At 38.5% G+C, this 144,179-nt stretch overlaps 7 protein-coding genes, 1 long non-coding RNA gene and 1 other non-coding gene across 14 annotated transcripts; 3 read left to right on the top strand and 6 right to left on the bottom strand.

The window, feature by feature from the left end:
- Nucleotides 1-25,447: 25,447 nt before the first annotated feature.
- On the bottom strand, nt 25,448-38,466 carry LOC126373288 (insulin-like growth factor 1 receptor). Of its 3 annotated transcripts, none has more exons than XM_050019375.1 (7): nt 37,716-38,466; nt 35,926-36,151; nt 34,112-34,252; nt 31,809-32,020; nt 28,437-28,580; nt 27,927-28,089; nt 25,448-27,342 (listed from the first exon to the last, which is right to left on the bottom strand). In XM_050019375.1, the coding sequence occupies exons 1-7, from the start codon at nt 37,739-37,741 to the stop codon at nt 25,483-25,485; spliced, it is 2,772 nt and encodes a 923-aa protein (XP_049875332.1). In that variant the 5' UTR covers nt 37,742-38,466; the 3' UTR covers nt 25,448-25,482. The 3 variants fall into 3 exon arrangements, with proteins under 3 accessions (XP_049875332.1, XP_049875333.1, XP_049875334.1); XM_050019376.1 differs by lacking the exon at nt 37,716-38,466 and adding an exon at nt 37,007-37,397; XM_050019377.1 differs by having other exon boundaries at nt 27,176-27,342; nt 27,923-28,089; nt 37,716-38,464.
- A 2,101-nt stretch (nt 38,467-40,567) lies between these two features.
- On the top strand, nt 40,568-60,252 carry LOC126373286 (uncharacterized). Of its 3 annotated transcripts, XM_050019371.1 has the most exons (19): nt 40,568-40,768; nt 41,789-42,055; nt 42,402-42,625; nt 43,247-43,411; nt 44,168-44,239; nt 44,805-44,825; nt 45,731-45,811; nt 46,487-46,714; nt 47,161-47,299; nt 48,272-48,431; nt 48,951-49,118; nt 49,505-49,742; nt 50,673-50,796; nt 51,433-51,649; nt 52,449-52,647; nt 53,547-53,719; nt 54,510-54,710; nt 59,909-60,030; nt 60,105-60,252. In XM_050019371.1, coding segments are annotated over exons 1-19 (2,910 nt in total). In that variant the 5' UTR covers nt 40,568-40,766; the 3' UTR covers nt 60,214-60,252. The 3 variants fall into 3 exon arrangements, with proteins under 3 accessions (XP_049875328.1, XP_049875330.1, XP_049875329.1); XM_050019373.1 differs by lacking the exon at nt 44,168-44,239; XM_050019372.1 differs by lacking the exon at nt 44,805-44,825.
- LOC126373405 (uncharacterized) lies at nt 55,476-56,431 on the bottom strand. Its single transcript, XR_007567307.1, has 2 exons — nt 56,158-56,431; nt 55,476-55,724 (listed from the first exon to the last, which is right to left on the bottom strand). It is a non-coding gene; the product is annotated as an uncharacterized LOC126373405 (long non-coding RNA).
- LOC126373292 (nuclear valosin-containing protein-like) lies at nt 56,747-59,834 on the bottom strand. The gene has a single exon (XM_050019381.1). The coding sequence runs from the start codon at nt 59,722-59,724 to the stop codon at nt 57,100-57,102; it is 2,625 nt and encodes an 874-aa protein (XP_049875338.1). The 5' UTR covers nt 59,725-59,834; the 3' UTR covers nt 56,747-57,099.
- Nucleotides 60,253-60,305: 53 nt separating the features above from the next.
- On the bottom strand, nt 60,306-62,661 carry LOC126373357 (26S proteasome non-ATPase regulatory subunit 8). Its single transcript, XM_050019502.1, has 5 exons — nt 62,465-62,661; nt 62,216-62,391; nt 61,715-61,922; nt 61,124-61,294; nt 60,306-60,753 (listed from the first exon to the last, which is right to left on the bottom strand). Exons 1-5 carry the CDS (start codon nt 62,570-62,572, stop codon nt 60,610-60,612), a joined length of 807 nt encoding a protein of 268 aa, XP_049875459.1. The 5' UTR covers nt 62,573-62,661; the 3' UTR covers nt 60,306-60,609.
- A 1,736-nt stretch (nt 62,662-64,397) lies between these two features.
- LOC126373275 (uncharacterized) lies at nt 64,398-82,486 on the top strand. 2 transcript variants are annotated; one of them, XM_050019353.1, is made up of 21 exons: nt 64,398-64,623; nt 65,712-65,823; nt 66,345-66,492; nt 67,062-67,503; nt 67,753-67,966; nt 68,284-68,585; nt 68,810-68,990; nt 69,543-70,479; nt 70,679-70,856; nt 71,803-71,960; nt 72,684-72,839; nt 73,158-73,258; nt 74,045-74,216; nt 75,118-75,229; nt 75,664-75,735; nt 76,482-76,551; nt 77,043-77,176; nt 77,498-77,655; nt 79,402-79,543; nt 80,120-80,184; nt 80,919-82,486. In XM_050019353.1, the coding sequence occupies exons 1-21, from the start codon at nt 64,557-64,559 to the stop codon at nt 81,003-81,005; spliced, it is 4,008 nt and encodes a 1,335-aa protein (XP_049875310.1). In that variant the 5' UTR covers nt 64,398-64,556; the 3' UTR covers nt 81,006-82,486. The 2 variants fall into 2 exon arrangements, 1 of the variants encoding a protein (XP_049875310.1); XR_007567300.1 differs by lacking the exons at nt 76,482-76,551; nt 77,043-77,176; nt 77,498-77,655; ... (1 more) ...; nt 80,120-80,184; nt 80,919-82,486 and having other exon boundaries at nt 75,118-75,290; nt 75,664-75,736.
- An 8,545-nt stretch (nt 82,487-91,031) lies between these two features.
- Nucleotides 91,032-103,714, bottom strand: LOC126373359 (uncharacterized). The gene is made up of 6 exons (XM_050019504.1): nt 103,571-103,714; nt 98,957-99,111; nt 96,975-97,188; nt 93,538-93,659; nt 92,700-92,892; nt 91,032-92,328 (listed from the first exon to the last, which is right to left on the bottom strand). Exons 1-6 carry the CDS (start codon nt 103,611-103,613, stop codon nt 92,264-92,266), a joined length of 792 nt encoding a protein of 263 aa, XP_049875461.1. The 5' UTR covers nt 103,614-103,714; the 3' UTR covers nt 91,032-92,263.
- Trnal-caa (transfer RNA leucine (anticodon CAA)) lies at nt 101,225-101,296 on the top strand. The gene has a single exon. It is a non-coding gene; the product is annotated as a tRNA-Leu (tRNA).
- Nucleotides 103,715-109,130: 5,416 nt separating the features above from the next.
- Nucleotides 109,131-127,778, bottom strand: LOC126373361 (uncharacterized). Its single transcript, XM_050019509.1, has 6 exons — nt 127,595-127,778; nt 119,663-119,814; nt 115,054-115,261; nt 114,773-114,891; nt 110,447-110,636; nt 109,131-109,795 (listed from the first exon to the last, which is right to left on the bottom strand). Exons 1-6 carry the CDS (start codon nt 127,647-127,649, stop codon nt 109,743-109,745), a joined length of 777 nt encoding a protein of 258 aa, XP_049875466.1. The 5' UTR covers nt 127,650-127,778; the 3' UTR covers nt 109,131-109,742.
- Nucleotides 127,779-144,179: the final 16,401 nt, after the last annotated feature.

The following is a 144,179-nucleotide window of genomic DNA, read 5'->3' as shown; positions in this document are numbered from 1 at the left end:
ATGAATCTTTTTCGAATTTACCTCATCAATGATCAAGGGTTTAATTGTTTGGATGTAAACATTTTATTATTCTAGTTCACCTAAGTACACTTATTACTTACTTTGTAGTTATTATATTACTATTGTCCCAAATGTTAGCAATATATTTTGTTTATACAATAGTTTGTACAAAACACGGCAGATACAAGGAACTTACAAAGAAAACAGACCTGACGGATAAGCATATAAAATGTTTTCTCCACAAAATTATAGTTTGAAAACAAACTTATATGACGTCGTTTGTGAGCACCATATGCTTCAGTGTACTTATATAGACATGGATATATTCTTAGAATAACACAACAGTGTGTAGTTTCATGGAAATTCTACATACCAAAAGCATACCTCAGACACTCGATATAAAAATCTCCTGTTATTTACCTACCTCCGGCTCCGCCCGCTTTATATTCGCTGTATACATAACTACACATACATATTGCACAACTTAAACTACATATCAATCCCTAAAAGGGTGGGAAGACCCTTCAATCTAGATGACTTTTGATACAAAGTCAAAATGGAATTCAAAAAGCCAGTCTACTTTTATTATGGTTTATTCTTTGTCTACTACATTAATAAGAATATCTGTGCTATTCAGCTTTCTAGATTATAATTGTATTTTCTTTTGAGAGCTTTATTGAGTTTGGCTGAGTGTTGATAAGACAGTCTTAACTCAGGCTTTTCTTCTTAATATAAAGTACGCTCGACTCTCACTTTGAAGTCGCAGATTCCAATCCAGCATGGGCCTACCAATGATTTCCGAAATTGTTTACGAATTCATGTTTGGATTATGAATCATTATCACGTGATCAACGGTGAAGGAAAGCATCGTAAGGAAATCCACATTCCCGAAAAATACGTTTTGGAGGTACCTATGTGACCTAACCTGTATGGGCTAGTTTACCCTTCGCTTCTGTAAAAAACCGGATCTGTCAAATGTTCCGAATAAGTAAGTGGACCCTGTGAATACTGGATAATGTTAGAGAGATGATGTATTATAGTATATAGTATTTTAAAGTAACTTTTCATACGATTAAAAAGACAAGCATTAGCTAGTGAAATTATAATGTGACCCCACATACTGAATGTCACTGAATCCTCTGTGTATCGTTAGTCGTTAGACATTAGGTCTATCGGAGGCGACTTGAGAATACAATTTATCAGACCAACAATTTCATGCCACTGCGTTCGCCATCAATAATAAATCCCAAACCCCATTAGTCTAAGATTGTGGGAACAAAACCGACGAGCAGCGGATATTTTACAAACGATGGCTATAGTGTTGCTGAACCATCGATACTTTTCATATATTCTATCATCTTAAAACATTGACAGTTATAAAAATATATGGGATTAACACGCCGCCTTATGTCAATCCCATACATTTTATCACTGTCGATTGTTTCCGACGTCCCGATTACTCTAACCATAGATTCGGCCAATCACTGCTCACGACGACAAACACTTCAGAACCCCGATACCGACCCAGCGGCGCGGTCGACGGTTTCTCTCATTCAGCGCTTATCGCTATCGACCCACTAGGGTCGATTAATTTTTTCAAATATATAAGACGACGACCTGAGCCGAGGTTCGCGCCCTACTAGGCACCCACAAGCCTGTTGTCTTAAATTTTGTACCGGGTGAGAGCCCGCAGCGATCCCCATTTGTCCGGCCAAGTAGTTAATGCCATCTGCGGTAAATAAGTATAAAAATAAGTCATGTCAAAAAATAAAAAAGAGAAAAAAGACATTTTTTTGTTTAATACTACCTATTAAGTAATCTGTAGCCTGTTTTTTATTTTTTTATTTCAGGTGACAGGTTTTGTAGCGTTCTACCGCGTCAGTGGTCTGGAGTCAGTCGGTCAGCTGTTCCCCAATCTGAGGAGGATCAGAGGATCGCAGCTGATCAACAACTACGGCTTGATCCTTCATGACATGCCTAATTTGAGAGAGGTACGTATATACAGGCTGTTAGTGACAATTGTTAGTACTTACTTAGTACTGCTGTTAGTACAATAAGTAACGTTGAAGACAACTGTCGATTGACGTACTCGTTCGCAACTTTGCTAAGACTCCAGCCTTGCAAGTGTGATTCACCATGAACCGCCAGGGAACAATTTAAGTACACATTGAAATATAAATTAAATAATCTTACAATACGTTGTTCAACTTCCTATTCGATGCGGGATTGTATCGTGAGACGGATTCGTGGCGCGTACTTAAACGCGAACCAAAAAATCCCAGTCCAGATCGCTCCTGGTGCAGCATCGCTGACTTATTTTTTTTTTGACATGAGTTATTGTAGATTTACCGCAGATGACATTAACTACTTGGCCGGACAAATGGCGAGCGCTGAGGGCTCCTACCCGGTATAAAATTTAAGACAACAGTCAACAGTGGGGCCCAGTTGGGGATAATATTTAATAATAATATTTGACAGATCGCTGACTTCAAGGCCTCAGATTAACTCCGAGATTGAGGGTTTGCGTCCCGCAATACGCTACGAGAGACAGCGGCGTCAAAACTTTGATTACAACGTGACGGCTGCCCTCAAACTTTCGATAGATTCCTCGCAACTCGCCCGCCGTCTGATTAGCTTGTAAACTAGTTCGTGGTCGATACTATCGCATATCGCAGAGGTCACCTTTCGCTACTATTCATATCCAAACCTGACCTTTTATGACGTAACCTATCTCTACATTTGCCCCGGATCTCATTCACTAAGGTACTCACCTGAATATATTTTTCTGTGCCTATAGATATATCCACGGTATCGCTAGACCGATTTGAATGAAAATTGACACATAGAAAGAAATCCAGGGCTAAACCCTTTTTCTAGATGTTTAGGCAATTGCAAACGATTATGAAAAGCGACAGTGACAGTGATAAAAATTAATGGGATTGTCATAAAGTGACATTTCCGCGCGACATAACTAAACAGCACACATAAGCTCAGATACTAGGCCCTGGCCTCAAGAAGATAATATTATACTCCACGATGCTATTCCACTGTGGTGTAGTCGAAGAACGACCAAACCCAGGTTTTAGAAAAGGACTGTGCAGTATTTATTTGTAGACGTATAGTAACTAGAAAACATTAAGCTAAATGCTCTGGAGATTTACAAATTAAAATAGTATTTTGAAAATATAAATTCTGTTACAGACAAAGAACTGAAATGCTTTTAAAATATAACTGAATTTAAGTAATCATCGTTGATAGTATTATTAAAATGGTTTATTTCTCCTTTCTCTCATAAAAGGCCTTTATTCTGAGTCTTTTTTATCCAACAGTTTATATTGTAAACATACCATAGTTTTATTTGTTCAAAGAATATTTATTTTTGACGAAGAAGCCTAGCCAGTTTTCTGCTGAAGAAACACTCAGACCCGAGTGAAATTACAAAAGTTTGTTTCATAAAAAACCTGACCGACCGTTTAATTTGCACCGAAGCATTATAATAAGGAATAATACTACGACTGAAGTTTAGGTTAGGCGAAAAAGCGATTATACTCGTACCACCGGAAGGCCATCCATCTAGCATCTAGCGTTTATCCTGGATGCTCCAAATCCGGTTGTTCGTTTGTGGTGTTGCGGGTGGCAGCAAGCTACCGGGCTAAAAAGGCCACATTAAACCAATTCATATAAAAATCAATATAGCAATTTGATATTTGCACATATAAAAGCAAGTGCGCAATGTCAACAAGAAACGAAAAAAAATACCATATTGCTTTTAAAGATGGATTGCATCAATGTGTGTGTTTTTAATCCCCTGGAGTTGTAAACATGTCTGGTGTTTTACAGATGTGACCGCCATCTAACCATCTCACTTCCTTAGGGAAAAACCAAAGAGAACGTAATCACTACGTTTAGGGAAAACTAGCACAATCTTACGTCACGTCACGGGCTGAATACACATTCTACCCCATAGAGGCCCTTATAAAGAATCTAAAGTTATGAAGACTTTAATGAAAATAATTGTCCGCACCTTTCCGTGTTATTCTATGGTCCGTGCATTCGGAGAATGTTTGCTATTCTCCTTCAGAAGACGTCATTTAACAATTTGGAATTCCCGAAAATATCTGATTAATCTTAATGAATATTATAATGTTGACCTGGGGATTTTAAAGCGCCGCATTAATAGTAAGTGTGCAATCACAATAAACGTCAAATAGCAATATTGGTTTTATGGATGAATACACCAGTTTCCAGCTAGGCAAATCAGTTACTTTTTAATAAACGTCAAAACACGAAATTACTATGGAACTTGTTTGAAAAAGGACGTCGTAAAAAAACGTGATAAAATGTCGGACTTATTTGGTAAGAATAGATGAACTTTGAACAACAGTGTACGCGTTATTATTTGGAAATTCTTGATCCAAAGGATTGAATGGAAGTGAAGGAGTAAATATGAGCAGAAAAGGAGGGAAAACACGTAGTATATCTCAGTATCTTTTTATTTATCTATCAGTTTATTATGCATACTTTATGAGACTGTCCTTTGTTTGGTAAGGACTTTTCAGGCTTGAATCAACTGATTTTCCGAAAAAGTAAGATGATTTCGTGCTTCAGAGGCTATTAGCCGTAAAAACACCTCCAGCAACCAGCAGTGGAGCAGCGTGGTGGAGTATGCTCCATACCCCCTCCGGTTGATTAAGGGGAAGCCTGTGCCCAGCAGTGGGACATATAGAGACTGTTTATGTATGTATATATGTATGCACAGAACAGCATAATAAAGACTATTGGAATAACACAACGCAGAGAAACGGTTCAGTTAATTTCTAGTAGAAATCTCTTCAAAGATATAAACTCCTATCCTGAGCATCCTGAGTGTTTGCTGCGCGAGCTGATTGACCACTTCATAGAGCAGCTACGGTAATCGGGTCGGCAGGATCGTTTAGTCTAGATCCACTGAGCATCGTGTTCATCCATTTAATTCTGGTGATCAATTGAATTTTATTTATGATCTGGACGGGATATCGAGCATACTCCACCGCGATGTACCACTGCGGGTTGGTAGAGGTGTTTTTACGGCTCATAGCCGGGACCGTAGCACGGAATCATCTTATTTTTTCAGACAATCATAATGATTCAAAGGACAGTCGCAAAAAGTGATTTCGACATTGTCCCCATCGAGAATCAAACCCGAACCTCCAGATCGTGAGCCTAATCCTCTAACCACTAGACCACGACGGCTGTTATTACCATGTTGGCTACCTTAAATTTAATTTGATGCGTTTCAAAACCATAATTTGAATTCAGCCGGCAATGAAACTCATCTCATCCCAGAATTGCAAATTGCCAACCCCAGTGGAAATTTTCTCTAAATTCACATTCTAAATTGTGCATATTGCGAATTCAATAAAATTCTTAAGGCTTCAGCACACTGAACACTGGTGCGTAGCGGTTTGGTGTGGCCATAAGATACCTTATTTATTTTACAGTATATAAATCTCTTCCAGTTGACCAGATATTTTTTGACACCGCCTAAGTTATAGAATGAGTCAAATTCAAAAATATCTCAATTCAGTAGGTAACATAGTTACACTTTGAATCGTCAATTTTTACATAACGAACGTCTCATCCGCCTAAAACTACTGCAGCTTCTCACAACTTGTATAGCCGGGGAAAAGAAGCTGCAAGAAAAACTTCGGCACAGGGCCCTAGACGTTCTTTAAAAAAAAATCAAAATTTTGGGAAGGATGTTTTTTAATTTCTGCCTAAAATTAAAGTGTGTTCCATAAATTTTATGCCTGTCGATTACCCGTCCCTTTCATTTTCAGCGGATAAGAAAATGACAGGTATAACTTAAAATAAACTTACAGGGTGTGTATTGGAATCAACACCAATGAACTATTAAATAAGAATATAAGTAAGTAAGAAGTTTCAGCGTTACACATGAAATGGATTATGGAGGAATAAACCACACATCATCCTCTATACGCTACAGACAGGGGTAAATCATTTTATTGCCTTTTAACAACACGTAAAAAATTCTTAGAATATACGACGAAGAACAATATAACCCGCCCTCTTACAAATTTATTTGGCTAGCAGAGCCTGCTACCCCGCATTTTATGCGCCCAAGCCTTTACTAAATTCAATAAATACATTGGCCCCGTCTGTGAAGTTATTACCAATTTATTCAATTTGCCCATTAGGCTGTAAGGAAATTTGCCAAATAATTTAAAGTATAGATTAAGTCGTCTAGTCTGATGGAAATTTAAGGCGAGTTCGAATCGTATCGACCAACTTCTCGATGTAAACTTAATATTGGTCCAATTATCTACCTCAGAGCGTTTCTTGTTAAAGATTTGCTTTGATCACTTCGGAATGATGAATGCATTTGGGTATTTGTTAGGTAAATAATTGAGTTAATGGCGTTCCTTTTGAAACGGAACACTCACTCTCTCGTTATACTGTTCTCTCGCTTGCTGTGATTGGTAAATTCCGCATGTCTCCACTCTGTACTGCTCCCAATTATACCATAGAAATAGTACTATACTTATACCTGTGCCATCTGTTGAGTGAGTTGTAGTGTGCTAATTATACAGCGCACATAAACAACTCAATGTATATGTAGGTAGGTATATCTATCTATGTATAGTCATTACGCAATGTTTATACGAATAGTGCAATAGATTAAGTCTCTCTCATTATTTAAGAGCTGCGCTCTTGTCGGTGGAGTAATCGCCATTCCTCTCTTCTTCCCGCCAAAACCTTCACCTCCTGATACGACACGCACCTTCTCTTTTATTTGTTTCATAAATGTTCTCCTAGGTCTATCTACCCCTTCCTCTCTTCCCTTCGACACGATTCATTTATAACAAACTCTATAGAAGGAATAGAGTAAGGAAGTAAAATATTTATTTGCTCTACAAAAATACATGGTAATATTTGTGGAGGCTGGAGCCTAAACTATGATACCTTGTGTTTTAAGGACACCAGGCCTTCACCTCCAGAAAATCATGGTCAATATAGAACCAGGATATGACATTATAATATTGTTCTGATACTCAGTATTGCTTGAATAGATACGAACTACATATCTTCATGGATAAGGATTAACGACATAATCCCTATAGGAGTAGGCAACGCCACTAAGTCCTCAGAAGATAACTTGCAGCCACGTGGGTAATTTCATGTACCTACCCACTTGAGAACCCTGTCGCATTAACATATTAGATATTTAAAAGTAACAAGTTCAATGAGGATAAAAAGAAGCTCAAATGTAGGCGGCTGCACTGCTGAGTGTCCCTAAATTATGACAGTTCTCCATACTGTCCAGCTAACATTCGTGATAAATTGCTATAAAATGTGGAGCTACGCGGAGTGTATCCCGTCTGAAGGATGAGTCACGAAAAAGAAAACCAACCAGTTGGAAAAAGGCAGTTTTGATTGAAAATAAGTTTTTCTTTCCGATCTTTAGGGAATTAGAAAGGGCGCAAAAACAAAACAATACGTTTGTTTGCTCAAATTGTATGGGAGACTTAGGGGGAACTGTTAAAATTTAAAAATACTCAATAACAGAGACACCAGGGGCCTGTTTCATAAAACTTACAATTGTAAATTATAACGACAATTTTGTGTTCATTACGTAGCTAATATGAAACTGCAAAATATTCGTGATTACACACGCCGCAATGTACATCAAATTGTCATTGTAATTTACAATTGTAAGTTTTATTAAACAGGCCCCTGATGGAAGAAATAGGCAGTCTTTCCTCATTTGTCAGAAATGTTAATGTGACATGCTCAAGGTACCTACTGAAGTCCCGAAGTGGGTAAGTACGGAAATCCTATAATTAAGACTAAGTGATGATGATAAAAAATCAAATTGTTTCTCAATAGTCGTTTGTTTCTTAATATATTTATGTTTCTTAGACAATCGAATCTTAGGATTTACCACTGAGCAATGATAAATGCTAAAAAAAAATACTTATTTAGATAAAAGCACTATGACCTCCGTTGCCAAGTAGTTCGGCGTTGGGCTCACAATCCGGAAGTCTTGGATTCGATTCCCATATAATATAACACATTCTAAGTAAATATGTTTATGCCTGTGACAGGCACAGCAGTTGTATATTACACAGGATTTATTTATGTATATAGTAAGATTTTTCTTTAAGTACTTTTCCCGCTGTGTGTAAGTGCCTAATACATAATTTCCGGAAAGTGCAAAGTTGAGGGTATTGCGAGTCAATTCAACCGCAGCTGTCAAACTTCCGATATATATTCACTGCGGTTATGTCAAATGCCCAAAACTTAAGTTTGCGACATAAACGCCGTTAAACCAATTAGCTGAAAGTTTCCCATTATAATTCAAGTCAATACGCCACCTTCATTTGCACAAAGTTGTTTCTCTTGTAAACGTTTGACGTGAATTATGGTACCGTACTGGCATTATTCACAGCTGTTACCGAAAACTATTCGCTACATACGAATGTTATTTCACAGTTCGCGACTGTGTCTTCATAATATCGTGTCGCCAATGATATGTTAATTGTGCTATTGTAACTAGATTAGCTGTTTAAAGCAACAGTGTAGCACCCTTGCACCGATGCGAAATGTGCTATCCAGTGTTTCGGCTTTATCTTTCTCAGATGGCTCTCTCGAAAGCGAACAGCTTTGTCTTTGGATGAATGCCAAGTGATAGCAACCTATCGTAAAAAAGAAACTTGTGAGTTTTCCCTAAGCATAGGTAAGTCATCTCCCTAGCATTTTCCACATTTTTCACAGGGTCCGCTGACCTAACCAGAAGCTTTGACAGGTCCGGTTTTTTACAGAAGCGACTGCCTGTCTGACCTTCCAACCCGCGAAGGGAAAACCAGCCCAATACAGGTTAGGTCACATACTTCCGAAAATGAGTTTCTGGGGTTTCACGATTTTCTTTCACCACTGAGCACGTGATAATCATTTATGATCCAAACATGAATTCGAAAACTAATTCGACAATCATTGGTTTAGGCCTGTGCTGGATTCGAACCTGCGACCTCAAAGTGAGGGGCCAGCGTTCTACCAACTCGGCTACCACGGCTCAGCACAAGTAAGCACAGGTAAGTGGCAAGCAAAGAATCCGAAATAAATACTTACTTTCACATTTATCCGCTTCTTATTTAACAGAAAAATCCAAATAATAAAATAATATATAAATAAATATATCTTTATTTCAGGCTCAGACCCATAGAATTACAATTAAAATGATAAAAAAAGACACAGTAAAATTGAAAAAATAAAATAAAATTGTAAATTTAAAACTAAAATACCTACTCAACTGTAAATTTTAAATAATACTAAACTAGCGTGTCTAGTACCAAACATTCATGTGATCTACATACCCTAGGGATATACTAACTTGATGTGGGTAACTACGAGTTCGGTTGAAGCTTTTGGTTTAATTGGGCCCTCGCTTTTACGCAGGAATATACTTTATACTTGGAAGTCATTATTATGCCTAACTGGAAGGTTTAGACTCGTTAAAATTTCTGACACACAGACTCGAGAAACGGAATTTCATGGTGAATATCTGTGTGAACACGTGCAACCAAATTCGACTATTAAAAAACCCAAGTTTAAAACTCATCATCATCTTCCAAGCATTATCCCATTCACGGCGAGGTCCGCTTACCTAACCTGAAGATGTAACTGATCCGATTTTTAACCCAAAGATTTTAGGTACGTGCAGGATTGGATCCAGTTTTTTATGTCAGTGGGGTCACCAGGTCGCAGACAGCCTATCTCCGTAGAGAAAAAAAAAACTGCATGTCACGACCCCTATTTTGGGCAATAATCAAAGTGTATCTGCCTATTTTCGCTTCGTGCCAGGAAGTCGCTTCATAACTCGAAAGTTTATGCGGACTTTTGAGTTAATTCGTTTGGGGTTCGGAGTAGGAGTCTACTCCGAGGGTGGGGGCTTAGGCTTCATCATCATCACCTTTCATCATTTCATTAATCATCAAGAAAAAAGATACGTAAGACATGGATGTATGGGCATAGTTCCCTTTGCCTTACCCTTCGGGGAACCAACCCTATTTTGGGTACGTGTCAAAAGAATATAAGGTTTTATTTTAGGATGTATAATATTAGTATTTGCGCGTAAATTATAGTAATTTGTAACCTTGTTAACACATACGTTAAAGTCACAAATAGATAGTTCCTCATCATTCTCGTAAGGACCATTGGCAGCCACATTTGGGTTGTAAGCGTAACCCAAAAATAATATTTATCGCGTGTTATAGAAATCACTGTGCTTCTGGGGTTCATCGGCTTGTTTCTTAGATCGGCTCGATCACCTTATTTTAATGAGTTATTAATTTAATTTACGTTCAGTTTTCAGTCTAATCTACGTAATCTTATCTAATCTAGCCTACAAGATCCCATTGCTGGGCAACGGCCTCCCCTTCCTCTTTCCATTTTTCGCGGTCCTGTGCGTACTTCGGCTAGTTTTCAGTAACACAATTTATTGTCCGACCATTATATTATAGACGACAAAACGGCTCACCACCTATCACGTCGATCTAATAGAAATTGGAGAAAGTTTAGTGTAGCGCGGGGTCTTAACTCATTTTGTATGTACCTCTGGCTCTTTGACTAGCCCAATTATTGTCTTATTAATTGAATACTAGTACTAGTAGTTTTGTCTAAAGGTACCCACTTTCTTTTTTATATCAATGCATGCTGTGTTTACTTATAATTAGTCACTACATTTAGCTTATAAGTTGCAAGTGTGTTACTTATTACAATGTACTAATATAAGTGATTGTTAGTAAACCAAATAAATAAAATAAAATAAATACTAGTAAGCTTTGTGATCTATCTAGCAAAGACCAAACTATTGGACTTGAAAGTTATCAGATGACATAATAAGTATTGTGAATTACACTTATACCTCTAACTTTCGGCAATATGAACCAGACCTGTTACAATTGCACGGTCTTGGCGAATATAGTTTATGTAGTACGTGCACAGAACACATGTGGTTCCGTGATATATGAGCTGTGGTTAGCATGTTAGGTATGTATGAGCATTATAGATGACCCCTTGATGTACTAGCATTTCTATGTTAAATGCAAATCGTCTCAGTTGAAGCTATTCCTTAGATATCCAAAAAGAAAAAAGAACATTAACGGCCTTACAAATAAAAACTCCATCCTTATTTCGAGATTATACTAGGAATAGTTAAACCTGGTACAAGCCGATAATAAGGAGATAATTTTAAAAATCCGAAAATAAACCAACAAATCACCAAAAAAATCACATCTGTCAATGTCATTCAGATTTAGGTTATTCCGAACTTTAACTAGGATGAGGGTTGGTTACACCAAGGTATAAGTTATTTCGAGTTTATTTGTAGATTGTGCTTATTCTTAGGTTATGGTCGGTATAAAAAGTTACACCAGGTTTATTTGTAAGGCCGAATCTGTTTAGCTGTTAATCCCGCTGACTAAGAGATTAGTCTACTCTTTTAATGGTTGAGCGTTGGGCTCAGGATCTGGAAGTTCTAGATTCGATTCCCTATTATGGACAAGTCTACACACACACAGTAACAGAAAATCATATTGTGATACCGTCCTTAGTTTCACCAGGATGTTGCAGGCCTGTAAAAATTGCAGGTTGAAAAAAAAAACATCAAAATCACTGGCAAATAAGAAGTTAGTTAGGAAGCTTCAGTTTTATTGACTCCACTCAATGTTTGGATATGTCTTGCTTTACTTACCTACTTACTTATTTTTGTAAATATAAACTAGTCACTTTAATCCAACCAATTTGCAAACTTAAGTCCCTCATCAGTAGTTATTTATTACTTAAATATTTATCTGACCCTCACAGCAAAAGATAAATAGCGGGAATTAACTCTGAGGATATTGATAGCTGGTATAAAGTTCACAGGGAACTATCGATCGTATTCTACGTACGAAAACATCAAAAGGGTGAGTAATTGAGTATGTGGAAATCTGTAGGCTAAGAGTGAACCAGAACATAAGATCGATCTTTCTTTGTCCGAACTTAAAGGTTAAACCCTTTAAAAGGGGATGAAAGAAAATAAGATAATAGAATGCTTTGAATTGCTAATCGTCTTGGATATGGTCGTAAACGTCGAATATGAGCCTAGGTCCATTGCAATATGGTGGACAATTCATTATAATTATTAAGTGACGGACTGCTTACAAGTCACCATACAGTTTGTCATATACATCTTAAGACTACGTATCGAAAATAGCAGTAAGACTTCTTCTCTCGTGTGGGTTGTAAAATGGATGACTAACCGCTGCAATCCTGGTGTCAGAATTATTATTGAGCCACCAGAGACTACTAACTTACATCAGTAAGTAGTAACCGAGACCAACGGCTTAACGTGCCTTCCGAAGCACGGATCGTCTTACTTTCGGACAATCTGGTGATGAGCCTGTAATGTCTGTGATTTTTGTGATATGTCCCCACCGGGATTGAACCCCGAACTTCCGGATCGTGAGCCCAACGCTCAAACCACTGGACCACAGAGGCCGTTATAGAGATAGTGAAAAAGCGGTAAATCAAGTCTTGACGTATTGGTGCGGCGCGGAGAGCGTCCCTTCTGATCATGTATTATGTAAATTCTAAAGTGATACCTACGTTGTAAAGAATATTCTAGTATACTTCTTTCGCTTCTTATAAAATAGGCAGGAAAGTTTCCAAAAATAAAATGAAATTAATATGAACCAAAAATGCAATTATTTCAGTGGAAAAAATATCGTACGTAGCGTGATTGAAGTTGTGTTTGGAACTGTACAAGCAAATGACAGACGCGACGTCAAGCCATTCGCTGTAAAGAGACTCGGCGTAGCGGGAATCGCCATAATTAGGCAGTTGTCCCACAAACGACGAGAAAACAACTAACTATCGGCTATTTTCTCGCTCAAGAAACGTACAACAAACAGTTGATCGCTGACTGTTCACACTGCCCCGGCGAGTACTCGTTTCACTAGTTTGTCGCTGAGCGAGAAGAGCTATGAAAGATAACACTCGCTCGGCGATACTCGCCAAGCGATCGCGTATGAGGTTGCAAGACTGACTGTACGTGTACGGCTTGACTGCCGCGAGCAAGTGATGCGAGTAATCGCCCGCCTCACTCGCTCACTCGCTTATAGCCGAGCTACACAAATATCGGAAATACGCACTCGCTCCCCGCGTCTCGCTAACTCGTTTCTAGCTCTAGCTCTACTCGTTACTCGTTCATCGTTGCCGGTGAGACAAGTGCCTTTTTAGATGCATGAAACGTGATAAATATTTTAACACATAATGCATGCGATGCGGGGTATTGTTTTATCACCATCCATCCATCTGTCACACGCAAAATTTATGGCCTATCGGTGTGAAGTGAGTTGTAGCTTGTGTGAAATATACTAATGTATTGTTTTAGAATTTCATTGCACATATTTTGCGATGGATAGATCATTCGTCATCTTCTTAGTTTAAAAGATCTTCTCTCGTATAGGTTGTTTTCTTTTTATTACCTTTGGTGGGTTTGCTCTTGGCCCCAGACTTGCCCCAAGGCATTGGACGAGACCTAAGATGAAGCGAGCTCTCCCAAAAGGTACCTGTTCAGTCTGGCCTTGAAAACACCCGGGTTATATGCATTCGGAAATACAGAACACTGCAGAGAATTCCACTCCTTGCACTTCCAAATCTACTGACAGGGCCGCCAAAGGCCCCTGGCTCATCTAAAAGGTAGCCGGTATCGACTGCTTAACGTCTCTCCGAAGCACGGATCATCTTACTTTCAGATAATTGGGTGATCAGTTTCTAATGTCTTAGCTGTCTTAGGAACGGGGTTCGAATCCCGGTGGGAATTAATCCCGAAAATCACTTTGTGATCCCTAGTTTGGTTAGGACATTACAGGCTGATCACCTGATTGTCCGAAAGTAAGATGATCCGTGCTTTGCAAGACACGTTAAGCCGTTGGTCCCGGTTATTACTTACTGATGTAAGTACGTAGTTGTTACATGAGTCATGTCAGGGGCCGATGGCGGCTCAATAATAACCCTGACACTAGGGTTGATGGGGTTGGTAATCCACCTCACAGCCCACACGATAGAAGAACGTCTTAGCTAAAATAGGGTCGCTAAGTGATATTGTCCTCACCGCGATTCGAACCAGGGTCCGGATGGTGCACCTAACGTTCAACCACTGGCAAATGGAGGCCATTCTAATTAGGCAGCGCGTTCGGAATTTCTATCTCACTGATTCTTACGGAGTAAAGCGTAGACTGTTGACAGCCGTTAAGGAGTAAGAAGAACCGCGTACGGATGCTATCTCACTCACACTTACGCATTAAAGCGGCACAGAAATAACACGGGATACTTAAATATCTTTACTCCTTATCATCATCATCATCAGCCCATAAACGTCCCCACTGCTGGGGCACGGGCCTTCCCTATGGATGGATAGGGAGATCGGGCCATAAACCATCACGCATTTAACCATTACTCCTAATATTTTAATCCTCTAACCCGACCGACATTGCACCATCGACTCGCCTTTCTTACTTTTTAAAACTGCCATACGTCCCATTCATTAACCATCCTCCTTTCATACCATAAACATTCATTATCCTTCCATAGTATTCTCACTTTTATACTAAGAATTTGATTTTTTGTATGGATTGTCTGAGCTGTGACTAAAGTAAGGCAGAGGAGGTGAGGTAAATCTAGTTCGGCGCCCGATACGAAATGTTGCGGGCGGAAAGTGGATAATTACCGTTCTTTTTGTAGTATTTATTTATTTAAAAGGTAGGTACACAAAAAGTAACAATCATGACATGACAAAATAAAAGGTTACAAATGTGGTGAATAACTGGATTGTAACCCAAAATGTGTATACACGGCATGTTTGCTGAGTTTTGTAACATTTGTGTGTTTTTTTAAATTTTATTTTATTACCTAGTTTTTTTTTATGTCAGTATTTTATATTTTTTATACAAGATGTTGCACTGTCCCGCACCAAATTGTAATAAATGTTTCCTTTCCACTGGTTGCCTGGAAGAAATTGCTGCTTAGCAATAAGGCCGCCAGATTGTACTGTATCTATCATCCATTTGTGTAAGTTTGTTTTGTATTTTGTGTGCAATAAAGTATATTTGATTTGATTTGATGTGGTTAGTTGCATTACATACATAAGATCCCGTACGGGGTAGGCAGAAACCACGGAATTCCACACACTACGATTTTAACACATCATCATCAGCCGTATGACGCCCACTGCTGGGCATAGGCCTCCCCCAAGGATCTCCACGACAATCGGTCCTGCACTGCCCGCATCCAGCGGCTTCCCGCGACCTTCACCAGATCGTCGGTCCATCTTGTAGCGGGCCTACCCACTGAGCGTCGTCCGACACGTGGTCGCCATTCTAGAACCTTTCCGCCCCATCGGCCATCGGTTCTCCTCGCTATGTGTCCTGCCCACTGCCACTTCAACTTTGCAATTCTCCGAGCTATGTCGGTGACTTTAGTTCTCCTGTGGATCTCCTCATTTCTGATTCGATCGAGCAGGATCGATTTTAACACATTATTAGTATTATTCTTTATTCTATGCAGTGCAAGTGCTGCAAACACGTAACCCTCAAACATTAATCAAGAAGTTGTAATGCACACGGAAGTAGTAGAGATTCCCCAAAATTTAGACAAATTAAGAGACATTAATTGTAACCAGTACAATGCAGGAACTAAGTTTACCAGCAAAACTATGGGTGAGCAACTGTGCATACTTTACTAGTGGGGGAGAGTATATTTTGTATTCATGCATAACTTAGCTTCACGCCTGTATCCCCGAGGGTAGGCAGAGGTGTATAGTTATACTTATACACCCACTCGTCACCTGGGGGCAAGCCTATTGCCATTAACCGGACACAAATCCTGGAAACCACGTGATTGAAGGTATCTAATTATGTATTTGTAGTATAAATTATAAATTTTGGTTAATATAATATATAACACATAAAATAGCATTACGCATGTATCTCCGAAAGTAGACAAAGGTATTATAGTACCTACCTGAAGAGCAAAGAAGGTCCGACCTTGACATAAGGCGCGAAGCTCTTAAGGCTGAACAGTTTACAGGCATTGCCTACAACTACATCAACAGTGTCCTAATGTGTTGCCAATTCTCGCACGTTTATTAACAAGATTGGCTATTGCACTCATAATAGGGAAGACTTGAGAGCAGTCCAGTAAAGCTCCTAACCCTAACAAAAGTGTTACCATGAGAAGCAGTAGACGTTGTAGCCGAAATCGCTGTACCTACTATCTATCTAACTACTAATCTATCTATCTAAACAAACTGTAAGTAACTAATAATCAATAATACTTATTAATATTTTTTGACACAAAAAAGTGCCTTGTCGGGGAGCCCTGTGCCCAGCAGTGGGACGTATATAGGCTGTTTATGTATATTTATGTTATGTAATATTTTTTTGTGATCATAAGTACCAAAACCTCAAAAAGAAAGAAAGAGAGAGAAAGAGGACCTCTTTCTTCTATTTCGTGGTACCAACGCAAGGTAAGTTGTTCATCATCACTAATTTAAGAGCCACGCTCTTGTCGGTGTAGCATTTTCCATGCTACTTTTTAAGAAAAAATAGGGCAGTGGTTTCCCTCTTAACTTCTGCTTTGACGCGAGTGGGATGGCGCCCAGAGTAGTTTATTTCAAAGCCGTACTAGAACGCCTGTCCTCTGCGTCTGAATAGTACCGACCGACAGTTACTTCTGCCCTCAAGCCTTCTACTCTCTACTGCTCTAAGGTAAGTTTTTACGAAGACAATTTTTAAAACTTCCTTTTTAGCTCTCATTTGATTTAAATTGCTGCCGGCTGCATTTAATACTTTAACTAATATTAAATAGAAAAGAATCGGCCTAATCTCGACTGATACATCACTCTGCTAATGAACACTGGCTTCTGTAGGTACTTTGGCAGATCTAATTCATACCGCGCATTGAAGTTATGGTAAAATGTTATATAATATTGAAACGAATTGTAGCGTTGACAGCGACTTTCCGAACGGCGACTCTCGCTACGGCGAGTCTCTTTACGGCGAGTGGCCTTATTTTCCCTCTACGTCGAGCCAGTTTTGATGTTGTTATACAGTTAAGTAAGTATGGTAAAAACTGTTTTGCTGTTTTTTTATACTTTTCAGACATAAACACTATTTTTTACTGAACTAGTCGATCTGTCTAATAAATACACTATTAATAAATACACACTTCATTGGTTTCTCATTTCCTCGTACAAAGTTTTAGTTGTCGATACAACTTGCCCCAGAAACTTCCAGACTACTCCTGCTAATGAAGACTCTAATATCAAGTATTTAAAGTCATGTATTTCTAATAACGTTGCGGCTCTACCCAGGTTGACTACGAGCCAGATTTTGTATTACAATGAAAGTTAGCATAACATCAACTACTAACTAATAACTGTACACCTCGCCTAACTTCAATACTTAGGACATTTCGTAACCACTAGTTTCAGTAGAACTGCAATATTTTAGTTTCCACCGTCGTGGGTACCCAATTAAACAAACTGGTAGAAGTTGTAATGAGATCAGAATGGAACAGTCAAAACGTTGCGCCGACGATATGGTAATGAGAAAAGTTGGGTCTTCCCGTTCTTCCTCATAGAGCGGAGGTGAGACTATCTTTGCATTTTGTGCTCTTGATTTGTGGGTCGAAGAGTTTAAGATATTTCTCTCGTGTGAGTTTTGAAGTCAATGACCGACTTTTTCAACATACAAACATCATACCGTGTCCGGCGCTTTTTTTCCAGTACTCGCTCTCAGCCACAAATTTCGTCCGAAATAAACGTTTTCTTCTCTTTTTATCTTGAAAGCTTGTCACGAAGTCAGGCCTAGACGTGAAAAGGTAAAATACAAACAAAAGTTATTATCGAACCTTTTGTCTAGCTCTCTTTTCTGTAAAATTAGTTTTCAAGGTCCTCAACTATTTATAGCATAAAGAAGAATAAGAATAAAATATAAAAAATTGAGATAATTCAACCCGATAGAAAAGTCATTGACGGCCAGTGAAACTTTCCAAATAACAAACTTTATATAATCTACAGGTCTATTCCCATAACTGGGTCCATTATAATGCGGAATTAACATAAAATTGAACTCAAAATTTAAGTCGGCAGCCGGAAAGAGCTCCGGGCCCCAATTACCCGTTTTTGGGGTTGAATTTACGAGTGCCAAAGATCTGTTTTACGGAGATAAGACCGATTGTGGTTTTACAAGTCAAACGACAATCGCTAATCCCAGGAATGGGAAGGGATGGCGGTAAAAATTAAAAGGACGAGCTTATTTCACTTCCTAAGATTTGCATAGACCCTGTGCGTAGATAGAAACTTGTATTCCGGGTATAGTTAACGTCATTTGTGGTAAATCTAAGTCATGTCAAAAAAGGAGATGTGGATTGTAAAGTCTTACTGTTCAGGGACCATTTTTCAATGGCTACCACCTGCTATATGGCGGTAATAAACATTATTATTAGAAAGGTACTTATTGGAATTACGTTCTACGCTTTTGTGCTACGTTCTTTCGTTCTACGATTATGCTCTCGTGAGTGCAATAAATAGCACAGTGTCGTGTTATTTATTGTGCAAATTATTTTTGAGCAAATTATCTGTACCTTATTTATTTAATATTATATAATTTAATAAAATAAGATAAAAAATACGTTCTATAAATAAAACTCTTATGAAATCATTCTTAGAAGGTACCTTATTTTACTTTATGTGATTTTTATTACAATTGTTTTTATTTATGTGATTTTTCCAGCAGTGGGACGTATATAGGCTATTTATGTAAGTTATGTATGATTTTTATTAAGATTTTAATAATCTTGATGATCATTTATGACTTCGCGGACCTCTTTGGAAAGTTTAAGGACTAGTTTATGTCAATTTTAACGTGGGGTGAACTATTTTTATTTTGTTGTATTCGGGGGGCTTACAGAATTATTTATACATTCTAATATCTTATCTTATTTTATCTAGCCTATTCGATCCCACTGCTGGGCAAAGGCCTCCTCTTGATTTTGCCACTCCTCTCGAGGTTACGCGATTCCAATCCCTCCTATAAGCATTGAGGTCGTCACACCATCTTTTACGCGGTACACCTCGACTTCTATCTGACTATCAATATTATAATCTCGACTGCCTTGAGGTGTCTAGTGGGTAACGACTAGTGCCCTTCGCTCTGAATGCATCCGGCACCCACTTTGGGAACATTCCGAGCAGTAAATAGGCGCAAAAGTTATGTAAAAAAAGCTTTATATTAGAGTACAAAAAAAAATTAAAAAGAAAAACAAACAATATCTTTACTATTAAAGAGCTTTTCCAACGGGCACATTCCCATTTTGAGAACATTCTAGGGAACAGCACGTCACTAATCCGATAAACGTGTCCGGCCCAGTCTCACACACATTCAATATCTTAATAATAAATAAAGGCTAATTACAAGCTACCAAAGATATTATGACTACCAAATAATCGACCAAATCTTATTAATATTATAAATGTGAAAGTTTGTGAGTATGGATGTTTAGATGTTTGTTACTCTTTCACGCAAAAACTACTCAATGGATTTTAATGAAACTTTACAATAATGTAGCTTATTCAATTCAATTCAATTCAAAACAATTTATTTCGGATAATACATCCATAATTTGTTAGTAACAATGCACTTACTTACTAGGTTAGTTAACAAACAAATTAAATATTAAACTGTTAGTGACAATGAAACTTAATTCTATGTTAGTAGTACAACACCTATATATAACACCCTATCATTATTTATCATAGGCACCAGAATCAGGCATTATTAGTGCCTTCATCCAGTGCCTAACCATAGGGCAGTCAACCCTACATCAGAATAATACGCAAGCATTAACAAAAAAAAAATCGGAAATTCTTTCCACGGAAACTGAAATCCACGCGGACGCAGTTGCGGTCGGGCGCTAGTACAATAATAATAATATAGACTGACAAAAAAGCCATGTAAATATATTACTGGTCCAAAATTATCTTCAATATCATAGGAAAGTGAGTAGAAAGTAAGAGATAATACTACGGAAGGATAACGAATGGGGATTTAGTTGTTTATGGTATGAATTTAGGATGGTTGAATGGAATGGAAGGAAGTTTTAAAAAATGTAAAGTGGTTATCTATGATTGATTGTCGTCGGAATGTAAATGGCTTTTTTGTTTTTAAAAATACTTAATTTAAATATTCCTTTTGTATTCTATATCCCACATACATGCAATGAATTCTGTAAATTATATAATTAACTAGCTTTTGCCCGCGACTTCGTCCGCGTGGCGTGTTATATAAGAGAGAGATCTTTGTGTGTGTCGGAGTGCATACTTATGCAGTTTAGATTTTTTCATAATTTTTTTTTCCCAATAACTCCCATTTTTCAAAATACAGCCAAAAATAAACTTTATATTTACTAAGGTATGCATGCATGCTAGATTGAATCAATTGATTGAATTGATTTTTTTTTTAATTGATTGTTCATTGAGTTTTAATTTTAATACACACTTCCTCTCTTCCCTTCAACGTTGCTGTGCCCTACAGGGTCCATGTTTTAGTTCCTATGCCTATGTAACACCCCATTGTACTACATGGAATGCAATAAATAATTTAATTGAATTGAATTGAAAACATCTATCTTACGCGGTTTCGATTTTTTCATACAAATGTTTTTTTCCCGCTTACTCCCGTTTCCGTGGGAATTTTGCAATATCCTGTTGCAACTAAGCTTTAAGTTAACTAAGGTACCTGCATGCCAAATTTCAAGCGTCTAACTTAAGCGGTTTAGATTTTTCATACAAAAGGATTTTCCCGCAAATTTCCGTTCCCGTGGGAATTCCGGGAATTCCTTTCTTAGTGCACCTCTACGGTACCTAAGCTATGTTCCTTCCAAATTTCAAATGCTTACGTTTAGCTGTTCAGGCTATGCGTTGATATGTCAGTCACTGAGTCAGTCAGTTTCTCCTTTTATTTAGATTTGATTTTTTCATACAAATGTTTTTCCCGCTAACTACCGTTCCCGTGGGAATTTTGTAATATCCTGTTGCAACTAAGCTTTAAGTTTACTAAAGTACCTGCATGCCAAATTTCAAACGTCTAACTTGAGTGGTTTAGATTTTTCATACAAAAGGATTTTCCCGCTAATTCCCGTTCCCGTGGGAATTTCGGGAATTCCTTTCTTAGTACACCTCTACGGCATCTAAGGTACCTGCATGACAAATTTCAAACGTCTAACTTGAGTGGTTTAGATTTTTCATACAAAAGGATTTTCTCGCTAATTCCCGTTCTCGTGGGAATTTCGGGAATTCCTTTCTTAGTGCACCTCTACGGTACCTATGGTACCTGCATGCCAAATTTCAAACGTCTAACTTGAGTGGTTTAGATTTTTCATACAAAAGGATTTTCCCGCAAATTCCCGTTCCCGTGGGAATTTCGGGAATTCCTTTCTTAGTGTACCTCTACGGTATTTAAGGTACCTGCATGACAAATTTCAAACGTCTAACTTGAATGGTTTAGATTTTTCATACAAAAGGATTTTCCCGCTAATTCCCGTTCCCGTGGGAATTTCGGGAATTCCTTTCTTAGTGCACCTCTACGGTATCTAAGGTACCTTCGAGCCAAATTTCAAACATCTAACTTGAATGGTTTAGATTTTTCATACAAAAGGATTTTCCCGTTAATTCCCGTTCCCGTGAGAATTTTGGGAATTCCTTTCTTAGTGCACCTCTACGGTACCTATGGTACCTGCATGCCAAATTTCAAACGTCTAACTTGAGTGGTTTAGATTTTTCATACAAAAGGATTTTCCCGCTAATTGCCGTTCCCGTGGGAATTTCGGGAATTCCTTTCTTAGTACACCTCTACGGTATCTAAGGTACCTGCATGACAAATTTCAAACGTCTAACTTGAGTGGTTTAGATTTTTCATACCAAAGGATTTTCCCGCTAATTCCCGTTCTCGTGGGAATTTCGGGAATTCCTTTCTTAGTGCACCTCTACGGTATCTAAGGTATTTGCATGCCAAATTTCAAACGTCTAACTTGAGTGGTTTAGATTTTTCATACAAAAGGATTTTCCCGCTAATTCCCGTTCCCGTGGGAATTTCGGGAATTCCTTTCTTAGTGTACCTCTACGGTATCTAAGGTACCTGCATGCCAAATTTCAAATGTCTAATTTGAGTGGTTTAGATTTTTCATACAAAAGGATTTTCCCGCTAATTCCCGTTCCCGTAGGAATTTCGGGAATTCCTTTCTTAGTGCACCTCTACGGTATCTAAGGTACCTGCATGCCAAATTTCAAACGTCTAACTTGAGCGGTTTAGATTTTTCATACAAAAGGATTTCCCTTCACTACTCTGCTCCTATTGATTGTAGCGTGATGAAAAATATACTATAACCTGTCCAGGAGTGTGAAGAATAATTGTACCAAGTTTCATTAAAATCCGTCCAGTAGTTTTTGTTTCTATAAGGAACATACAGACAGACAGACAGACAGACAGACAGACAGACAGACAGACAGACAGACAAAAATTTTACTGATTGCATTTTTGGCATCAGTATCGACCACTTATCACCCCCTGATAGTTATTTTGAAAAAATATTTAATGTACAGAATTGACCTCTCTACAGATTTATTATAAGTATAGATAAGTACGTCTAAAGTTGGACAACGAGTCGACAAAGTTATACAATACCATAGAACTGCTTAATTAACCACAAGGTACCCGATACCTCTCAGCCTTTGTACAAGTAGGTATGTATCTTGAAGTTTTACCGAGTCTCCTTGTACCAGCGTCGAAAACTTTAGTATCGGTGAGAAACAGGATGCTATTTCATGATCGACGCCTTTAGAAAGATTGCAAGTATGATTTATTACTGTTTATTATAGTTTTGCGGCGATGTTCCCAAAGTGAGAATGTTTCTGTTGTAAAACCTCTTTACTAGTAAGGACTCGTTTTTTTAAGATTGACCTTTTTTTGACGTGACTTATTGTAGACTTGCCGCAGATGGCATTAACTACTTGGCCGGACAAATGGGGAGCGCTGAAGGCTCTCACCCGGTACAACGTTTAAGACAACAGGCCTGAGGGTGCCCAGTTGGGCGCGAACCTCGGCTCAGGGCGTCGTCTGAGAGGAATGTACTGTTTCCCTATCTGCCTAAAGGCTAGGTAATAAAACTTTTTTTTCGTAACTATTGCGCCTTTAGACGGGAACTGCACATCTCTCCTCACCACCTATCACGTTGGTCTAATAGACTCGGTGAGGCGTAGGTACTTAGTTCATCTTGCGATGGATGTGTCTCTACCTAATCCTAATTCGGATCTACATCCATAAAAATACATAGATAAGCTGACGACTATTCGTCAGGATATTTTTCAAATCAAATCAAATCAAATATACTTTATTGCACAGAACTAAAATTTCAACAATCAGACATAACACATGAATACAGTACAATTTGGGCGGCCTTATTGCTCTAGGGGCTATTTTTGTAAGTATTAAGCAAAATATGATCACGTACTGCTGCTTATCTTCCCAAAAATGTCGTAAAATCTGACACAGGACTATCAACGATAGCCTGATAACAACCATTCATCAACATGTCCATTTTAGGACGTCGTGTCAGAAGAGAGTTGCCTTCTGCAAGTTGTCTTCTTCTTCTTCTCTCGTGTGGGTTGTGAAGTCAATGACTGACGTCATCAACCCTGATGTCATGGTCACCAAAAAGTAATTAAATGTCACTACAGCTTTGAAAAAAGTACCTAAAGCTCAACGCACACAGATGCGGTAGTAGCGGTGGTAGTTATATATATACCTACTTCTTTATACGTAAACAAACACTCTACTTTCTTACACAGAACAAAGAAACACGTGGAATGTGAACATGATCAGTCATATTTTATTATTCTCTACAACAAATGATCGATCATTCATCAGAGACTCCCAAAAGCTTTGAACTTGACCCAAACTCATCTAACAATGACGTGGCTCAAGCGTAACTGTTGTACATTATCCAGGCCTCCGAAAAGACAATCCCTTTTCACATCAAACAAGGAGGAACCAGTTTTAATCTCTAAATAACAAAAAGGACGTTTGGACATTAGGTAGGTTTTACTCTGCTTCCATTAGTCGAAATGAAGAGACGCCTGAAGGCCTTAATTGTTCTCTCAACCGTTTCAAACTTGTTGTTTCACTCGAAGTTATTTTTTACGAGCGATCCCCATCAGGGAAATTGAACTGAAAAAGGGACATAAAAGTATTTGGTCGAAAAATCAACGCCTGACCCAACAATTTGGGGTCCCCGGAATGCAATGCGATAGGCAATCGTAAAACCCGAAACCCGTTTTTTTGCCACAATTGCCTTAGTTATGTGAGTGTACTGTACTCGTGTAATCCTACATCAATAATGTACTTATTAACTATTTCAAAAGTGTACATCTGTGTCATAATTTAGATTACCGTCGTTTTTAGGGTTCCGTAGCCAAATGGCAAAAACGGAACCCTTATGGATTCGTCATGTCTGTCTGTCCATGCGTATGTCACAGCCACTTTTTTCCGAAATTATAAGAGCTATACTGTTGAAACTTGGTAAGTAGATGTATTCTGTGAACCGTATTAATATTTTCACACAATAGAAAAAAAAAACAATAAATTTTCGGGGTTGCCCATAATTAGAACTGAAACTCAAAAATGTTTTCCATCAAATCCATACGTGTGGGGTATCTTCATCTACGGATAAATCTTCAAAAATGATATTGAGGTTTCTAATTATCATTTTTTCAACGGAATAGTTTGCGCGAGAGATTCTTCCAAAGTGGTGAAATGTGCCCTGTTACTTCTAAAATAAGATAATTATAAAACTAAACAAAATATATGATATACATTACCTCGCAAACTACCACTGAAAATTGGTTTGGTTGAGATTTATGAAGTAGTTTTTTTTAATACGTCATAAATTGTAAACCGCAATTTACATAAAAAAATCATACAAGAACTTTTATATTATTTTACTTGCTGCTATGGAACCCTTCATAGGCGAGTCCGACTCGCACTTGGCCGCTTTTATGCGAATGTAAAACCACAATTCGTCGACTTATAGTGCAAACCACGTAAGCGTTCCTTTGAAAAATCAAATTGGGATATGATTTTTGTTAACAAAACTTCGCAATACACAATTTCAATCCTGTAAAAAAACAACTGGTCAATTTTTACCCGGATTGAAATTAATTGATAAAAATTGAGGTCTTCTTGAAGAAAATTACGCCAGAACGTAATTTTTAAATGTCTTTGGATAATCATGCTCAAAAGCGCTGGAAGGGTTATAATTGGCACATTGAAACATAGTTTTATAAAAGTTTAATTTAATGGTACTTAACAAATTATCACACACTTAATAATCTAATAAAGCTTCTGTTAATGGCACTGAATATATTGGCATAAAATCTGATAGCATCACAACATTTGGCGGGTCACTTTCGCTCCTATACATCGATGTTATATCTACAAGAGGAATACCATCATTATGATTCATATGGCGATTATAAAAATAGCCAATGCTTAAAGATACTGCTGACAATATAATACTGAATAGAATACTGGCTAATAACAAATTTAACTCAAATTCTGGCGCAGAAAGACTATGCCACTCGCTGCAAGTGCTGTAAGATGCCAAAGTTGACGTGCAGATTCTTATTTTAAACTCCTCTCCCAGTTGCAATCTGACAACCAAACTTCGATTATCATTAGGGTAAAAACACCAAACATCAGGTGATGTCAAATTTCCATCCTCTTCGGTTATGGACAATATTTGTACGAAATATGCGAAAAGCGGGCCGTTCGTTTCTTCTGGTGGGTCCCATTTGATGGAAATGTCACCAGTTTCATTGATACTGCTATATATCGCTGTCGGTATGTCAGCCTTGTTAGAACGCAAAGTTCTTATTACTCCTCTAGTCGATCTGCTACATCTTTGCCCAGCGCAGGCACGTAGCCTAATTCTGTAATCCCTAAACGGAGCCAACTCATGAATATGTAATACTGACTTTGGTCCATTTATATCTAAAATCAAAGTCTTAATATAGTTCCCATAACTGGAATTTTTGGGAGGCGGATTTTCTTCATAATTATTGCAATCTAAATCCGAATCACAGACATCGAAATGCTCCTCAATCGCGGTTTTGCCAAGTGATGTTAATGTTAAGCAGGATTGCCCGCAACTCTCATATTTTTCCGGAGGTTTTAGAACAACTGCATGGCGAGAATAATCCTCTTTTACATCGAAAATATTATATCCTACGTTACAATGGTCTCTGGCTTTCACATCTTTATCAGGTATATCTATTAAAGTAACATCTAACTGGTAGCTTGTTATATGTTTCTGGTAATCTCTGTGGTCTACCCATCGAACACCTACTGTGTTCGCCGAAGTGGCAACTAACTCTTGAATGAAAGGTGGCTCAGGTTTCGTAAAAGGAGTAGTAAAATTCACCATGCTAGTGCGAGCAACGTATGTTTCTATTGACTTATTGGAGTACACAAATGTTTCAATACAAACAGCATACGTAGTAGCAGGACGAAGAGACGTAAGCAACACACTACTTTCTTTTGTATGTATAACAAACCATTCGGACGCACTACAAGTTTCTGGGACTATGGGTTTGTTAGTGTGACTTCTTGAAGGTACTCTTGCGTATAGTATCGTATATTGCACGTCGACGTTATCATATGGCACAAATGTTACTATTGCCGAAGTCTCGTTCAAAACTTGGATTTTAAGTCGAAGTAAATCCTCACATCCACCGCTATAACCATTAATTCCCGGCGGTATGTCAATTTCGTTTGACCTCACTGGGAATTTCTTTTCAAAATCGTATATTTTATCTACACACAGCATAGGATTGTTGTACATTTTCAATTTCCCCCGATCAATTGCAAGTCGACTCATTACATTTGTAGGGAATAGCTGTTGAAGTTTGTTCATATCATAAATGATGACGCTGTATGAATTTTTTTCCAGAGTTCTCCCTCCAATATGCTGTAGAGACGGCAGGAAATCGAGGGATTTGATGACAAGAGAGCCGTAAATCATGATATAATCGTGAACTACTTCGATGTGTCTTAGGTATTTCTTCAATTCCTTCACCGCTCCCGGTACAGATCTAACGTTGATGGTCAGAGAGCCCCTGATATAGACACATCTGTAAGCTTGCTGGATCGAGCTAAGTGAGTCTATGACCAATGATAGGCAGGTCTGAAAAAAATAATGACACGATTAGCTAAGCCGGTGAGCTTATATCTTCAAGACTGTTAGAAATACTTTTAAACTAGCAAAGTACGTATATATCTAGAACATAGTTTTACATCCACCTCCGATAATGTAGTAACGTTTACTACCCTTTTACTTATTGAGTGGCTATCTAAGTGAAAGGGTCATTGAGATTTGGCTTAGTTTAGATCCTCCAGAATTACCTTTGAAGGCTTAGATAAACATCCCACTGGTTTTCCCTACTTAGACCCACTTAATGGAAAGGATTTGTTAGTAAATTCTAGGATAGTTCACATCTATAGGTAGGTAGTTTATCTATTGATTTTACAAAAAAGGTACTTATAAAATGAAAATTGAAATAATCACAAAAAAAAACCTATAATTATAGTAGGCAGGTATAGAAACACATCACTATAAAAGTTATTGAAGTCTTTAGTGCACTTATTGAAATCAATCTCCGTACCAATAACTGAAAATGCAAGCGAATTTATGTAGATCCTTAAACTTTGGGGATTTTGACGGCGCAAATACTTAAAGCATTATGTCATTTTCTACCGTTACTTACCAACCTTTTGACAGTTGGAACATTCAGCGCATGTTACCGAGCCATCTTCTACTACTTTCTTGTAGTACAGCGGACACTCAAAAACACAGGTATTGTTCCACATCCATCCCTTCAGATAGTTGCATTCCTCAATTGTTATGCAATATTGATTGTCTGGGAGAAGAATCCTGTGAAATAGATATTCGTTTTGTTTTCAAGGCAAAAATTAAACTCCCAAAGGTCTCTTACGTGACCTAGGTTTTCTTAAGATGCCGTATTAATGGAGAGTGCACCTAGCTGCTCTCAAAAGTAAGACAGCATGTTATTGCCCAGATGGGCCCGGCCTCACTTTAAGAAAGATTTTGTCGCAGAGAAAAACCTGGGGTGGGCTAATAGAGAAGCGCTACAGCGCTGAAGAACAGGCAAAGTCGGTACAGGGATCCTGAAGTATTGGTAGTCGCGAGCTGATTGGCCGCCTCTGTGGCTACAGTAGTCGGGTCCCCAGTATGTCTTGAAATAAGAAATAAATACTTACGTGTTTGGAGGACATTGTGGTACACAATGACCTTGGTATGTATAGTGTCGGCAGAGAGTACATTTATCTGGACCACCTCGGCATTCAAGACATTCGGGGTTGCAGCTCTCCAACTTTGGGTCCGAGAGGAAGTGCTGGCACTTTCTGTGGAAAAGTTTTGTTATAAATACATACATAAGAATCACATCTATTTTCCGCAAGAGAAGGCAGATACACTTATTACGACACACCACTTTCGCTTCTTCCATTCTCATCAAAGACTTCATGCATGCTCGTCGTTTAGAGTACTCTTGACCTGGCCTTTCTTTAAAACATCTTAGATCTGATCGCAGTATGTTTTTTTTTTATTATTGTGGCTGCGAGTTACCTTAATTAGGATCGGCCGTGATTTATATGTGTGTGTAGATATGTGAACTGCCCAAGTGTCGCACCTAAAGTCCCGAACACAAAAAATATAGGTAAAATATACTCAACTTTCTAATACCCATGTATTTAGTTTTATATAAATCACAAACAAGCTAGGATTAGAAATAGAATAGTCACAAATAGGATAAAGTAAACCAACTGAAGTGAAATTCCATTAGGAATTGATACGAGTATACTTATCATTTCTTTTGTGTGTATGTGGTGTGTATGAATGACGGCGAACGAGGAACTATTTTATCTACACTGACAGAGTGAAAGTAGATAAGTTATCCTTCTTAAATTGCGGTAGATACCTTCTAGGTATACAAAAAAAAACACTAGGTTTCTGCCCGCGGGTCCATCCGCGTGAAATCTATGCTTATGTTCTTTCCTGCGGGACCCAGGAAAGCGTATTTTGAAAAAGTTGCAATAAACCAAAACATGAACTTGCTAAGACACTTCGAATGATATATGTCCGAAATTAGGAATGCAATCAACACGATTAGGCGAATCTTCTTTTTTTCAGAACATTTTTTTTAACTATTTAGACGGGATCCTGAAAATTTTTATTTCAGGATCTTGTGGGATTGATATTTCCAATCCCGCGGGATCTCGAATTTGCGATCTCGAGAAGATTGCATTCCCTAGTGTGAAATCTGTTGGTACATGGGGACATTTTGACGACTCATTGACCTTTCATCTAAATCAGAGGTAAGAGACGGATAGTTACCTACTTTTAACTTCGTAACATAAATAATTTTAATTGATAATAAATGCTTTCTCATTTATCCACGATACAACAAATTCGTAGACAAAAGACACTTTGTCTCAAGACAATCAACTTAATACATACAAAAACGAATATACTTTTAAAATAACGCACCTGGCGCCCAGGGTGAGGGGTCTATATGAGGTCACATCATCACAGTACTATAGTCATCAGACACCAAATACTAGTATCAAAAACGTTGTTGTTTGAAAATGCTATATGTTGCCGAGCCACTAGTGCGACAGAGTGCGACATCGTGAAATATTCCTGTACATTTTGTATGAGATACTCAATGATATTATTTATTTACTATATTATACAAGATTCGCAATCGCAATGCTGCTGTAGACGCTGACATACCCAGTTCAGTACGAAGATCTGTGCTTTGGAAGGCACGTTGGTCCCGGTTACTACTTACTTACATCGTTACATGATCCATGTAACCCAGGGGTCTTTGGCGGCTCAATAACAACCCTGACACCAGGGTTTTGAGGTTGGGAATTCACCTCACAACCCCCACGATAGAAGAAGTGTTTACAGGAATTGGCACCAGGGTATTTATAAAAAAAACGTGTCCAGTTTTGGAGGTCGTTGAAGGTGTCACGGCTCGCAGAGCCACGGTGTGACACGGAATGTATTATGTAGGGATTGTCGCGAGCGATTCAGCTATTTATTACACATGCCAATCACGCGGCGTGCCGATGGAGATGACACTTTCAGGGGTTGACAGGAATTTTGTGGCTTCAGCGAGTACCTTGTCTATCCATGTCATGATTAATATCTAAACTAGGTTAGTGTCAACGTACAGGAGGTGAAATAAAAATATAAACTTAAAACCTAAAACCCGACTACGGAAAAATCGCGATCTAAAAAGTTTGAAACTAGATTTTTTTTACCTTTGATAGGTTTGATCTTGGCCCCAGACTTGCTCGAAGGCATTGACATATAAGTCATTGGCATTAATTGAAATATTTCTCTGAAATTCGTCCGAGCTGCGGTCGTGTGCCAATCTGTCCTAAGAGTTTGTTCACCATGGCATACGACCCACAGCCAAACCAAGTAATTATTTTTGTGGGATTTTAATATTGGCTAGGTATATTTGTATCTTAGAAAAAAACATTAAATTTATTCTATTCTATTCTACACACACATACATACATAGCGGTCAAACCCATAACCATCCTTTTTGCTACGCCGCAGTCGGGTAGCGAACCTACTTGTAAGAAAAACAATTTTCATGTCATAAATTAACTATACCTACAGGAAATAGGCAATAGCATACTGGCAACATTTTTTGGTGTAAAACCAAAAGTTAAGTAAACGATGTTAATAAAAAAACCATGAAAAAAAAATAAAGACCTTGTCCTAGATTTTTTTACATTTAGCAATGGCTAAATAAATTGAAATTAAATGAATTGTATTGAAATTTCAATACAAACAATTCGACAGTACCCCTGACCCTATCGACGAAACGTCTCAAAATTATATAACAGTCGACTTTGCTCTCTTGGAGCCAATAGTTCCGGGATATTCCAGTACAATGCCTTCCCTGGGGATGTCAAACATTATCGCTACACAATAACCGTGTCCAGGAAACATCAGTTTCCACCCGGGTACAACTATAGTATTGTTAGTATGGCCTTTGGCTAACTATGTACCTCTATATTCGTCTTGGTTATGTTTTCCTGGTATCAATTTATTTTCATTTTGGCAGAGATTAAATTTAGTTTTTTTCAAAAAAACCGAGCTTTTGGGAAACGTATCTGGCAATTAGGTTCCACATCTATCTGGCCACAACTATAAACAAAAGACAACTCGCAGCCGCTTTTGATACAAATTTTAAGATGGATACTACTTATGAGCTGTTAGCCCATCCCTAAAAATATTACAGCACCATACAATACAAAACAAATATCCCCAGGTAAAACGGTCAAAGTCAAGTGTCATGTCAATTTCAATTTTAATACCACTGAAATAAGTTTGACAGAAGCTGGATTGATTCATACCTCAGAGCAATGCTCCCAAAACGAAAAATTTCACGAGGAAAAAGTACCAATGTTTTCCCTATCATTATTATTTCCCCAAAACTTCTTTTACAAGTTATTTTTTGCCCAAAATTGTGAAAAAAATCTTCAATCTGGCAACATGTCCGGTAAAGTATTATAAAGTCTGGTACAATCACATTCACAAGCACTTACTTGCTGTTCCAACAATAATTGAACTCCTTATTTACGCTGCACTTGCAGGGTTTGACTGTATTACAATGGGCAGTCATCTCTGGATATGTCAGCATATGACGAGTGCCGGGTGCTATGGCATTCCAGTTGATAGAGTCCACGTAGCACGTATGTGGACCTCCCCATATGATGACCCCGCCTCGATCGATCTTGAGTAGGTTGTAGAGGCCTACCTGAAAGTGAAAATGGACTTGAACGTGCAGTCTTCTTTCTTCTGTTGTGTTATGTGGGGTCGATGGCTGACCAAACTGATGATAGATATATCGAGCCGCCAGAGATCTCTGACACGGAGAAAATAATTAAACCCCAACAACAACCATAAGTTTAACTTGCCTTCCTAAGAAAGGAAGAATCAACCATCCTCACGTGCAATTTAAGATCGAACTCACGCGGCACAGCAACTATTAAGCAACCAAGTATTAAGCATCTAATTATCGAGAGCTTCGTCCAATAACCTTAAGAGTCTGTCTACCGCAGATGACATTCGCTACATCTAGTGGTCAACGCCCTAGACATATCCACGCCGCGTTGCTGTTTCCGGCCAAATAGTTAATGCCATCTGGCAAATCTACAATAAGTCACGTCAAAAAAAAGGCCCGTTGCTGTGCAGACCTCACTGCATTTGGTTTATTTTGTACGTGCTACGACGGATAGGTACTTATACTACTTAGGCTACATTGTTATAAATACAAGTTAATAGACGATCTGATTATAAGTGTCGGTACCTGATACTACTTAAGTATCTTCTTATCATGTGGGTTGTGAAGTGGAATACCAACCTCATCAACCCTGGTGTCAGAGTTATTACTGAGCCGCGAAAGGCCCCTGACATGGCTCAGTAATAACTCTGACACCAGGGTTGATGAGGTTGGTATTTGGTTTATTTTGTACGTGCTACGACGGATAGGTACTTATACTACTTAGGCTACATTGTTATAAATACAAGTTAATAGACGATCTGATTATAAGTGTCGGTACCTGATACTACTTAAGTATCTTCTTATCATGTGGGTTGTGAAGTGGAATACCAACCTCATCAACCCTGGTGTCAGAGTTATTACTGAGCCGCGAAAGGCCCCTGACATGGCTCATGTAACGACTACATACTTACATTCAGTAAGTAGTAACCGGGACCAGCAGCTTAACGTGCCTTCCGAAGCACGTATCATCTTACTTTCGGACAATCAAGTGATCAGCCTGTAATGTTCTAACCAAACTAGGGATCACAAAGTGATTTTTGTGATGTCCCCACCGGGATTCGAACCCGGGACCTCTGGATCGTGAGCCCAACACTCAACTACTGGACCACGGAGGCCAAAACGACAATGCGGTTTGAAGCGGATATATTAGAGTTAGTAAATAAATAACAGTAGCTGAGTAAAGCGATTCTGATGGACACCTCAGAGCTCTCCATTTATCCGCCCAAGTGTTGAACGATATTCGAAACTAGTTGTAGGCCATGTAACAGCTAACGTTGGTTTTAATTTGATTTAATATATGTAATTGGAAATGCCTTTGTGATTCGTGTAAGCTAATTAGACGTACGTAACTTTGTAACTTCGCCCTTTCGTGTCGGAAATTTTCTGTCAATCCTCAAACTTCCGCAATAAAGGAGTCCGGTTCCATTATGCCGGCAAATGTTATTCTATTTTGAAATTATGAATTTCCTTGTTAGGTAATTATTTTAACAATTTTACAAACAGATCCGCCCGTGTAGGTAAAAATACAAGGTCGAAATGCTGATAAAAAGAGTTTAGGTAGGTACTTAGGTACTTACTGAATTACTCGGTAGTAGGTAAGAAATAATAACACCAAAAACTACATTACGTAACATGAACAGCCTATACAAGGGTGTTAGTAACAACGTATCAAATATTGAGGGAGATAATAATAATTCAGACAGATTCTGAGTTAATATTATTATCAAGTGAAATTTCCCGTTGCAAAATTCGTGTCTTTTTTTGTTTAAGGAAAATTCCACATAAAATAACTCAGAATCATGAGCTAAATCATCCCCCTAAGTGGTACTTACAAGTAAGTCGCCATACAAATACGTATGGGTGTTAGTGACACCGTAACGAATACTGAAGGAAATGATTTAGACCATGGCTCTGAGTTGATATCAAGTTGAATTTCCTCTTGGAAAATTCATGAACATTATTGTGTTTTTTTATTTGAAAATTCCACTTGATATCAACTTAGAATCATGTCAGACTCACCCATCAAAGTTTGGTAACGATGTCACTAACAGCCTGTATACGTACCTCTCTCAAATTAGGCATGTCATGAAGGATCAAGCCGTAGTTGTTGATCAGCTGCGATCCTCTGATCCTCCTCAGATTGGGGAACAGCTGACCGACGGACTCCAGACCACTGACGCGGTAGAACGCTACGAAACCTGTCACCTGAAAATTAAAAAAAAAACAGGCTACAGATTACTCAATAGGTAGTATTAAACAAAACAACCTTTTTTTTTTTGACGTGACTTTAGATTTACCGCAGATGGCATTAACTACTTGGCCGGACAAATGGGGATCGCTGAGGGCTCTCACCCGGTACAAAATTTAAGACAACAGGCCTGAGGGTGCCCAGTTGGGCGCGAACCTCGGCTCAGGGCGTCGTCTGAGTTGAAGAATAATTTGAAAGAATTAATCGACTCTAGTGGGTCGATAGCGATAAGCGCTGAATGAGGGAAATCGTCGACCACGCCGGCGGTGTCGGTATCAGGGTTCTGAAGTGTGGTGTCGCGAGCTGATTGGCCGCCTCTATAGCTAGAGTAATCGGGTCGTCGAGATCGTATAATTACGTCCTTCGGACGCCGATACTTTTCAGTACCGTCCCTGGGCGGGATGTATTCGGAAGCCATAACTACCAGGGAATTTGGGTGGTGCGGAGCAACAGAACAACCAGATCAGTACAATTAGCGATTACATTTCAATAAAGGTAACATTTTACAATCAAATCAATCAAACAAAGTCAGATCTCGGCGGTTGGCGCGATTATGCTAGAACCTGTATTGTTGTAATAATTACTATCTGAAATAAACGTTAGTTTACTGTGCCGAGTGATTTCTTTTTAACAACAGTAATCAAATAATGCAGACAAGTTTATTATTAAGTCAATGTGGTCCTGTGTTGCATCGACTTGCTTATACCTTTCACGAACAGAGACCATGGGTCATTGATGGTTCATATTAGGTAAAATGACACCTTAGAATCAGAACGTCCGTAGACGTTCTGTCCTTGAAAGTGTTAAGAAGCAAAGCAACGGGGAGCGGCAGTTCGACCCAAGGTAGTACCGGGCTTGCGCCAATGAGTTATTAGTTATTATATTAAATGCAGTTGTCTCGACCATTATAGACGACAATGTGGCTCATCACCTATCAGGTTGGTGTAACAGAAAGCTCAGTGAGGTATGGGTACTTAGTACATATTAAAGATAATTAATACCAGGTGGTGTCCAGGATTTGTGCACGGTTAATGGTAAAAGGCTCGCCCTCAATTACATAGGACTTAAAACATAGCTGGCGAGGTGTATTATACAGGTTGGTAGTCACACCGTGCCGAATACAGGACAACTCGGAGTTAATATCAAGTGAAATTTCCTGACGGAAAATATGAGTGTTTTTTTTTTCCTCAAGAATCTACATGTCTCAAAGTTCTCGCTACGGTGGCACTAACACCCTGTACAGTCTCGTGATCGACACGTCGCATTAAATGGATATATATTAGTACACGAGTACTATATTACACGAGTAGTACTAATATATAATACACTTTAAAACCATGTCACATTAACTTTTTTGACAAATTAAACCGTAAGTCTCATTAAATGACAAATATGATAGCGCGACAGGGTTCTAAATGTGAGGGTGGGTACATGATATTGCTCACTTACTATGTATCTTATCTAGGTATACCAGTAGGCTTATCACCAAAAGCACGCGACTCCTTCTCGCCGCGACAGAGACCATCTGTCTCTTTCTGTGCAGTACTGTTAGAGAGTGACGGGTGACGTATGTCGAGGCGAGAAAGAGTCGCGCTCTGCTAAGCCCGCTATAGTTTTAAAAAAATCTCACCTCTCTGAGCTCAGGAAAGCTGATATTCTGAAAGGAGCTGGTGTTGGCCTTCTCCATGAACAAGACACGAAGGTTGCCCAGTATCACAACACAGTCTTTCAAATGCTGCAATTTCTGCAATGATTGAACCAAGTACATATTCGTGCATATCCCGGCTGGGTGCGACGATGGAATCGGACCGATATGCTGTGCTAATACTGGTGTGATGAGAAGGATGATTGAAACCCTGTAAAAAAATATTTAAAAACATTTGATTTTCAGTACAAGTTCAGTTTTTATACCTAACTATATTGTAAAGCTGTACTTTAATCAAAACTGCCACCTTAGCGTGAAGGCATGTCCCGGTTACTACTTACTGAAACAAGTAAATTGAGCCACCATAGGCCCCTGACATTGGTCATAGTAACCGGGACCAAAGGCTTAACGTGCCTTCCGAAGACCATTTTACTTTCGTACAATCAGGTGATCAGCCTGTAATTTCCTAACTAAAGTAGGGATCACAAAGTGATTTTTGTGATATGTCCACACCGGGATTCGAACCCGGGACCTCCGGATCGTGAGTCCAACGCTTGAGCGTTGGAGTGGTTGACCACTGGACCACAGAGGCCGTTGTCTAATTATTAATAATAATGTAACTACATCATACAAGATCTAGTTAGTAAATGCTCCGCGAGTCGCACATGATGGAAACATGCCGCTGACTCTGGCCGCGTTGGAGATAATTGTACATATTTACATACCATACATACAAATTCAAATTAAGGTCTTAAGGCCCAAAGTCCTTTTAAAATCCAAATCCCACTGTTTAACTATTGTGTCTGGAAATCTGGGCCTTACGAGGTTAAAAAATATTTTTATTCAGTAGGTAACATGGTTGGTTACATTTTGAATCGTCATTTTATACATATAACGAACGTCTCATCCGGCTAAAACTACCGCAGCTTCTCACAACCTGTATAGCCTGGGGAAAGAAGTTGCAAGAAAAACCTCGCAACAGGGCCCTACACGTACTATTTTTAAAAAATCTCAACGTATTGTTACACAATTTAGTAATTAGGCTGCCAAATATAATGTTACTAACACAACTAACTGGAACTAACTGTCTGCTGTGGGCAATAATATTTGGATGATGAATGATCATTCAGATATGAATGCATGCAATCATATCTTCTAAGTAATCACTAACATAAACTCAGTCCTATTTCCTACCGGGGTCAGTAGAGACTATGAAATCCCATTCCCAGCTTCGATCCTGAACTTCATGCTTCCTCCATATTCATCAGTCGTTCAAAGTACCTATCGATCGTACTAAACCTTATTGTACTTACCCCTTGTGTTTGGATATTTATAGGAGAATAAGAAAAATTAAAATACAGAAGTAGGTACCTGCACAACGTTTCATTACTTTTTATGTATTCCTCTAATTGCTGAACATAATTTTAAAGCTTCTTTCTAATTAAATTGAATAAGGTTCAGTGAAAAATCAACCAAGTGCAAAGCGGCTCGAGGGTTCCGTCTGAAGATACTGCACCATCATATATACCGTATTTATTTAATATTTTTTGCACAAGTATTTATTTAGTACTTAACCTTTATTATACAATGTGTTAGTGACGTAATAACAAAAACTTTGAGGGATGATTCAGACCATGATTCTGAGTTAAACAAAAAAAAAACATGAGTTTTGCGACGGAAAATTCCTCTTAATAGGTATTTACTTACAGTTATGGTCTGAATTCTCTCTCAAAAATTCTATAAAGTACTTAAATAAACCAAAATATAAATATTACCAGATCACTTTTGCCGCCGCCGCCATGACAGTTTCAGCTTCTTCCCGCCAAATTTTTTATACTTTTTCACACGTCGACGCAACACAACGCGACGTAACAGCCTCAGATATATTATCTTAATGCCAATGGGAAAACACATGGTGAATTTCCCATAGTCCTAAGATTGTCACTTAGTCATTTAACTACAGGTTTAGCCATTGTGTTCTAAGCTCTTACTAAGTAGTTTAACTTGTTTTGAATTTGACGATTTTGGTTTGCTTATTTTTATTTCATCAAAATTGTTCAATCAATATTCACTTGAAAAGGCTATAAAAACTTTATTTTTATTTTTGTGCAGTAGGCATGTCCACTTCCGTTTACAACAGAGAATGACTTACAATAGAGCTATTTTTACGTTGGAATGTTGGTACCAAATGTAGATTTTTATCAAGGATAATATACGCAGCAAACCTAGGTACCTACTTATTATTATAAAAAAAATAAAACTTTACAATAAACCATAAACAACACTACAAAAATAATGCTCGGCAAAAATATATTTGTATTATTTATAATTAATTATAAACACTGCACTATTTAGTCATCAAACTTTTAAGGAAAACTGTAGCACTACGGTCATTACATATACCTAGAACGTCTTATCAGCCAGACTCAACCACAATTATTATTTTTTTTATTTATAAACACCCGTACACACTGAGTTTTATAATAGGACTGACGATTCGTCAATTATTTCATATGGAGTGTGAAGATTCCGATAGACATTAATAATTTTAGTTCACGACCCCAATATAGGTGATATATCTACATGGTGTTTACAAAGTTAATATAAGTGTTACTAATTATACAATGCATTAATTAATAATTTTAATTTTATTTGTTGACTATTGTTTTTGAGTGTGGAAGAACCAAGAGAAGTGTGTCATGATCGAAGCAAATGGAATTCTATAGTCTCTACTTACCCCGGTGGGAAATAGGCGTGAGTTTATGTATGTATGTATGTAATAATACAATTAAGTCTGAATCAGCCACTAATGCGTGGTTATGACTCTGTGACTGTGTCTTGCCCTTAGTTCTAATTTATAGGATGATCTTGAAATTCTTCTTCTGATCGTGTGGGTTGTGTGGTGGATTACCAACCTCATCAACCCTGGTGTCAGGGTTACTATTAAGCCGCCTAAGGCCCCTGACATGGCTCATGTAACGACTACTTACATACATCAGTAAGTAGCAACCGGGACCAACGCAACGGCTTAACGTGCCTTCCAAAGCACGGATCATCTTACTTTCGGACAAATCAGCCAGTAATGTCCTAACCAAACTAGGGACCACAAAGTATTTTTTGTGATATGTCCCAACGGGAATCGAACCCGGGACCTCCGGATCGCGAGCCCAACGCGCAACCACTAGACCACGGAGGCCGTTAGTATTAGTGCTAGCTTACTAGGTCGACCCCGACACGCTCTTAGCCGGTTATTAAATCCTTAGGTAAATTTATTTCATCATTTACAGTTCGGATATGTACCTACTTATACTATATTTATAAGTCTCCTTCGGATTCAAAACTCTATACCACCTAAGTACTTGCGAGTAAAACCAATACTCTTACTTGAATGAAAACGTTAATGCATTTAATATTTTAGTGAAACACTTAAGTAAGTAAGTGCATACTACAAAGAAAATACCGTTTTAATAACGCTAAGCTTATATTTTACAATTTTCATTATGGCTCGAGTGCTGGAGTGTTTGATGGAACACCCTGTATGCAGGGCGCAGGTCAAGTGGGCTTAACGAGCAATATTGCATTTTGTACGGGAACTGCTCTCGCCATAATACTCGTTATAGCTTTTGAAATATTATGCCGAGAATCCAGAGAACACTTAAGATCTTGCAGTTATCGATAGAGTGGAATAATGAAATCTTTTCAAATAATATCCACCTATGTAAGTAGGTACCTAAGTTAATCATACAAGTATGTACAGTCATGAGCAATATAATGTACCCACTTTAGGACTCTGTCGCACTAACATATTTGACATTTAGCGAGACTTACAGTAGGTACAGTTAAATTTGTCAAAAAAGTTAATGTGACATGGTACCAAAGTGTATACATTATTAATTATCGTGACCGTATCTAGATGGTGATTGTTTCTTTTTGTATTAATAAGTATTATTTTACCAAATAAATAGTAGGCACATGCCACGTTGATTATTATCCGCCTAGCCTACCCCAATGGGAAATAGGCGTGACCTTATTATTACGTAAAGTATAAAAACTATGGTAGATGGTTCGTTGGAGAAAATCCGTGTTGCTCTATCTAAGAGATAGATTGTTAATATTATACCGGTACTTATGTATTATTTTAATTAAAGAAGATTAGGTATAATACGTTTCCTATGGGGTGCTGGTTGTTTTGCATTAGTACTATTTTTTACAAAAACAAATAAGACTTTCTTTTATTTTTGCAAAAAGCTAAAACTATTTTTATTTTTTCAAATGACCCGCCAGCCAGAACATTACTAATGCGTTTAATTTTTGCATGTGAAATGAATTTACTTACCAAATGATTAATAACTTTCAAGAAAATAACATTTGGTGCGAATTGGTGCGAATTCATAGTGGGTGGTGTGGTGTTGTCTCATTTTATTAATTTGAATTATTTTTACATGGATTTTCGTTTTTGTATTATGTGACAACAAACACTGAAACAAACAAATAAAACCATAAAACTGAGTTACAGAGAAAAAGTCCAAAGTCAAGTGAGAAGGCATTTATAGACATGGTTTTACGGGATGGTTTCTGCCATAAAGCTTAAAATAAACTTAAAAAAAATATATACGTCAAACTCACTTTGACAGTTTGTGATGTTTGGCTGTAAATTATTAAAAAAAACCATTTATTCCATCGAAAAACTAATTTAAATAGCTCCTTAAACGATGCCAAATATGAATAACTTACTAACTTTGTAAGTATTCATTTTTAACTAAAAAAGTAATATTTTCGGCATATAACCTCTCTGACTCCACGACAGTTTTGTTTATTTACAAAACATGTAAGTATTTCTTTATCACATTTACTTTTAATTTGATATTTTAAAGTCATAATTTTTAAGTACCTATCCCAGCAGAGGGCTAGATAAGATATTGTCCAAGATTTCTAATCACTGACTGATTACGTACTAATAGAATTGTTAAAAATACACACAGCTGTATTCCATAAACTGAGAAATCCCAAAAGTAAAGATAAAGATGTTTATTTTATTTGCAAGGTATAGCAATGTAGGTTAACAATTATTATTGTGTATATAATTATGATGGATGGATAGGTGCCCCTGCAGTGGGGATGGTAATGGGCTGGTGATGATGATTATAATTATGATACATGTCAGAAAACTACATAAATATAGTTTGAATGCCTATTTAACATTATTAATAAATTTATGTTTATTATAGGTAATATTATTTATTATGGGTTTTATTTATTAGCCAAATTTCAGATAAAATACATTTTTACAAAAGAACAAATTCCATTACCAGGCGGTAACATCAAGGTAGCTATGTATGTGCCCTTTGGCAAAGGCTTCCCACATTTTTGTTCACTCCCCTTTGTACAGAGCTAATTTTGTCTAGGTTCTGCTATGACTCTGACAATTAAGTACATCCTTCCAGTGTCAAAATGGTCTTCCTCTATTCTATTATAGTTTATATACATAAGATTATAGGTTCTTTATTTACCTGAAATAAAAAACTTTTTTTTTTGTAAAATTACCTAATACAAATACAGCTACCTACATAACTTTGAATAAATTCCCAGTTAATTCTTTACTTGTGGGCAAAATTTTTGAATTTTGTTTCTGTCAATTCTTCTCTTCAGTTATAACATTTTGCTGTATTAATCTATTATGATGTAGATTCACAATTGTAAAATATTCCTTCAACAAGTTTATCTTTTTTCTTCATTATGCACAATGTTCATCACATAAAAGCTTTGAACCATTAATCAAGAATTGAATTCTTGTTAAGTTTAAACATTTTCAATTACATTGCTAACTTTCAACTTTTGGCATTTTCAGGACGGGTAAGAAAAAGAAGAAGAAGCAACAGCAACCCGCATTCTGTGCTCGGATTGCACAACCGCAAATGCGCTGGCAGCTTGTTACTCCTCCAGCCCAACAATTGAACAGAACACTTACAACGCCACAACAGACGCAGACATTCCAAGCCCCTCATCACCAACAGGAATCTATGGTGGAACTGACTGATGATACATCTCCCAATACCCCCATAGGGGCCTGGAAACCCATTGGTGGGGGTGATGCTACTAAGAATACCCCTAATGTGTAAGTTCTCATAGATATCTAATGTTGAGTAGCTTTTTATCTCAATCTCAGATAAGATTATTAGTATAAGTAAGAATTTTAGTATTCAATTCACGCTACAGTATTGAGCTCCGTGCAGTCCGCATGTTGCTAGTGTGCACTGGAGTTGCTTGTATTTAAGTATATTTTATCTCCCCACTCTTCCACTGGCTAGGGCTTCCTACAGTATAAGATGCCCTGGTGCACACACCGCAGTTTCGAACTCGCAGCTTGCAGAACCTTCAATGCCTCTCCCATAAAGAGTACTTACTGATGTAAAGGAAAGAAAAAAGTGAGTTTTAACTCTATTTTCCCTTTATGATTTCAGAACCCCACAATCAAAACTAAGTTTTCAGGCAACATGGCAGAAGTTCCAGCAAAGTTTAAAGTCCAAGCCACCAAGAGCCGGAAAACCCGAGACTAAAATATTAGAGGAAATATTTCTTAAGAAACAAACTACAGAAGAGAAACCAAGCACTAGCAGCAATACAGAAATATTCTGGGAAGATGATTTCCCGGAGATATCACAGGCTACCCCCACACAAAATCCAAGTACGTACTTATAGTACAGCAATTCAAACTAGCTGTTACCCGCACAGATAGGGCACTTTGTAGTGGCTGCCTGGATGCAGAAGAAACTGCCTCCCATGCACTCCTGGTTTCCATAGGGCACAAAAGGCACAAATCATCAAACAAATGGAGTCATTGTGTGTAACCTGTGCCTTTCTGAGACTTATGAGCTCTTAGGAGGAGCTAAATTGGCTAACAGAGGCAGCAGATAATGGTATATTTAAGCGGACATAGAAACCACTAACAAACTATGTTGCTCGCGAATTTGTTCGCGATTCGACTCTTTTCGTCGTGTGTTGACCAATAAACAGCCAAAATATAGGTATTTTGTCAGCTTGCAGTATTGATTTATTATATTATAAATATAAAAGTAGCTCTGTCTGTCTGTTACACTTTCACAACAAAACTACTAAACCGATGAAAAGTACAGAGATAGCTTAGACCTTGGGAAAGAACATCATCTCCCTCATTTTTACATGGTTCTGAAGATTTGACAGGTTTGGATGTTACTTTGGGTTACAATAACCTCTCAGGCTAAAACCGTAAGGGCTCTTACAATATTTGATAATGATAACATTATATCTGTCTATTACTTATTTGCAGCCCCTTCACAAGTTCCAAAGCCAGACATCATAAAAGGAACAGCCTCAGAAATAAAGATATCTCTTCAAAACAATGAAAGGAAATTAACGACTGTTCAAAAACCGATTTTTGCAAAAAAGGAAGTAACAACTGCCAATATGAATAAAAGTGCAGCTCTCCCTGATGGTAGGTTTTTAAGGTTGCTAAGATTCTATGGTACTTGTAATATATGTGACGGAAAAACATAAAACACATCAATTGCTCGATAAAAAGAGACTCGATAACTGAAGAGCGCAGTGGAGAGGTTAGCCAGAGAGAATAAAAAAGAAAAAATATCAAAATGGAGCGACGGGCAGGTGCGGCGAGCGCCATCTAGCGCCGAGAGTCTGTTGCTCGCACCAAATGCCGCTTTATTTTAAATCTGTCATATTGAACACAATTCGTGTCGCTAACAGTACTTGTATGATCGTTATAGACTGAGAAATCTGTAGATTATTATGCTGCTTCCTTCTTCCTTAATTTTATTTTACCTTCCGTTACTCTATTGTTTAGATCCTATCACATTCATTAGTTGTGCAAAGGCTAGACCTTGAATATGAACCACCTAAAGCCAGAGTGTTCTGCTCACTGAGAATAATAAAACTAGTCGAAAGCTCGGTGGTCTTGCGTCATTTCATTGTCGAGTTCCTATGACCACCTTCTATCTCTCAGCTCACTGATACCACAATATTGAATTGGTTTTTAAGCTCCCTGTCTGTTCTATAAGTTTAGTGATTGCATTTGAAGGCAAAAAATAATAAATAATCTGCTATTCACCTAATAATTTTAATGAATTAATAGTATAAGTATTTCTAATGGTCAATTCATACTACTTATTTCGCATGAGTTACACATTTTCTTAACTATTTTAGTTGATTTAAGTTCATACTATTTCCTTTACAGCACAAAAATCTTCAGACTTCAATTTGTTTCACAAACAGATATTACCACCTTCAGATGTTTTTTTAAATGCAGGTAATTTCATGAACCAGACCCTTATAATAATATAACAATTTATTATTGTACATACATTCAAAATACATTTACAGGAAAATGTTATTCTAAGATATAAAGGTAATAAAGATACTTATTCATTTTAAGTAGTAGTATTTTAGGCACGTTAAGCCGTTGGTCCCGATTACTACTTTGTGATGTAGGTAAGTAGTCGTTACATGAGCCATGTCAGGGGCCTTTGGCGGCTCAATAATAACCCATACATAGTTGATGAGGTTGGTAATTCACCTCACAACCCATACGATAGAAGTACCTAACCTCTGAATAAATCCGACCGTACCGTATGCTGCCTTACCACGTAAGTGCGAGCGAGGCAGACACAGTCCGCAAATATTTTACTCCTTAACGTCTTACGACCACTTAGACTAAAGTGTGACCCAGCGAGGGGGTGAGGTAAATCTAGCTAGGCACCGATACGAATTAGTGCGGGGCGGAGTGTCCGTTCTATACGTAGAGTTATTTATTATTTATTCTAAGTGTACCGATTGATTATACCAATCAATTAATGTTGTTTTTCTGTTTATAGTTATGGGCCAATACCCGAAAGGTGAGTTAAGTATATTATAATCACAAGTGGATCGCCATTATAATTTGCGTAGCGTTGAGATGAAACCCATATCTGATTTAGCGATGCTTCTTCTCATGGTTTTTTGTCAAAAAAATGAAAATTAAAAAGGGTAGATCTGCGCTAAAATAGATCCTTGACTTTCTGATAATAAGTGATTTTACATTGAAAGTCAAAAACTTTTTGGCTAGTATCTGTAGAATCGTTTTCAGTTGTCAGTTAACGGCCTCCGTAGTCTAGTGGTTGAGCGTTGGGCTCACGATCCGCATGCCCTGGGTTCGAATCCCGGTGGGGACATATCACAAAAATCACTTTGTGATCCCTAGTTTGGTTAGGACATTACAGGCTGATCACCTGATCAGCTATTGGTCCCGGTTACTACTTACTGATGTAAGTATGTAGTTGTTACATGAGCCATGTCAGGGGGATTGTCAGCTCAGTAATAACCCTGACTCCAGGGTTGATGAGGTTGGTATTCCACCTCACAACTCACACGATAAGAAGAAGTTGTCAGTTGCGTGTCACTAAGAATATAATAATTATATTTACTGTGGATGCGCTGACCCTGATGGGAAATGGGTTTATGGGCGCTGATTCTGACAGACATAAGTACACTTAACTTTCAGTTAAAATCTAAAGGCTCTATTACATTTAATTGTATGGTAATTTACCCGATTTCTTCATATTGAAATATAGACCCGGGAGGCCCTAGAAATCATGCAGTATAATAGAGCCTTAAAACTAGTGTCGTTTATTCACGCGCAGGAAAAAGATGGAGCTAGGTTAAGATCTTGGATACTATTATCATAAATAAAAAAAAATAATTTGGAATTAATTTTCTAATTGTCAAACTGACACCAATAAGAATCTTTTGTTGTTTCTGACAGGTGTTCCGAAGTCGTTTTTGTCACGACAAGCTGGGTACGGTGCTATACAGCCTCAACGCCATGATGAGGATCCTGTCTCCAGTGAGTATTATTCTTTTGTATGGGATGTGAAGAAATAGGTTATAGATTTGGTATATTTGGTATGACTTTGATGAATATAATGATTATTAGGAAGCGGGAAAATAATACGCGTCATAAGTCGTTACTCTATTTTGTATCTCTAATTATTTGGCGTTGGTTACCAGCGCCATCTGTTGGTTCTTTTGGTTACTACTTTACAATTTCCTATCATAAAATATGGACGCAGCCAGCTAGCCAAACTAAATTGTTACAATAGGTTTGCGCTAGATGGCGCTTGTCTGTGACAGGATGTGAAGTCAAAGATCTCACCCTGGTGTTAGGGTGTAACGCCTCCACCAAAATTGATGTTCTGGGCTCGTATATATTGAATCGTTCGTCCCCAAAGCACTTGCGACAACACGAGTATATACCTGTCTCATCTTGTAAATGACAAGTTTAATATGCTTCGTAAAATGGGTATTATTTTCGCACGCGAATCGAAAACGAACGTTTCAACGGTCCTGGCAGGTTACGATTCATTCTTAATTCAAATCAAATACTTCTAAATTTATTTTCTCTATTATTCTAACAGAAAGCTCGGTGATGCGTGGGTACTCAGTTCATCTTGCGACGGATGTACCTCTGACTAGCCCAATAGGGATGGGATGTTGTTAGTATATTAATGATTTGATTTAGTTTCAGTCCCTACTCAACCGGTCTGGAGTAACAGACCATCAAATGGGAGTCAGAGTAATCAAACGCAAGCAAGTCCGAACCAACCCCGAACTAACCCCAACCAACTTCAACCAACCCCGAACCAACCCCAACCAACTCCGAACCAACCCCAACCAACACCGCCGCCTGAGAAACGAGGGCAGTACTCGCCTTCTGATACTTACGACGATAGCTGGCAAGGAGAACAAGGTAATTTTATATATTTTCACTAACACAGTTGGCTTGATCATTATAGACGGCGGTACTGCACACCATCTGTCACATTACTCTACCAGAAAGCTCGATTAGGCGTGGATGTATGGATTTGCCTCTGACTACCCCATTTCGGATATAGTCGTGAACTCCTAAGCATGGATACAACTTACTTTTTCATCTTTCGGACAATCACGTGATTCAAGTCTGCATTGTCCTTACCAAACAAAGGACAGTCTCACAAAGTATATTTTAACATAAAGCATCTTAATTAAGTTGAAATTGTTTACATGATTGGTACTGTAAATGTAATTAACAAAGTGAATTCCACAATGTCCTCATCGAGAATTGAACCCGGACATCCAGATCACGAGCCTACGCTCCAACCACTCGACCACGGAGGCTGTGAAAACGTCCTGTTAAATTAAAAATCTAATTTTTAGAGCAAGACGCCGATGGATCAGAATCGTTAGAGTCGGGGCAGAAACGGCAGAGCGCGTTCGACCGACTGGGTCCCCTCTCACAACCCAAGAAACCTAAACTGACCATCAATTTGCTCTGTTCTAAGGATGAGTCTGTCAGGTAAGTGTTCAATACATATTCGAACATAAATATAATGTACTAACTTCACCATCGCGCTAAAACGTTTGTTATGTTAGTAATTAAAAAATATAATACGGCTCACCACCTCGAACGAACTCCACTCCCACAGACAAATCAAGGAATTATATTTTATAAAAATAAACAGCTACTTAACTATCACATTGGCCTAACAGAAAGCTCGGTGACGTACCCTGACTTAATTCACCTTGCGATGGATGTACCTCTATCTACCCCAATTGGGATATCGTCGTGATGTGTCATGTTATGTTAATTAACAAATAAATACCTATATCTTAGCTAGATCACAAAAAGCTTAACCTTGATGTACTCAGAGCCAGGACCCCGATTGCGGTAATAAAATGTAGAATAGAAATTGTTTATTGAAAAAGGACGTCGAAGAATGTTTTCGTGTGTCGACGTCGACGACTGATTAATTAAATTCAAAACCAAATTTCAAATTGGAGATGTCCTTAGAAAAGGTTTAGTACGATGTACTCTGAACCGGCGTGCGTGTATGCAGCGATTGATGAATGTGGAGGAAGCAAGAGAAGTGTGTCAGGATCGAAGCAAATCGAATTCTATAGTTTCTGCTTACCCCGGTGGGAAATAGGCGTGAGTTTATGTGTGTAAATAAAAAAAATCGAAAAATTCATTCATTTAATGTTAAATGTCGACTGGAACGCAACCGAACCGCAAACGAAACTTAAGTTTTGACAAATGTTCCTGGTTACATCGAAGCTGGAACGCAACTTCAGGCGAACTTCAGGCGTTGATTTCTGTAAAAAGTTAAAGAGAGCCAAGATAGCGAGCCGGTGTAATACAAACACTAACCACAGAATTCCGTTTACTGTGATCCTGGCCTGACATACTGTTTCGCTTCGCTGCGATTTCATCCATATTTATATGTATTTAAACTTTATCTACCTATATAATACGCCATTATGATTATAGGGAAGTATTAGACACGACAGAGGAAGAGGACGCATATGTACCAGTGCACCTTCGGAAGGACATAATTGAGAGCAAAGATGAAACGGTTATAAAGTATCTACCATACTGGCCATGGAAGAAAAATATAGCGTACAAGAATGTCACTGCTAGGGTCTCTAAGGTAAGATTTTTAGGGTGTCCTGCAGTTTCGCCGAATTATACGCAGACGTTCATTGCGCATACAACGTTTCGCAAATTTTTTGATTGCCAACGAATGCTTCGCGTGAAAATGCCATCTGTTTCATTTCTCGACCCAGACCTGTGTGTTAACCGTGACTTCTACCATCATCAACAAAGCAATAATTTGCACGATGAATATACTTTGCCTTTTCAAAAGTTGCAAGGTAATAGTTTGGCAGGTTGATTTGCGTAATGAAAATATGGCTGACGAAATTATTCGCCGTATTGTTACAGGAAATAAATTTATTTTATTCTTATTCTATTCTTATGATTTTGGCTGGTTAACTGGTTTGAAAGTGTTAACCGTTAGTTGGGTAGTGAAAATCTGTCTAATATTATTCTATTACGTATATTATAAACCACATTTTAGATACAATTATTTCGGCGATTGTCCGCGAGGTGTGTTGCAGTCCTAACAAAAATAAAGATGATTGAATTATATTCCTTTTAACATTTTCAGACAGCGATGATCCTAGAGCAAGAACAAATGGAGGAAGCATATGAGAAAGATAATGCATTCATACAAGTTTCAGTTAAAGGGTACCCGTCACATTGGAAGAAAGAACACGTTTTGGACGCAGTGTTAGATGCTGTTAGGGGGAAGAATTTCATACCTTGCTTTACTGAGGTGAGTGACTGTATAATCTTGTCTCCATTTTGTCTACCCACGTAGTGAATAATATGAGGAAGATATACAATAAATATGGTCACATGAAAATAATCTTGTTGTATCCAAAGGTCTACACGTTGTTACTATAAGTCCCTTGTCGATTTCAAAAGTAGCTCTCGTGAAGTATCTCAAGTCTTAATCCATTACTCTGAACAGTTTTTGTTCGACATCCTTCGCAAAAACTCGGAAAATAAAGAGCTGTGGTAAATAGCCTTCAGGTTCATAATATCCATATACCAAAAAAGTCTAAATCCCAAAATGTTCAAGTCCATGGCCCATAAAGTCCAAATCATAGTTTCCTATATGTAAAATGCGTGAATGTTCAAAAGTGAAAATTCCTGCAGTTCACGCCAGAAGTCTGCAAATTCCTCGTCTTGCGATGCCGTCCAGCCCTGCTGTCGATTCACAAGATGGGCTTCTACATCCGCAAAGACGAAGTAGAATTGGCTATCACCATATCGCTAACTGATAAGAGCTTGAAACACATCGACTTTATACCGCGTCTGGTGTTACGTAAGCAATTGGCTTATGGGTATGATGGTGAACGGAAACTGAGCTTAAAGGAATTTACTTGTAAAAGTGGTGAGTACATGATACACACATTCACATTATAATCCACACTAATATTGCCTATAAATGCGAGTGTAACTATTTCTGTCTGTCTGTAATCTTTCCCACACCACACCACCAACCCGCAGTTGAACGGAATAGAATAACAGGAGTGGAGTGGAATACTCGTAATATCATTTTTTTTTTACAAAATTGAACAAACAGGCGGAAAAATGTTCGTCGAAATAATCGTAGTGGTGGTGGACGTCTTGAAATAAAAGAGCCTCACTCAGCACAAGTCGCGGCGTGAACCGCAACGCTGGTATTATGTGGACCCTAGTACGACCACGAGTACTAATATGTATACACTTTGAAACCATGTCACATTAACTTTTTTCACGACACACGTATATAGTATGGTATAAGTATGTAGTTACATGAGCCGCTAAAAACTATAAATAGTAACCCTGACACCAGGGTTAATGAGGTCCGTCATTGATCTCACCATCACAATCCACAGAAGACTGGTATTCTGTGACGTCGTATGATCACTAATTTAAGATCCACGCTCTTGTCGGTGTAGCCTCCATGCTACTCTTTAGGGAAAAATAGAGCAGTGGTTTCCCTCTTGCCTCCTGCCCCGCAGTACTCTGTCTGACGTGAGTGAGATGGCGCCCAGAGTAGTCTATTTCAAAGCCTTACTACGACTCCTGTCCTCCGCTTCTGAATAGTACTGTCAGTTACTGGTACCCTCCTGTGGCCCTGAGTGCCCTGCTGTGGCGTCGTTCAATAAGTATTTATTTCTTTCTTCCCTTCTTCATTTTCTTCTTATTCTATCATGTGTGTTATGAGGTGGATAACCAATCCAGCAACCCTGGGATCAAGGTTATTATTGAGGCCTGACGGCCTGACATAACTCATGTAACGACTATATATTTTCTTTAAAAAATATATTCATTCTAGATATCAGCCACTTCATCTACTTCCCGCTGAACCGAATCGTCAATCAAACGGAGTTGATTCAACTACAGAGCACTATCGCATGGGATTTCCTCACTGATCTAGACCTGTCGCACAACAAAATCACGTAAGTTTTTATTTAATAGTTGAGGGCCTTGGTTCTATTGGAAAATCTGAATTTCAGAAATATACGTTAAACCACCGACACACCGCCTGTATCCTGTTTAGAAAACCAAGTCGGTCTTCTTCTTCTATCGTGTGGGTTGTGAGGTGAATTACCAACCTCAGGGTTATTATTGAGCCGCCAAAGGCCCCTGACACGGGTCATCTAACGACTACTTACTTACATCAGTAAGTAGTAACCGGGACCAACAGCTTAACGTACCTTTCGAAGCACGGATTATCTCACTTTCGGACAATCAGGTGATCAGCCTGTAATGTCCTAATCAAACTAGGGATCACAAAGTGATTTTTGTGATATGTCCCCACCGGGATTCGAACCCGGGACCTTCGGAGCCCAACACTCAACCCCTGGACCACGGAGGCCAAGTCGGTGTCAGCTACGGTTAAGTTACGTGTAATAGGAGGCGAGCCTATTGTCTTACCGAGCAGAAACCCTGGATACTACGTTTTCTATTCACACTCATTCGTAACATTAATTCGCAGTCGTAAAGTCGAATTCAATGGTTTACAGTCCAAGCCGGTATTCGAACTGATGACACATAATTGTTCTGTCTAATCCAATCTTATACTATTTCCACAGGTCCATAGAGGGTTTTGAGCTGCAAAAAACTACCCCCAAATTAAAACACCTGGATCTGTCTTACAACTATTTGGAAAGGATCCCAGTCTTGCTGAGCTGTAGGGAGGTAGCCCTCCGAAGCCTTAAGTTGGAGGGGAACCCACTCTGCATGGACTACATTGACCCTTACCATTATGTGAGGGTGGTTAAAATGATATTTCCTGGATTGGTTGAACTTGTAAGTACTATATAGTCTCAGTAACAAAGGTAATTTACACTTTATCCCGATTATAGAGTAGTTGCAAGGTAAAACCTAAGGTCCCACTCAACAAAGGATAGTCTCACAAAGTGATTTCGATAATGTCCCCATCGGGAATCGAACCCGGACCCTAACCCTAACCATTAGACCACGGAGGCTGATCATCCACACACATACGTTTAAACCGATGACACCAATTTAATTTAAATTTGGAACGACATAGGATAGTTTTTATCCCGGCAATCCCCATAGGGAATCAAAAGCGAATTAAAATAACGTGCCGTGCTAACCACGCGGACAAAGTAACAATGGGGCGGGCGAAAAAATTGTATACCATATTCCCTGTAGTTTACCATATTCACTTTTATATTTTACTTAATCTAATTTCATGCGAAATTAATTTTTAGCCTAAACACCAGGGGGTACGCTTTATATCCGGCTCCGGCTGAAGAGGAGGCCTGGGGGGTTAAAATGGCCACATCGAAGCAATTCATCTAAGAAATCAATATTGCAATTTGACATTTGCGCATACAAAAGTAAGTGCGCAATGCAAACAAATTTCAAATTGCAATATTGCTTTCTTAGATGAATTGCTTCGATGTGGCTATTTAAAAAAAAAAAAAAATTAAAATTATGTATTTATTTCTCCAATGTGTGGGTAGCCTTTTTACCTGAATAAAGAAATTATTATTATTATTATTAACCCCCCTGAGCCTAGCTGCGGAACGTACCTATGTAGGCTGTTATTTTTTCATTTTAATTTAATTATTTGACACAGGACGGCGTAAAAATCCACTTAAAAGGTGATTTGCCAGTAACGAAACGCAATTATTGTCCAACGGAGGCCGTGGACATCGCCACTAAGTTTCTTGAAGTGTTCTTCCCGTTACTGGAGTGCCAGTTTGAGGAGCGGCTGAGAATCGAAGAGTTGTACCACCCGAATGCTGTGTTGACTGTCAGTTACAGATACAGTTTACGTGAGTACACACCACACAAACACACTTCATAACTTCATACAAACAACCTCGTTTTACACAGACATCACACATTGACGTTATCTTACACGCGCATCTGTGTGCGTGACGTCTGACGCCATACGATTCAAGTCTAAACTATGTCCGAGGGGGTGAGGTAAACCTAGCTCGGACACTAGTGGGGAACGGAGGGTTGCCGTTCTATACGTAGTGTTCTTCCTTACAGGCAATTGGGTAGTGTTAATGAAATTCTGATTTTTAAATAAAGAAAGTTGGCTCCGAGCTACCAGCCCAAATGCCTTCACCAGCATGCTCTGTAGCGTGGTGGAGTATGCTCCACATCCGCTCCGGTTGATTGAGGGGAGGCATCCCAGCAGTGGGACGTTTATAAGCTTTTTGTGTTATGTTACATAAACAGATCTAAAACTGATGATAAACATTTTTTTTTTCATTTAACTTGTTTATTACACAATGTAACATGATTAAAATGCCAGCTGGACAGAGATACTATACAACGCTAGAGTGATAGGTATAAGTAGATGTCTCTTTTGAAATCTCGATGTACAGCTTAGTATGAAAGAGACAATCGATTTCTCATTCCAATCATGTTGTATTTTATAAATAAAAAGCACGACGATCGCGGCTATTTAGTAGACTAGAAATAATTTAATTTGACAGCTCCTTTATCGATTTTATGTTAGTATTGCACACTCAAACTTAACCCAATTTTAGTGCTGTGCTTCACTTACAATAAGAAAAAGAAAGAGATGCAGCTAGTTTTAGTCCTGTCAAATTAAGTTGGTGGTTGCTCGAATCGACACCACTAGCTTCAGGTCAATACTCGATAAAGTATAAAATACTTTTTAAATATTTTTTCTCTCACAAATTTTCCATACCAACAGGCTACAGTTCGTTGCACAGAAAGTTCCGCAACATATTCCTTCGAGCGCGTATGTTTGACGAGGGCGACGAGGAAGCGGTGGAAGGCGCCCCGGCCATCGCCAGACTTATCGGCAACTGGCCGGCTTTGCAGCATGACCCTGCAACATTTACTGTCGATGTCATGCACCATTCTGTGAGTAATACGTTTACTTAAGAATAAGAATCATTTATTTTTAAAAGACGCAACATACAATGCCATCGAGAAACACAAAAAGCGATATAATTATAGGTATAAGATAGCTGCTAGGGAGTAAGAGAGAGCGCGTGTGGACTGTCTCTCTCGCAGGCAGTAAAAATGAGACCACGTGAGTATAATTATATGGTGGTATGGCATGATATGGTGGACGTCCCGAATAAAAGGATCTCACTCAGCATAAGCCGCGGCGTGAGCCACAATACTGGTATTATGTGGACCGTACTGAGTAAGCCACGAACATCGCGCTTCATGTGGCCTCATTGTTACTGCCTGCGAGAGAGACAGTCCACACGCGCTCCCCCTTACTCTCTAGCAGCTTACAGATAAGTAAAACCCAGAGGGGGTGAGGTAAATATAGCTTGGCGCCCAATACGAATTGGTGCCCGACGGAGAGTTACCGTTCTATACATAGTATTATTTATTCTATGTGGAGTAAAGAAGACAGAAGGCTTATGTGTTGTGCTATCTCCGAGATTATAATAAGATAGGCTAGGAACATTCATCTAAAGCCAGCACCAATATCTATAGGGAAAAGGGAATGTCGTAGCTAATTTAGATAGGTCTCATCCTGTTTCAAGTTCCTAGTCAACTGAATATGAGATTCAACAAACACATGCATACATACATAAACCCGCGTCTATTTCCCACCGAGGTAAATAGAGACTGGAAAATAGCAGAGCGAGTATAAGCCATATCTATTTAATTATTTTTATGCCAAATCAAACAGGAATCTTCAACGATCCTGAGAGTCGGTGGTGTTCTAAAACTGACCTCAGAAACCCTCGCAGAAGATGAGCATCTTCTAGCATTCACCAGGACTCTGGTACTAACCACCAAAAATGGAGCGGAGTATAAGATCCGCAACGAAATGGTGTATTGGGACGAGCCTTGCAAGGAACTTGCCAACATTTCGTTTCAATTTAATGCTGTAAGTATTGAGCGGTTTCTTCATGAAGTAAAGCTATATTAAAATAACAAAAACAATGAAACTGACCAAACTTTAACCTTTAGTCTGTGGCAGCGCTGTCAAAAAATTACCCCCCTGTCTGTGAAAGCCATTCTAAAATTTTTACGAGTTTCGCCAGCATTCAGTTTATGATGTAAATTTCACTTTTTGTGCATGGAACGTTATTATAAAGCGATTGATTACTAAAGCTAGATATATTTCCTTGTTTATAAACAATAACACAAGCCTCGAAATTATTTGTAAATAAAATACGAGCTGCTTGAATACGAAGTTTGATCAAAAATTCACTTGCACCAATATTATGCAGTCAATTATTGTTTGTGCCAAAAGTCATAGTCAAAATCAAAGGATATGACCATAAACTAGAAAAATAGAGCTTTGTAAAGACATATCACACTACATACTTTTATCGCTTTATATTGATCAATTTTATGAAAACAATATGACGAAAAATTTTGGAATGGCAAAAAAATCGGTCAGTAATATCTGCGCTTGTGTGAGTGTATTTCGTCATTCAGTCGTCTGTGTACGATAAGGATCCTGACTCGGTTCTTGAACAGTCGTCTGTGTATGATACGGATCCTGACTCGGTTGTTGAACAGTCGTCTGTGTATGATACGGATCCTGACTCGTTTGTTGAACGGTAGTCTGTGTATGATTAGGATCCTGACACATACATAGGATGTTTTATTTTTGTTCAGGTAAGGTGTGAAAATGAAATATGTCTAATAGGTATTTTTTTTATTATTTAGATATCACTTTAGTTAGATTGAGAGATAGATATCTACATGTTAAATCATTTATTCATATACAATCAAAAACAACTGTTCTTATTATGGTTTATATGACCAAAATATTATTCTTTTAAGAGCCGTATTATCACTAATAAGGGTGCAGTGATCCTTGTGGCGTCGCCTGGAAAGATATGAGGCCGTGAAGTTGACGGAGCTGAAGGATTTGTTAAATCCATTTTATCTAAAAAAAAAACAAAAAGTTAGTAAAAGATCATCCTGTAAGTTGTATTTCAGAAATAACGGTTTTGCCATAGTAAATTTGAAAACATGTGTACGTACACAGTGTCGGCCATTTTTACTTGCGTGTGTGTGTGTGCATTTTTTAGTAATGGTTTCAATAATTTACGTTTTGGTAAATATTTATGAATTATTCATACAAAACAATTTGATATTCAGAATCTCCATAAAATTTCCTTCAAAATAATATAAAATATGAGGTATATAAACAAGGCGTAAGTTTAGAATAACTCAAAGAAAAACACGAAAAGTTATTTGAGATCTGTAGGTTACTTTTGAACTAATATAATTCGTAAGTGAATCACTTTGAGAACTTATAATTTATAAAAATTGACACTACAATACATATAAAATAATAAAATTGAACATTTACTTACCTTTTTTAACAATTTTCAGCTTATTTTTCACTTTTAGTATTCACTTTTGGTAGTTGAAGTATCACTGGTCGAGACGGAATTTCAACCGATTTTTCTAGCGGAACTATTGAACATTTCATCCGAATGATGATTGTCTATGATAGATCATTTATTCAATTTTGTTCAAAACACAACATTATACCTTTTGCGATAGAATTAGAGTGGATAATTACGTAAAAATAGGTACCAGTCCTATGGGTCAGGATCCTAATCACACACATACGAGAGGGGTAGTCAGGATCCTTATCATACACAGACCAAAGGTTAAACAAGGCAAAATAAAATCGTACATCTAGGCAAAGGCAAACGACAAAACCTAATTTCTTACGTATGCCTCAGTAAGACAAGGGCCATTGTTCTGAATTATAGATAATCAGTAATTTAATTATCTTACTTGAATGGTGAGAACAAAAAGAAAAGAATAACAATCCAACAGGAATTATCAGAAAATGTTTCATACATGAAATACTAATCAAATATTTTTAAATAAATGAATCAATCGCATTTTTTTGTAGTAAATGAATTTCTTGGTAGTTAAGGAAACAAAAGATTCATACGAAAAAATAATTTTATTTAGGTAGGTACATTATTAAAATTAAAATGTGCAGATTTTAAGACTTTGAGCTTATCTACTGAATCACTTTCACACTGACAATATGAAAATAAACACTGGCTCTTTAGGAAATCTACGTGATTACAATTATTCTGAAGTTAAATCATGTCAATATTTAGCTATGGTACGTGAATTGCACTTATTCTCCAAGGTCAGACATTTACAGACATTACAGCGTTAAAGGAACATCTTGGCACTATTGGTTTTAATTACACACTCTTATTATAATAGGACGTGATACAAGTGGAACTAGTCTTCTAAGTTTGTATGACCCAACAACTGAATGATTCTCACACAGTGTCCATAGATTCCTCATTTGTAGGCTCAGTCTCCATCTCCATGTCTTTGTCGTCAGCCCCCGAAGCATACTTCAGCCGCAATTTCTCGTAATGTAATTGCTCTTTTGTTGAAACTGAGGGTTTGCATTTTGCCAAAGCAGCTCGAAAGTCCTCAAAAGTAACGAAAATTTCGCCTTCAAGAGTACCATTCGAGATGTGGTTTGTCAAAGCGTTAGTTGCTGCTGCCCGGACCAACCCAGCCAGATCTGCTCCAGTGTAGCTCTCAGTCAGTTCAGCAACAACTTGCAAGTCCACATCAGCTCCAAGTTGGGGTCTAGCGCCATTCTTGGTGAGCTTCTGCAAAATGTCGAACCTGTCTTCTCTTTGCGGCATCCCGACATACATGACGCGATCCAAACGACCAGGTCTCAACACTGCAGGGTCGATTATATCCGGTCTATTTGAAGCAGCTAAAACAAATACACCTTCGCGACTTTCAATACCGTCCATCTCTGTTAGCAATTGGTTCACAACTCGCGCAGCGCCATTGTGGTCTTGAGAAGTACGTCGGGGGCACAATGCATCAAATTCGTCGAAGAATATAACACAGGGAGCGGAATTACGTGCGCGTCGGAAACACGTCCGCACTGCTCTCTCGCTCTCACCAACATACATGTTCAGAAGTTCGGGACCTTTCACGGAAATAAAGTTTACTCCAGCTTCATTGGCTACAGCCTTAGCTAACAAAGTTTTACCGCAACCTGGAGGCCCACACAGCAGAACTCCACTCGGTGCTGATAATCCAAGCTTTTTTAACTGCTCTGGGTATTTCACAGGAGCTAACACAGCCAACTGTAAATCTTTCCTGACTTGGCTCAAGGACCCAACATCATCCCATGTCACATCGGGAACAGTCACAATACCTTCCCTTACAGCACAAGGTTTAGTAGTCTTAATAGCTTTAAGGAAGTCTTCTTGTTTAATAGAAAGCCCAGATAACTCTTGGCTTGTGTATGGTATTGCTTCACCTAGAAGATTTAATACTTCTTCTGTCGGATCTATGATTTTTATTTCAGGTGGTGGTGGCTGACTAACTGTCTCTTCTTCATTATTTATTTCTTTGGGTGGTTCTGTGGGTTCAGTTTCAGATGGTGGTACTTCTGCTGTAGAGGGTGCATCCCCAGTTTCATTCACCTGTGGTTCTTCCCCTTCTTTCTCTCCATTTGGAATCTCTGCAACTTCCTCTGAAGAAATGCTAGGCTTTTCAATTTTCTCTTCAGTTTTTTTTTGTAACAGCTGCTGCTGTTGTTTTTCTCGAATTTCAGCAAACACTCTTTTCACAGCATGAGTGCTAGCTTTGTTTACTAATGCTTGTAAATCAGCACCAACAAAACCAGGAGTAATTTGAGCAATAGCAGCTATATCAACATCATCATCTAATGCCATATTTTTACACAAAATATCTAATATTTCTTTTCTAGCTTTTAGAGTAGGAATACCTAGGGTAATCTCTTGTTCAAGGCGACCAGCTCTTCTTAGAGCAGGATCCAAGGCATCAGGGTTGTTGGTTGCAGCAAGTACAAGGACTGAAACACTGGAATCACTTAAGGAGTCCAAACTGGCTAACAATTGAGCTACCATTCGCTTTTCCATGTCTTTCTGAGCATTGATTCTGTTTCCACACACAGCATCAATCTCATCTATGAATAATACACAGGGGGCTACTGACACAGCTTTTTCAAATAACTCTCGTATCCTCTCCTCAGACTCACCAGACATTCCTCCAACAAGTTCTGTGCCAGTAACAGCCACTAGTGGCAACTTAAGTTTGCCAGCAATAGCATTTGCTAATAAAGTTTTCCCTGTACCTGGAGGCCCGTGCAATAATGCTCCTCGTGGAGACTTGATCCCCAACTGATTATATACTTCTGGGTGTTTCATGTGCAACACAAGGTCACAGATCTGTGTAATGATTTCGGATATGCCCCCAATATCCTCAAAACTAACCTTAACATTCTTTGATGCACCAATTTCAAACTTTTTCTTAGATGCTGTTATACTTTTATTTAAATCAGGCTTTCGTTTTTTCTCAACATTGTTTTGATTCTGTCGCGACTTTGCTGTAGAATCCATTGATGTGTTGTTCATATTTCTGTTTGATGATGGTATGTGGGGGGTAATAGTGATTTGATCATTGATTTTCGGCAATTTCGGCGCCGCGGAACCATCTTCGTCACTGCTAAGTATGTCTATTGGCTCACCAGTCTTGTCTGTAGGGCGCCGGGACGTCGCCGGCCGCTTCTTGTCCTGCATTTTGTACATTTGTAGTATTCGGTCGTTCAACGCGCTGTTATTCTCGTCCAACAACTCTAGATCAGATTCTTCGTCTGAACCGTCCGAAGTAGAAGCTCCGTCTAGTCCGTAACTTTGTAATACCACTTTATAAGCACTTTCCACCAGCTGACAGAAAGCAGAGTCGTTTCTATGATTATATTCACGATAGCGCTCTTTCAGAGAACGCGCCATTTGGCCGACATCGACGTAAGTCTTGTCCACATTTTCGGCGAGATAATTCTTTACACGCGATACTATTACTGGGTCGTTCATCACCTTTTGGCGTGTTTGGTGTTTCTTCATTATGTTAGCCACGAGGTGTTCGCCTAATTATTTTGCTCGGGTCACGAAAACAAAAATTCTATGCAACCTCGCTGTTTGACAGCGTCGCCGATCAATCGATGGAATGTTGCCATTTTGGATTTTTTTTATTGTCTATGCTTCTATTTATATTTTTTCCATGCACTTCTAATAATTATTATTTTAGGTAAGAGTTAGAACGAAGCGCCTCAGCTTGAAATTTGACACGATACCAGATGATGATCTTAAAGAAAAGCTTGTGGATATCTTCATGAAGATAACTGAAGCGGATAAAAAAATAAGTGAAAGGTAAAATAAACCTACCAATTAACATCTTAATTTTCATGAGGTAAATAAATTGATGATTTTTATTTTTGTTTCAGGTGCTTAGAAAGCAAAGAATGGGATTTAAAGAGCGCTCTCGAATATTTCATGAAACTAGTAAAAATGAATGAGTTGGATGTATTAAATAAAGAAGTTGCAGAAACATGAAATAAATATCTTATAATAAACTAAAATGGCCTTTTTTTCCCAGTTCAACACAATAACTGTTTATTGAAAAGTAATAATAAAATACCTATAAGTTTGCATTTAAAAATATTTATTACGAATGAATATAAGTAATTTAATTAGGTTTCTATTATAGGTCTAGAATATTAGAGATGCGATGTCGGAACCTTTGAATAGTGTGTATTTTGATTTGCTTGCACTCTTCCATATTTTATGGCCGTACACAAGTTGCTTAAATGTATTTAGGATGATCTTTATAACTGCTCACATTTAGGGAAACTGGTCTTCAGCCACAGATTCCTTCTTTTTGAAATATTGGTTTAGACATTGAATCTACAATATTCTTAACCTATGATTATGATGCACACACACTAATCTCTAGACAATCATCTCGAGGTGTCGTGCGTACTCTATGGTCTGTTCAGCTAGTTCCGAAGAAGGCAGGACATCCGCAGCCGCCGCGTTGTTCTCTTCAGCTGCGTTGAAGTGATAGCAGTTGTCGGGACCGAGCGCCCAGTTGCGCTGTTGAAATGAGACATTACAATCAATATTTTTAACAATAATACTATGTAGGATCGTGATGGTCACGTCATGGTAAGCGAAAATGTGACATAAGGTGGAAAATGCTTACTCCTTTGACTAAAGCCTTTAAGATAATGGGAAATATGGCAGCTATTAGTAAGGAAACGGTGTGACTACCAAACCATCATCATCCACCACTCAATATTTTGCTAATGACAATAAATAAGTTTTAAACAAGCAAAATGACTGTGTAGCCTATAAGTTACTAAAGAACTGATTGATATTATTAGTCAATTCTCTTCAAGCATTAAAGAGTGATGAATATCTTATAAGATGTGTATTTATTATTTACATACTTAATGTATATTACCTTCTTTCCATAATCCAATACAGCCTGCTGTGAGGCCAGGTTCAGTCTTCTGGCGGCCTCGGCACAGGGAATGCTCTGGTAAGCCTTCTCAATGCAAGCAGCTATTTCTCCCCGGACAGTGTCAAGAAGAGTGTCCATGAACAGGGTATAGCTTTCTGCTGGGACGTTACCCTGGAATATAGCAAGATTGAAGTAGGATAGAAGTTAAAAAAAATATGTGTGTAGTTGTTACACGAGTCTTGTGGAAGACCCTGACATCCTGATAGATTGGTAATCCACCTCACAACTCACTAAACAGCTGGTTTTGATTTTTCAATTTGATTCAAGGAAAGCCCCTTCAAAAACTTGTAACTGCCACTACAAGCATAGTAAATCTGTTGTATGTAATACAGCAAAAATAATTACTGATCAAAGTGTAACTATGTTTACCCATTGAATATAGGTATTTTGAATTTGAATTATAATGGTACAATATTGTAACTATACAAATATTATAATGATTATCAAACATAGAAAATGGGGCAAAAAATCACAGTAGTTCTCGTAACAGAAATATGCAACAAGTAGTGGAAGTAAAAGAACTCTAATAACCTTAGCCAAGAAGATCTTATTGTAGCTCCCCTCCATCAAATACTGCTCCAGGGCTAGCGGATGCCTCACATATGGATCCTGTCTGATGGCATCAACAGGCAGTCTTTCAAGCTCAGTGTGGAACTCCGCCACACGGTTTTGTGAAAGCAGGAACAGAAGGTTCAGACCAAGAAGCTGGTACATAAATGCCGATTGTGGGAGATGGTCTCTGGAATGAATTGTAAAAACATTTGTTTACTAACATACCTTTGTTTTGAAGTGAGGAATTGTTGATTGAATCTTGTTAACTATGCTTTTCAATAAAATGATTTTATAGTAAATTTTAGCTGTAGTGAGACAATTTATAACACAGCTGCCTAATAAATTACTATAATTGCTTAGTTGCGACGATTACATCTACTAGCCTAGCCTATTTGATGTTCTTTTTAATTAAAAATCTCTCAGAATCTAATTCAAGATATCTCATATAAGTTAAAATAAAAAGAAATCACTAGCACTTACTTGTAATCAAAATAGTAACATTTCAACTGAGACATGAATCTTTCAAAAGCCTTAACATCCTTGGCGGCGACTGCCCATTGGGCACCAATTTCCAGCACATCTCGAGCTAATATCAACTCTTTCTGGTTCGCAGGGGTGTGGTTACTCGGAAGGAAAGTAAATTGCGTTAGAGCTATCTGAAAAACAATAACATACATGTTAGTTAGGAAATACAAAGCCATTTTTGACTAGTCATGCCATCAATCTTACCTTGATTTTGTTCAATAATTCGCCGCATTTATCGAGTTTTCGCGGCTTCTTTTGCCACTCAGTTTTCAAGTTTTGATACAATGTTGAGATGTCCTTCATTGAAGTCATTTTCAGTAAGATATTTAATTATTTTCAGTCGGAAACAAACTACTTCGCTCATAGAATTTGAGGTTGCAATGTAATGTTAGTCACGTACGTTCTAAACCCAATTGCGTACATGCATTAGTCAAGTAAGTTACAGCGTAATATTTATTTGTATAGCTCTAACGACCTCCAATACTTCATCAAAAAATAATTTTATAATAAAATTTCATAATTATTTTACTAAAAGTGATTTCCATGATTGATTTATTTGCATGGAGTGTAACGTTTCATCAATAAATTAGTTTGTTTCAAAATTAAACATAGTATTTGAACGCATACATGACATGTCAAATCACAAATCCATAGGGCTTTTTGGCGGGAGGCGGGAACGGGACAGTTGCTTTCTTCATTGAATAATCTAAATAATTAATACGAAGTGGTGTTTTGTGGTTAATGATCGCATTAAGTTAGTCGGAAGACATTCGCGAGTGTTATTATTAGCGATGGGCGTTATTAACCATAACTCGTTATATATGCAGTTACGAGCTCGAACAGTGATCACTCGTTTTCCACTACAACAAAAACTAGTGATATTCATAACGCCATTTAAACGATCGAAATAGGCATCAGTCTTCCTTCAATAACTCTTTTAATCACAACGCCATAAAGTTAAATCGAATTCACTCTTATGTTTAAGGCATAGCGTCGATGTTTGGCTACTTTCACTACTCACGCAAAATCACTGGTTTTACAATATTCGTAATGACAAGATGAAAACGACGTTTTACATTGACCACCTTACACATAGCTTTGACAACGTAAAGGAGTAAAACGAGTAATGTAAAACGCGCCTAAAACGCGCCTATCACGTTTGCTTCAGAACGTTGTGAAAATAACTAGTTATAAAAATCACTAGTTAAGAAACTAGTTATTGGAAATCACATAACGCTTACGTTACGTTATCTCAAAAACCGATAACGACCCATCGCTAGTTATTATATTGGAGTATTCAATAAACAAAGTGTATCTGCCTATTTTCGCTTCGTGTCAGGAAGCCGCTTCATAACTCAAAAGTTTATGCGGACTTTTGAGTTAATTCGTTTGGGGTTCGGAGTAGGAGTCTACTCCGAGGGTGGGGGCTTAGGTTTCATCATCATCACCTTTCATCATTTCATTAATCATCAAGAAAAAAAAATACGTCAGACATGGCTGTATGGGCATAGTTCCCTTTGCCTTACCCTTCGGGGAAAACCAAACAAAAAAAAAAAAAAAAACAAATCCATAGGCAAAAGAACATTTTCAATTTTTTTTGGCGGGAGGCGGGAACGGGACAGTTGCTTTCTTCATTGAATAATCTAAATAATTAATACGAAGTGGTGTTTTGTGGTTAATGATCGCATTAAGTTAGTCGGAAGACATTCGCGAGTGTTATTATATTGGAGTATTCAATAAACAAAGTGTATCTGCCTATTTTCGCTTCGTGTCAGGAAGCCGCTTCATAACTCAAAAGTTTATGCGGACTTTTGAGTTAATTCGTTTGGGGTTCGGAGTAGTAGTCTACTCCGAGGGTGGGGGCTTAGGTTTCATCATCATCACCTTTCATCATTTCATTAATCATCAAGAAAAAAAATACGTCAGACATGGCTGTATGGGCATAGTTCCCTTTGCCTTACCCTTCGGGGAAAACCAAACCAAAATAAAAAAAAAAAGAACATTTTCAATGTTGTCGTATTATAATATAAAATGTAGCATACACTTTCTAAATTCAGTTTCAAACCAACAGGCTGATAAGATATTGAACCCCGATTAAAGATTTTAAAAAGATAGCTGTCAAAAAATCTGTCAATTTCTCAAAAACTTCGTAAAATTTTCTCGGCGTTTTTCCTATTGTAGTTTTGTAGGAGAAGATAAATTATTATAGAAATAATGAATTTAGTGACAGTAATACACGTTCCCCTTAGTTACGATAAGCTGTGTTTGTTTGTAGTGAAATAAAATGTAAATCACTATGAGTTCTCCGTCGGCCGTGGTTTGTCGCGAGATTTTTGATGAAAACAGCCAGCCCTCGGCTGAAGGTATGTATTTAAAATAAGTTTGTTATTATACTATATTAGCAATACAATTCTTCGAATAAATTATGTTATTCTAAGTTCCTTGCGCTTTTCGTGCTACTTGGTAATTTTCAGTACCTAGTTCTGGTTGTTAGGTCAGAAAATAATTAATTTCCATTTCTTTTATATTTCATAGTATTGTTTCGTTACCATTATGAGCCGCTCAGGAAAGTAGATAGGTAAGAAATCAAATTAAGGGTCACTAATAATAATCAGTAATTAGATATAGTATTAGATAAAAAAATATTGTAATAGAATTTTGGACACTTATATTGTGTTTGTAATAGAGTCACGCCCGCGTCCCTATCGGGGTAGGCAGCTAATAAAAATCATTTATAAAGTTCCTAATGGCACAATAGAAGGAAGTAGGATGATCTGGATACCATTGAAGGGGATTATGAAAATATCTGCCTAGATAGAGGCTTGTGGATGAAGAGGGGGGAAGCCTTTACCCAGCAGTGGGACACAATTGCCTAGGAAAACATAGACTATATTTCATTTTAGTACATTTGCCTTTTATTGGATTTTAGCAAAGATTTTTGTATAGACACACACATACACTTGTGGTAAAATATGTGATCCTTGTTACAGTCCCCAAAAAGTGAATTTCTTATTTAACAGTGTTTTATTTGTCTATCTTTTGTCTTTAAATATATTTTTTTTCAATCAACCTCATAACAAATGAAAAATAAATTATCTATGTACCTATGTATGTTCTATTGTAAACTATTGACATTATATCTATTGTATTGTATTTTATTAATTGTCAATCTTGTTGTTTCCTTTTTATGTTGAGTATATTATGTAAAATATTGTTTACTTGTTTTACATACTCAACATAAAAGTACATACCTACGTAAACTCACGCCAATTTTCCACTGGGGTAAGCAGAGACTATGGAAACATAAAAATATATGAAAATAAATGAATCTGAATTTAACTAATGTATTAACAAAGATTTTGATTGTAGAACTTCTAAATCGTGTTTTCATAATAACTGTATATGTATAATAAAGTCCCTATTATAACTTGTTTGCTTTCTTCACCTATAGAAATCTCAGAATATGCCCAACAGCTGGGCATTGACCCTGAAAGCGAGAGCCACCTACTACCCTTGGCCAAAGATGGCCTTATGCAAGCCTTGCCTGCACCTTGGAAGGCTTAGTAAGTATTACTTTAATTTTGACAGATTCCAGTTACTCCTATATAAATCTAGTACAATACAGGTCGCCAACCTACAGTTACATACATATACAAGTTCACGCCTGCAGACCTTAATGTGGTGGACTCGGCCACAAGTTATCAGAAGACAACATGCAGCAATTTTTGATTTGGGTTGTAAGATTGATATGAACCGCATGGTGACAGATGATCAGCCCATCATCCATAAAATAGCCTATCAAGTTAGAAAGGATAAAATATTCCCTTTGTCTCTATTTACGACATACCCAAGAAGGAACAGCTCAAAATATTAAAGCTAACTTGCAAACCTTTCGATTGTACGAATCAGTAACATAGGTATTACTTGCGCAAATAGAGTCTAAAACCGCCTCCCAAGGACGCATCGTCCTTAACGTACGATCCATTTAATTAGGGCGGGGTCCTACGTCCGATCCATCTTTGCAACTTGAACGCTCCCTGTACAGCTTCTGTGCAATGAGTTTGACAATGATCTGTTTTCTCAGCTTCGACGAGAAACTCCAAACACACTACTACTACAATGAAGACACTAAGAGAACGCAGTGGGATCACCCTCTAGACAATGTTTACCGGGAGCTGGTTAAGAAGGCGCGCGACGCGTCCATACACGACGACACTTGCGCTTCTGTGCAGGTATTTCATGAATTACAGCCTCCTCCATTCCCCCTCAAGGTGCTGTTACGAGCTACTGGATTTCACCACTGATACATCTGAAACATACCTCTTTTTTTAGTACTACAATGCTACTTGCAGTACAATTTCATGCCAAGCCTCTTTTACGCAAAAATCCTAGATCTCCCACTAATCAGTTTGAAGATTATGTCGTAGTCGATGACGTATATATATATCCCGTATATATCCTTTGTTAATCAACTAGAATCTTGCCAGTACGCTCCCTTGGTAGGTGCCTAATCTAAATATTTAGCATAGGTTATACTAGCTGTTCTGGGGGCCGATGATCGCGTTGCTATTCTGGTTCTGGTCCTGATTAGGCTGCCTTTACCCACCTTTCTACTATTTCTCCTGTAAATGTCTTGTAAATTGTGCAATAAAGTGTTTTATTATTAATATTATTCAAAGTAGAGTCTTTTCTTCTTCCACTGAATCCTGTAAAAGTAATTGTCTGCACTACTCTGAACATTTACTATACGAATATGTATTTGGGTGCTTTACAACAATATTGTAATCACTCTCCATCACAGGAACTCCTCACATCGGAAGAGAACACGAAACAGCTCGAACGCGTCGAGACCAAAGTGGAAAGCGATGATGACGACCTCACAACAGACAGTGAGAACCAAGGGTCAGACGTTAAGGAGAACCCTACACTAGTACCGAAGCGCCTAGCTCCCTTAGGACGACCCCCACTAGCTCCATCACTAAATAGACTAGAGAGAAGATTCGCAGAGCTAAAAATAAATTCTCTAAAACGAGGCGGTGATGGAGATGGTATATATAAACCGCTAGTTAGAAATACATCAGATCGAGATATTCTAAGCAGACCATTGGAAAGACCAAAAATGCTATTCAAGCAGCAATCAGAGATAATAGACTTGAAGATGCATGTGTTGACTAGTCCTGAAGAGGAGAATTTTAGTCCTTTACTGAGTAGTGCCAAAATTGAAAGGGGGTTGTCGTTGCAAGGTAAGTGTATAATAGTCTGTGATATTATGTAGAAATAAAAAATACTAAGTTTACATTCATTAACTGGGTACTATAACATATTTTACATAGTATCTGTCTCTCTTATCAAACATAATTACGGCCTCTTGAATTAGTATCATAATATGCATTTTCACAAGACTAAGAGTAAAATGAGCATAACAATATTACTATTTTTTGTAATACTCACACTAAATAAAACCACCATCTTTATAAATTTTTCATTCTCAGGTAAAGGCAACCAATTCTTCCGTATATCCAAATCAGACCTTCCGAGTCCTGATACGGAAAAGTCTTTGCCTCTAGACTCTGCCACCAAGAGCGACCCACCCAAAGGGATCCTTCGGGAGAAATTTACAGACAGCTTTCATAGAAAAGCTGACAGCTTTCTTCTTGGAAGGCCGAAGCAGAGTGCTAGTCTTGATGAGGACAGGAAGAGTGTCAGGTAAGCAATGAAATTAATGTGTACACAAACACACAACAGTAGAGGTCGTGCGCTAGTAACCGTAACTAAGAGTCAAGAGTCTTTTTGTAATTGAGAATGAGTAGGGATGTGGTAAGGAACCGCTCCCAACCATTGCGCTACGCGACAAAAACTGCAGACTTCGACAAAAAAAAAATAATTAATTTTATCTACGTAGATAATATAAGAAGCTACGTGTGTCGAAGCCCTTGATATTGTCACTTTTACGAACATATGCATCTCATATAGTGGGAACTTGAAGATTTTATAATCTCAATGAATTCTAATTTTCATTCCAGATTCAAGCTAGAAAATCTACCAGAGCCGACAATAAGTCCAGGCTCAAACAGCTCGTCGGAGCAAAATGAGCAGAACTCCATAGCATCAGCGCCCTCTATGCCTGCCCCCATCCCCTCTTTACCATCCCCGCTCATCCCCTCCTCCCCGCTTGTCCCCTCATCCCCCGTGTCATCCCCGCCCGCCATCAACCCTCATACGATAATCTTGTCCCCGCTTGCTAGTCGACCACCACTACCTCCAAGGCCTGTTGATAGTCCCAGAGAGGCGAAGAGTATTTCGGGGTCTGATAGAGAATCTTTAGGTGAGTGAGTCAATTATATTATGGAAATGTATTGACTTAACGTCTTTGTGATATTTAGAATATAACAGAAAATTGCGGAATTTACATATATATGATTCGGGTACTACTAAAGTTTCGACATTGTTCTTATTTAGTTGTTAAGGTACCTTGTATCATTTTGTAACGCTATGAAAATATCTGTTAGGCTATAACTTAAGAGTTATAATGATGAATTGTAATTCCAGAAAGTGACCGCGGCACCTCCCCCAGGCGGCGCGTGGTTCGCCCCCCAGCAGCAGACTACATCAAACCGGACCTCTTCCAGAAGAATTTCCAGAAGATATCCGACTTAGTCCGCCCTGGAGACATCGAGCCGGTTGACAGGGTCCATCTTGAGGAACCCGTCGATAAGGAGGTTAGGCCTAGGTGAGTATTAAAACTACTTAAGTACACTAAAATCGCAATAAGTGATAGTTTTCAGTCAAATAGTGAATGCCAGCCGTCAAAAGTAGTAGGGTTATTATGTAAAAAATCACTGTGAGACCTAGTTTGGCGAAGACATTGCAAGATCACCTGATTGCCCGAATTCGAACTCAATTCAGCATTGAGGCGCTTCTCATCCTTATTATTGCGAAGAAGCTGTTTTATTTTGCTTCGGCACATTAGGGAGGCGCTACAAAATCGCGGAGTTCCAAACAGTATCCTGGGCGCATCATTGTACTGTACGCGCAGCGCGCTATATGCCTTTTGCTTACCGTCTATCTTTCTACACGTGCAGATCCGCTACCACAGACTGCACGTGTAGAAGGATAGACAGTAAGCTTTAAAGCCTGTCACCTATTTTTAAAGAAAAAGAAATAAAAAACTGCTGAGCGATAGGTGCAGATCGTCACTCACTGTCCAGAGCAGGTATAGGCGGACCTCAAAAGATGGCATATGTCCTTGATTTATGGGGTTAACATTCTTTTTTTGTTTCAGATCACCGATGATACCTCAACAGAAAAACAAAATTTCTATCAACCTGATGGAAAGCATAGAGTCTGAAACCTCCATAGATTCGCCTGATAAGGAATTTGTTAATTTAGACCTGAACGATCTTGACGAGTCTAACGATACTAATGATCAGAAGAAAGAAGAAGACAAAGAGGAGAATAAAGACAGTTCTAGACTGGAGGATAATTCTGACAAAACTAGCAATTCTAAGACATCGATGTCTACACAGAATAAGTCGCCGTTAGCAGATAATATTTCAATACCGCAAATCAAAGTTCCTAAACTTGATCTAGCTCAAAAACTGAAATTACACTCGGATTCCGACGACTCCAAGAAAGTTGAAGAGCCTAAAATCTCCAAGTCAGAAAGCATTGAAGCCAAACCGCCACAACTCAAAGTTTCTCCTACGCCCAGCTTAGGGTCAGAACTTAGGTCTCCCAGATACGACTTCAATAAACCTTGGTGCAGTCCTCTATCCACATTCAAGCCTTTAAACAAAGCTGTTATTGCTCCTTTGAAATCGTCAGATTCGGCTTCAAGTCTCGGTAAAGGACTGACTAGTCCTAGATTAGACGGAGTTATACTATCTCAAGGAAAGTCCAGTTCTGACAATGTAGTTGTTGTGTATCAATTTGAAAATGTAAATCAAGAAGAATCATTTACAAAGCCTATCAAATCTCCATTGATCCCTGATACTGCAGCTAGAGATATGATAGAAAGGAATAAAGTAGATGAAAGAAGAAGATTAGAGTTGTCTTTACAGAAAGAGTTAGAGACTATAAGAGTAGAGTGGTGTGCCAAAGAAAGAAGAATGAGAGCGGAGTTACAAGAAGAGTTGAGAGAGGCGGAAGAGAAGTTTTTGGCGGAGAAAAAGATTAGGTTATCGGATCAAGCAGAACGGCACAAAAGAGAAATGGAAGAGGTAATGTTTCTTTATGTACAAATTTTCCCTTACGCAAGTTTACATACATAATGCATTTTATTCTTTATAAGAAGAGTATAAGAGGAAGTGTCGTCTAGTATGTACGTTCGAGGTGATTTCAAGAACCACCGAAGAAAAAAAACGCTATGAGCGATAAGGTTGACAATTGCCATGAACTTATATTTCTATTACTCCGCAGGCATTAGAACTAGCAGAACGCAATCACCAGGATGCGATACAAAGCTTTAATAAGGAGATGGAAGAGCGACGAAGGCGAGATATCGACACGGCGGAGCGGCGACACGCAGAAGACATGAGGAAGCTTCAAGACCAGTTTCAAACTAGACTCGCTGACAAACGAAAAGAATTTGAAATAGGTACGCAAGATAGTTCAAACAGAACGTGTATTATTTGGGTTAGGTTAAAATCTGTTAGACATACTGCCTCCTAAAAAATGGCACTATCAAAGCAAAGCAAAGCATAAAAAGCGATATGTCATGCTTCGTTCTCGTCAAATAGAATGTAACTCGCATTATTTGTAACGTTGAGTTAGGCTTCCTTTTCCAATACATTTATTTTCCGATTTGTTTTGTTACATAATCAAATTTGATGAAGCAAAAAGGAGGGTTATGTGTCGGTTATGCATGTAAGTACGTCAAATATATCTATGCCTATACGTATGTAGGTATGTATGCATCTCTGTTCCAATCTAATTTCTGAACCACCTGTCGGAATTTAATACATGAGGTGTCACTAGATGCGTCTTGATTATCCGGTGGTTATAGCCCATGTAATGCGCGCGTCACGCTAAATTCCACGTGGCGTCCTCTAGAGGACGTAAAGTGAGGACGGTTTTTTTTTCTAATGGCAGTGGTCGTATGCCAATCTGTCTTAAGAGTTTGCTTACCACGGCATACCCTAAACAACACTATTCGGAGAAATTTCAAAGAAATGTGCCTATTTTTTTGTTTCATACTTTTTAGAGCCTGATCTTTCCGTAGTCGGGTTACATGAGTTCTAAACCCTATGGATTTAATTAGTATTACTTTAATTGATTTGATAACTCCTTCTATGTCATTGATTGGCATAGGTGGCGTAATGAACCTCGATTTTGGGTTTTTCGTTCATACATTTTGAGCAATATCATTTGTGTGAATACCGGGTGAGAGCCTTCAGCGCTCCCCATTTGTCCGGCCAAGTAGTTAATGCCATCTGCGGCAAATCTACAATAAGTCACGTCAAAAAAAAAAAAATGTGTGAATGAAGTTCAAAAGTGACAAGAAATTACAATGTATAAATATATTACATCTGCTTTACTTTCAGAAAACGAGCGGGCGCTATCTGAACTGACGGTACAAATGCAAGCTAGTTTTCATCGCGAGCGCACCCGCCTAGCCGAAGAGAACAGAGTGACCGTACAAGCGCTGCGAGAAGAACATGCCGCTAGAATTGCTGACCTTAGAACTGATTACAGAGCTGAGGTATTTGTTGTTTATCTTCACATTTCGTGGGGTTCTGAAGTGGATGCACCATGCCCCCAAAAAGACCTGATATGGCTCAAGTAACGACTACATACTTACATCAGTAAGTAGTAACGGAGACCAACGGCTTAACGTGCCTTTCGAAGTACGGAATCATCTTATTTCTCGGACAATCAGGTGATTACATCCTGAAAAGTCCTGACCAAACTAGGGATAGTCCCAAAAATGTTTTCTTTTCACAAATGCAAGCGAACCCAGACCTACGGGGTATCGTAGAACTCTTGCCCTGGAATACGGGTAAAAACTTCAATGGTTGCAGAGGCGGAGACGGGACCCATCGGTAACGGAAAAAGCGAGTCACAGGGACTGTAACCTGGAACCTGAGAGAGGGCAGCAATATCTGTCAGTGCTATTCAGAGGCGGAGGACAGGAGTCCTAGTACGACTTTTAAATAGTCTACTCTGGGCGCCATCACACTCGCGTCAGACAGAGTACTGCGGAGATAAAGGCAAGAGGGAAACCACTGTCCTATTTTCCCTAAAAAGTAGCATGGAGACTGCTACACCGACAAGAGCGTGGCTCTTAAATTAGTGATGAGTCGAGCCCAGGACCTGTGTTCAAAGTGTTTGTTTGTTTGAGTTAAACCATGAGCCCAGCGCTCGAGCACTTACTAAAGTATTTATTGTATTAGTCTAGTTGCTTGAAATAAATATGATCATGCAGGTGGATCGGCTGCGCACACAGCACGCGTGCCACCTGGAGGAGCTGCGAGCGCGCCTGGCCAGCGAGCGAGCCGCGCCGCGACACGAGGAACGCGCGCTCGCTGACAAGTATAAGTGCTTGAAGGAGAAGTACGCCCGGCTCAAACATGATGTTAAGGTGAGCCCTATATGCTCACGTTACCTCTTTACACGTTACCTGCAGCTGCGTTACCTGCACCCACGTTACCTCAACCCACGTTACCTTAACCCACGTTACCTCCAGTCACGTTACCTCAACCCACGTTACCTCCATCCACATTACCTCAATCCATGTTACCTCCACCCACGTTACCTCCACCCACGTTACCTCCACCCACGTTACCTCCAAACTGGTTGCTACCTATAGCAACGCTGAAGCAAGTTAAATCCAAGCATGTTATATCGAAGATCTAATGATAATCACGACGTTACACTATTGATATCTTTTCTTTTACAGATGTCGATAGAACGCCGGAATAAACGGCGAGAAATGAGCATGACCACTGGATCGGAGACTGAAAAATCTAACTCACATAAGGCTACACAGTCGCTTGAAAGGTAAACAATTTTATAAATTACTTAATTATTGTATGTTCGTTATTGGAAAGACAGAAGAAGAACAAAGAAAGAAATATAATTCGCATAACGTTGTTCGCATAGTTGTTTACATAAAGACCAATTAGTTGAAATAATGTTACGACTTTTCTAGGTCGATTTAGTAGTTGAATTTCGGAAAACCACGTCTTAGTTGGCACCTACGTATAACCTTTTGCTTGAGTGACCTTTTGCTTTTATAAATACAGGGTGGCCCAGAAGTTCACGTTAACATCCAATAACTTTTTATCTATGATTTGACTTTTTATTTTTTCACCTAGCGGCACACATCCTTAGGAATGGTTATGAAGTGAAATAAAAGAATGTCGACAAAATGATGATTTCTGAAATAAGGTAGAAAATCTAAAAAAAGGTACGAAATGGGTCATATAGGTATCGTAAACCGTAAATAATCGCTGAATATACATGGGGGTGTTTCTGGTAGCCAATGAGCCCCTAAATCTAATTTTTCATTTTGAACCAGAATTTCTGGAATCCTGTATAGATTTGTACTAGCTTTTGCCCGCGACTTCGTCCGCGTGGTGTGTTATAAAAGAGAGATATTTTTCATACAAAAGGATTATCCCGCTAATTCCCATTCCCGTGGGAATTTCGGGAATTCCTTTCTTAGTGCACCTCTACAGTGCCGTCCAAATTTCAAGTGCCTACGTTTAGCCGTTTAGGCTGTGCGTTGATATGTCAGTTTCTCCTTTTATATATTTAGATTAACTTCATATTACTCATCAACAGATGCAAAGAATTGAATGAGACATCAGTAAGTGCGGTCATAGAGCCAGAGCCAAGAGTTCGTGTGAACAACAACACGAACAAATATAACGACAACGAGACATCACACTCTGAGAGCAATGCACAGAAATCTTATGATAACAACAACGACGACTGGCGACTGAGGAGAGAGAACGTAAGTAATTATAAATTCGTTAATATATCCATAGATTTGAGGAGACCCAGCAGAAGTGAGAGGGCCGATTTACCACCTATACCATCTAATAACCCTCAACCACAATGCCAGTCGTGCGGCCGCTACTGTCGCTCTCGCATTGGACTTTACAGCCATTTTAAAAGCTGCCACAGAAACGCTGTTTGAATCATCTGATAAAGATGTAAAGGCCTGAGATGATACCCAGCAATGGGTGGATACAGTAGATAGATGCATAGATTGTGATTGTATTTATTGATTGATTATTGTTGATGTATTTATTGATTGAGCCGTGGTAGCCCAGCTTGCCCTGCACTTTGAAGTCCCAGGTTCGGATCCAGCACAAGCCTAAACCAATTACAGTTGAATTTGTTTTCGAATTCATGTTTGGATCATAAATGATTATCGCGTGCTCAGCGGTGAAGGAAAACTCGTGAGGAAACACCGAGAAATACATTTTCAGATGTATGTGACCTAACCTGAATTGAGCTGGTTATCCCTTCGCGGGTTGAATGGGCAGACAGGCAGTCGCTTCTGTAAAAAATCGGACCTGTCAAATCTTCAGGTTAGGTAAGCGGACCCTGTGAAAATCGGGATAATGCTAGGGAGATGATGATGCATAGATTGTAATGACAAAGAGCAAATATGAGGCGCAGTAATAGAGTCATAAACGAGGGTTCATTCACCAGGTCCCAGACAGCCTATCTCCGCAGAGGACCCCTATAACCTCTCCCCTGGATCCGCCCGTGCCTGTAAGGGCACTACAACTCAAACTACTTAAGAATAAGAATAAAATAATAGGAATAAGATGTCATTTTACGTACATTTATTAGTACAGATGCGTTAAAAATCTCCTATGAGTTTATCTATCTCTTTCGCTCAGACGGTTCCACCAGCGGCCGCAAGTCAGCCGCAATCAAAGCGGCCTCATCGCCGCGCGGCCGTGGCTTTCCGCGAGCCTCTATCGCGGTCCCGCGAGCGCGACAGAGACGGAGGTTTGTAGACCATAGGTGCTCTAACTTATCTGGCCTACCGACCATCCTTGTACAGAACCATGTGAGTTCGATACCTTGTTTCTTTATGTGTTTTTTTTAGCTTAGGCTCACTTTTGACCAGAATCTCATCTGTTTGTATGTGTCTGGAAGACTACAAAATAATAATGTTTTGGAAGCTGCAGCATTTGATTCCTGCGATACAATTACTGTCCCAGTTGCGTAGGTTTCGCTATCTACCACGATAAGTAATGCGAATTAAACGCAGAATAAATAAAAATATCGACTTATTGGGCTGGAAGACCCTAAAAATAAAACTTTGAACTTATTTTCAATTGAACCATTATACTTCTTCTATCGCGTGAGTTGTGCTAGGAAGATTCTATTATAATATTAAAATTTGCCAGATTGCCTGAAACATTATATTTGTTCTACAGCCATAACGACCGACTATCAAGATTCTTCTGACGCGACCACAGCAGATGAGAAGCCCAAAGAACCTATTAACGGTAAACATTTTACAATATTATATGGTCGTCAGTACCTCTGATTTTATATCATATTATTAAAAAAGTGTATTTTAGCACTATCGAGTTTCCACTAATGCACTACTAATACACTGAATTTGCTGAATAATTAAGGATTTATTAACTACTAGCGGACCCGACAGACTTCGTCCTGTCAGAAAGTTAATAGATATGATTGAATTTCAATTTTTAAATATCATCATCATCATCATCAGTCTATTAACTGCTGGGGCACGGGCCTTCCCCATGGATGGATAGGGAGATCGGGCCTTAAACCACCACGCGGGCCCAGTGCGGATTGATGGTTATTAACGACTGCTAATGCAGCCGGGACCAACAGCTTAACGTGCCTTCCGAAGCATGGAGGAGCTCGAGATGAAAACTTTTTTTATGTGGTCACCCATCCTATGACCGGCCTTTGCGAAAGTTGCTTAACTTCAACAATCGCAGACCGTTTACCGCTGCGAATTTCAATTTTTAAATAATAAAGCGCAATTGGATTTCAACAAGCATTTTAAAAAAAGAATTGGCAAAATTGGTCCAGGCGTTGTCGAGTTATGCGCTTACCAACACATTTTGCGATTCATTTTTATATTATAGATTTGAGGAACACACAACCAGTGTATCATACATATAGTTCTTAGAAGAGAGAGACAAAAAAATATCATAGCAAAATTATATTTTTGTCGGGTTGCCAACAGGATGAACCATTGTTAAATTTTGTTCAGGACACGGACGACGCAGATGTTTTACAAGATTAAAATCGGCTTCAACGTCAAGACTTAATTATTCTCCCAAGTGAGTATTCGAAATACTACAATACAAAAACTTTTTAAAATAATATAAATAAATAACCTAATATGTCCCACTGCTAGACACAATCCCCCAATCAACCCGAGGGGGTATGGAGCATACACGACCACGCTGCTGCAGTGCGGGTTGATGGAGGTGTTTGGGCTAGTAGCTGGTATTGTCGGCTTAACATGCGTGCCCAAGGGCGAAATCATCTCACTTTTTCGGACAATCAGTTGATTCAGCCTGCAATATCCTAGCCATACAAAAGACTGTCTCATAAACTGATGTCGACAATGTCCCCATCGGAAATGGAACCCAAATTTTGAGCCCAATGCTTCAACCACTAGACTATGAAGGCTGTTCCGCTTCCTTAGTGATAGAGATCGCTGCTTAGCAATAAAGCCGTTATCTTGTGATTTTGCTTTCGTCTGTGTGTTTCAGTGTTTTGTATTTGTTTGTAATGTATTGATGTTCTTTACATTGAATCGTTGCAGACGCGGCGAAGGTTGGTCGAGTCCTTTAGAGTCACTACGTCAACAGCTGCGTAAGTTAGATGACCTGGAAGATCAGTTCCCGGACCTGGCCTGCCAACCTTCGTACAGCCTCAGATACCCTTTTGCTGAATTAGGTAAGCTTGTACATTATTCTTCCGTGGGTTGAAAGTTTGAAAAACGACCGCAAAGGCCTATAACATAACGGCTTAACGTGCAACCTCCAACCTGTCTTCAGGAACCATCTTACATTTTGAACTGCAATGTTTAGAGGCAATTTCATAAAGTGATTCCTGACCAGGAATCGAACTCAGGACCACCGGATTCGAAGCCCACTACTTCACCCTTTTTTAATCCTTAATTTTTCACAATTTGCCACTTACTATTAGACTGTAGGTTCTAAATATAATTGTCGAAATTGAATGTTGCTAAAAGTAATCGTTCTTAACCCCTCATAGGGCCAGTGACCCGTGCAGACACTCCAGAACTAGAGTTCGTGCGTCATCGTGCGCTAGTCGAGAGGGAGGGCATGCGGCGAGCGCGGGCCGTGTTGAAGAGACGTCGCGCCGCGCTGAGAGAGAGCCGCAATGAACTATCCCCACACCGCGCGCCCAGCGTGAGTATGAAACATTTAACCCTATCCAGGGCCAGTGACGCGCAAACTCTCCAGAGAGAATGGCTCTAAACTTTAGAGCCCATATTGCGCAATCAACCTAGTCAGTGGAGATACTTTGTCTTAACGTCTTATTGATATGACTTATTTATTCATCTCTCCTACTTTTGCTGTGCCCTCCATAATGTCACCTGTATCTACATTGTGGAATGGCAGTACAGTTGTTGAATATAGATATTGCAGTTATTCCTCGGAAGACATTCGCTACTTACAAATGGGGAGTGCTGATGGATCTCTCGATACAAAATATAAGAAGTTAAAAAGAAATATTGCAATTTGACATTTATTTGCATTGCGCTCTTAATTTTATATGCGCCAATGTTAAATAGCAATAATGCTTTTTTTAGATGAATTGCGATGTGGCGTTTTAACCCTACAGGTCTGAGGGTGTCCTGGAATCTCGTCTCAGAGTGTATTTGAAATAATCGTGAGCCGATAGCGATAAGCTCTGAAAAACTTAAATTGGTTGCTTCTATGGCTAGTGTCTCGCCTCTATGGCTACAATACAAGAAATATCAATGGAATTTTCAAATAGATTTTGATATTTTCTTCGTATTGCTTGCGTATGAAAGTTCTTCCCGAAATTCCGCATTAGGAGGAACGCGAGGCAACGGAACTAGAGGTGGCTCTTCACCGGGCGCGCGCCTTGCTCGGTGAGAAGGAGATACGGCTGAGGCACATTGAGCGCGCACTTCGAAGACTAGCAGACTCGCATCCGCCACCGCCGCCGTTGATTCAGGTTTATAAACACTGAAGAATGAATCATGTTTTTTTATTCATGTTTCATTATGTTTTATATCGTTGTTTTGTTTCGTTTAAGCGAATTCTTCTGTTGTTTTGTTCTCTTTGCGAGTTTTATGTCTTTTCTTTAGAGCATAATTTTTGATTATGTTCCAATTTTTTTTCCAACTCTTTTATTGTGCAGTAATTGATTTATTATCATTTTGTTTAATTACAGCTGATTCTTCTCATTTAGTTGGTTCGCTTTATGACATATTTTTGTTTTGATCCTTCTTTTGTTTCATTTACGATGGTATTGATCGTATTCTGTTTTGATTTAATCGTCTTATGATTACCATCGTAATGATAGCTAGTCGATTGTTTTTGTTCGGCGTTCTTGTGAGGAGTAATTCTGTGTTTAGTTTTGTTTTATGGTGTTTAATTAGGTTTTATTTTTGACTGTTAATTTACTATCTTGCTTTCCTTATTACCTGGTTTGTGGTCAAATGAGTCTTTGGTTATCTGTTTCATGTTTGCTTATTGTTCTAATCATAAATGTACTTTATATTGCTTATCTAGTAATACTATATACATAGTCTTATCAATTTGGCATTGACGTGTTTATTTTGTTTATTACTCATCCTGCATTACACATTGGGTTTACTTTTATTGCTTTTCCTACTAATCGCGGAATTCGTGCTTTCATTTTGACTGTACAATGATATCATTAAGTTATTTACTCTTTCGTAATCAGTTTAGGTCGCATTGTTATTATCCTCTATCTCTAATCTCTATGTGCTTACAATTCCTTTTTGTTCAATGTTTGAATCATATGATTTCGTTTACGTATACATAGTATTTTTCAAAGCTTGATGTATAACCTCATGACCTTTAACAGTCTATTGCGCCTAATGGTAAAAGCCAGCACAAAAAATGTATCATTAATTTTAGTTTTCTCGACGTGATTAGGAAGCAACAACAAGCGAAGCATCATCTGGGAGCGAAGCAGCAGTGGAGGCTGAAGCAACGGGCGCAGTGCTTCGCTCACTTCGGGCGCTGCATGCTGACGTGAGGGATATATGGCGCGCTTTGGAAGTACGACCGCGAACTGGTTAGTATTATATCATGTAATATAAAGTATATATTCTTAATAAGACAACGAGCGAAACAACAGTGGAGGCCGAAGCGACAGGCGCCATGCTTCGCTCGCTTCGTTACATGCGGACGTAGCAAATGGCACGCTTTGGAAATACGACCGCGAACTGATTAGTGTTATGTCGTAATATGAAGTGTTTATTGTAAATCACGTAAACGAAGTGCCATACCACATTAGGATACGAAGCAGAAGAGGCCGAAGCGACGGGCACGGTGCTTTGCTCGCTTATTAATTGGAGAAATATGTGACTGATTATGGACATAATACATATACGTCCGTTTATGTCTCTAATGAGTTAGTAATTTATCTTAAGTGCAGTTTTCACTAACACAGTTTGCTCGACCATTATAGACGGCAGCGATACGGCTCACTATCTAGGTATCATGTTGCACCAAAAGCTCGGTGAGGTGTGGGTACTTAGTTCATCTTGCGATGGATGTACCTCTTGACTACTTCGATTGGGATGTAGTCGTGAGCTTGTGTTCGGTTATCTATGTTTTGATTTGATTGAAAATACGTTTTTGTTTATAGTGTCACCTGAAACGAGCTCGGCCAACGCACCGACGACGTCGCAGACTCGAATGACATTATCAGCTGTAAGTAGTTTCTTCATTCAACACGCTTGCTCTTTATTCACTCCTTATAACTTTAATCAATCAATCAATAATTATTTATTGCACAAATCATAACACTAAAATAAGCACAATGGGTGGCCTTATTGTTAACCTCTCATCTGCCGAGATACCAGAGACAATAAATTTTACATTGTGTCTGGCCAAGATCTGCGTGCCGGCATTTGAAAGGTAAAACAGCAATTTCTGCCAGGCAACCTTTATGTACCAATCAATGTGCCAATGTTTTTGCAAACTATCCGTTTTGATAGGTCCACTTACGTAATCTGAAGATTTGTCGGTTTTTTACAGTAGTGACTGCCTGTCTGACCTTCCAACCTGCGAAAGGAAAACCAGCTCAATACAGGTTCGGGAGGTATAAAAACCTCCGAAGCGTATCTCGCACGATGGTTTTCTTACGATGTTTTCCTTCACCGCTGGGCACGTGTTAATAGGTAGTTTCCATCTAGTCAAATCCGTTACTTTTTACTAAACGTCACAACACGAAATCACTAAGGAATTTCTATGAAAAAGCAACCTGTGACGTCATAAAAAACGTGACAAAATGTCGCACTTATTACATTTTTCTTTAATAAAATTAAATAAAATTTAATTTAATAAAAAAGAAAATGTTTTATAATTTACCTTTGACTTAGGAAGCTACCCAATTATTTATAATCCAAACATGAACTTTGTACTTATATAATGGTATGTTTCAGCCCGAACCAGCAATGCAAGACCACTCAGACGGAAGTGTGACAGAAAGGGCAAGGGGACTACGTGCGTGGCTGCAAACTACACCTTAACTTGAAGCAATAACTACTATTTTCACTTTGAAATATAATAAGTATTTAAAAAAAGAATACATTCAGCTTCATCATTACATGCGTAAGTCGCAAAACCTGAAAAAAAAAGTTTTTTACTTTTTATTCTTCAGCGCTCTTTTGTTTTTGTTTATATTAAAAAATCGTATGGTAACCAGTGATACGATGATATGTAATACTTAATATATTTCAAATACACTTCAGCCGAAAACTTTAATAGGTAAGTGTAGCTTCTTTACGAAGTTTTTGACTTAATTAACAAGTGTGCTATACTTTCGCACAAATTTACCATACAACCCGTGTTATTCGAAGCAAAATTTGTATTGTATTGTAGTTTATCATCGTTGTTAGAAGATGCATGAAATATTAATTCTGTAAGAAACTACCCGCGTACCTGCGACTTCGTCAAGAACTCACGTCAAAAGGGACTTTTTAATTTTAGATTTGCGTCGTTACGGGCACTTTGGCACCATGGCTCTTTAACTTTTTTTACAAATTGAGCTGTAAGTCTCACTAAATGTTAAATATGTAAGTGCGACAGGGTTTTATAGTGGGTACGTGACTATACGTGTGACTGTGATTCTTGTGATTCGGGGGACACTTCCATTATAAAAGTCAGCTTTATGCGTATAGCCTCACGATTGCAATTTCCTATCGTGCGAATCTGGTACCGAGTAAGAAATGTTTACTTCTGGAATAGGAGGTGTAAGTTATTACATTATTAATATTTCATGTGTTACGGACTAACAGACATTAAGAACTATGTAACTGAACATTCCGAAATTTGACTCACATTATACGTATAATAAATGTTTTTAAATTTTGTATAGTTAGAAAAAAAAATGTTTATAAAATACAGTGGATCTCAAACTGCTCTCTACGTTATTAAGAATAGTTGAATTTTGTATTCAAGTTTGACACTTTTTGTATGTTACGAACTTTTTTAGAATTACTGTTACTACTTTATTTGCTCACCAGATGGCGATATCGTACATAGACATACTTTGAGATATGCTGGAGTGTGAGCGAGATAGAGCATGATATTATTTCTTACTCTGTCTCTCGCGCGTAACCTATTGTCTCTAGCGTTCGTAACGTTATTATGACGTGCCTCTGGCTATAAGGTTAGAATGACAATAGGGTAGTTGAATATTTTTTTTCCTTTTCGTCCATCTACTCGTGTGAAAATCCTGAAGATTAGGCTGAAATCTATTTTCATTAACTTGTCTAACACCGTTGATATTAAAAGTTAAATTCTGTTGGGGAATGCTCAACAGTAAAATAGTATTTGTGTGGTAGCTGATTGCAGCTTTTATTGCATTCGGAACGGATGATGTCACGCGTTCCTATTGCCATTTGTAACAATTTTATTTTCCAACGTATTTCAATTCTGTTTTCACATTTGGCTATCTATTTATATCTATACGTGTAAGTTTTGGTACTTAGGGGCCGTCCATTAATCATGCGAGGCTCGAGAGGGGGGGAGGGGTCCGTGAAAAAATCACGAAATATTTTAAGGGGGAGGGGGGGTGTAGTAAGATATCACGAGTATTTTTTTTTGGCAAACGCGCGATACTGAACCGAAAAGCGGCGTTTCGTGCAATTATTTTGGTAGGTACTAAAAATACACGTGATATAGGATGGGGGGGGGGATAGTCTTGAACCTCAACATGTACAACCAAGGGGGACGAGGGGTTAAAAAATGCCAAAAAAACATCACATGCGTAATGGACGGCCCCTTATCAACTACCCTATTAACAAGTAAGTTTGTGTCTGGTGACTATACATTAAGCAATTCGTTTATTAGTAATTTAAATTTTAATACTTTCAAACGTGCATTATTAAACTTCGAGTCTGATTCGCACTATAATTGTCGTTTAGCACAAAAATGTGATTTTGGTGTCGTAGCTATAAGGTCTAGTCGCGTCCCTTTTTCACTGTCGAGTATTGCTGTCTCGCTCTTTTGTGATTAAAACGAGCGAGAAAGGAAAGATAACCTTTTTTGGGGTAGTATCCGACAATTAGAGTAAGTGATATATCAAGTAGGTTTATAAAGAGGCAGTGAAAAAGCGGACTTGAATTCTTGAAATTGCTTTAAATTAAGATAATATATGTTTAATAGCATTCCTTAGGAATTAAGGATTCCAACTTTACGTTGTGATATAGGTGTTCTACTACTAAGTGTATATGTATTGACATTTTGAAAATATCGATACATTTTGGCCATGATGAGTATACAACTTCGTAAGTTCCTGGTCTTACCAGATTATGACAATCTCATTCTAATTCAATATGCTCTTTACCAATACTGTTCTCGGCCCTTGACAACACATTTATGTGAAAAGTTACTTAGGTACCAACAATAAAAAAAAAACGATACGTATTAAAGCCATGGTAGACCAGTTGGTAGAACGCTGACCTCTCACTTTGAGGTCGCAGGTTCGAATCGAGCACAGGCCTAAACCAATGATTGTCGAGTTTGTTTTCGAATTCATGTTTGGATCTCAAATGATTATCACGTGCTCAGCGGTGAAGGAAAACATCGTGAGGAAACCCACATTCCCGAGAAATGCATTTCCGGAGGTATGTGACCTAACTTGTATTGGGCTGGTTTTCTTTTCGCGGGTTGGACCGTCAGGCAGTCGCTTCTGTAAAAAACCGGACCTGTCAAATCTTGATGACTTATTAAAAAACATTGGCAAAGTTTTTTTTTTCGCGCTCGAGTCTAAACATTAGAGGCTTACAGCTGTCCACTATTTTTTTTTTTCGGTCGGAATCATCCCTCAAAGTTTTCGTTACGATGTCACTAACACCCTGTATCTATCTCTGTTTTGCACTTGTCGTATATGAAGGAGCGCACTATTTTTAGCGCTGTCTCAGCCTTCTATTCTGTTTATGTGGAGCAGTGTTGCTAAAGAGCTAGTACTCTATGGAAGATATTCGTATTCGAATAATGGACTTTATATAATAATATCTAGTCAAATATCTACGTAATGAAACAGTGAAAAAGTAGTCGCAGCATGCTAGATAGGGCGTCGATATAAAAAATAAATCGAAGATAAAGTTAGTTAGAAGTAGGTATTTCTAATGTCATCTGATCATTCTTATTAGCATAACTGAAGAGGCATGATAATTTAAAAAACTAAGTTGGAGTAAATGTTTCAATTGCAAGAATATTGATTCATCAATCAGATTGAAATCATTTATCACGAAAAGGACAATTGTTTTCAAGTGAAATGTAATAGATTCAAATGCAAAAACAAAATTATTGAACTCGTGTGTATGTATTTTGGGTGGGGGTTAAAATTCTTTTATGATAATTTTGAACAATGGCCCCGATTCCTGCAGACACCGCCTAATTTTATTTTAAGTTATATCCGTCATTTTCATATCCGCCGAAAAGGAAAGGGACGGATGATTCACAGCTCTTAATTTTAGGAAGAATGAGTAAATGAATGAATAACCCGGGCGAATCAAAAGGTACGTCGCTGGTATGCAATCCGTTTGAGGTGCTGTCTACTTAACTGTGTCGGGTTATTGACGGATGTAAAATTTTTAGACGGTTGGTTTAGATTTGTGCTTAAAATTGACGTGTGTTCCATAAATTTTATGCTTGTCGATTACCCGTCCCTTTCCTTTTCGGCGGATAAGAAAATGACAGATATAACTTAAAATAAAATTAGAGGATATTTACAGGAATTAGCAGCAACATTGCTCTAATCTGTAAAAGTTTGTTTTTATATTTCATAAAAATTGAACCATCAAACCATCGAAAATAAGCTTTAATTTATAGTATCTTAGGCAATGGTTTTCAGATCTTTCAAAGTATTAGAGTTGAATAAAATACACCCGTGGTAGCTCAGAACGCTTGACTCACACAGCAAGAGCACAGGTTCCAATCCCAGTACTGGCCTAAACCTGAATCATCAATGATGAACACGTGCACAGCGGTAAAGAAAAAAATCGTTAGAAAACCCACATTCCCCAGAAATGCGTTTCGAAGGTATGTGACCTGACAAAGTATCGGGCTGGTTATCCCTTCACGGGTATAGGTCAGCCAGGCAGTCTTCGCTTCTGTTAAAAAGCGGACCTGTCATATCGGAACGAAAACGGAATAACGTATGGTATGGTTTTAAGGATATTCAAGAAACAAGTACACTTTTCAACAATTTTATTTATGCATCGGATCTCATTAATTAATTAGAAAACCATTTCACTAACGAAATAAAAACTTTTATTACTCCAAAAGCGAATAGTATCATAATTCAAGATCTTATTAGCGTTTCCCACGAAAACCTTGTCCAAATTAGCCTATAACATGCGACATTTTCGTAAATGTATTATATTTCGTGGAAATTAGACATCATATTTTGTGCTCATAATATTAAAAGGCAATCGTGTTATGTTACAAAAAGCAGTAGATACTTTAAGCAAAGACATTATTTACACGTCTTATACCTCATTAAACATAGCATAATAAACTTGACTGGGTCAAAACATAACCTAAGCTCACGATAGTAGTCAGAGTTACGTCCATCGCAAGATGAACTAAGTAACACCTCACCGAGCTTTCTGTTAGAGCAACGTAGTAGTGAGCCGTATCGTCGTCTATAATGGTCGGACCAAAGGTGTTTTTGCGGTGACACGAATGATATTTCTTATTCTCTGAAGTTCACCCTATAACGTATCTACATCTTTTTGTAATACATATGCCGTTCCCGGCAGTAAAAAGGTGCGTTATGTAAGAGAGCTTTATCTCTTAGCCGTTAGGCAAATAGGATCAGAGTACAAGAGAAAACAAAAAGTCTTTGCGACAGGAACATTCTCACTTTGGGGACATTCCCCGGGAACGGCACATCACTGATTGTTAGTAGGTATATTTAACTATGTCTCTTCATTGATTTACCACTACCGTAGGAACAGCGCTTGACACAAAAATGTGGCGAAAACTTCGCGCTTGTTTAGCTATACATTCGTACTCATCGGTATATACATTCAATAAAATCTTGTCAAATTAAGAAACTACGCATCGTCTTATTACGTATATTAGCGCGTGGTGCTTCGTATCGCGATCGGGTTATACTACGACTCTGATTGACCGGGAGTACTTGTGTTAGTGTATTTTAAACTAAAATAATAATTTTAGTGGGTATTAACTGCGAATATTAAAATGTTTATACTATGATAACATGCACAATGTCATTACTTATTAGAAATATGATGTTCAATCCTTCTTTTTTACGCTTTGAGTTGTTATTTTTGTAAGTTTTTACCACGCATTTCCCCGTGTTGTCAGTTCGGCGCCTAATCGCGCACTGAGGTAAAGTACTGTCAACGTCGCTATATTAACAGTAAAGTAACTTTGCGTTCCACTTTTTGAACGCCGATGTTCAATCTACGGTAGTAGTAAATCTATTATCTCCCTTAGTGTTCGTAGGATTTCCTGCCGAGCGAAGAAGGTCTTGATGAGACTTGATTCTCTTGGCGATTAGACTGAAAATATAGGTAGTACCCTATGTGTTTGAGTCGTTCGGCAATTTTACTACATTTATAGCTAAAATGATCACGTTACGCTTATAAATATATACAGCTTATGTATGTCCAACTGCTAGGCACAAGCCTTATATCAATCGACCGGGGGTTTGGAGCGTACTCCTCTGCAAAGCTCATATAGAGAGGATTTAGTTTCACTAGACCCAATGTAAACATTCCGAAGCTAATTGCAAAAACTCGAGATTATGCCCGACGGAATACTAATTACTAATGGGAAGAAAATTTTCTTTATGGGTTAATCTAAAATACTAATCCGAACTTTATGACTACATAAGTATTTAAGCGCTAAGTGTCGGATTTCTTATAAAATCTACTATGAAGATTTCAAAATCTTAGTTTTTAGTTTTGGCTCCAATCTAAATGTAATTTAGTGCACAAATTATTAATGGTTAGAAAAAGCTTTTTACATTTGTATGTTTTATATAGAATTAAATAATATTTAAGAGTGAAATCCTCGCCTCGACGTTCTTTTCTCATTTATATTAAGTTCGATTTTTGTATTTGTCTAAACTACTATTTTATGTCAATATACACTGACATCCTATAAACAAATAAACTCACATTCCCTAAAGAGATTTTCAAAAAAAGCCTCCGAACCGTGTTGTAAATACGTATAAATTAAATTATGTAGATAGTATAAGTTCGTTCCCTCAAATTAAGATGTTATGGCTGTTCAAATAAAGTGCAATATCGGTTGTAGAATGTCGTTACACGCCGTTGTTTGTGACAACATTCGCCGCGGACAGTTTTTTTTTTTTAGAGACTGGTTGTCTATTTGTTATACGAGGTCTATGTCAATATATTAATATTTGGTTTCTTCGTTCTGTAACTATTGACATCCATCAAAAGTACAAAATACTTATTTAAAAGTAATATAATATTCAAAATTATACATATATTTTGCCTCATCATATTTGCCACAGCGTAGTAAAATTGCGAGGACGAAGGACGAAGGCACTGTGATATTATTAAAGTTAGTTGAGGGTCGTATTTAGTCTGTGTCCACTGAAACCCATGGTATAAGAAAACGAGGTATTCCTATTTGAGTGATTTAGCGAAGTTGACGTCATCAAAATATTTATCACCAAAATTGTTATCTCCAAAATTCTGAAGACTTAAATTGTATTATTGAAAATTAATAATGACTAACTAACGTATCTAACCTATAAATTACTCATCACTCAACATTAAAAGTGTATTTATTAACCTCTCATATGCCGAGATACCAGACACAATAGATTTTACATTGTGTCTGGTCGAGATCCGCGTTCCGGCAGACGAGAGGTTAACCATTCAGAATTACTTCGTAAAATAAACTGAAGACATTAGCCGTGGGTAATTTATTTTACACCTATTGGGTCTGCACGACAACCGCGCCGCGCGCGTCTAGAGATTATATCGAGGGCTTCGACCAAGAGACGAAGAGAATGCTATCTACGTAGACGTCGTACGGCAGTTGGACTCGATATAGATCTCGACGCGCGCGTCCGCGGTTGCCATGCCGCGAGGGCTAATGGCAACACAGATGATGTTGGCTTTGCTAGCGGAAGTTATCTAACTGTCAGTAATAAGAATACCTATGTATGTTATTATACCATGCTGAAACCCATCGTTACTTCTAGTCTAATTTAAATGGCCTATTGCCCTATGCTGAATGAATCGAAAATAAGAGAAAGTAAAGTTTTATAAAGCTACTAATGAGATGTTTTTTAAGCTTAAATCGGTGATATTTATATGATGTTAGTTTTTTGGTTTCGGTTAGGTATAAATTCAAGTATTTTGATCAGCGCGTCTAAAAGGCCACAATGCGTGCACTGCCTCAATGGGGTTAAAAACTGCCTGTTTCTCCGTTCAGGATATTACCCGGTACCAAACGCCGAACTTCGATTTATCTGAATCGTTTTCAAGTCGCCGAAGTTCGGCGAATTAGCCGTTAGGGGCCCAGGTGTCGCTACTGTTGAGTGTTTTTAAATTTTGACAGTTCCCCATACTATTTGAGTAAACAAACATAGTTTTTGTTATATTTTTACACTATAGCCCTTTACGCAGCTTTTAACTGCAAAATCATAGTATTATAATATTTATTTTCTTAAGATCGGAAAGAAGAAAACTTTGAAATATATTTTCATGGCTTTTCTTCTTCATAACTTATCGTTCAGAGGGGATACACTCCACGTTGCTCCACATTTTATAGCAATTTATCACGAATTTTAGCTGGATAATATGGAGAGCTATCAAAATTTACGAACACTCAAGATTTGAGCTTCTACTCTTTATCTTCATTCATCTTTAAAAAAAACTATTTGACATGTGCAAATTTGTTATTGCCTTTTAAGATTTTTTTCTTGAATGTGGTCTTTTTATGCCCCTAGAACTGTGTCAGTTATTTACTTATTAACTTTATTTCACGGCTTTTATTACCGCTTAATAGTAGGAAATATTGCCAATGTATTTAAAATATAAATTAGTAGCTTTATTCAATGGACTTACGATTGCATTGATGTCATAATTATTATCTACCGAATGAAATTACTCTTCTACATTTAAGTTACTTCAGTAAAAATATTAAACTAAGAAAACTATATTTCTCTCGTTCGCACAAATGTAATTAAATAATATCAAAGAGAGAGGGTGGTATAGCTCATGTATCAGATTACTTTCTTGTATGAAGTGATAAAATATACTAGAATAATTTATAGATGCCAAACATACCATGATTTGTGGATGATCTGTATAGTCGTTTGAAAAATGAAGATTAGCAAAGACTTGCGATTTTATTCATATTATTTAATAGGAAACTATTGCTATTATAATGGTGGTCATTTCATAGAGAACTAATCTCAAGCTGTTTTAGGGTGTAATGAAATATCATTATAATATTTATGAAGCCTTGTTTATTGCTTTATAACTCTATGTAGGCGTTTTTATAGACTTGTATTGTGCGTTATCTTAACTATAAAGATACTAACTTTGTTTCCTCTATTGTCGATTTCTATTTATGGAAGATAGCCAAGCATTTAACCACAACCTCATCTGATGGTAAGTGACGATCCGGTGATGGGACATGCTTACCTAGTAAATACCCATTCACTCTTGCGTTGTCTTCAGATTATACTTTTCGGGAAACAGTTTCTCGAATAAATTCCAGACCTTAACCGTTCTTATTAAGAACAATTACGTTTATTATATAAAATCTGTTTTGTTCTTGGGAACTTTTGTTTTTCTTTGTCAAAGTCTTTGTTGATCTTTAAAGCACTTAAATACGTAACTAGTCACTATATATTCTATGTTAGGCAATGGTAAGACGAAAGTTAGTATGTACTATTCGTTTGATGGTCTCGAATTCTCGATGTCAGGTAAAAAGTCTCAGTAATAATGCCGAGACACTGCCTAAAAACGTCTCTGTTCGTTTTTCAAAAAGTCACTGTTTCTTTCGTAAAAAGCTACTTTATCTTTTCCATTAAAAAAAAAACTGTTTTCTCAATAATTCTTGGTGCACACGGCCCGGCTGGCTTGTCCCGCATTTCCGACCTTTGTATATATATATAATAAATATATAAATAATACAAATATATATATATATATATATATATATATATTTGTATTCAAAACAGCCTATAAACGTCCCACTGCTGGACACAGGCCTCCCCTCAATCAACCAGTACGGGTGTATGGAGCATACACCACTGCAGGCGAACGTATTCAAATAAGAACATAAAATTATCAAACGAAAAGTACATACTTAGTAAAAGCACCTACCTGTTTTGTTGTACTATGTTGTATATAATTTATTTATAAACTTGTAATAAAACTAATCAAATTTCGTCCAAAATCTTTATTTACGACTTTTAAAGTACACAAATATTGTTAAATATAAAAACATATTAGGGTTTAAACATTGTTTTAAAGAATTTCCTGCACATTTTAAATGGTGTTTGAATTTATTTTTAAATGTGATTTGTGACATAATTAATGAATTTATCAATTTTTAATTATACTATATAAAATATACGATAATAAATAAATAGTAAATTGTAACGTACATTATAAATGTGTAAAAGTGTAATAATTATTATGGATTTCTGATAAAATCGAGCCAAAATTGTAATCCATTTATGTTATTACTTTGACTGGAGTTAGATTGGAATAAGTGATTTAAATATTATATTATATTAAATATTTTATTTATTATTATGGTCATCCTATTTTGGCCACACACGACTGAAAGATGGGTATACGCGTGTATTGTGTACAAAAATAGCGTTTTTGATATGTAATCGTGGATAGTAACATTTGAACATTATTAGTCGACATTATGGTTATTTTTATTTGCAACCACGGGCAATGCGTCCGAGAGACCTAATTTTATCCAACGAAATGCACATATTTCCAATCTAGCTACAGCATAATAAATAGTTCAACAACAATTCTGCCCAAATAAAATGATCAAAAATCTCAAGTTTTTATTTTCATTTATTTGTCCTTTAGTTCGAGATAATTCAGTCTGTTGTGGCGTTTGTATGGTAACATGTAAAAGGTCTCTTATTTAAGTTCATGCGAAATGGAGCATTTACAACGATCTTTGGTGTCTATTCGGGTGGACACAAACCCAACTGAATTTTATTTTGCCAGCTCTTAAATGAGTGCCGTCATTCACTTACAAAAAGTGCAAGAAAGTGTTAGAGCTAATTATTTTCCTGTCAAATTAAGTTGGTGGGTGCCCAAATGGACACAATTAATGGACTTTACATTCTAGTAAATAAACAACAATGGTCAACAAAACTCATTCTAAAATGTACATAAAAAGACAATATAAACATTCACAATGAAATTACACGGGGTTGAAAATGCCATAAATAGCTTCAAGAAAGAGTAAGTTGTTTTTACTCGACTTGGCGGGGGCACTGCCATGCCCCCAGATTGCAATAACACAACAGAAGACTGGATCGGCTTAACAGTGTTTTTGGAAAACCAAGATAAAAGGATCCAGCGAAATGACCGGGATGTTTCTTTCTTAAAATAAGAACAAAGCTTGAATTTAAAGTAATACTTATACAGTGTCACCTTTTATTCGCCAACACTCCCAGAAGTCATGACATAAGTAGGTGAGGGCAAGTCCAAAATTTTGGATTGGAGTTTACGCAAAATGAAAGTATTAAAGAGGTGATAAAAAAAAATGCCATGTTACTTACTCCTTAAAACATTCTTTGGTTTTCACACAATATGCACTAACTCCCGATACATGATGCATGTTATCAACTTAGCCGTAGATAACATAAACAAGGACCTAAACTTGCGCCTTTACAATAATATTTTTGTAGTCTACTTATCAGGTTTGGCTAGGAATCACTAAGTTTACATTCTTTCATTAATTAAATGCAATGAAGTCTCTTATTTTTTTCATTGGAAAAACATACGTACAGGGTGTTAATGATGAGCGCCGAATATCGAAGATAATACAGCTTATGATTGAGTTAATATCAAGTAGAACCTTAGCGTCACAAAAGTATGGAACTGAAAATAATTAAACAACCACTAACACCCTGCATAAAACAAGTACTTACTTAAAAAAATAGATAACACGTCAATAGCATGCACCGTGTCGCGGGGCGGAGATGAATTTGTAGGTACCTAATATTTATCCAACTTTGGTGAAGGCAGGAGTAGGTACGTTATTGTATTTCATCCTAGACGCTGCCAGAATAAGAAAACGCCAAAGCTAATAGAACAGCACTCGATATTACTGAAGCACCTGAAAATTATAAAAAATAAATAAATAAATGTAACGCCAGTAATCGCTAGAGTGCCCCGGTACCGAACTTGCACCAATAAATTATGAAAAGGTCGATCAAGTTAAGTTCGGTTCGGTTAAGTTCGATCTACTTTGAACCGGCGTGCGTGTTTGAAACGATTGATAAATGTGGAATTTTAAGTAGAAATCTAAAAAACCCTCTTAAAATTTGACATCGACCGATAACCCGACAGAATTAAGTTGACAGCACACGTCAAACGAGTTGCATACCACGGGACATTCTACAGTAATTAGCACCAATATGTTACTATAGTAACACTTGTTTATTTGTATGGGTAAGGTAATAGATATATTTTACTTTAAGGACTTACCAAATTGATTAGCAGAATTTATCACTCGACTTAGCGAGCTCCCCAATATAACCTCTCCTCTCCTGTTGATTTGCCGTGGTGTGCAAACGACTCTGAAGGACTGGCTAGATTGGTTAGTTGGTTTAAATAATGACCAGGAATCGTACAACCTTGTCAAGTTGTTCCAGACTGTACCGACGGAATCCGCTAGTACCTGAGAAGATAAAGAAATATTACTTGTTGAACCATCCTTAACTCACGCATCTTGCAACAAATTGCAGCTACGTATCTTCTAGAAAATTTTAGCTTTGCTCGTCTTGGCGGGGGCACTCCCGTGCCCCCAGATCGAAAAAGTCTGAAGCGAATGGGACTTGAACCCACAGCTCTTATCAAGCCGGGACGAGTCCAGTCCTCGTCATATCCACGAGAAATTATTTGAAATAATACTTATTTCTAATATTTTCCCCCGGTCTTTCTTCTTTTCTATTCTTTCTTCTTCTTATAAACTAATCTAGTAATTGCAATACGTAAACATAACATAAACAGCCTATACACGTCCCACTGCTGGGCACAGGCCTCCCCTCAATCAACCGGAGAGGGTATGGGGCATACTCCACCTCGCTACTCCACTGCGGGTTGGTGGAGGTGTTTTTATGGCTAATAGCCCTGCCCTGCGAAACACGGAATCATTTTAATTTTACAGACAGTCAGGTGATTCAAGCCTGAATAGTCCTTCCAAACAAAGGACAATCTCACATAGTGATTTCGACAATGTCCCCATCGGGAATCGAACCCGGACCTCCAGATCGTGAGCGTAACGCTCTAACCACTAGACCACGGAGGCTGTTGCAATACGTACAGTGGTATTATCTGCTTCAAGAGTCCACACGAATGTAGGAGCTGGTACTCCAGTTGCGGTACAATTCAAGTTGTCACGTTGGCCAGCTATCTTTATGACTGATATTTTTGGTGAAGCTTTACCTGTGAACGGTGATATTAGGGTATAACGACAAAAATAGTATTGATGTAGGTAAGTACCTACCTAATATTCTTCTTCTAATCTTCTAATCTTCTTTAATATGCTTCTTCTTATCGTGTGGGTTTTGAGGTGGAATACCAGCCTCGTCAACCCTGGTGTCAGGGTTATGATTGAGCCGCCAAAGGCCCCTGACATGGCTCACGTAACGATTACTCACATCAGTAAATAGTAACCGTGATCAACGGTTTAACGTGCCTTCCGAAGCACGGATCATCTTACTATACAGGGTGTTAGTGACATCGTAACGAAAACTTTGAGGGGTGATTGAGGCCATGATTCTGAGATGATATCAAGTGGATTTTTCCGTAAAACCAAAAGTATGGAACGAAAAATAATTAAAAAAGACACAAAAATTTTCATGAATATTCAGACTGAAAATTCCACTTGATATCAACTCAGAATCATGGTCTGAACCATCCCCCTCAGTATTCGTTACGTTGTCACTAATACCCATACTTACCTGTATGGCTACTGTATGTACTTGTGTGGGGTGTAAGTGACATCGTAACGAATACTGAGGGGGATGATTCAGCTGATTATTCTGAGTTAATATCAAGTGGAATTTTCCATCGCAAAAGTATAGAATTGAAAATAATTTTAAAAAACTAAAAAAAAGTAATGAATTTTGCGACGAAAAATTCGACCTGATATTAATTCAGAATCATGGTCTAAATCATCCCCCTGAGTATTCGTTACGATGTCACTAACACCCTGTATTATTAGCTATTCTACTTATTTAATATTATTGTTAATAAGGCACTAAGCACATAGCGACACCGGGAGCGATTTAATGTTTGTAGTTTGGTTTGGTAGTGTGCGTTCACAAATAAATCTGTCGCGAAATTGATTTCACACCTACTCCCGCTCCCAGAGCCGTGGTATCCCAGTTGGAAGAACGCTTGTCTCTCACTGTGCGGTCGCAGGATCGAATCCCAGCACGGGCCTAAACCAACGATTTTCGAGCCGATTATCACGTGCGCAGCGGTAAAGGAAAACGTCGTGCAAAACCCACATTCTCATTAATTATCACGTTAAAAGTGAACAACGCCATCTATCGGTGTGCGTTACCCCAGCAAGAAAGTATCTCCTAGAGTTATATGAGTGGAACGTATAGTTGGTGCCTTATCTGCTGTAAATGTGCCCCACATAAAAAATGTGTGCCCCCTGTCGTTTCGAAAAAAAATCGAAAAAACGATTCTTGCTGGGGTAACGTTTTTCTAGCAGGAAAATTCTAAACGAATGATCGGAGAGAGAAAAACTGTGCATGGCCAGATAGCTTATATGTGTGCCAAAATGTGCCCCCAAAAATAAAATCTGTGCCCCTTCAGATTTTCGAGATATTGCATTTCCTGCTGGAGTAACGTTTTGATGAATAGTATATCTCTAAAACCATTGCATGTGCCCCTGTAGAATAAACATACGCGAGTAGCTCTTAATGTGTGCCCCTTTGTGCCCCAATTAGATTTTAGAAAATATTTATAGTTTTCAAGTTATCGCGGTTTTATGAAAACCCGAAAAAACATCGCAGCGCCTAAATGAGACAAGGCATAACTTCGCTGAAAACTGTATTCGGTCTTTCTTGACGCTAATAATAACCATACAAAGTTTCAAAAATGTTCATGCATGCGTTTTTGAATAATCTTGCTAAAAGTAAAAACGATGGTGTCATAACTTTGACGGCAAAATACAAGGAACTGGCACAATCCCAGATGTGTAGGTGTAAACCAAAATCTTGTGCCTTTAGTCAAAAATATATGGTGAAAATATTGAGCTTCAAATGTTACGCATTAAGTAAATATAAACAAAAAACCAAAATATGTAAACAACGGCTGGTTATCCGACCAAATCTGAATGACTACTAAAAAGCGACGGATTCATACTTAACGAGGACCTTCTTTATTGGACGTATTATACCTAAGCTGTTGTCCTTACAGTCGCGTTCAAAAGTTTTGAGGGCTAATTAAAAAATATATTAAATGCACCTTGTGACTATATAAATGAAACAGCTTGTTGATGTGGAAATTATTATTTACATTAGTATAAAAATACAGGTATGTCACAAAACAGTTTGGTCACGATTTTGAGCATGTTAGTCACATGTACATTTTATTTGAAAATGGCTCTTATAAATGTACTTAATCATGTGTAAGGTCATAGAAACAGCTATTAAAATATAATCCAATAAAAACTTTATTTTATTAGTTATTACTTTTCTACTTCAGTGTACTCAGGCACAACACGTGTGAACCGGTTAGTGAGTAAAGTAAAGAAGGTCATCGATATGTATGAATCCGTCGCTTTTTAGTAGTCATTCAAATTTGGTCGGATAACCAGCCGTTGTTTACATATTTTGGTTTTTTGTTTATATTTACTTAATGCGTAACATTTGAAGCTCAATATTTTCACCATATATTTTTGACTAAAGGCACAAGATTTTGGTTTACACCTACACATCTGGGATTGTGCCAGTTCCTTGTATTTTGCCGTCAAAGTTATGACACCATCGTTTTTACTTTTAGCAAGATTATTCAAAAACGCATGCATGAACATTTTTGAAACTTTGTATGGTTATTATTAGCGTCAAGAAAGACCGAATACAGTTTTCAGCGAAGTTATGCCTTGTCTCATTTAGGCGCTGCGATGTTTTTTCGGGTTTTCATAAAACCGCGATAACTTGAAAACTATAAATATTTTCTAAAATCTAATTGGGGCACAAAGGGGCACACATTAAGAGCTACTCGCGTATGTTTATTCTACAGGGGCACATGCAATGGTTTTAGAGATATACTATTCATCAAAACGTTACTCCAGCAGGAAATGCAATATCTCGAAAATCTGAAGGGGCACAGATTTTATTTTTGGGGGCACATTTTGGCACACATATAAGCTATCTGGCCATGCACAGTTTTTCTCTCTCCGATCATTCGTTTAGAATTTTCCTGCTAGAAAAACGTTACCCCAGCAAGAATCGTTTTTTCGATTTTTTTTCGAAACGACAGGGGGCACACATTTTTTATGTGGGGCACATTTACAGCAGATAAGGCACCAACTATACGTTCTACTCATATAACTCTAGGAGATACTTTCTTGCTGGGGTAACGCACACCATCTATCGTGTGTTTGGGGAACGTCCATTGGAAAGTCTCTCATGATTAAAAGTAGGTAATTACATTACGCCGTGGGTACGTGGACTATTCCCACAGACGGACTTACCCCAATTGACCCTATTCAAATTGGCTATTTAAATAACGTCTTACCAATAATAGTCTCTGTGCTGTTCCCTCTTAGAGTGCCAGGATTCATTGCCCAATAAGCGATGGCCGTGTAAGTGTCGTCTGTAGGTGGCCCTGTGACCTCAACTGACAGGTTACATATGCCACTGATCGCGCTCAGCTCTTGTAGGCACGAGATACTCGTATTGGTATTAGAGTCCACATTTACAATGCTAGCATTGTACGTTGTCCCGTGAGTCTGCAATATAAAGAAAAATATATTAGGCACACTAAGTGTACTTTTTTATTATTATTAAACAAACATATACAAAAACACATAAACAAACACGCGTAACAAAAACCAGAAATGTTTGTACGTACACCTAAGGAATCGTCATATTAGTGTTAATTCCTGCAGATGTCATCTAATTTTATTTTAAGTTATACCTGTCATTTTCTTATCCGTTGAAAAAGAAAGAGACGAGTAATCGACAGGAATAAAATTTATGGAATACACGTCAATTTTAAGCAGAAATCAATAACAACCGTCTAAATTTTTTACATCGGCCAATGACCCGTCAGAGTGAAGTAGACAGCACGTCAAATGGATTGCATAGCAGCGAGAGCCTATTTTATTCGCACCGGTTATTCATTCATTTTAAAATTAACTTGTTGAATCATCCGTCCCTTTCCATTTCGGCGGACAAGAAAATGACGGGTATAACTTAAAATAAAATTAGGAGGTTCTGCAGGAATCGGGACCACATTCAAGCTAAAACCACATAAATAAATAATTGTTTATGATCACGATATGAAAACATTCCACATAACAAACAATCTGAATTTACCTGCTTGTCACAAAGAACCACGCAAAGAAATTGGTTGTAATCATAACTTACTTAGGTGTATAAGTATTCAGGCGTACCTATTAGGGTATCTACCATTGGGACAGATGAGGTAATAGGTAAAAGCTTATTTTAATAATACTGGGTGTTAGTGACACCGTAACGAATACTGAGGGGGATGATTCAGACCATGATTCTGAGTTGATATTAAGTGGAATTTTCTGTCGGAAAATTCATGAAAATTTTTGTGTTTTTTTTAATTATTTTCCATTCCATACTTTTGCGACGAAAAATTCCACTTGATATCAACTCAGAATCATTACCTGAATCATCCCTCAAAGTTTTCGTTACCATGTCACTAACACCCTGTATAATAGTTCGTTGATAAACACTACACGCACACATTGGTCTAACAGAAACCTCGGTGAGTTGTGGGCTTGTGAGTGCTTATCTAATCTTGATATGGATGTACTTCTGACTATCCCGATTGGGATATAGTATCGTCTAACACTCCATCACAAATAGGGTTTTATAGTTGTTATGTTATTAATTGCGTGGCCGCTTACTATGGGTCTCGTGAGGAGGCTCGGTGTCGCTCAGCGGGCAATGGAGAGAGCTATGCTCGGTATTTCCCTGCTCGATCGAATCAGAAATGAGGAGATCCGCAGGAGAACTAAAGTCACCGACATAGCTCGGAGAATTGCAAAGCTGAAGTGGCAGTGGGCAGGACACATAGCGAGGAGAACCGATGGACGATGGGGCGGAAAGGTTCTGGAATGGCGACCATGTGTCGGACGACGCTCAGTGGGTAGGCCCGCTACAAGGTGGACCGACGATCTGGTGAAGGTCGCGGGAAGCCGCTGGATGCGGGCAGCGCAGGACCGATCGTCGTGGAGATCCTTGGGGGAGGCCTATGCCCAGCAGTGGGCGTCGTACGGCTGATGATGATGTTATTAATAAAGTAGCTTTTAACCTATTTAGCTTATAATCTATAGCATGCAAAACTAAAAAGGTAGATACCGCCGAAGGTACCGATAAAGGTAGAGGTAGAAAGGTAGGTAGGAAATGTAGGTAAGTGGAGGTGGAAGGCGGAGGTAGAAAGGTAGGTAGGCAGGGTAGATGGGTAACCTACGAAAGACACTGAATTTCCTTGAAGCTTACCGGTAGAATAAAAATACTTACCGCTGGGACATAGACAACCAAAACTTCATTTTCATTCCTTGTAATAGTAATATTTTCCATAACATGGCTAGCAGTAGTTCTTGTCCATCCAACGTAGATTTGCCATCCGAAATTTTCAACGAAGTGTCCCGATATACGAAGACTTTGTGCTATACCTGTAGAATAAAGTTTGTATTAACTAGTGAATTCATAATCCCTAGTCTGTGAAAGTGTAAGGTTAGTTAATGAGGGAATTTCGAAGTTACGTTCCTCAAAAATAATAAAGATACAATTTTCTCATTACTCAAGTAAGTTCATAATTATTCTAACTAAAATACAATGTTATGGAAGAAGTATATTATTATACAAAAAAATAAATAAGTATGAATAAAAATAATTGTTGCTTGATATTTTTATCACGTTATTTAAAGAATTTTGTTTTTGCCGAATTATGAGAAAATAGCGAGGAGAACCGATGGCCGATGGGGCGGAAAGGTTCTAGAATGGCGACCACGTGTCGGACGACGCTCAGCGGGTAGGCCCGCTACAAGGTGGACCGACGATCTGGTGAAGGTCGCGGGAAGCCGCTGGATGCGGGCAGCGCAGGACCGATCGTCGTGGAGATCCTTGGGGGAGGCCTATGCCCAGCAGTGGGCGTCATACGGCTGATGATGATGAGAAAATGAGACAATTCTATTCTATTAAATGAAATACCTAGATACTAAATGTAGAGCACAATTACAGATGTTCATTTATTTATTAGGCGTTTTGAACGTCATTCGGTTTATCTAACTTGATGATTCGTCACGAGGTCCATCATGTTTTCCTTGTTATTATTACTAACTATTTATTGGTGCTAAGTACCTACCTAATTCATGTACACACTATCTAATTTTATTTTAAGTTATACCTGTCATTTTCTTATCCACTGACAACGAAACGGACAGGTAATCGAGAAGCATGAAATTTATGGAACACACGTTAATTTTAGCCAGAAATCTAAAACTATTATCTTAAAAATTTACATCAGCAAATAACTTAACAAAATTAAGTTGACTGCACACGTCAAAAGGGTATACCAGCGAGATACTTATTTGATTCGCCCGGGGTCATTGATATACAATTACCGGGGTATTCATTAATTTTAAAATTACCAGTCGTCAATCATCCGTCCCTTTCCTTTTCGGTGGATAAGAAGATGACAAGTGTAACTTAAAATAAAGTTAGATGGTGCGTACAGGAATTAGCACCATTGTTTAATCACATCACATCACCAGCCCATTAACGTCCCCACTGCTGGGGCACGGGCCTTCCCTATGGATGGATAGGGAGATCGGGCCTTAAACCACCACGCGGGCCCACTGCGGATTGGTGGTTATTAACGACTGCTAATGCAGCCGGGACCAACGGCTTTAGGTGCCTTCCGAAGCACGGAGGAGCTCGAGATGAAAACTTTTTTTTTTGTGGTCACCCATCCTATGACCGACCTTTGCGAAAGTTGCTTAACTTTAACAATCGTAGACCGAGCGCGTTTACCGCTGCGCCACCGAGCTCCTCCATTGCTTAATAATGACCGCCATTGTTTAATAATGACAAAAAATAGGTAGAAATGGTGGACTTATCTCTTACCGGTTATTTTTGCTATCTCACACCATAGACAGTCAATTTACTTCCCCCCCTTTCACTATTAAGTCGTAAGCCTTTAAAGAGTAATGGAGCGCGCGCGGATAGACTGTCTCTTTCGTTTTTATGCGGTAAGTGAAGAATTTATGTATGGAGTGTCCGGACTGTGATGTGTATGTCTGTGTGCGTGTGTGTGTTTGAAACTCAATTTCAATAGATCTATCAATAAGTAGGTGTGTTTTTTCTCAATCATCAAGTAGCTAGATTTAGACAGATAATCGTGCTTCGCATGGTTAGGTACGTTACGCGTGACGCGAATTTTAAATTTAAATGGGTAATGTTCAATACAATGGTGGCTGAAGGTCGTACGATAAACAAACAGAAGAAACTAAAACACTTGTCTTGTAAGTAAGTCGTTTTTCTACGCGTTATATCAATATCTTTATCTATACTTCGCGATTATTTTGGTATCTTTTGTCAATTTTCCGCGTATAAGCACTTATTCGTGTTTGTACTTAACACATGACAACTTAATGGTAAACAAACAGTGGGCTGATACGAAATCCTGAGCTGGATATGATGAAACCGGAACAGCTTGCTTGCTTGTGGCTCGTGGCTCTGCGCACCACATTAGGGAGTATATCGTAAAAACTAACTACGATAGCGGCCTCCGTGGTCCAGTGGTTGAGCGTTGGGCTCAAGATCCGGAGGTCCCGGGTTCGAATCCCGGTGGGGACATATCACAAAAATCACTTTGTGGTCCCTAGTTTGGTTAAGACATTACAGGCTGATCACCTGATTGTCCGAAAGTAAGACGATCCGTGCTTCGGAAGGCACGTTAAGCCGTTGGTCCCGGTTACTTACTGATGTAAGTGAGTAATCGTTACATGAGCCATGTCAGGGGCCTTTGGCGGCTCAATAATAACCCTGACACCAGGGTTGATGAGGCTGGTAATTCACCTCACAACCCACAGGATAGAAGATCGTGTCAATCTTAAAACTTCCTATCAAAATTGCCTGTAAGTTTTTCATTACCTACCTATTTGTAGCTCTACCAACCCTACTAGGGAATACGTACGTGAGTCCATTTATTTATTACGATTGCCAACGGTACTTTCTCTATAAGTAGGTACTTTAAGAATTAGTAAGGAATGGTATTGTCTATAAGTATAAAAAAATAGTTACCACTTGAATAAACAATTATTATTGTCTCTATGTTGTGGAGAAGCAAGATAAGTGTGTTTCTGCTTACCCCGGTGGGAAATAGGCGTCAGTTTATGTACGTATATAATGTCTCTATATAAATACTTATATGATAACGCAAAATCGTTGATTGGTATGATAATTGATAAGTAGTTCATTAGAATTGTTTTATTTTTGACGTGACTTATTGTAGATTAGCCACAGATGGCATTAACTACTTTGCCGAAACCTCGTTAGAATTGAACAGTTTGAAATATTCCATCACAAATAACGAAGACCTAAATAAATACCTGTTCAGATTAGGAAAACTGAACAGGTAGATATTTATTTAGGTCTGAGGAGCTCGTTGGCGCAGCGGTAAACGCGCTCGGTCTGCGATTGTTGAAGTTAAGCAACTTTCGCAAAGGCCGGTCATAGGATGGGTGACCATAAAAAAAAGATTTTCATCTCGAGCTCCTCCGTGCTTCGGAAGGCACGTTAAGCCGTTGGTCCCGGCTGCATTAGCAGTCGTTAATAACCATCAATCCGCACTGGGCCCGCGTGATGGTTTAAGACCCGATCTCCCTATCCATCCATAGGGAAGGCCCGTGCCCCAGCAGTGGGGACGTTAATGGGCTGATGATGATGATGATTAGGAAAACACTTTAATACGCCTTTTATTCCTGAAAAGTATTTACTTGCAATATGGCTAGTTAGGAAGCTTCGGCTTTATTGAACCCACTAAAAGCTCTCAAGCAGGCGGCATGAAGTACTAGAACAAGTTAAGTCGTTACGATAGTAATGGAATAGTATAGGTACCTAATACGGATCCGGTTTTTTGGTTAGTTAGTTTAAGATTGGCCCCGATTCCTGGAGACACCGCCTAATTTTATTTTAAGTTATATCCGTCATTTTCATATCCGTCGAAAAGGAAAGGGACGGATGATTCACAGCTCTTAATTTTAGGAAGAATGAGTAAATGAATGTGTCGGGTTATTGACTGATGTAAAATTTTTAGACGGTTGGTTTAGATTTGTGCTTAAAATTGACGTGTGTTCCATAAATTTTATGCTTGTCGATTACCCGTCCCTTTCCTTTTCGGCGGATAAGAAAATGACAGATATAACTTAAAATAAAATTAGATGGTATTTACAGGAATTAGCACCACTGTGTGCGTAACTATGACCAAATCTGTGTCTTCAGCAATACGCACACAAAGAAATACGGTGCGTCCTACACGGCCGGCACTATGATTCTTAGGCAGTAATTGACCTTTTACTCTTTGATTGTACCTCTGACTATCCCAACTGGGATATATTATATATGTTCTTCGCTTCTATTTGTGATGTTATGTTATAAAAAAGTGTAGGTACAGTCATGAGCAATATCATGTACCCACTTTAGAATCCTGTCGCACTGTCATATTTGACATTTAATGAGACTTACGGTGGGCGTCATACGGCTGTTGATGATGATGATGTGACTTACGGTTTAATTCGTCAAAAAAGTTAATGTGACATGGTTTCAGAGTGTATACATATCAGTACTCGTGACCGTACATGTCGAGTATTTTAGTTTGAACACCAAAAACTTTAACCTCAAATCTCATTGTCCTTATTTGCTACTTAAATCAGTTTATGTACTATTACAAAAAAAATTAAAACGTACTTTCCTTACGTATGTATTAAAACAGCCCATTGCCTATAAGTACTATGAACGTTTCACATGTTCCAAATAATTTCAAATTTCGATGCCGGCTTTATATACGCATATCCCATAAATGCTTATCTCTAATTATAGACAAAATGAATGACGTAGAAAAGTACTCACCAAACAGTCCAAGGAATAAAACACATATCACTATCTTATTCATATTAGTTTTATAAAACAATACAATTTAAAGAGAAAATTGTTATAAATTGACTTCCTACACGTGCGTTCTGCACGAATGCTCGCAGGTACTGAGTCGGTCGGCAAGCTAACCTTACCAACTAGCGATAAGACCTTGATTTCCACGGGGAATATTGGTGACTCACACTCTATCTTTATAGGCCTTTACACGATGCGATTGACGGGCACGACTCGTCGGGATCGAGCGGTTTAATAATACCTACATCGACGCCACGATTTCGCTACCTTACGCGACAGATCGTGCCTGATTAATCGCCTAATGTACAGGACCTTATATACGAAGTCAATGTTCTATATTTCTATTCTATACTTTTGCGGTGGAAAATTGCACTTAATATTACCTCAGAATAATGAGCTGAATCATCCCCCTCAGTATTTGTTACGATGTCACTTACACCCTATAGAAGTACATACAAGTAGCCATACTTATATCAAAACTCGCTCGACGTAGAGGGAAAATAAGGCCACTCGCCGTAAAGAGACTCGCCGTAGCGCGGGTCGCCGTTCGGAAAGTCGCTGCCAACGCTACAATTCGTTTACTTATAGGGTGGGGTTTACTATTTATATAACTATTTATAGGGTGTTAGTGACATCGTAACAAATAGTGAGGGGGATGATTCAGACCATGATTCTATGTTGATATCAAGTGGAATTTCCTGTCAGAAAATTCATGAAAATTTTAGTGTTTCTTTTTAATTATATTCCGTTTCATACTTTTGCGACGGAAAATTCTACTTGAGCTCAGGATCATGGTGTGAATCATCGTTCAAAGTTTTCGTTACGATGTCACTAACACCTTATATACGAGGTAATAGGCCTTACATTAGTAATAGGGCATTCATTCACCGGCCGTGGTGCGACGATATCGGCAGATGTGATAGTTCATCAATTGGACATATCGACACCTGTCGTGTATACTAAAAAGGCGGCTGTACATACATTTATAAACTCACGCGTATTTCCCACCCGGGTAAGCAGAGGCTACGGAACTCCATTAAGCCAAGCAGAGACTATGGAATTCCATTTGCTTCGATCCTGACCCCCTTCTCTTGCTTCCTTCGCATTCATCAATCGTTTCATACACGTACCCGGTTCAGAGTGGATCGTAGCTGCTGTATGGGACATACCTAATAGTCTACCATTTATGGATAGTCACATCTCTACCGCGAGCAAACCAGCGCGTCTCAATATTTGGATCTTGTAATTTAATATAATATCCTAAGTAATACAGTTCATTCAATTTGTGTGGGGTTTTATTATAATTACCAGCTCTCCCTACAGCTGCAAAAGTCCAATCAGTTTCTTGCAAAGCAACTAAAGTACCTAATTAACTGGTTGCATTTAAGACCTTCTGTAAGCAGGCAAAAAACTTTTGCTCTTTGACTCTACGTCCTTCTTTGTCTTCCTCTGGCAACCCTACCAACAACCTTCATATCCATTGTTTCGCATCAGTTCTTCGTTTCGATTAGCAGGTGTACTGTTACAGATATTATGAATATATTAAGTATATACGAAAAAAATTGACCTTCATGCAACGGGAGAAATTATAATACTTAATGAAGTGTCTAAATACACCAGCCATTGTGACCTTCAGAACCGGGACTCACTCTATTATTATACATTTCTCCGCCTGGGTCTGCCACGCCTGCGTCTGTCTCTACACAAAGACCATTCTGTGGCGATCTTAGTAGTAGTACGGGTCATTACATTACACGCAATTTAGTAAATGTATTTAACATTTGCGTTATTTCGCAATGACATTGGGTAGCTTTCACGCGTAGAGACACCTTCACAAAGGCACAATATAAATATAATTGTCTGACTCTATATAGGTACATATAACAACCCCTATTAGCACGCAAACACTTTAAAAGCATTGCTGCCGCAGAATGATGTCATGGGCTCACCCAAAACACCGAAATAGATGTAAGTATATAATTGTTCTGGAGTAGAATACTTTTATGTTAAAAAGTACAAAAAAATCAAAACGCATTCAGCTGTGTATAAACTGATACGGATTGTCTTTCGAACATGTCAGAGTTATAGGCCTGAGTAAAATAATTTCTACTTACTACTACGCAAATACACGGTGTTACTAGTGGCGGCCCTAGCAAAATATTTAGGTGGTTTGAGACCTCAAAGTGACAGCCTCTCAGCCGCTCAGCCCCTTAAAATACAAAATTTTTCGATTAGTTTTCGGCCAACGAAAACTTGTTTAAATCTTTTAAAAATGTTGTTTACGGCCACGCGGTAGTTTTATGTGACCGCAAGCTAACCCGATGAAGTTAGTTTGCGGCCAGGGTGGACCAGTCATGTTTGATTTTGGCGCCCCAATCTCCCTAACGGCGCCTGGTGCGGTCGCACCGCTCGCACCGCCCTAGGACCACCACTGGGTGTTACGACGAATACTGAACTGAAGAGGATGATTCTGACCATGCGGGTGTTACGACGAATACTGAACTGAGGGAGATGATTCAGACCACGATTCTGAGTTGATATCAAGTGGTTGATACCTACCGGAAAATTCTTGATTTTTTTTGTATTTTATAAAATTTTATTTTCACTTCTATACTTTTGCGACGAAAAATTCCACTTCGCATCAACTTAGAATCATGGTCTGAACTCATAGTTTTTGTTACGAAGTTTCTATCACCGTGTAGATAGGGTAGGGCTTAGAGGTAAGCTGTAGCGTAAGGCGGCGATCACAATAGATCTTATAGGTCGCATAACGAAATAAGGCCTGAAATATATTATATATATATATATATATTTCAGGCCTTATTATATATATATATATATATATATATATATATATATATATATATATACCCGATATAGCTGGGCCCAGCCCTACTTCGCCAAACAGAAACAAACGTATGAATGTATGGGAATAACTTTGGAAAATCAGATACCATTTCATAAACAATCGTGTTCTATATACCAAGACAATTCAATAGTTGGACATACTTAGGTAAAGTGCTTATGTCGTGTTGATTAAGACAGATAATTTTATAATCCGCCCTAGTAAGGTGAGTGTTTGCGTTTCTCTTGTGTGGAAATCCCGGTATGAGTAATCGTACCTACTTACTGTATATTTCAATAAGGGCGTGGTGAAATAAATGGCGGATGGTGACAATGTAATACGTTGTACCGTAGAACGTCCTATCTTCGCCTTAGCCGTGATAATTTTGAAAACGTCGTACGCGTTTTTTTGAACATCACATCCTGCCCTTGCGGCACGAAAACCGAGTCGCGCGTGGTGCGTATCACGGAATATAAGAAAGAGTTCGAAAGGCCCTAACCTAATTTTGTATGAGCACCACTGTCGCCGGTTCAAACCCACTCTCTTTTACTACTACTCCTGCAAACAGATAACTACGCTAGCTCTGCTTTTCTCAAATTCTAAAGCCACTTTACCGGCAATGCATATTTTATGTGGTACGCTGCAATTTTATCATTACCTACTTTTCGTAAGATAATGCATACAAAAGTATTTTTTGATAAAAAGCCGACAATACTAAGATTTTTAGCTTTTCGGAGGAGAAGAGCAATAAGGCCGCCTATTGTGCTTATGTTTTTATTCGTATGTTTCATCATCACCAGCCCATTAACGTCCCCACTGGGCACGGGCCTTCCCTATGGATGGATAGGGAGATCGGGCCTTAAACTACCACGCGGGCCCAGTGCGGATTGGTGGTTATTAACGACTACTATTGCAGCCGGGACCAACGGCTTAACGTGCCTTCCGAAGCACGGAGGAGCTCGAGATGATTTTTTTTTTGTGGTCACCCATCCTATGACCGGCCTTTGCGAAAGTTGCTTCACTTCAACAATCGCAGACCGAGCGCGTTTACCGCTGCGCCACCGAGCTCCTCATTCGTATGTTTATGTCCTTTGTATATGTCGTTGTGCAATAAAGTATTATTGATTGATTGATTGAAGGAGGGATCTCCTTGCATCATGGTCGATATTGTTCGGCTCTTGGTGAGTGTGGACTGTAGGTGTAGTAGATGGTGAGAGGTCGAGGGCTCTATTTCCAATTGCAAACACCAGATTGTTCCTTGTCACTTTTTAATTAAGCTTTTATAATCGGTAAAATACAGTTTCGCGGGAGGCGTCGGCCATTCAATTCCGTACAATATTGCCATGCAAAAAATATTATTATTTTATACTTGTGTCAACAGCCTCCGCGGTCTAGTGGTTAGAGCGTTAGGCTCACGATCTGGAGGTCCGGGTTCGATTCCCGATGGGGACATTGTCGAAATCACTTTGTGAGACTGTCCTTTGTTTGGTAAGGACTTTTCAGGCTTGAATCACCTGATTGTCCGAAAAAGTAAGATGATTCCGTGCTTCGGAGGGCACGCTAAGCCGTTGGTCCCGGCTATTAGCCGTAAAAACACCTCCACCAACCCGCAGTGGAGCAGCGTGGTGGAGTATGCTCCATACCCCCTCCGGTAGATTGAGGGAGGCCTGTGCCCAGCAGTGGGACGTATATAGGCAGTTTATGTACTTGTGTTGCCAGCAACAGATATTTGATTTTTTGCCCTGCATGTGATAATACACAAGACGACATTTTAATATACTATCGCGGAGCTCCGTGCGTCGTAAAGTTTGCGGACGAGTGGAGTGCAAAGTATGAACTATTTGCTCATACTTGTATGGCGCGCGTTTTGCACTCACTTGGCCTTTCCAACCTCTTTCTTCTATTCTGTGGTGCGTATTGTATCGAGGGCTTCGACTAACAGCGGTACAGTCATGAGCAATATCATGTACCCACTTTAGAACCCTGTCGCATTATCATATTTGACATTTAATGAGACTTACGGTTTCATTTGTCAAAAAAGTTAATGTGACATGGTTTCAAAGTGTATACATATTAATACTCGTGACCGTACGACGTTTATCTATGTAGGTAGATAATATACCTGTAGGCAACATTCGCTGCGTTTCTTGGTCGTAGCTCGATATAATTCGCACCGCGCGCGGCGCTGTTACCATGCCGACTCTGCTGATATTTTCTTCAATAAAGTCTCGAAACGTTTATACGCACTAGTTTCATTCCGGGTGAAAACTGAGGAAATACTGGTTTTCACTATACGGTGACGATAATCATTATTCATATGTCCGGTCAAGTAGTAGGTATTAACTACTTTTATTTTGCCATTTGCGGCAAATCTAGACCAAGTCAAGAAAAAATAAAAATTAGTCATACGAAAAATAGGATGTGGCTCATACCTAACTTACCTAGTATTCACAAAACACATTTTCAGCTTTTGTTTTCAGGTTAATCGAAGTGCGACGTACGATTACATTATCTGTTTTCCGCATATGATTCAAAGAACTGACTAACTAGGTATTCTTGAAATGAATGATATTATTTTATATAATTATTGCTATCTATGATATTATTTATATGATTTTTTTAAGAAAAAGATAAACAAAATATGTAAAATGCGATAAAAGGATAAAATAAAAAAAATACCAATCAACATTATTATTTATTTCAAATAAAAATAATTTTATTTTAACTTTTGCTTTTTGCATATTTTTTTTTGCTTTTGCATCTTTACAAAAAATAGCAAGAGCCATTTATTTTGTTTGTTTGTCTTTCTGTTATAACTTACTGTCAACATTTTTTATGATTCATTTACTTACAATACTATACAGTGTGTTAATGACATCGTAATAAAAACTTTGACTGATGGAATTATCCGTTGCACAAGTATGGAACTGAAAATAATTAAAGAAAAAAAAAACATGAATTTTCCGAGAGGATATTCTACTTGATATTAACTCAGAATCGTGGTCTGAATCATCCCCCTCAGTATTCGTTACGATGGTACTAACATCCTGCAATACTTACTATGTTTTTATACATTAGTTGAAGATGTGTTATTGTGATGCAGATTTTTAATGAATTTCCTACCTACTTGTCTGAACAAGTGGACAATATAGGCTCCGACTTGTACCAATGCGTCACTATGTTGTATTTAGTTACAATACTGCTTGTTTAACAATATTTAATTATGATATTAAGTATAAGAGTCCTTTTTAATTGCACAATTATGTTTTACTCAGAGCAGTCGGGCAGTCATCTCCATAGTGACGTCATCAACGAAATGATGACAATTATTTTGGCAGCACCTGAAACAATGGGAGATAAGAAAAAAATTGAAAAAAAAAGAAAACCCCTCTTTTAATGAAATCTTCTGTCGAGTGGGTTGTGAGGTGGAATACCAACCCCATCAACCCTTTTTGTATATACGCGCCTTTCTTTTCATCCTCGATTTCGTTTCATCTAATTTCATCTCGAGTAAAAATTGGATTAAAACTAGCTTGTCTATTACGAGGTTTTAAGGGTCGTAATAATAAACTAATCTCAGCTTCGAGACTGCCCTCAAGATTATGTGACGGTTCTCATATAAAAACAGAGACTTGAGAATGATCTTGAGGGCAGTCTTAGCTGAGATTCGTTTATTAATGCCACCCTAAATTGTTAACAAAAATCACATCCGATTGTGATTTTAAAAAAGGTACTTACGTGGCTCTTTGTAAACATGGTGGAGTCAATAAAGCCGGAACTTCCTAACTAACTTCTAAATAAGTAAAACCCTTCTTTGACATCACTAATAAAAAAGAAAATCCCTCATTTCATTAAATTCACTCCGTTGTTGGTCCCGGTTATTACTTACTGATGTAAGTTCGTAATCGTTACATGAGTGATGTCAGAGGCCTATGGCGACTCAATAATAACCCTTACATCAGAAGAACACACGATAGAAGAAGAATACATACTGTTCAAAGCAGTGCCATTCGGAAGGACGACGTACTCGACTGGCCACCCTCGCTCGACCTGACCGTTCTTGCTGGTCACCACCGGAGTGCAGGTCACCTTCATGTAATCCGACTGAGGGTTGTAAGAGGACCAGGAGTGCCATAACTTGGACGTCTTGTTCCACGCCGTGTAGGTGAAGTCTTCTGGTATCTGAAGACAAAAAATATAACATAAGCTCATGACCATATCCCAATTGGGGTAGTCAGAGGTACATCCATCAAACTCAAACTCATAAAATATCTTTATTCCATTGACTTCCTGTAAAGCTTTATCTAAATATATAAAAGGAGAAACTGACTGACTGACATATCAACGCACAGCCTAAACGGCTAAATGTAGGCACTTGAAATTTGGAAGGGACTTAGCTTAGGTACCGGAGAGGTGCACTAAGAAAGGAATTCCCGGAAAATCCTTTTGTATGAAAAATCTAAACCGCTTAATTGAGACGCTTGAAATTTGGCATGCAGGTTCCGTAGTTAACTTAAAGCTTAGTGCAACAGGATATTGCAAAATTTCCGCGGAAACGGGAGTTAGCCGGAAGAAACATTTGTATGAAAAAATCTAAACTGCATAAGTTAGATGCTTGAAATTTGATATGCACTCTCACACACACAAAGATCTCTCTTTTATAACACGCCACGCGGACGAAGTCGCGGACAAAAGCTAGTTCATTATATAACATAGTTACTTATTTTATTTTATTTTTATTTTATTTTGTTTGGGGAGCTTACAGCTTAATTCACATAATGTTACACTTAGTAGTAAGTAAAGGCCAATTACAAGCTACCACAAATAAAAAACTCTCCCTCTTACTCTTTTAATCGTATTTTTTTACATAAGTACTTATTTTTTTTGAACGTCTCATCTATGCATCTCAGGTCTCAACTATGGTTAAGTCCCATGTAATAAACTCCTCAAATGTGGCTGAAGTTGACTTTTGGGGGTTTAAAAGGCCACGCTGAAGCAAGTCACGTAAATATTATAAATATATCACGTAATTTCAATTCATTTATTACCAATTGATAAACGTAATTTGGATACTGGCAGAATATCAGTGTTGGTGAGAGTGGGTACTCGTACCATACTCTTAGCAACAATATGCTGACTAAGTCCCATTTCCCTGGGCACGTTAGCTACTAGTCACAAATTGTTAATCTTAATTCATGTAAATGCTTTTGTAACCTTCACTGTTTTGGGAATAAAAAGTTATTCTATTCTATTCTAAATAAATGCAATAAAACATGCTGTTGGCATTGCGAACTTACTTTATATATGCGCTAATGTCAATTGCAATATTGCTTTTTAGATGGTAAGCTTCGATGACGCCTTTTTAAATCCTCTGGTAACTTTCGGCCTTGCCTACCCCGAATGGGGATGTTCATTTACACATTTTAGAATGAGCCATGTGGCGCCATCTGTGTTAACTGAACAAAAACACGTAGGCTTTCTTGTTGCTATTACAATTCACAGAACTTGTGTGCGTCAAGCTAGCGGCCTCAAAAAAAAAATGGGCACGAAAAAATAATTTGACCATACCAAAAAATAGTACTCTTATTGAAAAAAATAGTACCTGTTGTAAAAAAATTAGTACCATCACGGTTCTGGAATTATAGCCATGTTTTATTGCACTTGCTAGCTTGACGGTGAGCGAAATTTGGCGAGAGTTAACGACAAGGTCTTTCGCTTTGATTTAAACGCCAAAAAATAGTATCGAAATAGTACTCACCCCCTGCAAAATACCGAAAGTAGTACTTCAACGGTTCCAAAGTTATAAAGGTAGTTCTTTGATCCCGCTAGCTTGACGTTTTGAAAATACCTATTATCTGGGGAATGCTTGCATACTTCAGTTTGTAACTAATGTCAATAAACTCGTATGAAATAGTACTCCCTACCATCATAATTTGGACCTGATTCTCTTTGTAGAAATATGTCAAAAAGTCATTATAACCTATGTCATACATTTATCAAGACGAGTACAGTCGCGAACAAAATTATTACACATGGTCAAGAATGTTGTCAGATTTCAGTATTTTTCCCCATTTTTGGGTAAAAATTGGTGAAGTGCCAGGGTTGTTAGATGAAAGTAATATCATTGTTGAAACTCTTTGAGTTATTCTACAAATACTGCAAATTGTTTATTAACAAACACTTCGATCCGTAACAAATTCAACATGAAGGTATAAATTATAAAATAGAACAGCAGATTAAAAATGTATTATGATGTATTAAAATCACAGATTGTTTTCGATAAGAACTAGACCCATGCAGCCATTTTCTATTAAAATTAGTGCATATGGGTGTATGCAATAGGATTTTTTTGTAATAGCAGCACTGAAGTGCAAAGAAATGGTAGGGTAGACCTCCAAAATGGCAATACTTACGAATAAATTGTGAGGTTATGTAATTGTCTACGTGACTGTATCAACAACAAATGTATGGCATAGGTTATGATGATTTTTTAACATTTCTACAAAGAGAATCGGATCAAAATTAAGATGGTAGGGAGTACTATTTCATACGAGTTTATTGACATTAGTTACATACTGAAGTATGCAAGCGTTCCCCAGATAATAGGTATTTTCAAAACGTCAAGCTAGCGGGATCAAAGAACTGCCTTTATAACTTTGGAACCGTTGAAGTACTACTTTCGGTATTTTGCAGGGGGTGAGTACTATTTCGGTACTATTTTTTGGCATTTAAATCAAAGCGAAAGACCTTGTCGTTAACTCTCGCCAAATTTCGCTCACCGTCAAGCTAGCAAGTGCAATAAAACATGGCTATAAATCCAGAACCGTGATGGTACTAATTTTTTTACAACAGGTACTATTTTTTTTAATAAGAGTACTATTTTTTGGTATGGTCAAATTATTTTTTCGTGCCCATTTTTTTTTTGAGGCCGCTAGCTTGACGCACACCAGAACTTGGGAAGTTTGCGTCTGAAACGGTAGATGGCAGCAGGCATCTCCGTTTTTAGCTGAAATAATATTGCCGTTCGAATACTTAAAAACTTACGATAACATCTTATTTAATACATTGTTTTAAGTTTACGCGGTTATTATCATAATTAAAGCACATAATAACGGGTTCTTACCGCGTTTAAATGGGGATATGAGACTCCCGATATTTCGACACTGTTGCGTGCCATGATCACGGGATGACTGATGAGATTGGAGTGGAGTAGGTAGATCCATAATTTAAAAATTAAAAAAAAAAAAAAATAATTAAATTAATTTAATTTGAAAATTATGGTTCTACCTACTCCACTCCAATCTCATCAGTCATCCCGTGATCATGGCACTTGCAACAGTGTCGAAATATCGGGAGTCTCATATCCCCATTTAAACGCCGTAAGAACCCGTTATTATGTGCTTTAATTATCTTATTTTATCTTATTTTTTGTGTAAGTAGTCGTTACATGAGCCATGTTAGCGGCTCAATTGTAGCCCTGACACCAGGGTTGATGAGGTTGGCACTCCACCTCACAACCCACACGATAGAAGAAGACATCTTATTTTATTTTAAATTATGCCTGCCAATTACTTATTGGCCGCAAAGGAAAGAAATTGATGTTTTTGTATTCTTATTAGGCTTTGGGCACGAAGCTTAGCTTTAAATAAATTTGTTCCAGCCTACCCTACATGATCTAAATGGAGACTCTTCATGTATGTTTGTATGATTTATGGGGTGGGTTTTTATTTCACCATAATCAATTTACGTCTGACTACCCCAGTTTGGGAATATACTTTGTCTTGAGCTTGTGTTTAGATTTTAGATCATTGATATCACGTGGTTGGCCTCCGTGGTCCAGTGGTTGAGCTTCTGCTCACGATCCGGAGGACCCGGGTTCGAATTCCGTTGGGGACAAATCACAAAAATCACTTTGTGATCGCTGGTTTCGTTAGGAGATTGCAGACTGATCACCTGATTGTCCAAAAGTAAGATAATCCACGCTTTGGAAGGCACGTTAAGCCGTTGCTCCCGGATACTAAGTACTTACTGATGTAAGTACGTAGTCGTTACATGAGTCACGTCAGGGGCCTTTGGCGGCTCAATAGTAACCCTCACACCAGGGTTGATAAGGTCAAAGGCCCCTGACATGACTTATGTAACGACCACTAACTTACATCAGTAAGTAGTAACTGGGACCAACGGCTTAACGTGCCTTCCGAAGCACGGATCATCTTACTTTCGGACAATTAAGTGATATTGTTATGTACGTTGTGAAGTATTTTGTATCGATAGTTGTTGGTCATTTAATAAATAAAAAGTACGATTGAAGCAGTTACCTTTTGACCATTCACCGTCCAGATCAGCTTCGGAGCAGGTAACCCTGATGAGGTGCAGTTCAGCACTTTCTTGGCTGCGTCAGTTTCAATCTGCTTCACACTGGTGTAAGTTGGTGGTACTGAAATAAAAGCTCAATTTACATCATCTGTGGTAGCCCATCGTAATTGTTTTGTCAAAATCACGTGCAACGCATGTTAGGGAAAAAAACAAAAAATGAATTGACCTGATCGATAATTTTATCATTATTATCATTATATAGGTGAATGACCTCAAAGCTTACCAAAAGCATTGTACTCCTTGTATTCCAGCCGAAAATGCGGTCTTTCGCCGGAGACTTCACATTTGTAAATGTCTTCTGAGGTATTACGATAGACTTCTATCTTGGCGATACAACTGCCCCTCTGTCCTTGTGGGGAGGACAGTCGGCAGAAAATGGTCATTCGGAAATCTTCGGACGGTATATCTTCCCTGAGTTGAGCTCCGCTTGTCTGCAATAATAAATATTCATTATTATTTATTTATTAAATCTTTATACTAAATATACAATTTACCAAGGCCCTGCCGGGGTCTGCATGAGAACCGCGCCGCGCGCGGCTCGAATTTTATTGAGCGCTTCGACCAATAATTGATACGAATGCTATCTTCGTAGATGGACGTCAAACGGCTATTGGTCGAAGTTTAACCGGTTACCGTGCAAAGCCTACTGGTGAAACTGTTTAAACAGTTTGTCTGCAGGAGTGAGTCTCTAATATACATAGAAATAATGTAGGTATATGTATGTGGGTAGTAGGTATAGGTATAGGTAATCACAATAATTAACTAAATTAACGGAGAATCGTATAACATAACATAGAATCACGCCTGCATCTACGTAGGGGTCGGTAGAGGAAAATATATGGAATGATAAATATGGGAGAATATTTGATGATGAATGTACTTTTCATCAATTTCACTGCACTGGAGCAGCGTGGTGGAGTATGCTCTATACCCCTTCGGTTGATTGAGGGGAGGCATTTTATATTATTGTTTTTTTTTTCATGCACATTATGGATATATAAGTACCATAGACTGAACACGAGCGCTCTAAAAGTGGGGTAAAAAGTTAGAGCAGAAATAGCTATGCATGCTCTAACATTCCATAGTACGCGATTAGGCGACGAACTGTCAACACGTGGATCAGTATAACGTGAATCTCCACGCGCTATTGATGCTAGGATGAAAACCGTACCTAAGTAATTTTAACGATGTTATTGAATCTAAAACCTTTCTTTTCTTTTCCTCTATCCTCTTTTTCTTCTTTGATTTTATCGATTGGTTTTTGTCAGGGGCCTTTGGCGGCTCCATAATTACCCTGACACCAGAGTTGATGAGGTTGGTAATTCACCTCACTACCTACACGATAGAAGAAGAAGATTGAATATGAAGATATACCTACCGCTGCGTATGAATGTATACCTAAGTTTTCGTTCTATTTTTGAATGACGCGCTTTGTCTATGGTAATTATATATCAATGGTGCATTATTATCGTCATAGCAGATCAGAATCCAGGATTATGCCAACTCTACAGGAACAGGAAGTACGCGTCAGCACGTCATTAATCGTGGTGTCATCAACAATTTTTCGGCTCGCCGCTCCGAGGTTAAATTAATATCCTGACAAAATTCTCTATCCTGTCATTTTATAATGGAAATTGACCGGCTATTTTTGGGCACTAAAATATAAAAATTTTCCGCACTTTCAGTTCGCAACGAATGGGAAAATTATTTGGGAAAGAATTTCGAGGTTCAAGTTTGTACTCTATTAATAAACGACTATCACGTGCTCAGCGGTGAAGGAAAACATCGCGAGGAAACCCACATTCCCGAGAAATGTATTTTCGGGGGTATGTGACCTAACCTGTATTGGGTTGGTTTTCCCTTCGCGGGTTGGAATTACAGATAGGTAGTCGCTTCTGTAAAAAAACGGGCCTGTCAAATCTTGAGGTTATGTAAACGGACCCTATGGAAAAGGGTATAATGCTTGGGAGATGATGAAGTTTGTACTCTATTAGACTTGAGGACGACGCTCGATGGGTAGGCCCGCTACAAGGTGGACTGACGATCTGGTGAAGGTCGCGGGAAGCCGTTGGATGCGGGCAGCGCAGGACCGATCGTCGTGGAGATCCTTGGGGGAGGCCTATGCCCAGCAGCGGGCGTCATACGGCTGATGATGATGATGATGAGACTTGAGGAACAGGTAACTAGGTACATCCATCACAAAATGAAATATGTACCTACACCACACCGAGCTTTCTGTTAGGGCAACGTGTTAGGCAGTGAGCCGTATCGCCGTTTATAATAGTCGAGCTAACTGTGTTAGTGAAAACTGAATAATTCATTGGTGCAAGTCCGGTACCGGAGTTCGAACCGGCGCTCCCTGTTTGAGAAGCAATCCCCGTGAACCACAGGAGCACAGTGGTGCTAATTCCTGTAAATACCATCTAATTTTATTTTAAGTTATATCTGTCATTTTCTTATCCGCCGAAAAGGAAAGGGACGGGTAATCGACAAGCATAAAATTTATGGAACACACGTCAATTTTAAGCACAAATCTAAACCAACCGTCTAAAAATTTTACATCCGTCAATAACCCGACACAGTATACAGTTAGTAGACAGCACGTCAAACGGATTGCATACCAGCGACGTACCTTTTGATTCGCCCGGGTTATTCATTCATTTACTCATTCTTCCTAAAATTAAGAGCTGTGAATCATCCGTCCCTTTCCTTTTCGACGGATATGAAAATGACGGATATAACTTAAAATAAAATTAGGCGGTGTCTGCAGGAATCGGGGCCAAGTGGCTACCTGTACGAGCTTACTGCAAATATATGTTGTTCTTAGGAACAGGTAGAGAACAGTTAGGAACACAGGTACGGCCTATCTTCTCTTCTTACCCCACCTCTTCCCTTTCCTTCCTGTTTCTTTCCTCTTTTCTTTTTCCTTCTTTTCTTTTTCCTTCTTTTTCTTTTTCCTTCTTTTTCTTTTTCCTTCTTTTTCTTTTTCCATTTTCTTTCCTTTTCTTATTTTAGGTTCGGCCTATTATTACGTTAGTGATTCTTCCGCAGTCCATAACGTATCGATTTAACAAGGACATAACTAATGTTTACTAAAGAGACTAAACCTACCTATGTATGTGTATATATTATTATATATGTATGCGAGTTATATATGGCTTACATGAAGCATGAATATTTTTAATAGGTTGTATCACCGCTTAACTGACATTGTAGAAAGTGTCATTTTACCTTTGACCGGAATGTATTAACTGAACAATCGAGTGAATAATAACATACGCGGTATCAGAATCTGATTATAGCGATCAGTCTCATTCTAAGTACCTATTACTACGTCTTTTAAGATATTGCAACTGTAACTACCCCAATAGTAATCCGTATCGGGTATGAATACCTAATCTCGTAATACGAAGATACTCTCGTAACGCAAAGTAATACAATATTGTCTAAGGGGATTACGAAAATAGAACGTTCAATGCTTATCGACTGTACTAATCCCGTGGGAGACTTAGAATAAAATATATTTCAAACGCGCATGATTATCTTTGTGAGCAAATATTATAATGGTAACAGGTCTCAGAGGCCATCATGATCATCATTTTCGTATACACTTCAGGAAACACAATACTCTGGATGATACAGTTTTGAGAGATATCCTCTGCCGACTCCTTCGGAGACGTACCTGATTACCAATTATGCCCATCTGGGACAAGAGTCATGGTAGAGTTATAGTCTTCTTCTATCGTGTGGATTGTGAGGTGGAGTACCAACCTCATCAATCCTGGTATCAGGGTTACTATTGAGCCGCCAAAGGCCCCTTACATGGCTCATGTAACGACTACTTACTTACATCAGTAAGTAGTAACCGGGACCGATAGCTTAACGTGCCTTCCGAAGCACGGATTATCTTGCTTTCGGACAATCTGGTGATTAGTCAGTAATGTACTAACCAAACTAGGGACCACAAAGTAATTTTTGTGATGTGTCCCCACCGAGAATCGAATCCGGGCTCTCAGGATCGTGAGCCCAACGATCAATCACTGGACCACGGAAAATACGGTGCAGCATATGAGTTGCAGACAGAATCAACTACAGCTGTCGATGGCTTGAAATTTTGTATAAGTATTCCTTACTATGATTCCCGAGGTGTACGTACAAACCTTTCGGGTTTTTGTTATTACATTTCGTTTTCGAAAAAAAAATATTATTAACTTTGGTCGAGCGGGCGCCATAGTCCCCTATAGCTCCAGTATCCCGGTCCCCTAACACCCAAATCAGTTCAATAGATTGTCTTTGGGTGCACTCCCATAGCGCATACAGGGATAATTGTCGGTTGGTGTCACACTATCATCATCATCAGCCGTACGACGCCCACTGCTAGGCATAGGCCTCCCCCAAGGATCTCCACGACGATCGGTCCCGCGCTACCCGCATCCAACGGCTTCCCGCGACCTTGACCAGATCGTCGGTCCACCTTGTAGCGGGCCTACCCACTGAGCGTCGTCCGACACGTGGTCGCCATTCCAGAACCCTTCCGCCCCAGCGGCCATCGGTTCTCCTCGCTATGTGTCCTGCCCACTGCCACTTCAGCTTTGCAATTCTCCGAGCTATGTCGGTGACTTTAGTTCACACCACATTTAGATAAAATTTTCTTAAGGGGCCTCTACATATTGGCTTCGGTTCCACACCCGCCTTCCAAAAGCCTGGGAGTCCATAGGCCTGAGATATGGAAACGACATAGGTACTAATAAAAACTTTGGTCACTACAATGGTCGACAGCTGCAGTTGACGTCAGACGCGTCGACCAATGTGAGGTCCTAGTACACACTTACCTCAGGCCTGTAGACAACGAACTGCTTGTCGTTTCTGAACATCCTTACTGACTGCAGCGTGTCATTCAACCAGGTCTCCCATGAACACCGCACCTCCCACCCGAAGTTCTCCTTCCACACACCATTGAGGGTTACTTCTGCTGATGTTACACCTGGTAAACGATTTGATAAAAGTTCATTGGGGCAAAAGGAGATTGACCAAAAGTGGTACAAATGTCCACCACTAACGCGAGTTCCTTTGATCACTTTCCAGTTCCATCTTCAGACCCTGGATATCATTGAGCACCAGAAAGCTTATCAAGACAAATCAAACGAGTGCGATCCAGATAAAAATGTAGAAATGGGAACAATGATGTAAAAAACATAAAAAGTTAAAAAAAGTGATTTTTCATTTAGCCATAACTTTTTACTGACGGCATATTTTTGACTGCGGTTTGGTATTTTGCTCAATATTTAGTGTCCTCCACCACGCTGCTCCACTACGGGTTGGTGGAGGTGTTTTTACGGCTAATAGCCGGGACCAACGGCTTAACGTGCCCTCCGAAACATGGAATTATCTTATTTTTTCGGACAATCAGGTGATTCAAGCCTGAAAAGTCCATACCAAACAAAAGCCAGTCTCACAAAGTGATTTCGACAATGCCCCTCGGGAATCGAACCCGGACCTCCAGATCGTGAGCCTAACGCTCTAACCACCAGACCACGGAGGCTGTTGTGTGGAGACCCGCAGTGGAGCAGCGTGGTGGAGTATGCTCCATACCCCCTCCGGTTGATTGAGGGGAGGCCTGTGCCCAGCAGTGGAACGTATACAGGCTGTTATAATTATGTTATGTATTTAGTGACCTATTACGATAAATAGGTCTTGTTAGTGGTGGATATTTGGATCAAGTTCCATACAACTTTGATCAATCTCCTTTAAGTGAGGTGTGAGTTTGCGAGGTGACAAATATAATAGCATCATGATACGGGTAAGTAGAGGTGTATTTCCCTACTACATACCTACGTATTGTAGTATTCACTAAATGATGCGTACACACTCCTCGCTAACTCGGGATAACGCTAGGGAGACATTATTAAGTATGTAAAAATTGACGATTCAAAGTGTAACTATGTTACCTACTGACTAAAGAGATTTTTGAATTTGAATTTGAATTATTGTAGGTATTCGTAAAATCAGTTTAACCTCCTTGACTAAAACACACATTCGCTCATTCACATTAAGGTTGTTCGGTGAGTGACTCTTGAGTGCGTGACAAGCAACCATTTATTTTTATAACCGCATATAAAAGAGAATTTACATAATTAATTGTTTAATTCAATCTGGCTAATATGATGAGATTTACTTTGCCTAACGAAGGCCAGTGTGTATAGGTACCACTATTTTCGCTTTTTTCCTTTTTGTAAATAATAAGTACAGACAAAAGGCGTGATTTTAGTGTGTTTATTTCCCCGATACCGACCCCGCCGGCGTGGTCGACGATTTCCCTCATTCAGCACTTATCGCTATCGACTCACTAGGGTCGATTAATTCTTTCAAATATTTTTCCTCTCAGACGACGCCCTGAGCCGAGGTTCGCGCCCAACTGGGCACCCTCAGGCCTGTTGTCTTAAACGTTGTACCGGGTGAGAGCCTTCAGCGCTCCCCATTTGTCCGGCCAAGTAATTAATGCCATCTGCGGCAAATCTACAATAAGTAAAAAAAATAAAAAAAATTGTGTGTTTATAGTAATATAACTTTGTAATAACCGGATTTCCAGACACATTAGTTTTATTCTTTATTTATTTATTTTTTATTTATTTATTGTTTTAATTTTATTTTAATTTTTTATATTTATTTGATTTTTTATATATATTATGTTAGTATTCTATAATTTTATACAAGATGTTGCACTGTCCTGTTTCCTTTCCAATGGTTGCCTGGAAGAAATTGCTGCTTAGCAACAAGGCCGCCAGATTGTACTGTATCTATCATCCATTTGTGTAAACTTGTTATGTATGTTGTGTGCAATAAAGTATATTTGATTTTGATTTGATTAGTTAAATAATAGGATTTGGATTTTAAAAGGTATCTGGTTCTTAGAAGAATAAGGGTGGGCAGAGCTACAAGTTCATCATCATCAATTTAAGAGCCACGCTCTTGTCGGTGTAGCATTTTCCGAATACTCTCCATGCTACAAGTTATCAATATGATATTCGTCCTATGACGGTCAAGAGTTCTATACACTGGCGAGCATGCATGAAGTCTTTCATAAGAGTGGAAGAAGCCAAAGTGGTGTGTCTGGATCGTGGTACGTGGAATCCCGTGGTCTCTGCCTACCCCAAAGGGAAATAGGCGTGATCTTAAGTACAGACGACAACCGCTCAAATAGAAAGTTCTTATTCATCTTAAATAATAATCTTAAATAAAAAAGGCATACTTACAATACAAAAAATAAAAATAAAATTGCTATTCAAAATTTTAGATTTAATAAATTAAATTAATCTTTTTTGGGGTTATGTAAACGTTTTTACATTAAAATACCAGATAATATTTTAAATTTGTCAGAAAATAAATTTAAAGCTCATGTGAAGCTTACTTTATGTAAAAAAGCTTATTATAAGATTAATGATTACCTAAATGATAAAAATGACTGGTATTGAATGCATTCCTCTAGTTATTAAATAACTTGTAATGTACCCTCATTGATTTAAAAGATGTGTTGCTATTGCAGTTTCTTGTCATTTCTTCTTTTCAGCCATAACACCTTGCGAAATGACGTATATTCAAAAATGTTACATTGACCTTCAACAAGTATCCATGATAATTACGTTGAATAAATGATTCTGATTTCCTAAAAAATATCCAAATCTTGTCTTCAATCCCGGAGAGTACCAACCAAACAAAACTAACTCCGAGCTTTAAATCATTCAATCAAGAGTTTATTACGCTCATTCAACGCATTACGAGATAAATACGAGGATAAAAAATATACAAACATACTTACATTTCTCTCTGTCATAACAGTAGCTTGAAGTTTGTACAACAGTAACAGTTCCCCCAGTAAAAAAATATTTTTTTAAATTAGACAAATTACTAAGGGGAAGGCGCCATCATATTTCATTAATTTTAGTGTTACTCGACGAGTGTAAAGCGGTCACTCGTTGGTAGTTGTACTGATGAATAAAATTGTACACGCCATAAAGTTGTGATCTTTTTTTTTAAAATTTTATGATTGTAATGATTTTACAATCTTCTTCTATCGTGTAGGTTGTGAGGTAGATTACCAACCCCATCAACCCTGGTGTCAGGGTTACTATTGAACCGCCAAAGGCCCCTGACATGGCTCATGGTTTACAATTAGGGAATGATTTTACAATTAGGGAATGGGAGATGTCATCTTCTTCTATCGTGTGGGTTGTGAGGTCAATTACCAACCTTATTAGCCCTTGTCAGGATTATATTATTATATCAGTTACCCGCCAAAGTTAACGTCACCTTACTTTCGGACAATCAAGTGATCAGCCTGTAATGTCCTAACCAAACTAGGGATCATAAGGTGTTTTTGTGATATTCCCCAACGGGTTTCAAACCCGGGACCTCCGGATCGTGAGCCCAATGCGCAACCGCTGGATTACGGAGGCCGTTTTTACGGCCTCTTAAATATTTTATAAATCGGAATTTTGTTTCTCTGTTTAAAAAGGCTTGCGTGGGAGTAAATAGATATTTGATATATTTTAATACTTAACTAGGAAGTTTTGTTTTTATTGCAGGTGCCATCATCCTCATTCCCTTATCCCACGCTAAGTAGAGTCGGCACAACAAGCATTCCTCTTTAATTTATCTCTGTCAGTTGACATCTCAGTACACACACTTTTCACACACATATCCTTCTTCTTTACACAATCCATCCACACTTTCTTGGATCTTCTCCTACTCGTATCCATCCACATAATTTGCTTTTCTGATAGGTATATACTAGATACAGAAGTCGCCAAGTAGGTACCTACTTAATGTTAACTGAGGCAAACATTCAATAAAAAAATATTTAAAAAGTAAGTTAAGGGCAAAGGGTCATTCGTTTTTTAAAATTAAACGAGAGGTACTTTATGTTTAACTTAAAGTGCTGAATGCTCTGCAGTTATCACTGCTTAATTTTCATTGTTTAGGTTATAATTTCTTAGTACCACATCTTTTTACTTTTCATATTACTTACACGAGTTGAAGCAGATAAAATGAAACCCTAAGCGCTCCAACTGTTTTCCCCAAGTTACATCCAAGAGATCACTTAAGACTATGGAGACGAAGCGTAATTCGCTCAATTGGTTGGTCGTGCGCTCCTTAATGCGTTAACGCGCATATTTAGGGCGCATGACTTTCATGCGCGTTTTGTGAACGCGGATATGTTTGATGTGATAATTCCTGCTCATTTACTCATTAATGTTCGTAAAGGAAAACATTACTTTTATGGATGGAAAATGTTTATATTTCTCTTTACTACTTTGCTCTGTACAGAAATAATAACTAATGTATGTAATGTGATGTGTAGTAAATGTGTGATATTAATTAAACAACAAAATAACATAACAGCATCACGCCTGAATCCCTAAAGGGGTAGGGTCATTTAAAACAAATACAAAAATCATGTAGGTATGTTAGGACACTAGGACACCACGGTAGCGCCACCAACAAAATGTATGCAGTTGTATTTTATAAACATTACCTCTACTTGCGCAACCTATACAACCACAAAAATCTACATGTTATTTGGTCACGACTATATCCCAATTGGGGTAGTCAGAGCCTCAGAGGTACATCTATCGAAAGATGATCTAAGTATTCGCACCTCACCGAGGTTTCTGTTAGATCGATGTGATAGGTACGACAAAAAGAATAGTAAAAGTACGTATGTATGTACTTATACATTTCGCAGTAAAATGTCTACTCGTAGTGGGCTCATAGCAGTTGTGTGATAGCACATTTAAAAAAACATTTGTTAACTAAACACTAGAGTAATGAATAGGCGGAACCATTTATATTAACTGGCCCCTGAGGTCAAACTGGCGCAACGGCTATGACTCCTTAGCGTCATTATTGCAGGCAAATAGTTATTCCATCCATACATTCACGCCCATAATAGCTAATGGGGCGTCCAGAACCACAAGTTGTCAAAAGACAACCTGTTGTAGCCACTCTTAGCAGATATTGGTGCCGATTCGGATGACCATTGAGTAACACCAACTTAGTTTGACAGGACAAAAACTAGCTCTATCTCTTTCTTGCGCCTATTATAAGTGAAGGACGGCAATAATTTTGACAGTTCTCAAAATCAAACTGTCTAATTAAATCAAAATCAATCAAAAATGCGTTTATTATTAGAAATCATATAAAAAGAAAGAAGGCATATGAAATGAGGTAGGGTACATTATAGGTTTAAAAAAATGTACAGAGGTTCTATTTAAGTGGTGAGATTTAAGTTTCCTACTAAGGCGATTCTCACACTGCCCCGCATGATTCAGCGTAGCGCGTGGATGCGTGTTCTTCCGTTGCTTGTAAGTATCACCGTTTGTATAGAAAACACGCACAGTCTAACACAGAAAATGCATCCACGCGCGTTCATGCGGATGCATTTTCCGTGTGTTAGACCGTGCGTGTTTTCTATAAACACATCATGCGGGGCAGTGTGAGAATCGCCTTACTTACATCCTTACTTTATTACTTAGATTAATTTAAAAAAACTGCCAAATGAACTGAATAGGCTCCATTGCCATCCATAACCGGTTCCGGGACAGATCATCGAGAGACGAGCATGAAAATCGAATTTCGAATTTTGAGTTTGAATATATCATAACAATAAAAAGTATGGTAATACTCTGTTAAGATTACCCGCATACATCATAATAGAAGCTATCGCATGACGTACTGGTGTCGTATTGGAGCCAATGTGCTGTTTAGGTATCTGTTGTTGTGTCTTCTATTTGTGTGTTATCTTCCATGTGTTATTAACGAATAAAATTATAAATAGGTAATAAATACTTTCATTTTGACTTGATTAAGAGCAGTAACTGTCAGAGGTTGAGGACAAGAGTCATAGTACGGATTTGAAATAGACTACTCTGGGCGCCATCCTACTCGCGTCGGGTAGAGTTCTGCGGGGCGGAAGGCAAGAAGGAAACCACTGCCCTATTTTTCCCTAAAAAAAGTAGCATGGAGAACGCTACACCGACAAGAGCGTGGCTCTTAAATTAGTGATGAAGGCATTGAACAGGGCACCTTTTATATTTTTCCGTACACAACATTATTTGGAACGGCAGAACGAATGGTATGAATGTATGTGGAGCATAATACGTATCACAGATTATAAATGCTATGCCGAGAACAACGGTAATTAACTCTATATTGGGAATACCATCATATTTGGGTGAATTCCCGACCTTTGGTTAATAATATTATATTGTAGGTACTTCAAATCTAAATCTTTAGGTATAATACAATAAATACCATTTTAGTGAGTCCATACGTAATATGGATAATAAAGATTTTACTGCCAATGTTTTTTTTTTTAAATTGCAAACCCTTTAACGGACTCGTAAGTGGAATAATCGTTTTAAATTGACAACAATTAAAATGACAGCTGCTTCATCATTGCATTAATTCACATGAGAAAAAATAAAAGTGCTATACGAGCAGCTTTTGAGCTCAATACACACAGAAGTGGTGGTAGGACGTGTGTATAATGCTGCGCCCGCGCCGCCGGGCTGACAATTCTGTGTGAATGGACATGGACGGTAGGGTGTTTTGCATATTCACAAACTCGAATATTACCTACAAAATTATGCTATTTGCGGCAAATCTACATTAAGTCAAGAAAAAAAAAGGAAAGCTCTCAGCAATGTCTTTACGTGTAATGAGCTTTAGCAATAAAAGCGTGGAAACACAGCTTTTGTTCTGAAGATCGTAGATTTGAATCCGTTGGTGGGCTAGGGTAGGGTATCCTATATGAATGGCCATGTCTAGGGCCACGCCTATCGTTTGCAACTACTTCGGATATTTGAAATAATGTTATGCAAATATTTTATTGTTTATTATTAAAATTATAAAGTGGAATTGTAAAGTATTGTTATTACATACATACATAAACTCACGCCTACTTCTCATCGGGGTGAACAGAGACCGATTCGATCCTGCGTACTTCTCTTGCTTCCTCCACATTCATCAATCGTTTCATACATGCACGCCGGTTCAGAGTAAATCGTGCTGCACCTCTTCTAAGAACATCTCCAATTTGGCCAATGTACGTCCTTCTAGGATACTACTTAGTACTGTTATTAAATTTACAATTTGCAGGGAATATGCTCCCTGCATTGCGACTGTGCTTTGCATATATGGCGAATAACATAGGGTTCACCTTGTTAAATTAGCTTTTTACCTAATTATTAGGTAAACGTCAAAACAATATTTTATACAAAAACACAAACTTCTAATAGAAATGAAAATAATTTATATATTAAGTACTTTTAAGTACCAGATCGAACTGATAGTTGCTTTCTTTACCGGGCGAGAGCCCCCAGCGGTCCCCATTTGTCCGACCAAGTAGTTAATGCCATCGATAAATCTACAATAAAACATGTCAAAAAGTGGCTTTGTTGTTTACTGAGTGGAGTACGAAATGAACTCCACCATGTTGCTCCACTGCGGGTTGCTGGAGCAGTAAGAGTGCGGAGACATCCCGATGGGAAATCAAACCCGAAAATTATATTATACATCTCAATAAAATTAGTTTATTTATATGTTTCTTTTACTTATTAATAAATAATAGCTATAGTTAGTTTGCAAACTAAACTAACTAACTAATAAACTAAAATAAATTAAACAATTGTGTAACTACCAGAATCGCTACCAATACAATTAAAAAATAACAATAAAATTAAAAAAAAGAATAAATGAATAATTACCTATTAACAAAAACCACACAGCCACTTTCGTTTTACAACCCATTTCGGGGGTCATTATCACAATGGTATAAAATAGTCACAGTCTGTGATTAAACTGAAAGGACACTACAACAATTAACTATGGAACCCTAAAAGAAACAAAATACGACCGCGTGCGCCGCTAGTTTCGAATTCACTGTCAGAATCGACTCGTGCGCACAAAATGATGACAGTCCGTAAGTTAAATTGTTGTGCGTTGTTTAATTAACTTCATTTCGGTGGTTGAATAAGTTATAATTGATTGTTTGTATGCTGGGCAGGGAGATAAATTGTTATGAACCTAATAGGTGTAAAAGAAATAGGCATTCTATAAAAGCTAATGTGTTCTACTTAGATAAATATTTTTATAAAAAATATTTCTTATTAATATTTTTTTTTTTAATATTTCAATCGAAAAATATTGTATGTAGCGAGATTAAAATTGTGTTTTGAACTGTACATGTAAATGACAGAAGTGATGTCAAACAGTCGTTCGGGGAGTCGCTGTCAACGCTACAATTAAAAAAATGTATATAATACAATACAATACAATTCAAAAACTCTTTATTGCATTTGAATCACATTGAAAATACATTAGTACTTACCAGATAATAATGCTTAGCTTGCGTCAAAACAAGACCGAATCATCATCAGCCGTACGATGCCCACTGCATAGGCCTCCCCCAAGGGTCTCCACGACGATCGGTCCTGCGCTGCCCGCATCCAGCGGCTTCCCGCGACCTTCACCAGATCGTCTTCTTTTGAAATCCAAAATCTATTGTTTAACTATTGTGGGTGGAAACTTTGCCTTAGGAAGTTAAAGCTTAAGGGCTCCATCTCACTAGGACACCATAGTTGAACCACCGGCGGTAAATTAATCGGCAACCGGTTGCCGGCTACAATTTGATTGCATAACCTGGGGCCTGTTTAATAAAACTTACAATTGTAAATTACAATGACAATTTGATGTACATTGCGGAGTGTGTTATCACGAATATTTTGCAGTTTCATATTAGCTACGTAATGAACACCAAATTGTCTTTGTAATTTACAATTGTAAGTTTTATTAAACAGGCCCCAGGTGATGTACCCTTTCTACAACTGCATACATTTTGTAGGAAATTGGGCCCTTAAAACACAAAAAGTATAATAATAAGTCCGGGACACCATAGTCCCGAAATTATAGAAACTACATAATTATAATAATAATAAAGATTATTTTTCTATCGTGTGGGTTGTGAGGTGGAGTACCAACCTCATCAACTCTGGTGTCAGAGTTACTAATGAGCCTGACATGGCTCATGTAACGACTACTCCCTAAATACCTAAATAAAGATTCTATCTATCTATCTATCTACCTACTCACTTACATCATTAAGTAGTAACCGGGACCAACGGCTTAACGTGCCTTACGAAGCACGGATGATAAAGATTTATTATCAGACATTACAACCATAGGTAGGTGGGTGCTGGTGCGTAGTATACTTATAAACAGCTATATATGTATAATTATCTATGTCCCATTACTAGACACACATCTTTATTTAACAGGTTTTTTTTCTACGAATATAGGTACTGCGATAAATTATACTTGTACGACTGTAACTCGCCAATAACAAAACGTAAAATTACGCAAAATTGCAAAAAAGAAAATCTTTCATGAGCATTTTTATATTCCGTCCTGCGATATAATAACATGGAAACGAGTAACCAACCATGGATTCGTTTTTTAAAATTATAGTAGGCAATAAAAGTGCACCGTAATTGATAGAATGGACTGCAATCATGTTCCTTATACTATACTTTTAATGGAAACTGTTCACGCTACGACAGAATGTTTTAACACATCCATAGCTTAGATGTGGATGGATTGTGATTTATTGTTGTAAACGAGTAGGTAGGAGTACGTGCTTTTGGTTTTGGTTTCATACAAGATCATTAACCGGCGCCAGGGGGAATAGAGTCGTCTTCACTGTCTTCTACTGGGGCAATTCCTGTTCGGCGCGTCTTTTCTCCTGTCACTCCGGTTACTTCAGTAGGCCGGAGATGGTCTTCTTTCTTCTATCGTGTGGGTTGTGAGGTGGAGTACCAACCTCATCAATCCTGGTGTCAGGATACTTTTTTCTTTTTTTTTTCTCTTTTGTATTCTGCTACTTGGCGATCTGTTGTTCAACAATGAGCCAATTTTAGGTCTGACTTGTAGTCTGATATGGTTTACTTTATTTAGAAGGGCATTCATCAATGCCACTTCCATTACATGTTGTCGAATCTATTTACTAGATTAGGGACACTATGTCGTTTTAGTCTGGAGTGGAGTAGGCTGCCAGTCATTTCTAGCTGTGTCGCTAATGGATTGATATGGTTAGAGAGTCTTGTTTGGTCAGGCTACTATTGAGCCACCAAAGGACCCTGACATGGAGTAAGATGGTGGCTGAGTTCGAATAGGGACCCAGACCTGCGGGGTATAATGTAGAGCCCTTGCCCAGAGATACTCAGCCTAAATAGGCATAACAAGTTCATAGCATAAAGATGCTAAATAAATAAGGTTTCTTTTGTTTTATAGAAAGCTATAAAACAAAAGAAACCTTATTTATTTTAAACGCCCATTTCCCCTTCTAATTATTGCCATGCCATTATTAAGTAAATAAATGGATCCAATAATCGGCAAAATGGTTATAATTACCAAAGTTGAATATTTATTTGTATTGTTGGTTTGTTTAAATGAAACCCGGAGGAAGTTTGCATTTCCTGTTCCGGACTCCAATCTGTTTGTGGGTAATGTGGGTAACTACCATCGAACAGGGTTTAGGGATTATGTCGAAATTATAATAATGCACATTATTATATGTATTATAGTCGGCGATACCGAAAAGCTGGCGGAAGTGCTAGTAAGAGTAAGGGAAAAAGACAAATACTGAGATTTATTGAGGACAGATGAGGCAAGATGATTGGACATCTAAATAAGCCACGACGAATTTATTAAAAACATCATAGAAGGAAAGCTAGAAGGAAAGAGAGGAAGGGGAAGACCAAGAAGAGCTTACATATAACAGATTAAAGAAAAGGTTAACGTCGTGTCTTATAGGGAAGTCAAGGAATTGGCCTTTGATAGACTGGAATTTTAAAATGCTACACCGACAAGAGTGTGGCTCTTAAATTGATGATGATGAGACGGCTATACGGCTCACCACCTATCACGTTGATCACAGCAAGCTCGGTGAGGTGTACTCAACTCATCTTGCCGTAGATGTACCTCTGACTACCCCAATTGGGATATGGGAGTTGTGAAGTTATGACTACGGCATATAGCCGCGAACTTCTTCTTCTTCTTCTAATTCTTTTATCCACTGTTGAGATGTAGGAATCGAATAATAGTCGTGAACTTAGGTATGTAAATCAATTTTCAAGCTAATTTACACTTTATCTCATCTCCCTAGCGCATATCTCGTTATTATTCCAATGTATTTTAACCGAATTTGATTTTATATATATTGTATATAAATATTAGAAAAAATATTGTGGACAGTCTTTTATGAAATGAAGTTTATCTTTTACTAAAAATTCAGAATACCAAACAATACCAAATGAAACTTTAAAGGGAATCTGTCCATAACGGGACAAAGGCAAATTGAAATAGAAAAAACTTATGGGACGGGGTACGGAAGAAAATAACGTATTGGGGATATTGAGGCCACAAAGGGATTGAAAATTTTAAATTGAAGCGATTAGCCGAGTGGAAAATTACCGATGGTAGGGTTGCCCGACCCGTTTGAAACATATCTAGACAACTATAGTACTTAGGTGCATGTTTTCTAGTGTTCTATACTGAGACGGTACCGTCATGATATTATTAAGTACGTTGACTCCACAGGACACTGTCTTTATCATCTTCAAAGACAAAGTCAAAAGTAGGTAGTTATTTTTGTGTTATGTATGTGTGTGTGTGTGCGTGTGTGCGTGTGCGTGTGCGTGTGCGTGTGCGTGTGCGTGTGCGTGTGTGTGTGTGTGCGTGTGTGTGGGGGGGGCGTGTTTTTTTATCCCCAAAGGGGTAGGCGGAGGTATATTAATACTAATATAATATTCCTTATTCTATGCTAATATTATAAATGGGAAAAGTGTATGTGTGTGTCTGTCTGTTTGTTTGTCCGTCTTTCACGGTAAAATGGAGAAATGAATTGACGTGATTTTTTAAAAGATAGTTCAAGCAATGGAGAGTGACATTAGTAGGCTATTTTTTGTCTCTGCACTTTCCTAAAATGCGGGGTAGAAATTTTTATAGAGCATTCTGCAATTTTCAAGGTGGAGGGCTAAAAATATTTGTGTATATTTTTTTGTTTTTGGTAACCGCAACCTCTTCAAAAAGGGGTGAAATTATATATGGGACTTTTCGAATTTTTCAAGGTAGGAAGCTAAAAATTGGTGCATTAGGATTTACCCTGAATTTAATGAGAGTGAAAAGCTAGTAATATATACACCCACTCCTCACCAATTATGTTTTTTTAACTCCCATGTAATAGGGGACGAGCATGTTGCTAAAAACCGGGCACGAATGTGGAAACTACAATACAAATACACTTTTTTGCACCAAAATTGAGGAGCTCGGTGGCGCAGCGGTAAACGCGCTCGGTCTGCGATAGTTGAAGTAAAGCAACTTTCGCAAAGGCCGGTCATAGGATGGGTGACCACAAAAAAAATAATTTTCATCTCGAGCTCCTCCGTGCTTCGGAAGGCACGTTAAGCCGTTGGTCCCGGCTGCATTAGCAGTCGTTAATAACCATCAATCCGCACTGGGTCCGCGTGATGGTTTAAGGCCCGATCTCCCTATCCATCCACAGGGAAGGCCCGTGCCCCAGCAGTGGGGACGTTAATGGGCTGATGATGATGATGCACTAAAATAAAAAGAAATAATTACAAAAAGACTCTTAACGTACGTTACTACGTGATGATTCAATTATTAACACTAAAAACTCAAAAATTACGGAGTACCTAACAACCTCTAGACTTTTTAAAAGTCTGGACCCGTTGAAGTCAGTTTTACCCAGAAGTTCAGACGTTACCCTATTCCAATCACGTGGTTTCCATTGTTCCCGACACAAAGCAGAGCTGTGTGCTTTGCTTAGTCAATTCTATAAAATTGTTCGCGAAATCGATTTAGGCAACGCATAGAACGGTCTGTGTCGACAGTCTGAGGTAAAGTTGCCCACAGACTAAAATTTTATTCTATTTGTATTGAATTATTTCGACCTTCCCAGGATCTGGAGGAGATTAGCCAAAGATCGAAATATATGGAGGGACCTAGAGGAGGCCTAGGCCTAACAGACAACCTGACTGTTAAGGATGCTAATTTAAGTAAATAAATATGAATATAAAATTGTACTTACTAACAATTATACATAAGAAAATCTAATACTAACTACATTGTAACTTTTGAAGTCAGTGAATAAAGGCTATTTTCATTTCATTTCATTGAATTATTTCACTTATTTGTAGACCTAGAAGGACGTGCAGTGACCAAATTCGAGATGTCCTTAGAAAAAGTTATAATACGTGCGTGTATGAAACGATTGTTGAATGCGAAGAAAGGAAGAGAAGTGTGTCAGGATCGAAACAAATGGAATTCCATTAGTCTTTGCTTACCCCGGCGGGAAATTGGCGTAGTTATTTATGTAGGTATTTCATTTTATTTACTTATAATAATTGTCAGGGAAATTAACAGCAATATCAAAAACTAAGTCCCAACAAAAAAGTTACAATGTTACTATAATTAAGTATGCATAACTAAACTTAGATCCGGCTATACGGGTTGTGAGAAGCTGCAGTAGTTTTAGACGGAAAAGCTTTTTTTTTGACGTGACTTATTGTAGATTTGCTGCAGATGGCATTAACTACTTGGCCGGAAGGATAAGACGTTTGTCAACAAATACAATCTATGTACTGACGATTCAAAATGTAACTATGTTACCAGCTGAATAAAGATACATTTGAATTTGAGAGCACATTTTTGCGCCAAGCAAGTCACAGTTATTGTATTACTAGCTTTCCGCACGTGACTCCGTCTGCGTTGATGCTACATAATAAAACATAAATAGCCTATATACGTCCGACTGCTGGGCACATGCCTCCTCTCAATCAACCGGGGAGGGTATGGAGCATACTCCCCCACGCTGCTCCACTGCGGGTTGGTGGAGGTGTTTTTACGGATAATAGCCGGGAGCAACGGCTTAACGTGCCCTCCGAAGCACGGAATCATCTTACTTTTTCGGACAATCAGGTGATTCAAGCCTGAAAAGTCCTTACCAAACAAAGTACAGTCTCACAAAGTGATTTCGACGTCCCCATCGGGAATCGAACCCGGACCTCCAGATCGTGAGCCTGCATAATATCGTATGACATTAGGTGTGAACGGTAATATGACATAACATACGCTCACGACTACATCCCAATGGGGTAGTCAGAGGTATATCTATTGCAAGTTGAACTAAGTACCTCACTCAGCTTTCTGTTATACTAACGATAGGTGGTGAGCCGTATCGCCGTCTATAATGGTCGCCTCAAAGGTAAACCACAGGACCACAGTAACTTGAACGGTAATGAACGGACAATGAACGGATTACCATTCATTAATCAACTCTATATTATGGCCTAACATTAAGTTTTAAATTTCCGACCTACAGGCGGTATGGATAACAGACGTGATTTTATTTACGCCAGACTAATGGTATCATAAATAAAAACACATAATAACGGGTTCTTACCGCGTTTAAAGCAGGGATATGAGACTCCCGATATTTCGACATGTTGCAAGTGCCATGATCACGGGATGACTCTTATCCCTGCTTTAAACGTGGTAAGAACCCGTCATTATGGGTTTTAATTATGATAATAACCCCGTAAACTTAAAACAAGGTATCATAAATGTTTGTAGTTGTATTGGTATAGTTTGTACACGCAATCTTTTATTTTTTACATATTCCCTCGACTCTGGAAGAAATCGCTTTAAGGGATAAGGCCATTTGCCATGTAATAAAATATAATAAAATATTTCCTTTTATTTTGGTGCAATAAAGTATATTTGTATGTTTTTTAAATCCGTTTGAAAATAGTATATCTTAACCTAATAAAAGCCCACTTTTAACCTGAGTACTACAGCTTCTAATAAAAGTTCCTTATTATTAAACTACACCTTATTTTTTATGATAATTAAAATTTTCTCTTTAAAGTGCGATATTAAGTGGAAAATGATTTGAAAAGTCGTTGTAAGGCCTTATGGAAGTAATAAAAGTAGGGTGAGATGAGGTTTATAGGTTGGAGTCAAAGTCCCTGCCTACCTGAGGCTTTGTGGCGAGGTTGTGGAGATAACTAGCCAGCAGATACTAGAAGCGGCAATATTATCTCCTCTTATTTTTGTTGCCATGTTACAATAATAAAACATTTTATTGCACACACATTCTTAAGACATTTCCGACGACCCGATAACTCTAGCCTTAGGGACGGCCAATCAGCTCGCGACACCAAACACTTCAGAACCCCGATACCGACCCCGCCGGCGTAGTCGACGATTACCCTCATTCAGCGCTTATCGCTATCGACTCACTAGGGTCGATTAATCCTTTCAAATATTCTTGCTCTCAGACGACGCCCTGAGCCGAGGTTCGCGCCCAACTGGTCACCCTTAGGCCTGTTGTCTTAAACGTTGTACCAGGTGAGAGCCTTCAGCGCTCCCCATTTGTCCAGCCAAATTTTACATTGCGATAGGAGAGGCGGCAACGGCCGCTGTGGTCCAGCAGTGGAGCGTTGAGCTCAAAATCTAGGTCTCGGGTTCGAATCTCGGTTATGACATATCACAAAAATTACTTTTGGATCCTTAGGGATCCGAATGTCCGAAAGCAAGATGGTCCGAGGGGTTGGGAGTATTTTTTTTTTGACGTGACTTATTGTAGATGAGCCGCAGATAACATTAACTACTTGGCCATACATTTAGGTACTATTGGGCCGGGAAGAAGATGAGAAGCAGTCAGTTTATACTACATGCATGTTTTACCCCAGCTTTCTCGTAGCAATACCTACGTCTACTTTCCATTCGAGTCCGTAGAATACGATTGTCGCTGGATTTAGCCAGGAGTAGCTTCACTAGTAGCGAGATTGAATGGAAATAGATAGATCTTTAAGACGTTAGCTTAGTATATATTTAAAATAAATTAAAAAAAAACCCGACACAGAAAACGTGACTTTAACTAACATAGTGATTGTCTACTTATGCTGAGTTACGCTTACCAGAATATTTACTTTTGGCGGTTCGGAGACAGCGGTGGGGTAGAGCCTCTTTAGAGGTAGTCAGAGGTACATTCATTGCATCATCATCTCTCTAGCATTATCCCTTTTTGTACAGGGTCCGCTTACCCAACGTAAATATTTGACAGGTCCGGTTTTGTATAGAAGAGACTGCCTGTCTGACCTTCCACCCCGCAAAGGCAAAACCAGCCCAATACAGGTTAGGTTACTGTTAGCTTTCTTTCAGCCTTAAGGCGATTTATATCCCGAAGGGGAAAACCAAAGGAAATGTTGAGTGATAATGGCACTACATTTATAGGCGCTAATAACGAGCTTATTGAATTATATAACTTTCTAAAAGATAACTCTGGTAATCTTATGACCTCATGTGCTAATGAAAACATTATCTGGAAGTTCTTACCTGCTTATACCCCACACATGGGTGGGTTGCATGAAGCAGCGGTTAAGTCTTGTAAGTACCATCTTAAAAGGGTCTTAGGTAATTCCTTATTAACCTACGAAGAGTTCTCGACTATTCTAACTCAAATAGAATCTATTCTAAATTCACGCCCTCTATGCCCAATACCTAACTCTAATAATGATGAAGTTTTTTGCTTGACGCCAGCCCACTTCCTATTAGGTAGGACACCTGGTTCAATACCCGACTACGACTACACTGATGTACCTATGAACAGATTAACTCACTACCAGCAGTTACAGCAAGTACAACAAGATTTCTGGCGAAGGTGGTCTAGAGATTATATCGGACTGCTGCAGACACGTTCCAAGTGGAGAAGTTCCAAGGGCCATGGTCTCCGCGAAGGCGACGTAGTCCTCGTGAAGGAAGACGGGCTGCCCCCGAGCCACTGGAGGCTTGGACGCATCACCAACTGCTGCCGGGGGAAGGACGAGGTCACGAGAGTCGCAGAAATCAGCACCGCGAGAGGGATCATCAAACGCGCATTTAACAATATTTGCCCGCTACCTATAAACGGAATAGAATAAGCTTGGATGAGTCACCACTTGCTGCTGAGAGAAGGACGAGGTCACGAGGATTGTCCCAATCCACACCTCAAGGAGGATCATCAAATGCTACCTTTAAAATAAGTTATATACCTACTAAGATTACATACTTGCACTATTTTCTACTTATCAACTAAGATTAGTTTGTACATACCTACTTAAATTAATCACTTACTACCTAAAGCTATTTCCTACTTGTCAACTAAGATTAGTTTGTACATACCTAATTAAGTTAATTACTAACTACTTAAAGCAAACTAAATTCATATAATTTACATACTTACCTAAAACTAAATTTATATGATCTACCTAATCCTAACTGATTAAGGCTAACTAAATTTATATAATTAAAAAAATACTTCAATTATTATTTCTGCATAACTTACTTACTTATGAATACTTCATAAACTAGTATTATAGTTTAACAAATGTTTGTTTGTAACCAAGAATATTTTCTTAATATTTACCTTAAGCTATTTTTAAATTCTAAGTAAATACTTACCTTCTACGTATTGATATAATTTAGTAAGAAATGTTTATAATGTAACCAAGTTGAGTTCTACATAAGTACTTGCTTGCCTAAATCAATTTTAAATTAATTTCTGTATAAATACTTTAAATTAGTATTGATTTACTTACCTATTTAACAAAGAATTTTATTGCTGTAGGACACCTAGGTGGTGGCAGCATGTCAGAGACAAGCGCCATCTAGCGAAAACGGGATGTAATCTTTTTTATCACGAAACAAAAGAAAAACAATAAAAAACAAAATAGAGCAACAAGAACGACGCCGTTTCATTTTCCCGCTCCTTATATTAAATTTATTTTATAAAACCAAATATATCCAATTATTATCCATATTATTTACCTATTTCTTCAGTTACATACCTTCTAAAATTTTTTTCTTAGGAAAGTGGGTTACCTCACGATGTTTTTCTTCACCGCTGAGCACGTGATCACGTCATCGTAATCATTTATGATGGTTTAGGCCAGTGCTGGATTCGAACCTGTGACCTCAAAGTGAGAGGCAAGCGATTGGGCTACCAGTATTCTACGTTACGGTACATTCATTGCATTATGAACTAAACACTCACACCTGATCAAGCCTTTTGGTAGACCAACAAAATCAAATCATCATTAGTTACCTCAATCCCCAAAACTCGACATTCGAAGATAGAACCTAACTACGATAGATCTAAGTTGAAAGGCTTTAAGCCAGTTGGTAAAGGCTTAAAAACGGTTATGTAAATCTGTTCATTAACCGTAACGAACGGTGTGTTCCGACAGGGATTACCTCCCGATTCGCATCGTTTTTTTATATAGTACACTGGAGCTGGTAGAGTTGAGAGCTTCGGATAATATCCGAAACGTAATATCCGTATGTAGCATGGCAATACGATGCGCTGCCGCCGCTCCGAAGCTCTCCATATCGACGGTAAAAAGCAATCCTGCTGTAACCCACAAAATGCAAAATGTTCACCAGAGCCCAAAAACTTTTGAAAAATTTGAAAAAAAATCATATCTCCTAAACTATTACGCCTATAAATGTGATTTTTAGAACCAAAATGTATTTTTTGATTATCTATCAAGTCAAATACCTAAAATTTACTAGAAGTTAATTTAAGCCCATGTTTGTGTGGGTTACAGCAATCACACTTTTTTTTCTGTTACACAAAGTTGCTGTAAATGAAGCAGGTAAATGTATGGGCCACTCAAAATCAAGTACTTTGTTTATACGCAAAATTGCTGTAATTCACTTATAATAACTATTCCTATATAGCAATTTTGATGTAAATGTCATAACTCTGTGTTAGCTGGTGCACTTAATTGTCTTAACTAACAGAAGTTATGAAATGATAATAAAATTAAAATGATGTAAGTATGGAATTACATTTATATGAAGTCATTTTAAAATGTTAAAGAACATAAACCCACTAATAAATAGCTAAATAATGAAATTAAAAATTACCATCTTGCATACACCTAAGCAACAATAGTGTACTCCGAATGCTTATAGCACGGGAAATACTACCTGTAGCGTGCTATACTATTTAACAGGTAAATTGTGAGATCAAAAACATTATACACTACTCCTACCTAGGTATCTATTGAAGAGAATACTTCTGTAGATTTGCCGCAAATGGCATTATTTACTTGGCTAGACAAATGGGGGGCGCTGAGGGCTCGTATCCGGTACAAAATATAAGACAACAGGCCTGAGGGTGCCCAGTTAGGCAGATTAGCCGCTGTACTTAAAGCTTTGAAGGTACTCGGAAGCCAACCTTTTTCTGCGGCTACCCACTCTGCGACCTGAGGCGTGAAGTAGGAGGTGTATTTTAAAGTACCCTCTTACGCGGTGACAAACGATCCCACCGTTACCGCTCCTAAACCAGCGAGTCTCACCGGGAAGGGAGTGGTAGCTAGTTCTCTGTCGGACGGCCCGCTAGGCTTCGTACCGGTACAGTCCTGCCACGCCTAGGCCGTTAAGGTCTAAGCAGGCTCCCCCAATGGCAGGCGTGACAAAGAAACGAACGCGCACATTTGTTTGCTCGCGCATCCCTATGGCGCTAGCCGCTGTCTCGAGCCGCAACTCGCCGCACACCAAATACGACGTCCACGCCATACTTCGCTGGCAGAGATCCCCTTTTCCACTGCCCCTACCCCAACTCCCTAGAGCAGAACATGTCGGGAATAAGAGGATAACAACACCGCCAGAACGGTAGTCAACGCACCAAAACCTATACCGATCTCCGGTTTCTCCATGCCCTCTTTGGACATGCAGACAACACCACCGCGCTCATACGCGGCGGTTTACACTACCCCTGGCTTACCCCCACATGCGCCTCCATGTCCATCCCTGCGCATGACGCCCACGCCTGCGCCCACTCTCGCTCCGGTGAGTTTGCAACCACTGCTCGCATTTGCGAGCAAGAAGGTTCCGCCCACAGTGGTGGATCATCTGCCCAATTGGACGCACCACTTTCGACAGGTGTGGGATAAGTTAAGCCATGGTCCCAACGCGCGTCTATACGGCAAAAGAGTACGCTTCCTGGCGAAAACCGATGAGGAGTTCAGGCTTTACCAGCGTTACGTCACCAACCTGGAGAAAGACACTGGACTCTTTTGGTTCACGTACACACCCCCGATGGAACATTCGCTGAAACTGGTGACCCGCAAATTACCGGTGGATACTGTCATCGCAAATCTCGAGGAGGAGCTGAACAACCGAGGCTACGAACAGGAGTATATCCGCCCCATCCAAGGCCGCACAGGCAAGCCTGGTTGCATCTTCTTCGTGGAGATCCGGCAAACACTGGGGTTTTAAAAGATCTACGACACCTCCGAACTCCTATGCATGCCCGGTATAAAACTCAAAGCATAGAGAAGACCCAAGCGCCACAGTGCCACCACTGCCAACAATTCCGTCACAGCAGCCACAACTGTCATCGTCCCATAGCCTGCGTGCGATGCGGTAAGAGCCATGCGGCGAAAGACTGCATGCCTCCCCGTGAGGAACCGGCTACCTGTTGTAACTGCAGCGGACTTCACCCGGCTAACAGCTCATCCTGCCCGGTAAAGGTGCGCTAGCTGGCAACACGAATGAAGGTGCAAGAATCAACGAGAATCAACGAGTGCTCGAAACCCACAGCAGCAGCTACCGTCGCGAAGCATCCCAGCGAACTGACAGCCCAGAATTCGCACATGACAGCGGCAACAGTCCAGATGGGCATAAACCGCACAGGTCGAAGAACTCACGCCAGAAGGCAAAACCTGCCCTGTCTGCCGCTGTGGATTCCGAACCACCACGACCAACACCAACTGCAACAACAACAGCGGTCGCCGCCCCTCCATAGAAGAAGAAGGCCAAGCGGAGACATTACTTCCTACAGTGAATAAGCTGGAGATGCTGGAGCAGACTATCCAACTACTCTACGATATCCTGGACGCCATCCGAAGCAAGATAGACCCGGTGCCCATTATAGTGAGAGGCTTGACCTCACTACTAATCCAGTTCAGTGGCGGTATTGACCATCTCCATTGGACAACCAACGACTGGAACGAGGCTGTCCATATCTACTACTCTTCGCTGAATAGTTAGTATTGTGGTCACCTTCGAGGGTGAGTGACGTTTCCAAGTGGTAGTTAACAGTCGTCGCCCCAAAGCGTCCACCTTCTTCAGACCGAGCAATATGACGGAGCAGCCCTCCAACACCGGACTCGACCATCGCCACAAGCTGACGTGCTACCCGGTGGGCTAGACCTCGCTAGTGGCAGAAATAAGGATTAGACCAACTCCAAATGGACAATCCCGTGACCCACTTGTATAAGTAATAATAAATAATTAAAAAAATGACTCCATATTGGTAGCGAAACATAGTTACAGCAAATATGTCACTCCTTCCCGACTGTCGCGGAGTAACTGAGCGACGCGGTAACCCGCGGTCATATTCGCGCGAGCGCGTATTATAATGGCGGTAAATGCGCATGACCAGTAAATAACGATGTTTTTAAATTGGCGTAAGTTGTCATTGTCTGTAATATCATACTTGTTTAAAATGTAGTAAACAACGCCGATCAACAGATTATTGTCTAATAAATGTAGTAAACACAGTCCGTTACTTAAATGTGTTATGCAATTATGCAGTAACCCGCACTGTTCACCATTAAATAGTGCTGTAACTACAAAGATCAAATTATTTGCAAAAGCAAAATTGGTGTAAAAGACATATCACAGAAAAATGCTGTTTTTAATGCTATTTACAGCAAATATTCAGTTGTCTTTTTGGAAAAATAAGCAAAATCCCAACGCTGTACAGAAATTTCTAGAGGTCGTAGAGCCATGGGAATAGGACCATTCGACGCAGATTTTTTTTCTGATTCCGAATCAAAAATAAAAAAAATTTGGCCAAGGTGTGGTTTACAGCAGGATTGCTTTTTACCGTCGATATTGATATTCATTTATTTCTTAATAATTATGTTCCCTTACCTACGGGGTATAATGTAGAACCCTTGCCCACGGATACGGGCGACGGAATTGCAGGACGGAATGGCCAAGTCACAGGGACTGTAACCTGGAACCTGACAGAGGGCAGCAGTAACTGTCAGTACTATTCAGAGAACCCCGCCTGTGGACAGGAATCCTAGTACAGCTTTGAAATAGATTACTTGGGGCGCCATCCCGCTTGCGTCAGACAGAGTACTGCGGGGCGGAAGGCAAGAGGGAAACCAGTGCCCTATTTTTCCCTAAAAAGCGTACATTTCAGCTTCTAGTTTTTCGAGCTTATGTTAACACATGTAGGACAATTACAAAAAAAAAACTTAAATTAATAGTTGAATTTATTTGTTTTCTAGTCTGTGCCAAAAATACTTTCTGTATTATATGCAATTTCGTATACCTACTTAAAACCACCACTTCAATTTGTTAGCGTTTCTAATACAGGAGTTATTTTCGTTGGTACTCGCTGAAAGAGATTAAGGTTCAGGATTTTTCTGAAAGAGTTTGTATAGAGACATATATGGACATTGTTGTGTATTCGCCTCAATATAATATTATAAGTACTTAATTTAAATATCGGCTCGTTGCCACACACTACGTTATATCGGTTATTATCTCTAGCGTTGTCAGGTTTTCCCAGGGTCCGTTTACCTAAACTGAAGATACTATAGATTGGATCATAAATGATTATCACGTGCTCAGGTGCTCAGCGGCGAAGGAAAACATCGTGAGGAAACCCACATTCCCGAGTGCATTACTCGGAGGTATGTGACCTAGCCTGTGTTGGGCTGGTTTTTCCGTTGCGGGTTGGAAGGTCAGACAAGCAGTCGCTTCTGTAAATAACCGGACCTGTCAAATCTTCAGGTTAGTTCAGCGGACCCTGTGAAAAACGGGATAATGCTAGGGAGATGATGATTGCATTCATTATGTGTTTTATGCAAGATTTTAACAAGACTTCCTATCAAAAGTTTCTATCTTCTGATAACTTGTGACTCTGCCAACCACGTTACGGAATTGTATACGTACCGATGTAGGTATGTTTATCTTCTACTTAGCAAAAACTTAGTAAAGAAAACGAAGTAAATTTAGTAAAGAAATGTTAGAGATGGGATGCAACGAAATGATTCAAGGAAAATTGAAAGATGCGCATTAAATTAAAATGTCTGTGTAATGGCCGGGGGTGATTAATGCCGCGGACATTAATATAATGAGAACAAATTGCAACTCTGAACACCCTGTAATAACCCTTAATTCTTTTTTATTCTGCTCTTTAAGACCGTTGCAATTCTACGTTGTTGGGAGTTATAAGTTTGGTGGGTATTGATTTACCACTACCGTGGATACAGCGCTTGATAAAAAAATGCGGCGAAAACTTGCGCTTGTTTAGCTATATATCCGTACACAGCGGTACTTATATAAATCAAGCTATAGCGGTATAGTCTTTTTACGTATACTAGCGCGTGGTGCTTTGTAACGCGGTCGGGTTATACTGCGAATCGGATTGACAGGGAGCACTTGTTTTAGTGTAAGTATTATAAACTAAAATAATACTTTTGGTGAGTTTTACTGCAAAAATTTAAATGTTTATATTTAAATTATATCAATAATGTCAATATTTATTAGAAACATGATGTGCCATCCTTCTTTTTTCGCTTTGAGCTACTTTTGCAAGTTTTTTGCACTTCCCCGTGTTGCCAGTTCGGCGCCTAATGGCGCACTGATGTGAAGTACTGTCAACGTCGCTATATTAACAGTAACTTTGCGTCCCACTTTTTGAGCGCCGATGTTCAATCAACGGGAGTAGTAAATCTATGTTCATGGGCGTCAACTAGCTGCTGAGCTGCTTCTTGCGGACTTTTGGCCAGAGGGAGTGGTCTTAAGGCGACTCCAAAGAAAATTCCTCTAAATACCTAGCTTACAACGAGTATTGTATAATAATAATAATGATAAAACACTTTATTGCACACAAATTTACAAGACATTTACAGGATAAACTTATTCTAAGGTGGTCAAAGGCGGCTTTATCGCTAAGAGCGATCTCTTGTAGACAACCTTCGGCAGAGGATATAGTACACTTGTACAGCTGCAGTTTACCGCGCAAAAAAAGTAAAATAAAATAATTATATAATAATAGAGACACATTTTACACGCATATATATGTTTACTATACATATAATATAATGTATTCTTATGTTACAATATGGTATGGGCTTCAGTTGCCTGAGTTAAATAAATCAATAAGTAAATAACATTATACTTTTGTACCAACCACATTTA

This window comes from Pectinophora gossypiella, chromosome 15, assembly GCF_024362695.1.
Source record: "Pectinophora gossypiella chromosome 15, ilPecGoss1.1, whole genome shotgun sequence".
NCBI lineage: Eukaryota > Metazoa > Arthropoda > Insecta > Lepidoptera > Gelechiidae > Pectinophora > Pectinophora gossypiella.
The sequence above is the reverse complement of the archived record's forward strand: the minus strand, read 5'-3'. Positions and strand labels throughout refer to the sequence as shown.

Excerpts from the sequence above, each read along its gene's own strand:
- LOC126373361 (XM_050019509.1), bottom strand. The coding sequence starts at position 127,649 with ATGACCCCCGAAATGGGTTGTAAAACGAAAGTGGCTGTGTGGTTTTTG. Across the intron at positions 114,892-115,053 it reads CAAGGAGTACAATGCTTTTG|TACCACCAACTTACACCAGT; the intron begins GTAAGCTTTGAG and ends CTTTTATTTCAG. Across the intron at positions 110,637-114,772 it reads GGACGGTGAATGGTCAAAAG|ATACCAGAAGACTTCACCTA; the intron begins GTAACTGCTTCA and ends TTTTGTCTTCAG.
- LOC126373359 (XM_050019504.1), bottom strand. The coding sequence starts at position 103,613 with ATGAATAAGATAGTGATATGTGTTTTATTCCTTGGACTGTTTG. Across the intron at positions 99,112-103,570 it reads TTTATTCCTTGGACTGTTTG|GTATAGCACAAAGTCTTCGT; the intron begins GTGAGTACTTTT and ends TTTATTCTACAG. Across the intron at positions 93,660-96,974 it reads CAGCACAGAGACTATTATTG|GTAAAGCTTCACCAAAAATA; the intron begins GTAAGACGTTAT and ends CACCGTTCACAG.
- LOC126373357 (XM_050019502.1), bottom strand. The coding sequence starts at position 62,572 with ATGACTTCAATGAAGGACATCTCAACATTGTATCAAAACTTGAAAACT. Across the intron at positions 62,392-62,464 it reads AATTATTGAACAAAATCAAG|ATAGCTCTAACGCAATTTAC; the intron begins GTAAGATTGATG and ends ATTGTTTTTCAG. Across the intron at positions 60,754-61,123 it reads TATTGGATTATGGAAAGAAG|CGCAACTGGGCGCTCGGTCC; the intron begins GTAATATACATT and ends TCATTTCAACAG.
- LOC126373288 (XM_050019375.1), bottom strand. The coding sequence starts at position 37,741 with ATGGCGGCGGCGGCAAAAGTGATCTG. Across the intron at positions 34,253-35,925 it reads GCTTTCCTGAGCTCAGAGAG|GTGACAGGTTTCGTAGCGTT; the intron begins GTGAGATTTTTT and ends TTTAATTTTCAG. Across the intron at positions 28,090-28,436 it reads CCACAATGTCCTCCAAACAC|GATTCTTCTCCCAGACAATC; the intron begins GTAAGTATTTAT and ends TCTATTTCACAG.
- LOC126373275 (XM_050019353.1), top strand. The coding sequence starts at position 64,557 with ATGAGTTCTCCGTCGGCCGTGGTTTGTCGCGAGATTTTTGATGAAAAC. Across the intron at positions 67,504-67,752 it reads AAGGGGGTTGTCGTTGCAAG|GTAAAGGCAACCAATTCTTC; the intron begins GTAAGTGTATAA and ends TTTCATTCTCAG. Across the intron at positions 71,961-72,683 it reads GAACTGATTACAGAGCTGAG|GTGGATCGGCTGCGCACACA; the intron begins GTATTTGTTGTT and ends ATGATCATGCAG.
- LOC126373286 (XM_050019371.1), top strand. Across the intron at positions 45,812-46,486 it reads TGATGAGGATCCTGTCTCCA|TTTCAGTCCCTACTCAACCG; the intron begins GTGAGTATTATT and ends GATTTGATTTAG. Across the intron at positions 47,300-48,271 it reads TCTAAGGATGAGTCTGTCAG|GGAAGTATTAGACACGACAG; the intron begins GTAAGTGTTCAA and ends TTATGATTATAG.
- LOC126373292 (XM_050019381.1), bottom strand. The coding sequence starts at position 59,724 with ATGAAGAAACACCAAACACGCCAAAAGGTGATGAACGACCCAGTAATA.